A 140,725-nucleotide genomic window follows, 5' to 3' on the forward strand; every position below is an offset into this window, starting at 1 on the left:
ACTGATGCTGAAGCTGAAACTCCAATACTTTGGCCACCTGATGTGAAGAACTGACACATCTGAAAAGACCCTGATGCTGGGAAAGATTGAAGGCAGGAGGAGAAGGGGATGACAGGATGAGATGGTTCGATGGCATCACTGACTCAATGGACATGAGTCTGAGTAAGCTCTGGGAGTTGGTGATGGACAGGGAGGCCTGGCGGGCTGCAGTCCATGGGGTCACAAAGAGTCGGACACGACTGAGTGACTGAACTGAACACTGCTGGCTTCTTCCCTTCCTCCCTTTTTCCTTTGGTGCAGGAGGTGATGTCTGGAGCTGTGGCAGCCATATGGATACCATTAGGAAGGACCAAATCACAAATCACACAAATGCTGTCCCTGACATCAATGAATACCATTGCTGAGGCAGCACCACCAACTACCCATCTCTGGATTTCTTGTCCTATGAAAAAAATAAACCCTAAATGTTCAACATCACCATTCTTTGCAACCAAAGGTATTTCTCATTAAAACCCAGCATCAGTTAGAAGGGTCTAGGAGGCCTACTAAGTGGGCCTTCACATTCAATGAGAAAGTCACAGGCAGCATTTCAATCCAAATTTCATCAATTATTCAGTCAACAAACACGTATTGTCAACAAACACGTATTGATTACCTTACATGTACTAGACACCGCAAGCAAGCAGAGCTGCCCTTGGGAGCTGCTAATTAGCAGGTTACGTGGGTAAATTCATACCTGGTGTCAGAACCACAGATGAATAGTGACTAGCACATATTATTTCAAACTGTTATCACATAGGTAATACAGAGAAATTTGGTCAAATGTAATTGATCAAAAACCTGAAGAGGTTGTAAATGACATCAATTATTTTCTGCACCAGTGATCACTCCCCTACTTGAGTGATGAGTGAGTTGGCTAGGTGATCCCTGGTGGCCCTTAATCTATTTTCCTCATCTACTAGTTAAGAACTTAACCTGCCTGACAGCTAAATGCTCTTCCAGCTCAAGTCTTTCCCATCCTGGGATTGAGGCTATGCTATAAAGAAATAATCAACAATATTTTGGAAAACATTCCACTTTTCAAGCACTTGGGTAGAACCATAATTATACATAACAAATCGTAATTGGTAGACAAATATCCTGCTAATTGGAGAAATTAGCCCAGTACCATGATCTTTACAGAAGAAAAAGATTCTGCTTGGGAGAAGCGTCACAAACACTTATTTGGGGAATTCAGAACAACCATCTCAAAATATTTAGTAAGTGCCTGTAAGGCATCTGTTTAGAGCTGGAAACCCACGGTGGAAGAAAAGTACCAGCCCCAGCCCCTGCTCTCGGGGAACTGGAATTCCATTAAGCCACTGGCACATGTTTTGACAGTATTAACCTCCATCTGGGACACGCCAGCATGGCCTTGCCATAAACTATCCAGGTATGGTTCTGATGGTTCCATCTAGAAGTTCTTGAGGAATACTATCCCTGTAGGAAAGAAAATAAGCCCATCACCAAGAATCACACGTGTGACATATGGACCAGTGGTTACAATGTGAGCCACACGTTCCCTCTTCACAAAACCTTAAGCTGAAGCCAAACACATGTTAACATAGAAGCATATATCCTACATATATATCGTTAAAATGCAGGGCAAAGGCCTCTGCTTGGTGAGGAAATTCTCAAAGCGATTAGGGTCACAGACTGGGTAGGGAGTGGAGTCTGTCCTTCCTGGCTGTCTACATGGGCAAGTGGCCACCCTGAGCCTCAGTCTCTTCTTCTGTCCAAAGAGGGCTGAGTAAGATGATGATGCAGAGCATCCAGCTTCCAGCAGGTTTCCATAGGTGCTAGCTCCTTGACATCAGGCTCACCGAGCTCCAGTGACCCTCCTTGCCCACAGAGCCATCATTCTGACCCGGGCTTGATTTTCAGCCTTTCTGGAGGGCACAGGGCAGTAGGATTTGGGGTCAGGAAGCACTTTTTCTTGTGTGAGCTCTGCCAGCATCTGTTCTCCTTCCCTGAGGCCTGATCGCCTCCTTACCAGGTGAGGATAATGATCTATTGATTTCAAAGCATGTCATAGGGTTAAATGAGGCATGAAAGTGCTTTGTCCCCTGGCATTTCTGCCCTTCCTGCTCTTGGTGCCAAAACCCCTAGCTCGGTCGGGCTTGGCAGGAGGCACGGGAGCTGCCGGTCTCGAGGCCCTGCTCTGTCACTTGCTGTCTGTCCTCCGGCAAGTGATGTCCTGCGCCATGCCCCGTGCACTGAGCCAGCTCCCACAGTGCCAACCACCATGATGATGATATAGGGCTGTTTCTGTTCTCTGACATGGGACTGGATCAAGCCAAAGTTAGGGCAGTGAGCTCTGAGGCTCGGGAACCTATGGGGTGTCAACTGCTGGTTCAGAGCCCAGGTGAGATGGGCCAGTGTCCTTGCCCTGACCCCGAGTGCACTGCATTTCCAGTGCTTAGGATTTAGTGGAGCCCTGCGTACATCAGGACCTGGGGATGGAGACGCTCCTGGAAATGCTGGCAGCACTATTTCTCCAGCATCTGCTAAGTGCCGGCAGTATCTCATCTGACTCTCCTGCCATCTTTCCAAGTGGGTATCTTTATCTCCATTTCTAGGGGAGTGAGGCCCTGGGAGGAGGCGGAACTGCAAGCTGGAGGTGAGGGAGCCAGGGTTGGAGTCTGCTTGGTCTGACTCACAGAGCACCTGCCTTTAACCTCTCTGGTCACCTGGAGGGAAGACGGGCTTGGAAAGGCTCATGCAGGCAGAGCATGGTACCCAGGAAGGCAGCAGCAGCAGGGAGCAGAAAGCCCAAGGAGGCTGAACAAAGTGGTTTTATTTTTCTCAGGGGACAAGCTGAGTTCAGCTGGGTGATGTCAGGTACAAGGTGCCAAGATGGCATTCCCCAATGGCACAGCCCCCAACACTGGCCACGTTGTGCTCAAGCAGGCTCAGATGGGGAGAGGAAAGAGGGGCACCTGGCACACTTGTCCTTTGATTTGAGAAGCAGAAGTGTTTTAGAAACTTCTTGGCAGATTTACTTGGGTCTCACTGGCCAGAACAGGACCACAGTGACTCCTGGATGTGAGGGAAGACAGATACATAAAATGTGTTTTCCTGCCTCTGTAGCCCGAGATGATGAGAGAGAACAGGTCGGGGCGGCGGGCTTGTGAGCCCCCCTGAATAGGTATTTCATGTGCAGCACTGCACACTCACCAAGCGGCCGTCCCCACCCGGGTCTTGGAGGCTGGATCCGCGTTCTGGGGCCGCCATAACCAAGGGCTTCAAACAACAGAAATGGCTTCTCTCACAGTACGGGGTACGAGTCTGAAGTCCAGGTGTGGGCATGGCTGTGCTACCTCTTGGAGGCTCTGAGGAGTGTCCCTCCCACCTCTTTCAGAGTCAGGGGCGGGGTGCCCAGGTGTCCTTGGATTGTGGCCACATCACCCCAATCTTGGCCTCCATCTTCACCTGGCCCCTCCCCTTTATGCTTCTCTTTGTATACGGACACAAGTCCTACTGGATTAGGATCCACCCTAACAACCTTGCCTCAACCTGGTTACATCCACAAAGGCCCTGTTTCCAAACAAGGCCAGGCTCCCAGGTGATGGGGGTCAGGACTTCAACACATCTTCTGGGGGCAGAGGGTGGGGTGGGGAGGGCACAATTCAGCCCAGAACAGAGACCCTGTCGGCGGGAGGGGAGGTAGGGGCCACACCGAGGCCATCTTCCTCCAAGATCAGACCCCTGACATCGGCGGTCCTTCTTGTCTGAGCGGGGCCTTTCTCATCCCTCCGCCTGCCTCACACCCCCTGCTCAAGAAGCCCTCTGGCATTTCTCTGACTGCTCTTTCCCCTGCGGGAGGGTGTTCTCTGACACGTGAGTCCAAAACCTGTTTTCAAAGCCCTGACTGCCCTGCTTGGCACTGACCTCTCCTCTTACCCGCACAGGGCACTGAGGCCCAAGGATGCTTCGGGCTTTGGGTGGTCTTCCCGGGCAGAGGCTCAGCTCCTCCCTGTCCCGGGTGCCACTGCTGTGCAGCCAGGGTTGCAGATCCCCGCTATGGTCTCACTTCCGTGACGGGACGAGGACACCTGTCCTGGGTCACAACACTGAGACCAGGGAGGGGGCAGTGAATAAGCCTTCTGCCTGAGAGTCATCGTCCCAACCGCCAAGGTTTACTGAGCACCTGCTGGATGCCATGTGCCCCGCACCCACCACCTCCACTCTGCAAGGAGGAGGGTATCAAGACGCAGGTACCCAGAGTTACTTATTCTTGTTTTGTTTTTTTCACTTCCAGGGGATGCAGTTTTCTGGGACCTTACCCTAAAGGGGGGAATTGATTATGTGAAGATTCCTTGGTTCTAGGAAGCTATAAAACACCCAGATAGAATGTAATTCGACTCACCTGGTTGCCGGCTCTTCGGTGAACTGGTTGAGCACAGAGCGGCACAGGTCCACTCTCCCTTAGCCTCTGGAGCCGGTGGCCCCCACACCCAGCTCATTGTGGTGTCTTTATGTCATGGGCAGGGACCAGGAGCTCTGGTAGATGGCGTGGGTGAACACAGGATGGAAATGTTCTGGCAGAAGAGACAGAATCACCCGACCCCTCTCTCAGCAGCCTCCCCAACCTCATCCAGAGCAGAGGCCGGTTCCTGTCTCCTGCTGCATAGCAAGTCACCACACACTTAGCAGCTTACAATAACACCCACTGACCACCAACAGCTCCGTGGGCCAGAAATCTGAATCCAGGCTTGACTGGGTTCTCTGTGCAGGTTTTACAGGCAAAAAGCCAGGTGTCCCCCAGCGGGGCTCTCATCTGTGGGAGAATCTGCCTCCCGGAGGCTGTAGGTCTGATGTCCTGTGTCCTTTCTGGCCATGGGTTGGGCCACACTCAGCCCTAGAGGCCACCCACATTCTTTCCCAAGTGCCCCATCTGTCTTCAGAGCAGAAGCAGCGTGTCATGTCCCTCTGACCCTTCTAACGCCTCTGAAAACACCCTGCTTTTACAAGTTTCACCTGAATGGGTCAGGCCCATCCAGATAAGCTTCGTGTCTTAAGATCACCAGACCTGGGACTTTAATCTGCAGAATTGCCTCACAGCAGCACCTGGGCTAGTGTTTGGCTAACCAGGGGCTGAGGACCGAGAGAGGGCTAACCAGAGAGCCCTTCCCCAGACCTCCAGGCAGGGCAAGCACCACCCTTCTCCTTCTCTGGTACAAAAGGGGACGTCCTTTGGCACAGAGGGGTTTGTATGAATTCACCCCTTACAGTGAAGGAAGAAGCATAACAGAGGCCTGGCCTGCAGGGGGAAACCCAAATATTTATACAGAACAAGCCTGTCTTCTGTAAGGCTGCGGGGCAGCCCAGCTCTTCGTTCAGACTCGGGAGAGTTGGTCTCTCTCTAGTTTCTTTTTCCTTTTCTCAGGGCATTTTAAAGTGACCAGCTGTCAGTGCTTCTCAAAACTGATTTGGAGAGTGAGGTCTGATGAAGTGAAGTGAAGTGAAGTATAAGTCACTCAGTCGTGTCCGTATAGTCGATGGAATTCTCTAGGCCAGAATACTGGAGTGTGTAGCCTTTCCCTTCTCCCGGGGATCTTCCCAACCCAGGGATCAAACCCAGGTCTCCCACATTGTGGGTGGATTCTTTACCAGCTGAGCCACATGGGAAGCCCAAGAATACTGGAGTGGGTAGCCTATCCTTTCTCCAGTGGATCTTCCTGACCTGGGAATCGAACCGGGGTCTCCTGCATTGCAGGTGGATTCTTTACCAGCTGAGCTGAGCTTGACCTCAGACTTCTCGCTGGCAGAACTGTGAGAGAATAAATTTCTGTTGTTCTAAGCCACCAAGTTTGTGATTATTTGTTTCTGGCAGCCCTAAGAAGCTAATATACCCACTGTGAGGGGTGTTTTTTGACCGCCGCATATGGGATCTTAATTCCCTGATCAGGGATCAAACCCGTGGCCCCTGCAGTAGAAGCTCAGAGTCCTAACCACTGGACCACAAGGGAAGTCCCAATGTGTGGGTGTGTTTTTTAAATGTAATCTCTGGTTGGCCATGGACCTTACCACTCCGTTTTATTATACCATCTAGCTTTGCTCATTAACTTTCTGCCTGGCTCTTGAAAGCATTTTAATTTGCAACCCGAGGTTTAATGAATACATCTAATAAAACTGGGTTTCAAAAGCAAATACCTCATGTTTCACATAAGAGTAAACTCCCAACAGATCAAGGATCTAAAGACAACAAAATGAGACCATATACGTAGCAGATGAAAATATGGGTTAATTCCTATATAACCTGGGTGTAAGGAAAGCTCTTCTAACCACAATTCCAAATCCAGATGCAATAAAAGAAAAGATAAATACATTTAACTATATAAAAATAAAAGAAACCTTTTCAGGATAAAAATACTATAAACAAAGTCAAAGGCAATTGACAAGTTGATAGAGAGTATTTTCAACATAAATCACAGATAAAGGGCTAATATTCCTAAACAATTTTAATTAAAAATTGACAGAAACAGAGACCCAAAACCTCATAGAAGAAAAGGCAAAAAACATGAACAGGTAATTCATTTACAAAAAGATACAAAAATGGCCTCCACACCAGTTTTCCAAACCTGCCACAGACTCTCATCTCTCTGTTATAGCTGAGTAAATCTGTTTCTGCTCAAACTAGACATAGATTCTGTGTTTGCAATGTAGTTGGTGAGCACAGGCTATTTCCAGATCTCAACATACCTAGAAGCATAAAGACTTTCCAGCCTAAAGGACATCCAAACACCACCTACACCAGGCTCTGGAGATAGTTTTAAGACTTCTCAGATGCATTTTCATGCAAGCACCGTTTTATTGCAAGGAGAGGACTGCCTTCCGGGTGACTACTTTGAAAGGACAGTGAGTTACTGGGTTGGGTGAGCTCTGGTATGACTGTCGGAAAAGAAACCTTCTGTATTTTAGAGTTACATCTTGTCGCCCAAACAATACGCTCCCTGCCTCTGGAATGTGATTCTCATCCACACTCAAGTCTGGGTGTGTCTTATGTCTTGAGACTTGACTGGGGAGGCACTGGAAGCTCCGCAGTATGTGTCTTTGTCCCTGCCTGATCCTTCTTGGAAGACCACTTGGGATTTAGAAGAGGTGGGTCAGCCTTCAGCCTAGTGCAAAGTCCAGGGCAGGCAGAACTGCCTTTTGACAGTCAGCAGAGCGCAGATACAACCTGAATGTCCAACAACAGGAGATTAGTTGAACAAATCGCGATACGTCCAGACAAGATTCTGGGCTGTCCTTGACAATCACAATTTGGAAGAGATTCCATGGCAAGGATAGATATCTGGGGTATGCTGTTAGGTGGAAAAAAATGGATGGTAAAATGGGGAGCACGGTCCTATTTTTGAGGAATATACCATTTTTTAAAAAAGATTTGCATGTGTATATATGAATATAAAAGTGTCTAGAAAAATATATTTTAAAATGTCAATGTTGGTTATTACTGAGAAGCAACATTATTTGACTTTAAGGTTGTTTTTTACTGAGGTATAATCTCTTTACATGGAGAAGGCAATGGCACCCCACTCCAGTACTCTTGCCTGGAAAATCCCATGGACGGAGGAGCCTGGTAGGCTGCAGTCCATGGGGTCGCTAAGAGTCGGACATGACTGAGCGACTTTGCTTTCACTTTTCACTTTCCTGCACTGGAGAAGGAAATGGCAACCCACTCCAGTGTTCTTGCCTGGAGAATCCCAGGGACGGGGGACCCTAGTCTGGTGGCTGCCGTCTATGGGGTCACACAGAGTGGAACACGACTGAAGTGACTTAGCATAATCTCTTTACAAGGAACATGTATTATCTCACAATCAGACAAAATAACACAGTTTTAAATATGTAGTACAGGCTTCCCTGATAGCTCAGCTGGTAAAGAATCCACCTGCAATGCAGGAGACCTGGGTTCTATCCCTGGGTTGGGAAGATCCCCTGGAGAAGGGAAAGGCTACCCACTCCGGTATTCTGGCCTGGAGAATTCCATGGACTGTATAGTACATTGGGTCACAAAGAGTTGGACATGACTGAGCGACTTTCATTTTCATATACATAGTACATATACAATTATATATGTGTATAAATCCCCAAATTATTTGCTTTAAAATACGCCAGAAAGAAAATATATGTATTTCTCCCACTCTAGCGGGAAACAGATGAAATAAGAACAGTGAAATGTCATCTCTGTTGGAGGTAGGCTGTAGGGATGCAGAGAACGACTACACTATACCCTTGATTTTCCAGTACGTTTGAAAACTTCCATAGTAAAAAGGTAAACAAAAGAAACCCAAAGCACACAAAACCAAAGGCAGCAATGAACTGTTAGCTTTCAGAGGATATCATTACTGTGCCATAAGAAACATAGAAATATGAGTAACAAGCAAATATACAACAGAAATAAAGCTGCAGAACTTAATGATGTGAATTCACTATTCACTAACTGGGTGGTCTCTTTAAGCCTCAGTTTCCTTACTTGTATAACAGGGAGATCCAGGACTTTGTGGCAGTCCAGTGGTTAAAACTCTAAGTTCCCAACAAAGAGCACATGGGTTCAATCCCTGGTTGGGGAACTAAGATCCCTCATGCCACCCAGTGTGGCCAAAAAAGTAAATAAAATAGGGAGATTCTTATGGAATGGCAGGCCTGTAACATGAACTTGACTCTGATTAGGACTGTGGCTGTCAACCCAGGGAAGCACATTAGAAGCCTGAAAGTGAGAACTACTTGCCCAGGGGGAGTTGCCCAACTTCAGTGTGCCCTGGGGAGCATGTCTCATGCAGATCTGAAGGCCCCACCCCATGGAGTCTGACTCGGCACCTGGGGTCTGGCTGAGGAATCTGCATTTTAGGTGACAGCCCAGGACTCCCCCTGGGGAAACACTGCATCTAGACCAAGGTTAAAGACACCCTGGAAAGCAGGTCTGCCCTGGAGGAGAACACGTGGCCAAACAGAACCAGGCCGGGCGTGGCTGGGGACAACTGCCCGTTTATGACCTCAGGTGGACTTTGTTAGTCTCATGGCTAGAAAGAATTGGCATGCCACAGGCACCTTTGGAATCTCTGGTTTGCAGAGATAGTGAATAATGACTTGTACCTCTGTGCTTTACTCCCTGAGGGACAGAGTCCTAGCAATTGACTTAGGTCAGGATCTGGTTCCATCAGTTCCCCCGGGCTCACAGCTGACTGCTCTGCATCTGCAAAATGGGAACAAAGATAGCATTATCACGATTAGTCCCGATTAGTCCCACTGGCTTGAAGCTACACCCAGCAAGGATCCGACAGAGGGGTTAGGGACCCACTTCTTAGGGCCATTAGGGGTCCTTTGCTGGCTCAGTCACAGGAAGGCAGGGCCTAGGGAACATGAAAACATCTACAAGGAAACCACACACATCCTGGCCACATACCCCAGGGGAAAATAAGTGGTGGCTCCAGACACGAAGCCTGTGTGTGCATGCACCTCCAGCCCTAACTGCTTAAGGCACCCTCATCTTAATCGGAGTCTCAATCTTACTTCTGTTTTCTTTTTCCTAACCGCAACCTGGCCTCCAGGCTCTTCCTCTCTGGCTGATCCTAAATGAGAGGAGAAGCAAGGCCCTGGTAGAGGAGCCGAGGACGGGGAGAAGCGCTGAACTCGAAGTCCAGGTGGCTAGTCTCTCGTCTCAGCCTGGTCCCTGCCTACCGCAGTAATTCATCAGTGTTGCTAACTCAGACACAAGAGGTCATCCCAGGCACGTCACTGCAAAACCGTTTGGAGAATTTGGGGTGAATGCCAATCTTTCTCTTTCTCAAAAGTAGTATTAAAACAATTTCTGCTCCATCCCAGTTCTATGGAAAATGCAGACAGACATACTGTCCTACCCCTTAGGGCAGCGCCTGTCATCCCTGGGTCCCGGCGAGTTAGGCATGTGGCAGGAATAGCCTGAAAGAGCAAGTGAACTTGTTCCTGCTCTGCACTGTGTGGAAATCTCCTTGCTGAACACATGGTCCATCTCCCTGTTACCTGTAGCCCCCTTGCTTTCACAGGGAGGGGTGGCCTCTCAATATCCTTCCATGGGTCCCAAGCCTCTCCAATTTGTAGGAGCTGGAGAAACATTCAAACACAGGGGAAGCCAGGCATCACCTCCCGGAGACCAAGGGAAAGTGAGGAGCTGCTAGCAGCCCAGGGCTACAGGTTGTTTTTGGGCAGGATCCCTGGGAAGCAGGTAAAGCAGAGAAAACCTCAACCTCAGGACTGGACAGGGGGTCAGTGCCCACCCTACCCCTTCCCCAGAGGTCCTTGGGGGAAGGGCACAGTGTACGGAAGGGAGCACTCCCTCACGGACTGGTGCCCATCTGCTTCAGAGCAAGAAGTCCAGGCTGTCAGTTCCTTAGAGTAAGGGATGGGGGCTGGGGACTGGGTTCCATTCTCCTTAGAAGCCCCAAACCCTTAGTGGGGTCTGTCTTGCAGGGCAGAGATTTAACTTGAGCTAGACCGAAGGTCACAAGGAAACAATACTGTAGGAGTCTCCTGGGGCTGCGGTGACAACCAACCACAAACCTGGTGGCTTAACACAACAGAAACGCATTCTCTTATGTTCTGGAGGCCAGAAGTTCAAAGTCAAGGTATGGGCAGGGCTGTGCTCCTGCTGAAGGCTTCAGGGGAGAATCCTTCCTGCCTCTTCCAGCTCCTGGTGACCCTTGGCTCCAAAGCTCTGCCTCTGTCTTCACAGGGCCTTTTTCTTACCCAGTCTCTGTTGTTGTTGCTTTTTTCCCATCTCTTATAAAGACACTGTCCTTCAGGGCTGACTCTAGTCTCTGATCTCATCTTGATTCTTAACTGAATTATACCCACGAAGACCCTCTTTCAATAAAGCCACATTCTGAGCTTCTGTGTGAACAGGACTTTGGGGGGGACACATTTCATCTCAGTGCATATTCTGAGTAGCAAACAGTATGGGCTGAAGTGACAAGAAGGTGGCTGGGAGTTGGGAGCCCTCGATCTAGTTGCTTGTGGCTCGGTTGCCCCAGTTGCCAAGGGGCTCCACTAGCATCTCCGACCTCCATGCCAGCTGGGAGGTGGGGTTCCTGATTCCTTTTACAGACGAAGAAACTGAGCCTCAGAGGGATCAAATGAATGGCCAAGGTCACATGGCCAGCTAGAGCTGGGCCTGGAATCCAGGTTGACTGGCACCAGAGCTTAAGGGTTTCACAGACAAGTCTGGCTGGATTTGAGGAAGCCCTCAGCACCCATTAGGTCCCAAGATCTTTCCACTCCAAGGAACTTAATTTATCAACAGAAAGCAAAGGTGAACTGTTTTGGTTTTCATGTTCCTTCACTTTCTCATATTGTAGATTTGGGAATGTGGCTACTTCCCTGGAATCACTTGATAAAGTGCAGTTGGGGAGAACAAGGATTAACTCAATTACTCACAGGAATCAATCTGTACTGGGGAAGGAAGTGGGGACCCAGCTGGGCCCAGCCTTGCCCCTGCTGCCTGTGAGGATGTGATACACTTGGGAAGCTGTGCTGACCTTCACCTGGATGCGGGCTCCTTCCCACAGCAGCCAAGAACAGCAGGCGGTTCCAGGAAAAGTTGCCCAAAGAGTGGAGGGGGTGGAAGACTGGGAAGCAACTGTGTCCCCCACCCCCTCACCCCTCAACTATGGCTCTGCAATATCTGTGCAACTTTGAAGTCTGAAGGCTGGAGAACGTCGTTAGGAGGTTTGTATCTTGGACTATATCCTGAAGAAATGCATTCATTTACTCAATCAATCTCTATTGCCTAGTACCCGGCACCAGGCTGTTGGCTCCACAGGCGCGAAGGCAGGCTTGACTCGCAAGCCCCCCCCACCCCGCCCCGCCCCGCCCCGCCCCGGAGAGCTGCTGAACGAATGCAAAAGCGGGCCAGATGGACGGATCGACAGGAAGGGCCGGGAAGATTGACTTTCTTGCGCCCAGGGCCTAGGTTTCCTTATTGGAGATGGCAGACCGCTGCCCGCAGTTATGGCTGGGCCACCACCTTCTCCCCCGCCTGTCCCCAACCCGCAATCCGGGCCAATGGAAATGCTCCCTGACCCTGGCCGGTGTGCTCGCATCCTCTGGGCTCCCGAAGCTGAGGAAGTGACTCGTGAAAGGAGGCCGGCCTAACGGCTCCATTTGGGCGAGGTTTTCTCACAAAGCTTATTCCCGTCACATCCCAGGGCAGGCCAGCCGCCTCAGGGATGCGGGCGCCAGGCCTTTGTGAGCTCACGACTTTCTCATGGGCCCCCCCCGGAGGCGGCCTGTGGTCACCCTCACTTTCGGTGGAAGCACCCGGGGTTCAGAGAGGCCAAGCCACTCGCCCAAGGTCACAAAGCTTCGCAGAAGCAGAGCGGGAATGGCGATGCGGGGGGATCTCCGGAGGCCCTCTCCCAGCGGCTTTTCGAAGACACCCACTACCTCCCTATTGTGACGCTCAGGAATAAAACAGGAAGGCCGGACGCCCGGCTTTCACCTAAGACAATGCTCCACGCAAATCTGCGCGAACAAAAGCAACCATAAATCCGCCTCGGGTTTTCGGCCCACCCGGCCCCCGCCGGCCAATTGACTCCGTCGGCCGCCGCGGGGCGGGCCAGGGAGGTTCCAACGTGATCGACAGCCCCGGGGAGGCGTGGCCGCAGCAGAGGCGCATTGGATTGGGGATCCGGAACAATCGCAGGCCGAGAAGGCGCAGCGCGGACCAATCAGAGGGAGGGGCGGGCTCGGCCGCCCGGCTTTCGTGAAAGTCCGCCTCCCCGCCCACTTGCGCCTCGTCGCGGCGCCCGTCAGCTGCGAACGCGGCGCTCGGCCCGGATTCGTCCGCGGCGCTGGAAGCAGAGGCGCGAGGCCGCGGCGAGTGCCGGCACAGATCCCTCCGCCGCCCGCTCCCGAGCCCTCTCCAAGCGCCTCTCCCGAGCTGCAGCGGCCTCTGTCCCGGGTAACGGCCGTCGGCCCAGTGCGGCGGCGCGGCGGCATGGCCCGGGCGGCTCCGTCGGGGGGCGGCCCGCAGTGACAGACCCTGCGGCGCGGGGGGAAATGGGGGCGGCCGCCTCCCGGGCGACGACGACGACGACGACGAGGAGCAGCCGCCGCCGCCGCCGCGCACCGGCCGCCGCCGGGGACGGGCGCGGGCCAGGATCCCGCCCGTGAGCGGGGGGCCCGAGGCCGATCGCCGCCCCCGGCCGCCCCGGCCGCCCTGGGCCCCCGGCGCCCCGCGCGCGCCCGTCCGCCGGCCCCTGGCGGCGGTCTCGCCCGCGCCGAGCGCCCCGGCCCCAGCGCGGCCCGCGGCGCCCGGCCGCCCTCGCCCTCGCCCGGCCCCGGCCGCACCCCCGCCCGCGCCCGCGCCCGCCCGCGCCCCGGCCCCGGCCCCGGCCCGGGCGGCGGCCCCCGGCCCCGCGTGGCGGCGCGGCGCGGGCGGCAGCATGGTGGAGAAGCGCTGCCCGCTGCAGAGGGACGGAGTGTACCGCTGGTTCTCGGAGCTGCCGTCGCCGCAGCGCGTGGAGTTCCTGTGCGGCCTGCTGGACCTGTGCATCCCGCTCGAGCTGCGCTTCCTCGGCTCGTGCCTGGAGGACCTGGCCCGCAAGGACTACCATTCGCTGCGCGACTCGGAGATCAAGGCCAACAACCCGGCCGACCTGGGCAGCCTCACCAACCTGACGGACGAGGTGGTGCGCAGCAAGCTGCTGGTGTCGCTGGCGCTGCTGGGCTCGGAGCAGCGCGAGGCGGCGGGTGTGCTGTACCGCACGCTCACGCACATCGACTCCATCATCCACAACTACGGGTTGCAGCTCAACGAGGGCCGCACGGGCGATGAGTTCCTGCTGCTCTTCACCATGGCCTCCAACCACCCGGCCTTCAGCTTCCACCAGAAGCAGGTGCTGCGCCAGGAGCTCACGCAGATCCAGAGCAGTCTGAGCGGCGGCGGCGGCGGCGGCCCCGGGGGCAAGAGCGCGCTGCCCACCTGCCCAGCCTGCCACAAGGTGCGTACCCGCGCCCCAGGCCCCCACCCCAAACCCCCACCGGAACCTCAGACCTCACGCCTTGCTCCCCAAGGTGCCACATTACCGCAAACCCCTACCCGCGCCCGGAGCTTCCGCCCTAACGTGTCCTCACCGACTCCGCACCCCAACCTCCCACTCGCACCCCAAGCGTCCGCTCCACATTTCACTCGTGTCCCACGCCTCTCCACCCGGCACCTCCAACCCCACCCTCACTTCAACTTGCCATCCCCACCTCGCACTCCGAACCCGCACCCCACGACCCTGCCCGGCCCCTCACGCTCTTTGGGGGCCCGGGGGAGGGGGCTCCGGGATTGGGAAGAGCGCCCTGAGCTGAGTTAGCGGCCGGCCAGGCCTTCGGTCCACGTCTTCCGCTGGAAGCGCGATAAGGCCTTTGTCCCCTTAATCAGGCTCTTGGGCGACAGATAACCGTTACACAGTGTGTCCTCTTGGTTCCTCCAAATCTGGTGTTTATTATCAGAAAAGGAAGCCGCTAGTGAGGTGGGAGGTGGAGATTAGAAGGTGCTGGAAGGGTAGAAGACGTTTGCAGGGTGCCGTGCGGGGCCCGAGGCCTAGGTGCCGGTATCCCCGGAGCTGTGGGGCCCGAGTCGCCCCGAGGAGGTTAGGGTCGGCGCGGGCCGCAGGCCGCCGTGGGCACGTGTCCGTGTGTGCGTGTACGTGAGTACACCCGTGAGTGTGTGCATGTATGCGTGTGTATGGAGTGTATATGTGTATTTCTGAGTGTGTTCCTGTGTCTGTGTTTATATTGCGTGTAAGAATCAGGCTACCGTAACAGAAGGAAAAACAGGTTTGGAGCCTTGAACACCCGTGAAACAGTTACTTCTCGGTGACCCGCCTTCCTTTGTAGGAACGGATCCAAGACTGATGGGGAGCCGACTAGGACTAGTTAAAAGATCTGGTGTCTTCAAATTAAACAGGAAGGGCAGAGTGGTCATTCACTTAGAAATGTGAACTTTTGTCTAAATGTTTCAGAACTATGTAAACACAAAGTGTTTGGAGCTCAAACTTATTTTTAGCAGCCCCCTGGGACCCTGTGCTAGGATTGTGCTCCAAGCAAAAGGATTTATCTGTGACCATGTGTGGTGTGTGTTTTTATATTAAAACTGATTTTCTTTGGAAAGTGGAAGATTGCAGTCACACCAGTAGTCTAAGTGCTTTCCGATCACGGCTGAGTGTCCTAAACTAAAACTTTGATTCTCTGATTTGCTAATGGTGGTTTTTCAGCTGTCTTTCACTGGTGAATTGTGGCTTTTAATGACTTCCTTTGAGACGTGGTTGTGGTACCTACATTGGTTTTTAATCTGTCATATCGCTTTTGAGATAGGTACTACCTCTGAGACTGTAGTCTCTTTTAAGTGTGTGTTCAAATCCCACCCTAAAAACGTTCTTGCATTTACAACAAAGGGAAAGCAGGGTCCTGTGAAATGTGGTTGTCCCCAGGGAGCTCAGTAGGCTTTGGGGTGCTGCTGCTCATGGGGGTTCAGTCCCCAGTGGCCAGTTTCACCAGTCAGTCCTCTGCTTCTGTTCCTAAGCACTGCCGCTGTCCGTGGCTGTTACACCATTCATAGTCAGCTCTTGAAGGGGATTCTTTAGTGTGTAGAGATGCATCGCCTTATAAAAGCAGAAGATGGTGATGATTGTTAACGGGGCAGTGAGCTAACGCTGGAAAAAAATGGGCAGTGAGCTAAAGCTAGAAAAAAAATATCTTTGATAAGAGAGACTTTTTGTCAAACCAGAACTACCCCTTGGATGAGGTTGGGAGGCTGATTCCCCTCCCCAGTCCCCCCTTCCTCCCCCCTCTGCTGGTCTGGCATGGGCTCAGAATTGACTAGCTGTGTGACCTTGACCAGAAAGAATCCCCTTTTCCTGGTGTTTTGGAGTGGAAGGCCTTGTGGGCTTGTTTTGAGGGTTCCATGAGGTCCCCTTTGAGGTGCCCAGCAGATATGCTGTGAGCTTCCTTTGCTGCTTGGTCTTCTTTGGCTTTCTTTAGAGGAGCACTGAATTTTTTTTTTTTTTTAATGATTTTGGCTGCAACACAGGGCTTGCAAGATCTTATTTCCCCGGCCAGGGATTGAACCCAGGTCCCTGGCCGTGAGAATGCCCAGTCCTAACCACTGGACTGCCAGGGAATTCTCTAGGAGCACTGACTTAAGTAAGGCACGTTGTTAGGGAGTGAAATACTTATGTTTCAGAATGTTAGTGTTTTCTAAGTTGATTTTTGAATACGTAGTTACTTGGAGTTGGCATTTTTCTTGTTCATCTGTGGGAAATTGGAGAGATCTGCCTGACCTTTGATAATGAGGTTATAGTGAGTAACTTTGGGGCTCTTGCTTCCATGTTTCAGAAACGGTCATGCTGTCTAGTTTTTCCTGGACAAACTAAGGTCACTCACATTCATTTAACTTTCTGTTCCTTTGCTGATGTCCAGTATATGCCTGACATTGATGCAAAACTCACATGAAATCTACCATGTAAGCCTTTGCCTTCTTAGTGTCTCTTTTAAGTCTGACATTTAGGGCAGTCCTGAAAAAGCAGCCTGGTTAAATCTCTGTTTACATTTCTTTTTTAAGATGTTGTGTTTTGTTTTGAGCTCTCTTGAGTTTAGAGACTTTGTGTCTTTTAGAGATAATGATGATGGTTGTTTTTTATTCTTTATCCTGTTTAAAGAGAGACTTCTAGTAATTAAATTTTCTGATGTAGTGGTTGTTTCTAATTGCTTCTCCAAAGTCTCACTGTTATTCTAAAATTCTTCTTTCTCCAAGGACCTGTAGAAGTTTAAAAGTGGGAAGAATGTAAACTAGACATTTTAACTTTCAGAAAGGAAGGTGTTCATAGAAAACCTGGAGGGAGAGTAGGGTGGCTTCATGGTGCCCAGTAGCTGTTGGCACTATGGGTGTGTAGTTCAAACTGGTGATGGTAGCTAGTTTCCACTTGACACTGCCTCAGTCTTTCATTTTATTTAATTATAAAGTCATAGTTTTGCAAAGTGTTTACATCTATCCTTTTCTATCTTTTCTCTGTATAAATGATAAGGTGCTGTGGTATGTGCTTATTTTTTTAAATAATCGCTTTATTGAGATTTAATCTCTGTATTGTGAAATTCACCCCTCGAAGGTGTGTGATGCAATGTTTTTTCGTATATTCATAGAGTTGTGTAACCATCCCTGCTGTCTTGATTCCAGAACATTTTTATCACCTCTAAAAGAAGTCTGTGCCGATTTGTGTCACTTCCCCTCCCCCCTCCCCCAGCCCTGAGAACTGTACTGCGTTCTGTCCGTGGGTTTGCCTGTTGTGGGCACTGGATGTCAGCGGGGTTACCGTGTGTGGTCTCTGTGGCTGACTGCCTTCCCCCAGCGCACTGCTCTCCGAGGGTCGTTCGTGTTGGATGGGGCCTTTGTCAGCACTTCTCTCCTTTTAGGTAGAGTGCTTTCCGTTGTGTGGGTGGATATGGCCCGTTCTGTTTATCCATCCATCAGTTGGTGGACAGGTGGATTGTTTGCGGTGCTTGTTTCTAGACTCTTTTTGCTTTGTGGCTAGTAGAGTCTTGTCTTAATCCCTTACACCTAACACTCACTTGGTCATCTTTGGAGTGTCACCAACATCTGGCCGCTGACTCTCAAGACCGGAGTCCACCTGGCGGAAGGCTGTGTAGCGCGCAGCGCTGTGCCCTGCAGGTTTTCCTCTGGAAGACCCTGGGCTTCCAGAGGAGCTGCGCTGAAAGGTGGCAGAGGCCACTCTGCTCTTGGGACTGATGTCAGCTCCAGGGGCACGCTGTGAGCCCCTCCTGCCCTTGTGTCCGGAATCCTTGGGTCAGGAGCTTCACGGACCTACTGTGAGAGGGTGCAGAAACTGTTTTTGAAGTGCTTAGCGCAGGAGTGTGGTGGCTGATGGTGGTCTTCTGGCCGTGTGCCCTGGTCAAGCTCTGGAGCCCTCCACTGTGGGATGAGCACCAGGGAGGCTCGGGGTCCACACAGGCGCGGTGAACACATCTGCTAACAATCCCTCGCCCAAGGCGAGCAAGAGCTGACTTTGTCTCATTGATTTTCCAAAAGTTTTTGGAAATCATTGCAGTTCCGAAGGGAGATACCGGGTAGTTTGTCATGTGAGCTAGAAGTGGCTTTCTCTGGTCTCTCCTTTAATCCTAAACCCTGGCCTGTTGGAGCTGGGAGTCGTCTGAAACCACAAGAAGGGACTTTGCTTGGAGCCGCTGTGCTTCCTGCTCAGGTTAAAGGAAGCACTGTGCCTGGGAGGCCACTGCGGCTCCGCGGTCACGCTTGTTCCGGGCAGCCCACGTCCAAGGCCACCCGTCAAGGCCACTCCCAGCAAGTCTGACTTCCTTCAGTGCACTGCAGGAGAGGGTGTCCTGAGACAGATTGATTGGATTTTATTTATTTATTTTTGGCCAGCTTTTGTAGGTCCCAAAGACTGTCCTCTTTTTATAGTGAAGTACATGGTATAGGAATTGAGACCTCCTGGGGTGCAGTTTTAACTGCTTTCGTGCTGCTGGTGTGTTCATTACAGATGAAAGCCCCTCACCTCTCCTGTAGCTGTCTCCCCGCTGTACGATGGCTCAGACTATGTGACACTTGAATTACTGTCCTTTGCCCTCATGTTAAATTCAGGCCACTTACTTTGACATGAGCTAGTTTACACGTGCGTCGTTCAACTCAACAAACATTTGCGTTTCTATTCCACACGTGTTCTGGAGTGTAGTTGTGGAAGCTGGAAGTTTCCTATCCTGTTAGGACGTGATGAGCAATGGGGTGGCATCACTGATGCAAGTTAGAACGTTAGTGTAGATAAACATCAACATTAGCCTTATTTCTGCAGTTTTTGAAGTTCATTATTTTTATTTAGTCTTTATTTTACCCATTTTCTCCTCATTCCTGTACACTTTATTTCCCTTCTTTTGGGTTGAAGACATTTTGGATGAATGTATTTTCCCAACAAATTCATGTGTGCATTTTACAGCTTCAGAGGAAGTGAGGAGAAGGGACCTGAGCTGGTCCAGCTTCTGTTTGTTGGCAGAATTGGTGACTGTTAATAAATAAAATAAAAAGAAAATTTTTATTACATCTAGGAAAAGCAGTTTCTACTTAAGTGTGCTTTTTCCTTGCCTTCGATGGGTTAAATTTTAGAAGAGATCCCTTGAATAGCTTTTTTTTTTTTTTTTGAGAAACCCCCATTCAGAATACTACTTCTCTCTAGTTTAAGTAAGAACTGTTGCTGCAGGTTTATTATTATTGATAGCCTACAGATTATCGATGGGTTTCTGGTTTTTTACTTTTACCCTTGACGTAAATGGTTTAGAAATTAGTTTCCGCAGGAGAGCTTCATTCAGTCTCCATAGCTGTTTTGTATGCGCCTCACTCTGTGTAGTAGCCTCTCTGTTTTACAGCTGCCCCGTAAGACCCAAACGTTACAGAAACACTTCTGTCAAAGTCAAAAGCAGTTATCGAGAAGTGATAAAATATTGATTAGTTTTGAAGCAGCTTGTTTTGTTCTGGGTCAGAAGGCCTGGAGTCATTTCGAGTGAAGAGAAGACAGAGGCAGGACAGACCCTCTCTCTAGTAATCACCGCCCTGGCGGCTCTCGCTGGTGCAGATGTCACGTGTAGGAGGCAAGGCTGGCAGGGGGACCGCGGACGTGCCTGTGAGGGGTCAGGGCTTGGGCTAGGTGTTGTGCAGGTTTGTAGAAAAATCACCAGCCCTCAGAAAGTCTTCCCTGTCCCCGTCCTATCCTTAATTGCTCCTTTCAGGGGCAGAGCTTTCCTTTCTGTCCCAGGAAGCCCCTCTGCCTCTGTCCTGGTCACATCTTTCTGTTTCCTCTGGGACACTGTTGGGTCACGTGCTGCACTCTGCCACTTCCTGTCCTCCCCACCACCCCACGCCAACCTTTGACCTCCGCTGTTTTCCCACTTGGCGCATCAGCACTTTGCTGGAGGCAGCAGAACCCTTCCTTGCACTTGAACCCTCGGCCATCCACTGTGGTCTCGTTCCTCTGTGGCCAGGTCTTGCTTTCCAGGGGGCGCCCATTTTTAACAGTCTGGTGTGAAATCTTCCAAGGTTCTAATGCCTATCTAAATATATACTTATGTATTCTTTGAAAACATCATGTATACATAATTCAGTACAAGTGGATCTCTCATCTATGCCGTCTTCATGAGTGTGACTGAGCATGCACGCGCACACACGTGCACACACACCCCAGTGATACAGGACACAGCAGCCTCCTTGGACTCAGTACTACTGCTCTGGGCCTGACTGTCAGCTATTCCTCAGCCTCCTGTAACCTGGCTTCTGCCCCTAGCCTCTTCAAGGAAAACAGTTTTAATTAAAGAGTACCCAGTAATCTTTTAAATTAAAAATATTTTAATAATTAGAGGTAAAAATAAATGGAAAAGCTACAAAAGAATATTCAATGCACCATCCCCTTCTCCTTACTCCCCTGTCCCCCATGCACTTGGGGAAGGATACATAGAATATTTCAAGCTTCTGTTCCCTTACCTGAGTGTAGATACTTTTTATTCCACATTTTTAAAACAGGTTTATTTTTACCCAGGAACCCATGCAGTTCTGTTCCCCTCTTTGTTTCTTGTGGAACCTTCCAGAAAAACTCTATTTATCGATAGATGACCCGTGCCTTAGCGCGCGCACAGGTCTGTTCATCGCTTGTGCCTCTTGGCGTCTTTCTTGATGAGCATCGTGTTGCCTGCAGAGCTGCTGCCCTGGGTCTCTGATGATGGGCTGTGTTCCCCCCTCACTACTACAGATCACGCTGTCACTTCCCTGTCCTGTGCGTGCCACCTGCGTGCGGCAGACAGCACGTGTGGCCCTTTATGTGTGGTAAGCGTGTCTGCAGAAGAGAAGCCTGGACGTGGGGTTGGTTGTGGGTCACATGGTCTGTGCTCCTGTGATTACTGGGGTGTTGCCGAGTTTGTTTGTGGGATCCCCACAGAATGTGAGAAGGCGAGGAATACCGCTCAGTGTGGAGGTACACGTTCAGGTGATCCATTTTATTTATTTTTGTTGAGCTCTCTATATCCTTTGTCCCCTCTCTGTTGGGTTATTGATCTCGTCTTTATTCTTTTTTAGGAGCTCTATAAGTTTCAAGGAAATTGTCCTTTTGACTCTAGTGAAAGTTTCAGGAATTTATTTTCCAGGTTTGGGTTTTTTTCCCAAAAGACTCTGCCATGCAGTTTGGGTTTTTCTTTTTAACGTTGTCTTTGTCAGTCTCGCCTGGCTTCAGGGTGTTGTGTCGTAATTAGAAATGCAGTGTGCATTGTGCACAGTACTGTACGCGTGCGTAGATTGTGCTCATATGAACGTAATGCATTGTACACAGCCACCGTTCCCTGTGGTGTGCTTATACAGAACTTGTGTGGTTTCTCATTTTGCATTTAACCAATCCATCTGGAATTTATTTGGTCTAAGGTACAAAGCTAGTTTTATATTTTCCAGATGACAGCCTAGCTGTCCCAGTGCCATGTGTTGAATAGCGCACCCTCCTCTCAGATCTGAAATGCGGCGTATTTCCGGTACGTTTCAGTTTACTTCTGGACTGTCTGTTGGGTCTCACTGATGTCTCTATCCTGATGACCTGTGATTTGCCAGATTCACCCCTTATCGTTCTCATCTCGTTTGTTCTGTGGGCTCTCTGCACTGTAAAATTCTCTGGGGGATGGTGTTTTGTTTTGTTTTTTAAACAACTGTGGCTGCTGAGACGCTCAGTTAAAGGGTCTGGGTGGGGCTTGGTTGGAGCTGCCTGGGAGCCCCGCCCCACCTTATTCTCTGACAGCCCTCCCCCACCCCCACCCCAAACTTCCTCCACTTGTTTGAGTCTTAGTTTCTGTTTCTCCTTCTTGCCTGCCCTTTTGATGATGGTATTCCTCGGACTTCTCTCCGCCTCTCTCTCTGGTTACTTGATGGTCTGCCCTCTCTCTTATTCCCCCAACTCTGTAACCAGCTGCGACTGAGCTGTGGCCGGATGCTCCAGGGAACTCTGGGTGTCCAGAGGCGAGATCCTGTCTTCTGTCTCTGACCGCTGAGCACATCCTGACCCGCCGGCCAGGATCCCACACCGTTGGCAAGTCTGCCTGCTTTCTCATCTCCACAGAGTCATTGATTTCCACCGACACTGCGACACGGCAGCCGGGTTGTGCTCTTCGTGTCTTTCGGTCTGTCCCTCGCTCCCCCTGTCCCCACCTCTCCCTGACATACTTAGCATGATGGTTACATATGCGGGACACTTCTTTGTAAGTGGATTTGGGTAATTTATGAGGGAGTTAGGGCACAGATCACAGTAGTCTTCTGGGAATAAGCACAGCCCTAGCTACAGGCAGCTCCACTTCATCCCGAGTCAGGAAGCAGGCGAGTGATGGCCTCCTTTTAGAATTAACTGCTGTCCTTAAGTCCACAAGAGACAACTTTAGAGCTTCTGTCCCTTGTTTTGTGATTAAATTTAAAAACAGAAACTTTGGTGCCTTATCTCTTTTTAGAAATAACAGTGACATGTTCGGGTGCTGCCCTTAAGTGGGCTCTGGTCTAGGATCCCCGACCTGGGTCTAGTGTGTGATGGTGCCACGCTGACCGCAGCCCCCAGGCGTCACAGCAGTGGCCCCAGGAAGCTGTCCGTAGGGCTGGTGCTCTCTGGCCTGAGCTCCTAGCGTGGCGCGCGGCGTCCCAGCGCGGCACCTGCCCTTGGCCTGGCTGTGTGTTTTCAGCTCTGTCTGTAGTCCGTTCCTCGTGTTCACGCACCCCCTTTTCCCCCAACCCCCCTAGATGCTCTTCTCTCAGAGCGGGCCTCTGGCCCCACTTCCTGGCTCACAGAGTCTATAAAGCAGCCTTCTTTGGCTCCTTCTGCCCTAGCTCTTACCATACTGTGTTGTAATAGGTTTTTTCACATTTTCATTCCCAGACTTTGATTATTGGAGGCAGAGACTGTGTCGTCATCTTTCAGTCCCAGAGGCTAGTGGTCCCTGCCTCCTGGTAAGGGGGGCTGTGTCCTGAGCAGTGGAGGGACATGCCAGGGGTTTTCGAAAGGCCACTCGAGTGAAAACATTGTCTTCCTCAGTGCTTTTCTTTCCCGTGGGCCTATTAGTAACATCCAGCGGCTATTTCTCTTATGTACTATATAGATGCAGAGTCTAGTGAATTTTAACTTCTGTATCCTGCTGTTTTATTTTTCAAAAGCTGGTGTGCAAAAGCTTCTGTTGGGAGAAACTCTCTGAACTTGATGGTTTGGCTTTATATATACCTTAACAAAACCGACGGGGATGGCAATGGCACCCCACTCCAGTACTCTTGCCTGGAAAATCCCATGGACGGAGGAGCCTGGAAGGCTGCAGTCCATGGGGTCGCTGAGGGTTGGACACGACTGAGCGACTTCACTTTCACTTTTCACTTTCATGCATTGGAGAAGGAAATGGCAACCCACTCCAGTGTTCTTGCCTGGAGAATCCCAGGGACGGGGGAGCCTGGTGGGCTGCCGTCTATGGGGTCACACAGAGTCGGACACGACTGAAGCGACTTAGCAGCAGCAGTAACAAAACCGAGTTGACGGACAGGTACACTGAGAGCTGGGAACAGAGGGTGTATTCTCCCAGTGCTCTGATGGGCTTGGCACCTGTAGAACTATGCGCGTGGGTCAGGTTGTCTCAGAGAGGAGTCTGTAGGTCTGAAAGTAAGACTGTCTGCTTGTATTCCTTTAATATTTGCAAAGTTGTGACTCGTGGTAAGCCTAGGTATTTTAGTGTACTGTAGAATGGCAGGAAACCAACGGCTGTTAGCACCCTAGTTGTTAGTTTGTATTTGTTATACTTTAAACACTGATGTGGAATTCATTATGAGAAGGGAGCATTGTAGCATCATTTCTGATTATTTAGGACTTTTACATAAGAACCTCAATAGAATTACTAGAAAGAAATTGTATCCTCAGTTTTCTTACTGATTCACAGTGAATCTAATTAAAACATGTATTATGTAGGAACTACTTCTAGAAATATTATAGTCTAGACTAGAAAAAAAAATAACTGAAAAGGAAAGAGAATTAATTTGTGGGGAAGAAAAACAGCTCCTCCTCCCATCACATTTGGGTATTTTAATAAAAATTAAAAGCTTGGGGATAATGGTAACAACCTATTGCTGTAACAGAGTTAATTAAGTGAATGAGATACTTTGATGTGGGTTGTTGGGCCATGTGGGACAATGTGTGGTGAAAATAACCTACAGGGGACGCCCCATCTGCATCTTGGGCTGTGACCCCACTGGACACAGCGCTCCCCAGGCCCTGCTTCCCCGGGGAGGACTGCGCTTCTCCTATCACCAGCTTCCCCACCTCTGTTCTGGTGTGCTAACTTTGCAGGTGGGAATTTTCTGAAAAGGCTTGTTTGTGTGGGTCTTTTCCTTGACTAGTTATGAAGCACATGAGCCATGTGCTGTTAATACTTGTACTGGTGGGGCTGGGTTACCAATCACAGTGATTTTTTTCCTTTCAGAATAGGCGTCTGCTCACAGGGCTCCTACCCAGACACATCCCCGGGGCCTGCTTCACTGGTGCTTCTGAACCTTTGATGTGTCCTCACGTCCTCTTTTCCAGCTGGGGGTCCGGCTCACCCCCAGCGTCTGTGGGTGCCTGTTCTGCCCGTCGCTGATGCCCCCGTGTTCTGGGCTGATCCTGTGTTGTGGCTCACATCCCGGGGCGTCGCGCAGCACCCCCGGGAACGCGCGCTGCTCTGCGATGCTCATGTCAGGTGCTGGAGCGTTACGTCAAGGGTCAAAGCGGGCAGTAGAGCCCACCTCACTTATTATGACTAAACACTGAGCCAGGCTCTCAAAGAGTAGCCAATATTGATGCGTCCTTCTGGCCAGGATGTACAGGATACCAGTGTTAGGCATACTGTGCCCTTCTTGTCAGAAGTGCTGAGGGTGAAAATAGCCTGCGGCAGATACCTTGTCTGTGTCTTTGGCTGTGATGTTCTGGAAAGAAACTACTGGAATGGACCTTGCGTGCCGAGGGGAGCAGCTTCCACCAGGACATCAGTCACGTGACTTAGGTTTTTCCTGAAGGGGGAGGGCTATCTTCCTGAACATAGTATTTTACATTTCAGAGTCGCTTTTGGAGTTTATAGAGATGGGGGTTTGTTCCCACCTGGCTGTGCCTTTTGAACTTGTGCATTTACTAACATTTCTGTGTGACCCCTTGCATCACTGTGTTCCTCACCACTAACATTGTGCCTTTCTCTCCAAAGCACTGTTTTTAATACTCCCCAGCCCCACCTTAAATTTCCTGCCTCTTACCTGCTCAGTTCCAGGAGAATACGCCTGAGCTGTTAGGTTGTTTAAAGTAAAGCTCTCAGTGAGAGCTGGTAGTGCACTGTTCAGACGAAGCCTTGCCTGCTCTGCGCCTCGGCCATGTTGCCAGCCTGAACCGTGGTGGCTACCTGCGAGGTGACAGGCTCCAGGCGCTCCCCCAGTGCCCTCCCTTACCGGCGGACTCTGGTTTAATCGCAAGCTGTGGGGTGGCCTGGAGCCAAAGTTCTGAGCTTCCTGGGGCACTCGGTGGGGCTAGATGTGCCGTGGGGCTGTACCTCCCAGGACTGCTTGTGAAGAACTTGGCTCTAGAATTGCTTTGCTAGAACTCATCTAGTTACGTACTTGGTATCTCGTGCTGAGATTTTTGAGCGGTAATCATTTTTTTCTCCCATCTTTTCTCTCTTTTTAATGAGCAGAGCTCTAGGGTAGGGAATATTAAAAGGAATGTTTTTATGTGGAAAACGATTTTTGGTTAGCTCTGGCTTTCACTTGTCCTAAGTCAGCAAATAGCTTTCACTATTAAACTATCTATTTTCTTGTTCTGGTTTTTTAGAGACACGTAATCACTGCTTTAGTAAAATGCTTACAAATCACTTTTCGTTCAGATTTTATGTGTTTTTTCCCATTGACTTACAAGTATCAACATTCAGCACGTTGTTCTTCCCGCTATAGAGGCGGCACTTGGAGGACAAGTTGGAAATCAGGGACTCTGTCGGTAGATGCTGGAGTTGAGGGTCTGTTCCTGCTCCTGGAAGCCCCTCCCGCAGGTGTTTGCTTGGCTGGCTCCTCTCCCGCCAGGCTTCAGCTCCACCGGCCTGCCCCCAGTGGCGGGGTTTCCTGTCGGGGCTTCTCAGCACCTCTGACAGCTCCGTGACAGCACTGGCCTGCCAGGAGACAGGGCAGCCACTGGGATGAGCAGCTGCCGTTTTTTAGAAGTTGCTTCTGTTTGACCTTTTCATGTTGTTTGCATCTTGTAGAAAGGTGCTCTCGTTTACACTTGGTATCTTTAGCTTTTTTCCTAACCCTAATAGTGATTATTCCTTTTTAAAAAATTAGAAAACAAAAAATATATTTTACTCACTCAGATAAAAAATACTATTAAAATTATGGCATATTTTCTTCTTTTTCCAATGCCTATAATGTATGTGTCTATACAATTTCTATGTTACACATTCACATACCTAAATGTGAGTGTTCCCCATGCCTTTCATTTTCTGAAGTTGTTTTTTAAAGGCTGCATAATATTTAATCATATGAATGTACATTTACGTATTTAAATATTAACCTTGCTGGATATTTTTTTTCCTCCTTTTGGCCACACTGCACGGCTTGTGGGATCTCAGTTCCCTGACCAGAGATCAAACCCATGCCCTCAGTGGTGAAAGCCCGGAGTCCCACCCACTGCACCACCAGGGACTTGCCTGTTTTTCTTCTTTTGAAGCTTAGATGAACCTTCTTGCACACAAATCCTTGTGTCACTGGTTATCTTTTTAGGACAGCTTCCTCCCAGTGCAAGAGTGGGCCCAGGGGTCTAGAGACAGTGAAGTTTGTTACAGACACACGGCTGCAGTGATTTGCACTTGCTGGCTGGGGACGAGGTTGCTCCCCTGTGACATCACGAGCACTGACTCATGGGGCATTTGCCTGTGGTCCAGATAATCAGGTCACCGTCCATGCTGTTGCAGGGTGGCACTCGCTCGTCATAGAAGAGTTGCCTGTGGGTGGAGTGTCTATTTAGAGGAGAAGGCAGCCCCCAGGTTCCCAAGACGGGGATGTGGAATCTGGGGCCTGCCTGGACTGCATCCCTGGGTGAGGTCAGTGGTGCAGCTTTGTGTGCTCCTCTCGGGGTGCGGTCGAGCGGCCGCCCAGGGGAGCTTCTCTGCGGGACCCTGTGGGTGTGCGTCCCCTCCAGTGTCCCCGCCGTGCCGTGTGTCAGCACGTGAACCTGTGTGATTGCCTTCCCGACTGGCCTGCACGTGCCCTGGTTGTCGCCACAGCTGCCACTTCACTGAGTCCTGACTGTCTTTCCAGCGCGCTACTTCAAAAGCTTTCCATTTAAATCTCACAAAAACCCTGCGAGGTGAGTGCAGTGGAGGAAGCTGAACGTGTGCCGGAAAGAGGTCTTGGCCTTGGTGGCTCAGTCGGCAGGGCCACGGCTGCAGAGCCCGAGCTGTGTATGAGACATGGTTGAGGGGGCCCTGGCCCAGGGCACAGCCAGGACAGAAGCCTCCAGTGTATCCTGACCATCTTCCTGCCCCGGAGGCCCAGTGGATGGAGCTAAGGGCCGTGGGAGATGTCAGGAGCCAGACCCTGTGGGTCGTAGGAGGGGCGGCTGGGAAGGTGGAAAAGGAGCTGACTGGCCCAGAGGGCGTCAGTCGGCGGGCACTGGCAGGAAGTGGGGCTGTGAGCCTAATGGAAAACATCCGTCAGGGCTGCGCTGGGCTGGCGGCTGGACCACGTCTTCCCAGAGCCTCCCGGCAGCAGCAGAAGCGACCCCGGCACCAAGCAGGGCTCAGTTCTGAGTCCGTCAGGCTGCTGACGGCTCTGCTTGTGAGCGTGAGTCAGACAGCGCTCGGTTGAGCTGTGTGGGTCACATGGGGCAAATTAGCTTCACCAAAAATAACCCCAAAAAACAGCATTTCTGGGAAGCACAAGTGAAGACAGCTTTCAATGTAAACAAAGGACCAGAACAAAGATAGAGGGCTGGGTTGAAAGAAGTGAACTTTTGGAAAACTAGGAAGAAATGCTTTAAAAGTGCCAAAGAAAACAAATGTTTTTTTTTTCTTGTTTTAGTTTTCTTTCCTGTATTTATGTAGGATGCAGTGCATCCATCCTGCTGAGTAACTCCAGGGTTCCATGTGCAGTCAGGGCTGAGAACCAGAGTCATTTCTGCGCCCCTGCCCTCCGCCCCAGGCTTTACTGGCTGAGTTCTCTGCCTCAATGTTCACCAGAGTGGCTGAGGGCACTGTGGTCCATTTTTGCAGCCCGCTCCCCAAAGGCTGTGAGTCTGGAGGGTGGCGTCCGTTCTGGCCAGTTGGGCTGTTGCAGGCTGGGCAGGGGTGTGTGTGTGTGTGTCTGCTCCACACGGAGAGGTTCCTCACGGGCCAGCAGGGCCTGCACTTCCATTAGCTGTTGCTGAGACCCTCAGTCTCCCTTGCCTTAGGACCAGGACTTAGAATTACCCGCCAGGGCAGCTGAGAGAACGTGGGGGGTTCCTGGGGGTCAGGCCAGATGTGGGAAGTTGGCTGCCGTTGTGTTTAGGGTATTGGAAATGTCAGCCTCCCAAAATACTGTTTGTTATTTGAAATCTTGCTCTTTGAGTAACTTTGTTGTGGCTCAGTTGCTAAGTCATGTCTGACTCTTTGCAACCCCATGGACTGCATGCAGCATGCCAGACTCCACTGTCCCCTGGAATTTGCTCAAATTCATATCCATTGTGTTGTACTTGTCAGTGCTTTTACCTTATTTAATAAAGAAGTTCATTGCTGGAATATTCTGGTTATCGGATGATAAAAGAAAACTTTGCTCCACCTAAAGGAAATAATGCAAATTAAACAACAAATATAAGTAGTTGGAAAATACAGCATTTCGGTAAATGTTACCAAATGAATGGACTTTTTTGGTGGAGTGCTGGAGGGGGAGGGTTTTCTTCCTTGAGTTCCGTAAACTTGCAGATTAGCCAGACCTTCGGAGTTACTAAGCTTGTGTGGGGACTTGCGTGTGGGGAGGGGACACCTGCACAGCTGGGGCCTTCCTGGGCCAGAGACTGGCCTCTAGGAGCAGGCAGGGTCGTGCCTGCAGCGGCCTCCCTGAGCTCTGTCTGTGGGGGGCTGGGTGTCCCGTCTACCGAGGTGGCTGGTGCGTTCTGCCCACCTCCACCTGCCCCAGGCCCTCCGCCTCTGCCGGGTGCCCCGGCCAGGCCTGCACACAGCAGGGTCTGTGCCGCCGCCCACCCGCTAGCCAGGTAACAAGGTGAGCTGAGGACAGCGGCAGCCAGAGAGCTTCCTGTGTGCATCTCGCATCCGCTTCGGGTGAGGGTTGGGACCAAAAGTCATGCCGCTTTTCCCAAACCTTCTCTTTGGCTGTGTGTGTAGCACTGTGTTTCTCCATGTTTTAAAACTTGCTGCTTTTGGTAAACTTTAAAATCGTAACTTTTCTCTACTGTCCTTTTAAATTGTGAGTTGGAAGACATTAAAGCATTGGTCATTTTTATTCCTCTAAATCCTAAAAGTAATAAATACATTCGGCTATAAAAATTTTCAAATACTGGTCATCATTAGGGGAAAAAAGTAAAGGTGCTGCCCCTCCCCCAAGGACCCCCTCCCCTCCTCTCTCCTCCCCTCCTGAGGTCACTGTAGAGTCCAAGGTGGCCTTCGGGGGTCCTGGCTGTCTGTAAACCTAAGACGAGGGAGCGGAGATGGGGCAGCCCTCCTGGCTCCTGTTGGGAACTTGGTGTAGGCTGAACCCCAAGGCCAGCATAGAGTGGGGGGCTGTGGGCGGTGGTCCTTTTTTTCCTGGCTCTCTATCAGTAGCTGTTCAAGGCATTTTCAGTGTTTCACTGTTACAGTGAGTGCGCCGCCCCCCCCACATCATTCTCACCTGTGAGTACTTTGTATGACAAATACCCAGAGATGGGATTGTAACATATTTCTAGAATATGCTTTTTAAAAATGCGCCCTCAAATAGATCCAAGTCTATCCTGTTCTCTCCTGTTTTTATTAGAGCATTTTATTATCTTTTCAAGATTTACAGGACAATGTTAAGTCCTGCTTTGTAATTGATAGGAAACTGTGATTTGAAGAACTGAAAAATCACAGTATGCCTCAGATAGGATTTGTGACGGCTTAGTTAACAGTTTCTACCCAGCGAGTGAACTGCTGGCACAAGACACGAGTCCCCGTGTTTGCTCAAACTGGGATGGCTTTACATTTCAGTGGTGAGTGGTGAATTGCTCAAAGTTTTGTCTTCCGCCTGAAGTGCTCACACTAGCAATGACTGCTTTACAGAAAAATTGGAAGCTGCAGTAAGCGTTAAGTGACTTTCAAATAAAAATGAAAATCCTTACACATGAACTAAATTTAGGAAGAAAATAAGATGATGGCGACTTTGTTCCCACAGGTCACGCCCAGGACGGAGCCCCCCGTCAGCAGCGTGGGCAACAGCTTGGAGAACGCGCTGCACACATCCACACATTCCACTGAGGGGTCGCTGCCCAAGAGGCCTGGAGGGAAACTGTCCAGAGGTGAGCCGGGGCCGCTGGGAGGACGGGGTGTGGGGAGGAGCTGAGGGACGTGGCGTTTGGCTGGATGCGTCCAGGTGGTTTGAAAACGCCAGTCTTAGATGTATAATTCTGAATTCCACAAGTTCTACACGGATGTGTCTGGACTGGAAGTCTCAGGTCTTGATGTTCATCAAGGGGAAGTCAGTGGCCGTTGTCGTGCCGCGCCCCGCGCCGGCGCTCCTGCATTAGAGCAGCGCTTTGTGCAGTGATGTGCTGTTGTCTCTGCACTGACGTGGTCGCCGCCAGCCCCACGCGGGGCCCACGGGACTGAGGGCCTGAACTTGTCTTATTTCATCGCATTGCAGTTGCGCTGGCTCAGCGTGGACAAGGCAGCTCTCCCTCCCACAGGGGGAGGCTGGTCTCCCTGGTTCTCGGCTGTCTGGCTTCGTGCGGCCACAGTGGACAGTGTCAGGCCGGTGGCCCCCTGGCCAGTGGTGTGGGCCCTTGGGGGGCTCACAGGGACAGGATGGGGTGCAGCCCGCAGGGCCCCCAGCTGCTCTCGCCTCCCGGTTTGGAGCTGCGCGAGGATGCCGGTGGTGCCGAGTCCTCACACCTGTGGCTGCGGGCCTGGACGGCTGCCCTCCTCACGGCCGTGGGAGCAGCAGTCAGCTCGTTTCCTGGATTCTGCTGGAGGCTCAGTCGTCCTGAAGGCAGCAGGGCCTCTGTTCCTGGGTGGGTTGTTGTCACTCACTGAGCAGAGGGTCTTCCTTCATCATGTTGTTAAGGGGGAGGTGCCTCCTGGTGGGCGTTGCTTCCTCTGTCCCCAGTCCGTCCAAGTGGAGCCTGTATCTTGTACTCTCACAGTCCTAAGGGGGGAAGGCCACTTCTTCACCATTATGCTTTTCTCCTGTCGGCACAATTATCAAGACCCCTCGTTCCTGTGTTTTAATGTAAGTGCTGGTTGAACAGCAGTGTCTGTCTCTTGCCGGGATGCCTGGTGCAGGAAGGCAGGACTGTGGTAGGACCGGACCTGACTGCTCTCAGACATCATGACCCTTAGAAGATGCAGTAAGCCAGACCTTGCTGATTATCCACAGTGGTCTCCATTCAGTGCTCACAGGTAACCATAGTCCCTCTACCGTGAAGCTGACCCAGCAGGTAACTGGTCATTGGTTCATTGTTCGTGCTTTCCCCAGTGCCCTGTGATTGCTCTTCGTAAAGTCTGAAGCCACTATCAGCGTTACTAGTTTTCTTGTTGTCTTTTCTGTACCCCACTTCAGTTTTGAATTGTCTATGCTTTTTAAAAGTCTTCAGAGACACAGTTCAACTTATAAAGAGGTCAGACTTTTGTGTTTCTTCAGATTACAGCTCGGGACAGCAGTAAGGACGGTCTGAAACCCTGACTAGTCTTAGAAGGTGGTCCTAGCTTGTTACATACTTTAACCCACCCGACCTTCCTAGGACCCTGTGGGACTCAGGTATAATAGCCTGGTTCATTGTAACTGCAGTCCCCATTTCAGACAGGAGAACTGAGTTGTGGTTAAGCAGCGTTCCTAAGAGAAGGTGGGATTCCAACTCTGAGATCCCAACACTTGGTTAAACAGAAGAGACTAGAAAAAGAAAGCCATGCACTCATTAGGCGGAAGCCTTACCTTTTTCTCTGTACTGTTGACTGAAGGTTTCAGGTACAGATTTCCTTGGGAAGCCGCCTGCGAGTTCACAGGAGCCTGCCAGGTGATGCCACAGCTCCACGGAGCAAGCTGGTGCTCGTTCTGTTCAGGGATTAAATAAGAGTGCCCAAGGTCATGCAGCTGGCGTGTCACAGTTCACACAGCTGGAGACTGCGGAGCCCTGGTCTCCCCCTGCCCTGATGCATGGGTCCTGGGCCAGCCGCCTGCCTGGCCTCCTGTCCCCCAGCTCCACCACCACTTTAATTTCCTCCCAGCACAGGTGCTGCCACCTCTGGGCCTTGACTGTGTGTGGCTCTGCTCAGCGGGCCCTTCCCTTCCCTTTTAAAGTCTTGCCCTACCGTGCTGCTGTGGACTGAGTCACTCTTGCACCAGTCATGGCACTGCGGGGCCTCATGCATATGAAGGCTGAACAAACGCTTGCCTTAATACACGTAACAAATGTAAATAAGTGAATTCCTCAGGTCCCTAAGTTCAAGTGCTGTATTGCTAACCATCCAGATGGAATATGTGTTCATTTCCTAATTTTCTACTTCAGACGTCTCTTTTATCAGCTTTGTGTTTTCTGGATCATGTTCAACTTTTGTTTATATCTTTCTGGAGAACTAACAAATCAAATTAATGCAGGGGAGCTAGATGATAAAATCAAAGAAAAGTAAATTTATAGAGTTCTTAAATTCATATAACATGACCTAAAAAGATGTACAAAAGAGGATCAGTTTAATCAGCATAGTAGTGAATGCTCAAATTTTAACAACAGTTAAAAGAAGCAGTGTTTTAAAAAATTGTTCCCATTAACACAGACAACTAAATGCTAGATGAAAGTGAGAGAGTAAATTGATATTTAGGAACATTATTTAGCTGAGACTTTTAAGAGTACAGCTTTTAAATTCTTAGATTAAAATTAGATTTCAGTAATAAAATTGTAAAGCTGGAGGCATCTTAACTATTATTCTGGTTCAGTTTCTTTAATTATGAGGATGCTGAGTTCTGTTGTATGGAGCTTGAGAGAAGGTGGTGTGCTAGAAAATGATTATTTTTCATATTTTCTCTCACTCACCAATAAAACCCTTTTTACTATGCTTGCTTTTAGCTTTGGTTTAGTTTTAGGTGTGGCATAAAATTGGTTTCTTGTTATTGACTGTACCGAATTACGCTATTTAACAAAGATACATTGAAATCAAGTAAAACACGTAATTAGCAGGAAACTGACGACAACTCATTTTTTTCCAGAAGTCTTTAGGGTAGAAAGGGAGGTGTTTCAGAGGAGAGCCTCCTTCTTGGGACATATTAAAGCCATTATCTCTGGGTGTCCTGTTCTCTCATGCGACGTGGCCCTCAGCGCCGGGGGCGGGTCACGTGACCGCACTTGGCAGCAAAGGCAGCCCTTAGGCTGTGGGTCTTAACAGGCACTCCCGGGCTGGGGTAGGGAGGGTGTTCCTGGACCTGGCGGTGTGGCTGTTGGAGGGGGTCTGTGAGCCCACCGGACCCCAGTTGGGCCTTCCAGGGCATCTGCCTGCACTCTTACCACGGTACGTTTTACAGTCTTATCCACGCAGCTCGGCCTCCCTCCTTGCTTAGTGACAGTAGTGCTCTGGTTTTTTTAATTAGGCATGGATCCAATTATAAAAATGGGAGTTCAGTGCAATTACACATCTTCCTGAAGGCCATGTGCTCTGACTCGTAAGATTTGAGAGAACCGCTGGTGTACAGCTTGAATAAGAAAAGAAGAAAATTTGAGCCCCGGAAATGCTGAAAGGAAGCAGCACACTGTCACGTGCTGTTTCTGCACGTGGGAGCAGGCTGGCAGCCTCAAGCCGGGGTCCCGCTACATGCCCCGGCCGAACCCCTTCACCGTCTGGGCCCCGGGGAGGCGCGCTCGTCCTGGGCGCTCTTCCCGCCCAGCCCTGGGTCTCGGGGGTCTTCCCAGTCAGTACTAATCCTGTCTTGGGCTGTGTTCTCTTCCTCAGGTGATGGTTTGATATCCAGCCCCTCAAACTGACAAATTTTTTGCTTATACGTTTCAGAAAGGAGTGGGGCTTCGTGTGTGACATGACCCAGTCTGCAGGCTCACAAGGGTGGCAGGAGGGAAGGGGGGCCTTGTCTACCAGTGGGCTTTCAGTGGGCCGTCAGCAAACGTGTGTGCACACAGGTAAACACTCTAAAACCATGAAACCACACTGCAGAGATGTGACAGGAAAACTAGCCATAACTCCACCACCAGGCAGTTAACCCTATCATTTTTGATCATTTATTTTCAGTCTCTCTCTCTTTTACATTTTAAACTATAATAATGTTATACATGTAGTTTATAATATTTCAGGTAACAGGATAAACACTTGTTCGTGTTTGTATTGTTATAAACATGGTCTTTAATAGTTTCGGAGTTGAGAGTATCTTATACTTCTTTGAAGCCCAGCTGAACACCCAGCCCGGCCCTCGTGTTGGCCACCGTCAGCGCTCTCACCTGCTGCTCTCACCTGACCCCACCCCCTGTCCCCATTGGGCCGTCCTCCGCCCTCAGGGCCCTGTGTGGCCACAGGTGTCGCTTCCAGGGCAGGCGGCATCAAGAGAAGACAGCAGGTCTTGTCTGTGTGTTTGGTCCAGAGGCGTCCTGGCGGAACTGGGGCTGGTGATGCAGACAGAGCACAGCGTCTGGTGGGCTGGGGGCTCCAAAGAGGTCTTGCTAACATCTCAGACCTCTGGTCCGAAATGCCTCTTTGATTTGAAAACAGCTGAGTAACATTCATCTGCTTTTCACATTTTCCTGTCCAGATATGAGTCACTTCCCGCCTTCAGTCCAGTTAGGGTTTTTTCTTTCTGCTTTTTTTTTCATAAATCCTAATATTCAGCCCTGGGACTTGTAGGTACACGTTGGTGTTCTGTGGCCCAGGAAAACGCCAAATAGGTTTTTCTGTGTTCGTTGACTTTGTATATTCTATTGTCTAAAGAAGTGAAGGGTCTGGATTAAAGTGAGGTCACTGTGGGTAAGTTTTTAAAAATAGTGATTGGGAGAGTGTAAGAGCTGTTTATTTGCTGACAGTCTGCCTGGGGAAGTCAGACAGGAACAGTGGGCAGTTTCACTGAGCGAGGTCGGGCAGTGCACAACTGCTAAAGGTGGTGTTTTCTTTGTTTTGCCAGAAAGGAAACAAACGTTCTTGTTTTTTTTAAACAGTAATTCCTTCCTGTGAGATGCTATTTTAAGTTTAAAATACTCTAAACCAAATGGGTTTTAGTGTCTCCCACGATCCGTATCAACTCTGATACAACTTTATAAACTTATAGAGGCTTAAAAATTCAGGCAGCGGTTTGTGAAGGCAAGGACTCTGGTCAGTGCCGGCCGCCTTGTGCCCAGCCCCGGAGTACAGCCCAACACACAGTAGGCGCTTCATGAGACGAGTTGGTGAATGAACAAGTTCTTGGTTTAGGGCAGGGATCGGCATGTTGTTTTCTGCGAAGATCCAGATGGTTGGTGTTTCTGGATTGGGGAGGAGGTGTGTGGAGTCTGGCACCACTGCTGGGCTCTGCTGTCGGCGGGGGGAGAGCGCCTTTGGTGGTGCGTCAGCCCACAGTGTGGCTCTGTACCCTGGAGACGGTCACACCAATGGCCGAGGGCTGCCTGCGGCCCACCCGCCCCTGACTTCATAGCGCCACCCAGTAGAACTCCCTGTGACGACCAGGGTTCTGGGTCTGCTCAGCGTGGCAGCTACTGGCCATGTGTGGCTGCCGAGTGCTTAAAATGTGGTTAGTGCGACTGAGGAATGAGATTTTTAATTTTATTCAATTGTAATTAATACCAAAGTAAGTGGTCCCATGGGGTCAGTGGCTGCAATAGTGGGAAGTACAGGGTTAGAACCTTTCCGAAGCCTGGTGCCCAGAGTTGCTCGTTCTCTGGGCGCTTAGACATATTATGGGAGGAGAGAGTTCTGCGGCCAAAAAAAAAAAAAATTGGGGAAATGTGGTTAATAAAAGTAGATTTACTTGTCACAGGACTTCTCAGAGCCTTTAATATGATCACGTACATGGGCAGTCTACGAAAAGGAGTTTCTTAGATTTTCCCTCCAAACTTTTGACCACGAAGCTTTCTGGGGGTTGGCCCTGAACGTCTTATTTGCTGGAGAAAACTCTGGATGTGTGGCCGACCAGGAGATCGGGCGTCTGCAGAAAGTGTGACGTGACAGTTTTGTGAGTTACACTGAGTGTGTCAGGTTAGACAGGTGTTGAGGATCTGCACACATGTCCATAGTACACAGCCAAGCGACCTCCAGGAATACGGGTGAAAAGTCAGGAAGGTGTGTATGCTGTTCACGCAGGAAAGCCTCCCTCATTCGCTGGGGTCTTTCCGGAAGAGCTGATTGTCTGACTGCTGCACCTGCCAGAAGTTCATAAGCTTGAAGAAGCAAGCAGTTAAATGAGTATTTGAGACGCATTCGTGTTTGAATCAGAAACAGGGCATACGTACCCGAGTGTGATTTGGGAGTTTGGAAACTAGATCATGTTTATTAAGTGCTGTTTTATTTTCAAAAATATTTGTGCTCGAATATTTGCATCTTACAAACTTAATTTGCATCTTAAAACTTAAGTGCTTACAAGCTTAATTGTATAATTTTCTTTCTGAGGAGAGAAAAAAAAGAACCCGTGGGAGTGACAGGGGAGACATGAGGAGGGGATCACTTTGGGGCTGTCTAACGTGACTGTCTTCTGTCCTGTCCACCTGTGCAGCCGTGGCCCCTGCTCTGTAGGGGTGGCACTAGGGGTCTGCAGCGCCTGCTCCACAACTGCGGTCCTCGCGTCTGCAGCCTGGCCCCGTCCCAGAAAGAGACAGAAGATGCCGACGAAGGCTCTGGGCAGCTACGTCTCTAAACAACCAGAGTGGGAGGTGTTGATCTTTAGTCTTTTAGGGATGAGAACAGAGCATAACTAACCTTCAGTTACAGTTATTATCCGTGCCCTCTAGCAGGCAAATAAACGTATGTTCTTTTCAAGTACCGATCCCTTTTTTTAAGATTTGTTTTTATATTTTCCCTGTATTTTCTGTCTCACGATCAACTTTGCCCTCATTCTGAGCTCGGCCTCCAGCTTCCCTCATTCCTGACGAGCTCCCCGCGGAGGAGATGGTGCCGGGTGCTGGGAGCTTTCCTGTGAAAGCCGCTAACATATCAATCGATGCAAACTAATCATGTACACTTCAAACTTTTATTTCGTTTTTATAATTGTGTTTGTTGTTTTTTTGTTTTGTTTACTTTTACAGTGACTGTTGAAAAGATAGACCTGAAGGGATTATCACACAAAAAAAATGAAAGAAATGTTGAATGTTCCTTTGAGGTAAGATACTAAGTTTTTTTTCCCCTTTTCTCCTCTAAGGGATAGGAAGGGAATATTTACCACGAAACAATACTTTTATTTATCTAAATAAAAGACAGGTCTTTTTTCAAAGCTCTGTGCCAATGCTGTGGGAGATAGAAGTGTGGGCTGGGCCCTGCGGGTGACCGGTCCCCAAGATGCACTTGTTGGGGCTACTTGCTCTCCATTGAGGGGGAGGGTCTGGGCTTGGGTGCAGCTTGGAACTCACGGTCCAATTGTGTCCCTGTTAGTTGTGTGACCAAGGACAGTGCTGAACCTGTCTGTGTCCCAGCACCTCCATTCAGCCAGAGGCTGGAATCTGGGGGAGTCAGTGCCTGCAGAGATGAGCCGTGTCCCTCTGCACCTCCCGGACGACAGAAACTCCTTGGTGGGTTTGGGGGGAGTGCGCCCTGGACTGACACACTCGGCTCCTGGTAGTTGGTCACCTAATTTAGCTACAGTGGAGAATTGTGAAAATTGAGGCGTACTGTTTATCAGGCCCTTTGAACCCCACTCACAGCCAGTCTGCTCGAACTGCGTTTGGATTCAGCCCCCATCCTCAGCCTCTCTATAAAGCAGTGAGCTTGGGCAGGGTGGACCCTCGGCCTCTCTCCAAACGAGGGGCTTGTGACCAGGATGGGTGCAGCAGGCTGGCAGACAGGGACACCCTGAGTCTTCTGGAGGTCCAGTGAACAGTTGAGTTTAGAAGTTTCTACCCAGATGCATAAGCTGAATGAAGTGTTTTAGTGTTTAAAGAAAAGCTTTGGTTATCTGAAAGCTTACTTCTCCTGGTGAGGTAACTGATAAGCACACTCTTGTGTTTAGGACAGTGATAAGCCTTCACCAGCCAGCAGTTCAGCTAGGTTTTTTTGGGGGGGGTGGGGTTACTAACCTGATGTGCCCTCAGGGATTTACAGCCCCAACTGTATTTTTTGGATGGTAATTTGAGATACTAAGGAAAGATAAAATGAACATTTAAAAACACACAGCTCTCTTATGTATGAAGCACGCTGCTCGTTCATGCAGCTTCGGCCGTGTGGGTGCTCTGGGCAGTGAGTTGCCCTCTCCTGCTTGTGACTAAGTTAAGTGGCCGCCTGTGGGATGTGAACGTGTAACATGCGTGACCTTTGGTTTGGGCATCCCATCACGCTGGAAAGATGAGGCGCCTTATGGTTGCCTAGCTTCCAGGGTTTAACCACAGTCTCTGGCTGGCTGTGGTCAGAGCTGCAGTTCTGTAGAGAGGAAGGACCACGGACCCTGTGGGAACATCTCTGCACACACCTGTAAACTTAGAGATTCTCTGTCATCTCACACAACTGTCTGCAAAAGTAAGTCCCAGGAGCATTTTTCTGTTCTAGAAATCAACATGATGATGCTAAAATTTGCATGGAGAAAATTCCCTGGTAGTCCAGTGGTTAGGACGCGGCACTTTCACGGCCGTGGCCCGCGCTCGGTCCCTGGTGGAAGAGCCACAATACTGCATGCTGGTGGTGCGGCCTATGTAAATAAGTGAATGAGTAACAAATAGCATGTATATGGAAGAAACTACAGAGCAGTCAAAGCAGTTTTGAAATGAACAAATTGGAGGACTCACTACCTGATCTCAGCACTGCTGTTGAAGTGCAGGGGCCCTGACACCGAGATGCTGAGAGGGGCAGGGGCCACCCCTGGGGCCAGAGCTGCTCTCACGTGTACATGGTCAATTGATTGTTTGGAAGACTTTGGGAGAATATCATTGGTGTTTTTAAAGATGAAACATTTTTAAAATTTTATAAGTGACTTTTTTTACACTTCTGATGAGACAGGTGTCATATACCATAAAATTCATCCATTTTATAAAATTCATCCATTTTAAGTGTTCGGTGTTGAGACCTCCCTGGTCATCCAGTGGCTAAGACATCTGCGCTCCCAGTACAGGGGGCCAGGGTTCGATCCCTGGTCAGGGAAGTAGGTCCCCCATGGCACAACTAAGGCCCAGTGGAGCCAAATACATTGTTTAAAAAATAGAAAAAAAAATTTCAGTGTTTTTACGATTTATTCAGAATTTAGTAACCATTACCACAACTTAATTTTAGTATTTGTATCACCCCAAGAAGCCCCATGCCTGTTAGCAGTCATTGCCCTCTTCTCCTCCCCAAGTCCCAGGCAGTACTAATCCACTTTCTGTCTCTGGGTTTGGCTGTGCTGTGTATTTCTCATGAGTGCAATCATACAATATGTAATCTCTTGTGATCGGTTTCTTTCGCGCAAATAATGTTTCCGTGGCTCATCTGTGTTGTATCATGTGTGGGTACTTCCCTTCTGATGGCTGAGTGAATCTCCACCGTGTGGATGGACACGTTCTGTTTGCCCGCTCAGCAGCTGGCTGGTACACTTCCGGGTGGTTCCCACTTTTTGCCTCTTATGGGTAATGCTGCTGTGAACATTTGTGTACAGTTTTGCGTGTGGACAGATGCTTTCGTTTCTCTCGGATATATGCCTAGGACTGGAATTACCGGGCCTTTTGGCTTACAGATACTGTCTTCCGCTCTGTGGGAATTTATTTCATGTTCTTGATGCTGTCCTTTGACACACAGACGTTTTGACTTTCGAAGAAGTCCAATTTACCTACTTTTTCCTTCGTTACTTGTGCTTTTTGTATTTAAGAAATCTTTGTCTAAGCCAAGGTAATAAGGAGTCATTTTTGAGTTTTCTGATAAGAGTTTTATTGTTGTGGAATTACCTGGCAGTCCAGTGGTTAAGTCTCCACGTTCCAAAGCAGGGGGCGTGGGGTTGACCCCTGGTTGGGGAGCTAAGGCGCTGCATGCTGCTCAGTGTCGCCAACAAAACCAAACAAGGGAACCGTGGCCCTCCGAAGGACAGAGGCTGCTCGGGCGCCATCAGTCAGGCTTGAGGTCCCTCCCTGCCCCGAGTGCTCCATATGTTCTGGGTCAGGCAGCGCTCTGATGAGGCCAGAGCAGCTCAGGCTCCCACTGCCTGCGGCTCCGCTTGGGGTCGCCCTGGGCTGGGCTTGGGGTCGGCGGTGGTGACTGTTCCGTCTTGCAGGCCAGGCCTCCTCCGCTTTGGGCTAAGGCCCTGGATGCCACACCACCCTGGTCAGTGATTATTGACAAAGGTATAAAGGCAGTTCAGTGAAGAAAAAGGTTGGTCTTTTCAACAGACGGTTCTGGAGCAGACAACCATACGTAAAGAAAAAAGAATCTTGATCAAACCTCACCTCTTGTATAGAAGTTAACTCAAAACTAATTTTGGACCTAAGCATAAAGCATAAACTATAGAACTTCCAGAAGAAAGCACAGAAAAAAGGTTTGTGACTTAACAGGCAAGTATTTCTTAGGTAGGGTACCAAAACATGACCCATAGAAATGGATGAATTAGGCTTCATCAGAACTTAAAACTTGCTCTTTGAAAGGCTCTGTGGAGAAAATTGAAAGACAAGCCACAGAACTAGGAGAAACATATTTGTAAATTACGTGTGTGTTAGAGGATTTGTATTCAAACTATAAAAAGAACTCTCAAGAACTCAATGATAAGAAAATAACCCAATAAAAAATACACAGACATTTTACCAAGAAAGATGTGTGGAGGGCAGAGAGCACACGTGAACAGATGTGCAGTGTCATTAGCCGTTAGGAAGAGACCAGTTAAACCCACCACGAGCTAATGCTGCCTGCCCATCAGAACGGCTGAGGTCCGCAGGACTGACCACACCAACTGCAGGCAGGTATGTGGAAGGACTGTCCTGGGAGCATAAAATGGTGAAACTACTTGGGGAGACTGTTTGGCAGTTTTTTAAAAAGTTAAACATGCTCCTAAAATATGACTCATCAGCCCCACTTCTAGGTCAGTACCCAAAGGAAATGAAAGTATGTGTTCATACAAAGGTTTGTCCACGAATGTCTATAACAGCTTTGTTTGTAAGGCCCCAAATACCCATCACGGGAGACTGGGCATACACTGTACTGTGACCACACAGTGGGCTGTTGGGCGTGGAGGAGCGGGTTACTGATGCAGTATGGACAGAGAGAACTCCATAATTACACGTGTGAAGGAAGCCAGGGAAGAAAGTATGCTCCTTCCGGGTTTATTGAGATAAATTTAGAAAATGTGAAATAATCTGCAGTGACAGAAAGCAGGTCAGTAGCTTGCTGGGGAGGGGTGATGGCCATGTCCGTTACATTGACCAGAAGGATGGTTTCGTGGGTGCATGCGTGTGTCTAAACTGGTCAGAGTGTGCATTTTAAATATGTGCATTTCAGTGTCAGTTATACTTCAGTAAAACACTTTTAGAAGTTACCTGAGGATTAATTTTTGTCCACAAAACCCTAAATAATTAGGATAAATTGTCCTTTAAATAGGTTGTCTTTTGAACTTGGAAATGAATGTCTATTGTACTATGGCCAGAACAGTAAAAACCTTTATTAGGAGTGGCTGCCGTACCACGGGGTGGTGTGCCCTCTGTTGCTTACAGTGTAGGAAGACTCAGGAAGCAGTTTTTTCTGGAAGCTTTCACTTATTAAGGGAAAAGTCAGCGACACTTCCCGTGCCCCGCCCCCCCCGCCACCCGTTTTCTCAGCCTTGTTTATCTCTAGTTTTAATTTTTATGTGTCATTGTTTTCCAGGATGCAAATGAAAGGTTATTTTTTTATAGGAAGATGTAAGTAACAAATAGACTACAAGTAGGAGTTTGAGTTTCCTGTTCTTTTTTTTCCATGGAGTTGGTTTTGTTTTTGCTGAAGTTGTAATTGCTAGTTACTAGTTACTGTGGAAATCAAATCCAGGAAGCAGATGACAGAATCTTTTAAAATACAAAATGATTTTGTATCCATGTAGAAATGTCCACATTTACCAGCTTCCCCAAACTCACTGTCGAATAACTAAAACTTTTTTTAAAGTATATTTTTCTTTACTTATTATGCATGAAGGACAGGGTGGGAAAAAACCCCAGAAGATGACCCAAACACTTGAAATGCCTGGCAGACGGGAGAGTTGTATTGACTTAAGAGGAACTGTGGAGCAGGACCGATAAAAACCCCGTTCTTCTCACGCCCGTCTCTGTTGAGAACCCAGTTGCTGTTGTTTAGTCGCTCAGTTGTGTCTGACTCTTTGCGACCCCACGGACTCTAGCCCAGCAGGCTCCTCTGTCCATGGGGTTTCCCAGGCAAGATACTGGAGTGGGTTGACAGCACATTTATTTTAGTGCTGTGTTTTTCTTTAAAAGTTTGCTTTTCCATCTTGAAACAGCCTTCACTGCCCTGAGCGCTCCTCACTGTTAGCTGAGGGCCAGTCTTAACGACTGCTTCTTGCTTAGTTCTTGCTCCCATCAGCTCCACGTGTGCAGGGACTCCAGTGTGCGTGCTCGCGTCACCAGGGGACACACTGCACCGGTGCTTGTGCGGCAGCCTGGCTGCGTGGAGGCTGTGGCTCCCGGGCCGTGTGGTGGACGCTTAGTGCTGTTCCTTGCCGGTGCTCTGCTCTTCCGGGGGTTAATTGTCTCTATTTGTTGCTTGGGAACGCGTACTTGGAAAACAGCTTTGCCCCTAAAGTTTTCCCTGGTTGTGTTCAGATGGGTCCGACATTCCGTTGGTTCCCCCTCTGGAGCTGTGGCCCTTCTCCCACCTGGACTCAGGCTGGCACTGTCTCATTGAGGGCCCCCGTGTCTTCACCTTGGGGTCCCCTCTTCCCTTCCAGCTCTGGTTCCCTGCTCTTGGCTCGCAGATCACCTCTTGTTGCAGGTCAGTTCTGGTTCTTGTAGCTTCTTAGAGAAGGTCCTGGGGAGGCACAGTTCCCGACTTTCACGTTTGGCAGTGTCTTTATCCAGTTGTCCTGACACGTGGCCGGGAATACAACTCTAGACCAGCCGTCATGTTCCTTAGGAGCTTGGAAGCACTTCTTATTTCCTGTCTTGCACTGTTGCTGTTGAGAAGCATGGCTCTGTTCTACAGTTTCTAGAAGTTTTAGGACCTTTGCTTGGTTCCAGTCACTCGCACATTTCTCAGAGCCACACGTGGGTGTAGGTTTCCATCCACTGTGCTGGGACGCATCAGCCCTTTTTGCTTAAGCCCGTTAACTTGGGGACCTTTTCTTGAATCATTCTTTTGATTCCTCTGCCCCATTTTTCTGAGTTTTATTTTGGAACTCCTGCTGTCGGCATGTTGGACCTTAAGACTGGCCCTCTATTTTATTTCTTTTTGCCTCTATTTTCTTTCCCTTTGACTTTTTTGATTTACTGTGTGGAAGAGTCCTTCATCTTCTGTATCTTGAATTGACTTTTTCACCTCTGCTGTCCTGTTTGAAACTTGGAAGAACTCTTGTTCCCTGACAGTTCTTTCTTCGTAGCATCCTGTTCTTGGTGATGCTTTCCGCTTGTAGTTCACAGCAAATACCGTTGATAGTTTTAGCATTAAAAACAGTTCTAAAAGCACGTGGTCCGTGCTGCTTCCATGCTGCCTTGTCCTTTGTGACTATTCTGCCTGTCCTTGTGTTTGGCTCCAGAGCTCCTCAGAGGCCTGATGGCAGGTCTGGTGGTACTGGGCACATGAGGGCTTCCCACATGAGGGCTGTGACCTGAGTAGCAGGGCCTCTTCCTAAGCTGCTGCCCCTGGACCAGAGGGTGCTGAGAGCAAGACAGACAGTGAGTCAGAGGAGTCAGACTCTGAGTGTGAAGAAATACTTACCTGTTCTATGCACAGTATGCTTTTTTGTGTATGTTTAAGATACATTGAAGTCCATCTCTTTAGGTCTCAGTGGCTCTTTGAGTGAGTGCAGCTGATAGGAAGCGACTGTGGCAGCATTTGATTGGCAGTGTTTTTTCTTGCTGGTACAGGAACCGTGGGTTAGCTTATGACTGATGCTATCCTGGACTCACTGGATCACGTGTCTCTAGCTTGTGGCAAGATGCTAGGCTGCTCTCCTGGTCCACACTCCTCTGGGGGCTGGCTGGCCTCTCTTCTGGCTCAGGGCTGGGTCAGGTCAGTCTGCGATTCCTGCAGAGGTGTGTTGCTGAAGTCAGCTGGTTTCCAATCGTTGCTTTGTATCTGCCCTGGGTGGAAACATCAACTCCTTTTGGAAGTCAAAGAAGATTATATCAGGAGCAGGCTACCTAGAATAGTTGTCCCTCTTTAAATGTAAAATGGTCAGGGAAGCAGATTGTCTGTTTCAGTGTAAAACGGTATGTTTGTGCTGTGCTCACCATCTGGGTGTTGGGCTCGATGCTCTGAGCTGAGTTAGGGTGTGTTTGTGCGCGTGATGTGCAGCGTGTTTTGCTTTGAAAACCACAGTGCCAACAGTGCTTGGGTCACGTATCTAAAGCGAGAAAGCTCTCACCTTGAATCGTGGCTGCTACTGCTGTTTTACATGGGGAGCAGCTCACTACCCCGAGTCTTGTTTTTAGTGTTGTTAAAAGATTTAATTATTTCAAACAGAAAAAAATGGTGTAGGTATTTTCATTTTAGTGTAGGTAGATTTTGGATGGCGCACAGCACATTCATTAAAAAATGCTAGCACTTGCTGTGATGAGTTCTGGGAGGCGTCGATAATTCAGAGAGAAAGGAGAAAGGTTCCTTGCCTTGATCGATTTGTATTTTGTTGGGGCTTGAAAAACACACCTTAGTAATTGTTCTGTGCTATGACAGCTCCAGAGTAGAAAGGGACTCGTGTGAATTTCAACAGGGAGGAGAGATGCCAGCCCTGAGTTCAGGCCTGGGAGACCGTCAGCAAACATGCAAGAGGCTGGCGGGTGCTGGGCGCTTGAGAGTTGCTTGATTATCTCTAAGCTCTGGTTTCTCTACATCAGTGTGCATGTAATGCTTCCCTTTGGGTGACAGAAGACTCAGTCATTTTATTTCCTGACTTGAAATCCTCCAGTGCTTCTGGACTTTAGGGTGAACGTCATGGTTTCATGGTTTAACCTTTCTTGTTCTGGGCCCTGCTTCCCTCTGTCCCATCTGCTCCCCTCTGTCCTGCCTCGCTCCTTCTGAGCTCAGCGCACGCCTTTCTCAGTGCAGGAGAGCCTCTGACAGGTGTCTGTGCTGACATAGGTGGAAAATAGCACAGACAGTGCGACTTCACTTTCACTTTTCACTTCCATGCACTGGAGAAGGAAATGGCAACCCACTCCAGTGTTCTTGCCTGGAGAATCCCAGAGATGGGGGAGCCTGGTGGGCTGCCGTCTATGGGGTCGCACAGAGTTGGACACGACTGAAGCGACTTTGCAGTGCTAGGAAGCCAGCCCCCTGCCCCAGGGAACTCACAGTCTATTTGGGAAGGTGGACATTTGTGCCCACTGTACCAGGCTTTGTAGAACTTCTGGAAAGGCCTTTCTGATGTTCTCTGCTGCGTTCTTCCCCTGCCCCCTGCAGTGGAAGCTGGTCCCTGCTCTCCTGGTCCTAACTGCCCTGGCTCGTGTCAGACTCCTGTGGGCCACCAGCACGGCCACAGCCCTGAACGGGAGCTCTCACTGTTGGACGGGCTCACCTCTCATAGCGTCTTATAGACTGACCTACCTGAGCAGGGGGTTCCCACATCAGGGGCTGTGCACACAAGCAGTCGGGGGCATCAGGGACTTGATGACGCTTTAAGGGGCAACCTTAGGCTCCACACATGAGTGACTTAGTGATGTTTGAATAATTGTGCAAAACAGGAAGTTAAGCTTTAATGGACTAGAGTTACATGAACATCTTTTCTATAACACACCAAGGGGTATATAAACGCACGAGGCTTTTATATATATAAAGTCTCGTCCCACTACCGCCATGTACTGGCTGTGAATCCCTGGAAGAATGTGCTGTGAATTGAGTATGTGGTGTCTGTTTTTAAGGTTGGTTTGTTTGTTTTTAAGGTCTTGTGGTCTGATTCTTCAATCACATCAGTAACCAAATCTTCCTCTGAAGTGACTGAATTTATTTCAAAGGTAAGGTGATTTAAGGGCTCTTATAAAAGTTATAGGGTCCCATTCATCACGGTCAGAAGGCAGCCTGATGCCCATGGATGCTGCCTTGAGCCAGGGCAGTGAGTGCAGGGTGGGCATTCCCACTTTGGTGCGGCATGTGGTCCACACTCCTTCCCGTTGTTGAGAACTGGGCGGGGCAGAAGGGTGTGAGTCCTCGGGTGCCAGGGCTCTTTGGCTGATGGCAGTTTGTTGCTCTCCCGCCACAGCTGAGGGAGGGGCGGCACAGGCGGCAGTGGGCGCAGGCTCCACCTGCTTCCACCTTTGTGTGTGTGTACATGTCGAATCTTCCTGTTTGTGTTTATTTTTTCAAATATTAAAAAAATTTGAAAGGCGGCTGCTTGTTTTTAAATTGATTCAACAAATACCATCTCAACAGCAAGCTGCACTAATAAATACCTCTTTACCGCCATACACATACCGCCATACCTGCATGCTTAGAGTCGCCCAGCCTGGCCTTTGCCAGGCGGTGAACCACTGTCTTAGCCACAGTTGAGCATCTGAAGTGGCCACCTTTGCCGAGTGGAGCCAGCACGGCTGCAGTGTCTCCAGAGTGCAGCTGGCAGTTTGATTATCAGTTCAGTTCAGTCCAGTCACTCAGTCGCTCGCTGACTCTTTGCGACCTCATGGACTGCAGCATGCTAGGCTTCCCTGTCCATCACCAACTCCTGGAGTCCACCCAAACCCAGGTCCATTGAGTCGGTGATGCCATCTGACCATCTCATCTTCTGTCATCCCCTTCTCCTCCTGCCCTCAAGCTTTCCCAGCATCAGGGTCTTTTCCAGTGAGTCAGCTCTTTGCATCAGGTGGCCAAAGTATTGGAGTTTCAGCTTCAACATCAGTCCTTCCAGTGAACACCCAGGACTGATCTCCTTCAGAATGGACTGGTTGGATCTCCTTGCAGTCCAAGGGACTCTCAAGAGTCTTCTCCAACACCACAGTTCAAAAGCATCAGTTGTTCAGCGCTCAGCTTTCTTTATAGTCCAACTCTCACATCCATACATGACCACTGGAAAAACCGTAGCCTTGACTAGATGGACCTTTGTTGACAAAGTAATGTCTCTGCTTTTTAATATGCTGTCTAGTTTGATTATAAGATGAGGGAAAACATCCCATGGGAGAAAATCTAGTTGAACACCTTGGACAGAAGTTGCTCGATCATGCCTCTTTTTTCAGCCTGTCCTGCCCTGAAGAGTGCCACAGACCTTCTTTTTAGGGATGTGGGTCCTGCCCCGGGCTCTCCTGCTCCTCTGTACCATGTAGACCACTGAGTTTCCTCTCCTCCAGGCCTCCCTACTTGTTTTGTGGAAAAGTGCTTCTCTGGACTCCGCTTATGCTGGCAGACCTTGCCGCTCTTGTCTGGGTATTTGCAGCAGCTGACACTCCCCTGGCTTTGGGTCCTTTGCCCTTTCTGGGCTTCTGCCTCACTGTCTTGTTCATCACCTCCTTCAGTATTTCTTCTGCTCCACTCTCTCTTCTCCTGGGCCTTGAGTTATGTGTACTTGACCCTGTCTTCAAGTTGAGGGATGTTTCTCCTCAGCTCTGTTCAGGTTGCTCATGAGCTGAACTCTTCATCTCTGGTACCATGATTTTAGGGGTTTTTGTTCATTTTCAAGTCATCTGATAGCTCTGACATCTGGGTTATTTCTGAGTCTGGTTCTAATGATTATCTTGACAATAGACTCCCACCTCTTTTTTATCTTATAATTTTTGATTGAATGTTAGACATCATGTCTAGAAACTAGCCTGGAAATGGAATCCATCAAACCATTAATGTGGCTTCGGGTTAGTCTTGTCAGGAGCAGAGCTGCGTTTGGGTTCCTCCAGAGAGACCTGCTGGTCCCTGGAGTCTCAAGAGGAGTATGGCGTGGTCTTGCCTCACCTGTGGAACAGAGCAGGTCTGCCTGCCCCATTGATTCCACTCCCAGGGAGGGCGCTGGGGATAGATTTGTAGTGGGGATGGGGGCTCCCCGTCCTGGTGCAGCCCGAGCTCCAGGCACAGGGTTGGGCCCTTTCTCAGCATCACTGCCCTTCCTTAGCATCGCTGCCCTTCCCTCCCCAGCAGCTGACCTGGTCCACTCTGTGCTCATGCAGGCCCTTCCACTCAGGAGGGGTTCCTGCCCTTCCTTGGGGTTGGAGGGGTTTTGTTTTTACCTTCCCTGAGAAAAGACCAGTGTCAGGAGGACTTCCTCTTCTTCCTCCTCTCCCAGAGGCAGGAAGGTGTTCTTCCTCATCTCCAGAAACTTGGGGGTTGTGCTTAAGCTCTGAGAGCAGGCGCCATCTCATCCTGGCCTGTGACCTGTGGGCTTTCTGCTTTGGATGAAGAGCAGGCTCCAGGGGGAGGTATGGGGTTTCCTGCCTGGCCCCCTGGACAGCCGTTGCACCCTGTGCCACCTGCAGAGGCTCCCTGCGGCCTGCCGCCCACGGAAGAGAGCTCGGAAGTGAGGGCACAGTCTCCCTGCCCCGTGCCCGGGCTCCTGGCCGGCTGCTGTCTGACCCTCATTCAGCCTGTGGGGCGTGTTCATCCCTGCCCATCTCCTCTGCCCGCTTGTATGGCAGCCGCCTCTTCCTCGTGTTCTGCTGCAGCTGGACAGCTCATGTGCCGTCTCCTCAGAGGTCCCTCTTGGAGTTGGGTCGATGTGGTGGCTTTGCCGCCCAGCTCCCTGTGCTGTGGTGGGCTGTGGCTTCCTGCATCCCAGTGGATGCAGAAGCCCAGACTCACACCAGCAGACGCCACCTCCTCACACCTGCCCAGGTGTTTCTCACACTGAGGAGTCCTGGTTCTGTTAAGTAGATTGTGCCAGACTTCCTGTGCCTTTTCGTCTCTTTCAGTTGTCTCAGCTGTATCCTGAAGAAAATTTGGAGAAATTCATTCCTTGCTTAGCTGGCCCAGATTCCTTTTATGTAGAGCGAAACCATATGGATCTGGAAGCGGACCTGAGGTAATGCTCCCCCTGACCCCCATAAGGCCACGGAGAGCAGCCCCCTGCAGCAGCACCGTGTGACTGGTGGACCGACGGCCCTCGGTGGTGTAGGTGGGGCTGGGCCGCCTGGTCACGGAGGGGCTGCTCAGGTGACACGTGGTCTGGATGGTTCCGGTCTCCTCTTCAGTTACAGAGAATTTGAAGGATCTTAACCTAGGCATGCTTTTGAGGATATACAAGTGAAGGAATTCTGAAGTATATGCCAACATGTACTGTAATTTTGACAGTCTTATGAAATAAAATCTGGTTATCCTTTCTCTTCTGTAGTAGAAAGGATGAAACGAAGACCTAATAAAATGTCTCCTGGGTCCAGAGACTCTGGACCCTGAGGGTGTCCTGCATGCTGTCCTGTACACGTTTACAGAGGGAGCCCTGCTGCCAGGGCCCGGGACTGGGCCCGCCATTGGAGTGCCCCCGGCAGCTGAGACCACAGGCCCCGTGTTGTGGGCCCAGAGAGACTCTGTTCATACAGTGTAGTACAGTGTGAATGTGGGAAGGGGCTCCAGGAAACCCACGAATCCTGCCAAGAACTAAACTGAATAAAGCAGGAAGATGAGAGGTTAAGGTGCTTCTGTTTAGTTTTTCTCTGATACAAATGTCTCTTAATTGAAAATTAAAATTTCTCTCCCAGTTACTTTTTGGTAATAATACATTTTAATGCTGAAAAAACCACTCTGTTTGTTTTTTAGGTATTTGGCTTCGTTACCTTCTCATGTGTTAAAAAATGACCATGTTAAGAAATTTTTCAGCACTTCTTCTCCCACCCAACAGCTTCAAAGTCCAAGTGAGTTTGTAAAATGTAATTCAGTAAAAGTAGAAATATTTTTATGGTCTGTGAATGAATTATTCTCATTTTAACTTGTAGGTCCTGGCAACCCTTCCCTTTCTAAAGTCGGTACCATGATGGGCGTGTCTGGAAGGTGAGACTTCTCCCGTGCGACCCGCGCATTTCCAGGCAGCCTTGCTGCAGAGCTTGCTTCTCGCTGTGTGCCAGCAGTTGCTTCTGGAGCTAAGGCATTCTTGATCTTAGTCTTGACTAGTAATATTGGATAAGAATTGGATAGAGATAATCTACTTTTTGATTTCTCAAAAAATAGAAAAAAAGGGGTTCTCTGAGCCACTGGAATTAGAATTCCCAAAGACCCTTATTGCAAATGCCAGTTTCTGGGCCCTGTACATTCTAGGAAACCAGAATTTCTGAAAATCTTCATTTTTACAAGGTCTCAGGGAGTGATTAAGCCCATGAAGGGTCAGAGTTGCTGCTGTCTGGGTTCTCTGCCAGCTGGGGCCCTAAAATGGGCTGACCTCACATGTTTGGGGGGGTGGTGCGCGCACACATGCACGCACACACACACGTGCGCGCGCGCACACACACACACACACACACACACACACACACACAGTCCTATGGACGCCAGTCAGGCAAGGAGATCTTTGGTGTCCCGCCTTTCTTGTTCATCCCTCACCTGGAGTGTGTGAGCACATGATGAATCTGTGGGTCTGCAGTTTAGTGTGGAAGGGGCAGGCACAGAGAGAGATGCTTTTGCTCCTTCCAGCATTCTGGAATTTACTTTTTAAAAAAAAATGTTTGGAGTCAATTTTAGTATATGTTAGTATTATCCTGTGATAGAAGCAACAGAAAAAAACTAGGCAGCTCAACCAGAAGTCTGGTGGTGACACACACGTGTGTGTACATGTGCTCAGGCGCTGTGTCTGAACAGGTGCATGCACACGTCCATGTCCACAGATGGTCAACTGGGGCGGGGGTGTGGTGGCAGAGGCCGCAACTTGAACGCTAGTGGTGAAGTGGGCTGCAGATGCAGTCTGGATAGAGGAGCTGGTCTTGAGTGGAGGCCGTGGAGTTTTGAAAACCACCTGTCTGCTGTCCTCGCAGGCCTGTGTGCGGAGTGGCCGGCATCCCGTCCTCTCAGGGCAGCGCCCAGCACCACGTGCAGCACTCCGCCAGTGCGGCCGCCTTGCCCCACTGCTCGCACTCGGGGGGTGCAGGTTCGGCGCTGGCCTACCGGACCCCGATGGACAGCTCGCCCGCCATCCTGATGCCGTCCAGCCTGCAGGCCCCGCAGACCCAGGAGCAAAATGGGATTTTAGACTGGCTTCGGAAACTGCGTTTGCACAAGTATTACCCTGTCTTTAAACAGCTCACGATGGAGAAGGTACGTTGGTTACTGGCAGGCAGATAGAATGTGCTTGTTGTCTCGGGTAATCTTTCTTTCTTCGGACCTCGTTCCCAGAGGAACCGAGCTGGGTTTCAGCAGTGCGTGTGTTGTGGAGGTCATGCCACCTGGTCCTTAACACTGCCAGATGCGTGCTCCCCGGGTCCCATGAGTTCGCTGAAGGGGGCCATGGATTTGAATTTGAAGCTGCCTGATTCATTTTGATATTTGGCAAAACTAATACAATTATGTAAAGTTTAAAAATAAAATAAAAAAAAAAAAAAATTAAAAAAAAAAAAGGAACATAAATTGCTTGTGAACAAACAGCTTTTTAAAGGTAGTTTGGGGTCTTCCCAAGTAGATACTTGCTGTATGTGATGTGAAGAGTGTTGTGCCTCCAGCCACCCTGTGGGGGGTAGAAGTAGTAGATTCTGGAGCTTGCATCCCCCTTGCTTAGACAGCCCTCAGTGCAGGCCTTTTTAAAGGACCCCGCATACTTTGACCCGGGTAAATGCTGGCTGATGACCTGGCTTCATTAAGGGCATAATAGCTAAAGGAATAGATGAATTTTATATCTTTCAAGCAGTCCTACATAGAAACTATTTTTACAATAGAATTTTGACAAGAAGCATTTTTTTTTTTCCATTGTTAAATTCTGAAATTTCTTTCAAGTTTCAATGTCTCTGGTAAATTACACCTGTATGGGATGTTTGAACTCTGAGTGCCCTCTGCTGGATAAAGTGCTGTGGTGGCTTTGGTCTCTGTAAACATTTCCTTTGTCCAAAAACCTGCAATTGAAGAACTAGAAGTCAAGCTTTTACTGCTAATAAAAAACACATTTTAAGTATATTTTCAGTACTCTCAGTTTAGGATTCATAAGTCTTAAAAACAACAGATTTTACTATCAGTTTAAAAAGTTATAGTGTGATGTATGTAGTTGAAAAGGCTATAATCACAGATCATATTATGGGCCGTCACGAGAACCACGTAGGATCTTTTTCTTAGTACAAGGGCAGTGGGTTAGGTTTCCACTCAGTTTGGATGGCATGTGCTTTTCTGGATCACTTGCTGCCCAACAGAGTTGCTGGTGTCCCGTGATTCCAGAAATAAGAGCCGCTAAAGAGGACGATGCTCCTCTCTGTGGGAGTCGGGTCCCTGGAGCGGGACACTTCCATGAACCGCATCCCAGTAGCAGCTGAGACCGCAGGACACTGTCCCAGTCACCTGCCCGCACAGCACGCACCTTCCAGGGCCCCACGTTCACCCAGCTGTGGTCCAGACGCCTGTGCCGAAGGCTCAGGAGACACAGCCCGTGACTCTCAGGTGCAAAGTGGGTGTCTTGTATTTTGGACTCTGGACACCAAGTCACTTAGCAAGTAAATATTGTAGCGTTTCCCTGTCTTTTATTATCTGGTTAAGTTTTATGGGTTTACGTATCTGAGAGGTTGAATATGTTTATTAAGTTAAACTCCCAAGTTCTTTGTTTTCAGAATCCTAATTAATTCTCAGTAACTTTGTAATTTGTTTCTTCTGTGGAAGTTTCTGAGCCTTACGGAAGAAGATCTAAATAAATTTGAATCCCTCACCATGGGAGCAAAGAAAAAACTCAAGACTCAACTGGAGCTGGAGAAGTGAGTGTGAGATTGTTTATGAAATGTGTTCGTTTTAGTTTCTAACATGAGGGACAGATGCTAGGACTTGTTACTGCTGGTGGCTTAATTAATACTCTTAAACCTTAATTAATACTCTTAAAACTCTACAAATGTGGCTTTGGTTTGCTAGAAACGACCCTTTAGAGTGAATCTGACAAGTCAGTTATCTTCTACCCTGGGGATTAGTTTGACGGAAATCACCCTTCTGTGGAGCATGTGTACTTAAGTAGCATCTGTGAAGCATTGAGAGTTTGTTCAGCAGAACTGAACACTCGGTTGTTGGTGTGCTTTCCTGTCACACAGGGAGAAGTCAGAGAAACGGTGCCTGAACCCCTCGGCCCCTCCCCCGGTCAGCAGCAGCGGAGTGGCCCGCGTGCCCCCCACCAGCCACGTGGGGCCCGTGCAGACAGTGCGAGGCAGCCATGCTGCAGGTGGGTGGGGCCGGGTGCGCCTGGACCCGGGACCCTTCTGGCAAGGGTCAGACCTCAGGTCACACCACTTTTCCATTTCCATCTCCTAGTACTTAAAGAGTTACTTTTCCTCGTTTTAGCTCTTATAGTTTCTGCAGTAGACAAATAGAAGGGACCTTAGGTTTGCAGCTGGAGACAGGTGACTCTCCTGAAGTTGTTTGGGCAAAAGGTTTAGACCCAGGAACTGCTCTGGTGAGAGGGAAAGAACAGGAAATGTGAAAATAGATGCCAGTCTCTCCCCTTCACGTGGGTGCAGAGAGGTGGCCCTAGGCTGCTGCCCTGCATGTCCACCCTGAAGTCCTTGATGCCGGACCACCAGCCTTCTCCCCTTCCCCCTGCCTTCCTCTCCTCAGGGGGTGGTGGAGGACCACGGTAACAGCCCTTCTGCTGTTTTCCTTATGCACTAGAAACATCAAGAGTGACAGGAACCAGGAAGAAAAAACTGTCAGTGCATCTTTTTGGTACTTGTTTGACCGAAAAGGTCTTGTGTCACTGGGCCTCAGAACACAGAGGTCTCTGTGTTGGTGGAGGGCTGCTTTTGTAGCACCTGGTGGTGGGGGGGTCCTTCTCCTGGTCTGTGGTGAGTGCTTGGGGAGCTGAGCACGGCTGTGTGTGCATCTGCCGAGCGTGGGAGCCTCAACCCTGTGTGCATAGGGCCAGGGTAGGACCTGCCTCCTTGGGGCTGATGCGAAGACAAGCGCGACAGGCATGCCTGTGGGCGGGAGAGGAGGGCACAGCCAGCGTCGTGTCCTGTAGCTCGAGGACCTCAGTGCCACCTTTGGACTGTCACCTGTCCCTTCTCCGCAGCGCTGCGGGTGGAGGTGGAGCAGGCCCCTCACCAGACGGCCCGGGAAGGCAGCTCGTCCGAGTGCTCCAGCTCCTCACCCAGCCCGATGGGCGTGCAGGCCCGGGAAGAGAGCTCAGACAGCGCGGAAGAGAACGACAGACGTAAGGATGCCCTTCCTTCCTGCGTGGCTCGCGAGGCGCTGCCCCCGCCCGGCCCAGGCAGGCTGTGCTAACGCTGTTTCCACCTCTAGGTGTGGAGATCCACTTGGAGGGCCCTGACAAGGAGAAGCCCGTGATGCTGCTGAACCACTTCACTTCAAGTTCCGCCCGGCCCACGGCGCAGGTCCTCCCTGTGCAGAACGAGGCAGGCTCCACCCCGTCGGGCCACCACTCGCTGCCCCCACAGATGATGACGGCGGCCTCACACATTGCACCCATCCGGATGCTGAACTCTGTGCATAAGGCGGAAAGGGGGAGCACGGACATGAAGCTCCTCTCGTCCTCTGTGCACTCACTGCTGTCCCTCGAGGAGCGCAGTAAAGTCTCTGGACCAAGAAGCAGCATCAAGGTGGACAAGAGCTTTGGCAATACCATGATGGATGTGCTCCCCTCGTCCACCCCCCATCAGCCCATGCAGGTCCTCTCCGGACTCGCCGAGAGCAGCTCCGTGTCTCCCACTGTCTCCTTTGGTCCCCGCACCAAAGTCGTCCACGCGTCCGCGCTGGACAGGGTGATGAAGCCGGCGCAGCAGCCGGCCCTGGTGGTGGAAGCCAGCACCGCTGCCGCGGGGACGTCCAGCACCGTCTTCCACGTGGCTCGGCCGCCCATCAAACTCCTGGTGTCTTCATCTGTCCCTGCGGATTCCGCCATCTCTGGGCAAACCTCCTGTTCTAACAATGTGCAAATAAGTGTGCCCCCTGCAATAATAAACCCCGGACTGCTCTGTACACAGCCAACACCAAAGCTGCCTTCTCTGCGATGAGCAGTGTGCCCGTGGGCCCCCTGCAGGGCAGCTTCTGTGCGAACAGCAACACTGCCGCCTCCAGTAGCCACCCTTCCCCATCCTTCGCAAACATGGCCACCGTGCCCAGCTGCCCGGCCCCCAGCTCCAGCCCCGCGCTCTCCTCGGTCCCCGAAAGCAGCTTCTACAGCAGCAGTGGTGGCGGCGGCGGTGGTGGCAGCTCCCCCGGGAACCTCCCCGCTTCAGCCCAGAACCACCACCACCACCACCACCATCAGCAGCAGCCGGTGCCCCAGCAGCCGGCGCCCGCCCCGCCGCCCGGCTGTGTTGTGTGCACGTCATGCGGCTGCAGTGGGAGCTGCGGCTCGAGCGGCCTGACTGTCAGCTACGCCAGCTACTTCCAGCACCCGTTCTCGGGGCCCTCAGTCTTCCCCTTCCCGTTCCTGCCCTTCAGCCCCGTGTGCGGCAGCGGCTACATGGGTGCCCAGCAGTATGGCGGCGGCGCCTTCCCAGTCGTGCACTCGCCCTACGGTGGTGGCGTGGGCCCCGAGCCCGTGCTGGGTGGCCAGTCCGCCTTCACTGTCCCGCCTGTGCAGAACTTCATGGGGGCGGCGGGCGTCTACCAGGCCCAGGGCTTGGTGGGCAGTAGCAATGGTTCCAGTCACAAAAAGAGCGGGAACCTCTCGTGTTACAACTGTGGGGCCACCGGTCACCGCGCTCAGGACTGCAAGCAGCCGTCCATGGACTTCAATCGGCAAGGTAAAGGCTCTCGAGGTGGAGAGATCCAGACAGGAGTGTCCTTTTTATGAAAATAATAATCAACTTCCTTTTTTCTAAAGCAAGCAAGAAGTGATTTTCAAGTGCTCTCTGAAAAGGCACCAAACTCTTGATGGGCTGTGCAGCCCCCAGAGGGCAGCTTTGGTTCAGAGACTGTCTTTATGATTTCCGCCTGCTCCTCACTCCAGTGTGGCTCTCTGGCCGTGGCCCGACGGCTCCGCGGTCTGTTCTTTTGTGCCACGTGACTGGGGAGCAAGCGTGGGTGATTCAGAGCCACGCCCAGTGTTAACTGAGAACCGAGGGCGTGGCGTGTGAGTGCAGGCGCTGCCGATGGGACTCTGTCCCCGCTTGTGTCCCCGGTCCAGCGTGGCGTGGCCGTGGCCGCCGTGTAGCTCCGTGGTGTCCTCGCTCCCTGTGCTGTATCTTCTTCCTCCCCCCTTTCCTACTTCCACTCGCTATTTTTTTGTCTCCTTTAGTCAGGTGTGTGTCTGCTGTCGTTACCACACCAGGTTTGTTCTTGCTGTTTTTCTGGGCATGGGGATAGCTGGACAGTCAGCCACTTGCTTTCTGGAGAATTTTGAGGGGAGCTGCACAGACAGCCTGGAGTCGGGTCTGGTGGCAGGTGGGGTGCCTGTGGGCTGTGGCCACCCCCGTTGACAGAGATGGTGCTGCGTCTCCTGAGGCAGCGAACCCAGAGCCCTCTGTGGGGTCGGGCCTCCCTGGCCCTGCCCCAGGGAAGGGGCTGATTCTTGCTGTCTGAGCTCCCAAAGTTTGAGGGAAAGGACTGGGAACTCTGCAGTCTCTGCACCGTTTGTCTGATTTGATAAACTTTACAAAAGAGTTTTGGGGGTGCAGCAGGGGAATTGGGAGTGGTTAGAAGAGGTGGTTTAGATTTCCAGCACCCAAATCTTGACCAGTGACTCCGGAAATAACTTTGGACAGATCATGGCAGTAATTCTATGGTGATTCAAATTTGATCTCTTTTTTTTTTTTTCCCCCCTTCTCTAGGTACTTTTAGGTTGAAATATGCCCCTCCAGCAGAAAGTCTGGACTCCACAGATTGATATTTTTCTCTGGCAACAGAACACTATTAAGCCATGGAGACCTAAGGAAAATTAAATACAAAACTGAGAAGTCTAGTTGCTGTTGAGCTTAATATTTTTAATCCAAAGGTGCTTTACTTTACTAGACTGGATAGAAAACCTAGCGTAGGAATGCATCAAACTCAGTTTTATTGCCAAAATCCTAGACGGGAGCTTGATGTCAGGACTGGCCTAGTGGGTATCTCCACTGTGGGTGAAAACTGGCCACCTCCACCCTTGGTCGCAATGCAGAGACCTGCCGTCTCCTGAAGAGCATTGCCGTAATTGGTCCTTCTAGGCTCACACGTAATTCCAGGGCAGCTACGTGAGGTTGGATCGAGAACTGAAGGTCGGAGTTCTCCAAGTGGAGTTCTACCAGTCGGACTCTTGACACCCCTGGTGAGGGAAAATGTCGCCTTTGTTTTGTTCTGTTTGTTCTGTTTCGTTCTTAACAGTGGTTAGGCACTAATCTCTGGGCTTTTTAAGGATTGCACTACAGAAGAATGTAAACTGATGTCAATCTCTGCAGTTCTGGGAGACAGACTCCCTGAGACCAGTCAGTGCAAGACACTCAGAGACTCCGTCTTTAGAGTCGGCACCAGCAGGCTACATGACTTAGTACACAAGAGGTGTTAGTGTTCCTTCCCTCCTTAAAAGCACTTGTAGCAGTTTTCAGGTTTTTATTTTTTCCTGCAAATACATTTAAACTACATTATTAAACAGAAATAGTTACTTGCAACAACTTAATTTCTAAAAGGGTCCAAGTCCCAGAGAATCCCTAGCTGTCAAAGCTTTGAGGACATCTTCCTTCCCAGCCCTTCAGAGCTTTGAGTCCTGTCGTCTTCCCCATGAAGGAACCCTGGCAGACGCGATAGCAGCACGGCCTCGTGATCGGCACTGACGGGAGGCTGCGTATCCTTAGCCAAGTTTGCAAGTTATTTTATCTCCCATGGACTTCCCAAGGACCCCAAGGCTCACTGCTAACGGATTCACACTTGAGACAGACCTTTCAACAATAATACAGTCCTACAATCTCTGAGCAAACGACTGAAATTTTCTCCTGTCAACTTCTTTTGTATTAGGCTCTGTATCAATAGTTAATTCCATTTAAAAATTACCGGAAAACTACAATAGAAAGTGGTTAAGACTCTGAAAGAGACTACACCGACAGGACAGAGCTACAAGACCTGCAGAAGTCTAGTTTTATCAAGGTGGGAAATACAGTCCACCACGCAGCTCTCAATTTTACCCCATGCAATGAGAGCTTTTGTTGTGAAAGTTAGGGACTTAAAGCTTCATGGCTAAAGGGAATTTTGTGCTTCAATAATACTGTTTTAAATGCTACAGCCTTCAATGTTAAAATACTGATTGGTAAGGCCTTGCCCAGGGATTTTCCAGTTGAATATTTAAAAGAGAAAATAATAATAGACCATTCTTAAAATGGACAATCAGCCTCATGCAAAATTGGTGTAAATCAAGAGTACCCTAGAATTTGAGGCATTGTGTTGTAAGGCTTCAAATTTTTCAGATCAGTTTCCTGGCTTCTTGGAAACTAAGGCAGAAAGTTGTTACTTTTTTTAATGAAAGGCTTTTAGTAGAGTTTTTTAGAGTTTTATTTTAGTAGTTTTGTTTCTATGCAATGCAGAATTGACAGACCTCTGTATTCTCTCTCCTTGGCACAGTGTTACCTACAGTTTTGAAGTAATGATGATGCTTACAACAGCTTTTTGGGGGAATGTTACATTGATCTCTTAAATTATAAACACTACAAAATGTCAAAATTGTGAGAACTGACACAACTTTGCCTTAAAGAGTACTAGACTGGAACTTGTCATATTATGTTTAAGGAAGACTTGGAGTGTTCATTGATGTTTACGATTTTAATATTTCTGAAGGCCGTTACAGTGGCCTGGATATGTGCTGAAAGCCAAACTTTTAAAATTTTTTGGTTTTTTTTTAAACAAAGAACTATTTTAAATAAATCCTATTTCAACACAGTGAAATTGTTGAAAACTGTCTCATAACAAAAGAGAAAAATCATATTTAGGGTTTTTTTTTTTGTTTTAGTCGTCAGTATTGGGGAATGAAAGTGTCTGTTGTTACCCTTATAACTGTTTTGATAAATATTAGAGGTTAGCGTCAAATACAACAAAAAATCAGAACAAACTTCAACTTAAAGTATGACATTCAAATTGAGAGAAATAGGTTCAGACATTGTGTGGCTGTGTTCCAGTCATGAGAAGTCTCAGAGAAACTTCTAGTTGTCTTTGAAAATGCGTGTGGCCACTCAGAGTTGCTAACGGTAAAACATGAACACGGGACACACAGGCACAAAGCATTCAGCTGCCGCCCCGTGAGACCTCTTCTCGAGTGAGCGGGTCCCATACTTGGGAATATTTGCTAGCAGTATCGTCTCTGATGAAATTTCTCTCCAGAAGCAACCACAGTCAGTGAGCCTAAAGAGCATTTGGCATTGCCTCAGAGGATGTCCTCATCAGCTAGAAACAGATCAGGCTGGCCCTTTGAATCAGTCACTGAAGTTGTGGGCTCAGTTTCTAAATGCTGTGGCCCCAGCCACTGTGCTCTGTGTGGTCTGTCTTATCTTAAAGTTTCTATCCCCAAGAATGGGGAAAGTGGAATGTACAGATTGAAGTAGATACGTTGGGATAAAACACTAATTTTTTTTGTTTTGTTTTTTAAAGCAGAACACTCAATTTTCTACCTTATTTTCTAATTTTTATTTTATGATATTGAAAATTGGAAAGTGTATAAATGTTAAAAACTTCTAATTGCTAAAGAGCACTGAGAAAATGGGAGCTAGCACTTAGAATAATAAAGACAAAACTATTTTCTTGAAAGCAGGTATGTGATTGGATGTTTTTAAAAAAAAAGACCAGCATCATTTATAATCTCCAAAAGATTACACGAGTTCAGCTTGTTAATATAGTAGTCAGTAGGTTCAGTATTTTAATTTACCAATTTAGAATTCTAGGTCCTTTATCGCAAGAAGTCCCACAGTTAGTTTATACTGCACGCTGTGTGGAGGTGCAGAGCGGGTAGTAACTTTGCCTACCGTTACACGGCTGTCACGCGTTCCCGTCTGAGCACAGGCTGACCGAGGCTTGCATCTGTCCACTCACTCGTGTTGCTAGTGAGCACTTTCCTGAGCGGGACTTGGGTCGCACCCTCCTCGCTCCCTGTCACTGTCACTCTTCCTGCTTCTGTGGTGGCTTACTAGATGCCTTGCTAGTTTTACACGCTGATAACTGATGGCGTTACATGTCCAAGAGTCTTAAAGGTTGTAAGGGAAACCGTGACCCTGCTCAGCTCGACCACCCGTCCAGTGGATGGGCCCGTGGACCCTGAGTGAGGTGGCCGTCCTTTCCAAAGTGCAGATGACTCCCAAAGAATGAGGCAGGTGACATTTACATCCATGGGTTCTGAAGAGGCTCAATTAAAAGTCCTGAGGTTCTGAATCAAAGTGAGTATCTTTAATCAACACTTGCAAACTACGTACTGTGCTGGTTGAGGCCAAAGGTCAATGTTACTACACTGTTACTGGAGGGAGGGGCGCGCCGGCCAGTCCATCCCGGTGCTGTGAGGAGCCCCTCATGCGTAAAGTTCTTAGATGCACAAAGACAGGCTTTGGTACTGAAACTGAAGACCTCGTGTACTCAAGAATCTTCACAGCTTCTATTGGACATATTTCTTTTTAGGAATGAAGGAAAATTCTCCCATTTTTGAGCCATTCTTTTATGTCAATTCTACAAAATTGCATGTAACTTTATAAATATTTTTAAAAGATATAGTTTTGTAAATATTTAATATTCTGCTAATTTGATTTTGAATTGTAAATGTCAAGTATTCTGTTTTTGGGGTTTTTATGTTTTATTATACTTTGTTAAAAAGGAAAAATTGTACATTTTTAGAATGTTTTTATGAGTAAATTTAATGTACTGAAAATAAAAATTAAAAAAAAAAAGGTTCTTTTTATTAGGTCTTTGTCTCATATAATACAAGGCACATATCCTTTCCAATGGTGGCTTTTGATTTCCAAGCTAGGGAGTCTGTTCCTTCTGCCGCCTTCTCAGTGTTACAAAAGGAATACCTGGTCTTAAATCCACTTTCTGTCTAGTTTCCTGGGTTTTTAAAAAATGTTCTATGTATGAATAGAAATGTGAATTGATTTGGGATTGGTTTTAAGGTCTTCCAGCTCCCAGTTCCATAATCAGGGTCAGCATTACTAGACCAAGTGTCCTTCGGACATTTCCAAACTCGTAGTGAGTGTGCCCTGGTGTCTGTGGCCATGTCCTCCCTGGACTCGGGATGGTGGCAGGCTAACAAGCATGTGTTTGCCCTGGTCTGCGGTGCTACCCTGAGCAGTGCAGGCCACAGAGAGAGAATTCAGGGACTTTCTCCCTAGCAGGAATCTCCAGTTTGGCTTGGTCTTCTCAGACTTCTGGATACCCGGAGAAAAACACATGCACACGCACGGTTCCAGGACTGGTCAGGGCTCCTGTCAGGTAAGTAGCATCAGGAGACACAGCTGGCCACTCCTGGGACCTGTTAGGTTGCAGCCCCCCAGATAGGGAAGGCCTCCCTTTCTGGTCACGCGCGGGGACTCCTAGGATGGGGATCACGTGCACACCTGCTGTTTACTGTGTACAGCCCCCGACCCAGCCACGTCAGGCACCACGGACCACCTTGTAATGCCTTCCAGACCACACCCCACACACAGTCAATACTTCTTGTGTTGTACTTTAGTTCATTTAGAGCAGGTTTTCAAGTGCTTATTCCCACAAAACACCTACCTCCGACACCCCCCACACACACTTTGTGAGACATCTGTAATTTTAAGATAATTGAGTTTTTTGAAGGCAGGACACTTTGACCAACGTGAGCAAGGTGGAGCAAGGTCTCTTGCTCATAAGGCAGGGACCTTTAGAGGTGGGTGTCCCTCCACCCACAGTGAGACCAGCCTCAACACTCCTCACTTGGGAGGGTATTATCCCCGTGGCTTTGGATAGTACAGACTGCAAGTCTCAAATACTAAGCCATTAACTTGAACTTTGATGATAGTTTTTAGTTGTGCCTTTATTCACCTTAGTTCATTAAAAATGTTTTAAAGATCCTATAAATAGAGTGACCACCCATTAATGTGGGATATAAGTTAAGTCAGCCCTCTCAGCACGGTATTTTTGTCTTTAAAAAGCAGAGTTTCTTATAGGAATCTTATTGATCACACAGTAGTTACAAGAATGTCAGATATAATGATGTATACACTCTAAACAAGACAGGCTAATTAAGAATGTACATAATGTAAAAATATACATATTAAAAGTTACATGTGGACAGATGCATGCAGCAGGAAGAGCAGATTGGGGCTGAGTGCCCGTATGCAGTAATATTGCTTTTTCTTCCTCAATTACAGTAAATAACTGCCACTAACAGATACAGGTTTTCCACACACATCTAGATACACAAGAGTGAACGGTGGCCTGCTGCGTGTACAGTCTCAAGTGGGTCTGATCCTTCTGTGGCAGCTCTCACAAAAAATGGTACATAGTGAACCCCATGCAGGTAGTAGGAAGCACTCGTTATTTACTCTAGTTGGACTTCAAAAATGTTTAACGTCTGACATCAGTATCTGTGAAGAACGTTTCCTTTTGCTATTTTCAAAACTGACATGCACATGGAGCGGGAGTACTTTGATGACTGCCTGACCTAACAGTGATAACTGAAATACTCTTAAAAATGTTTTAATAACATATTTTAGTCACACACAACATAAAACATGGATCATCTACAGCTACAAGCCAAAAGGCAGAAGAAGTATCTGAATCTCAATGCTTTTAGTTTCAGTATCCTGCAGCTTTCTACCTTTGTCCCAAAGAATGAAACCCATGTAACTGCTTGTTTATTTACCAAAGCAGGCACCATTCTGAGCTCTTAAGAGAATATTCAAAACAAAAAATGTCTTTCTCTAGGCCTTCTGAGAAACTTGACCAAAATTATAAATTATTCAAGGTTCCTATTGAGCAGTGGTGTTTTTCTGTGTTACTGTCTAGAGAACAAACCAAATGAGAACTCTGGAACGAGAGTGCTAACTTGAAACACACTTACTAGCAAGTGGGGACCCTGGACAGCAGCACGGTTTCCTTATTTCCTGTACACCCCCATTCACCCTGCTTTTTGCCAACTATTATGGCAAATGCATTGGGGGTAGGTGGCTATACCTGACAACATATACTTAAAGATCCTCTCAAGGAGATTCCTCCAGTTGACTGCAAACCCTTCTATAAAAAGTTGGCAGCTTCTGTGAACCTAGAGAAGACAATGTCTCTCTGAATGCTCAAAACTGCAAGTTTCTTTTGGGGGAAAAAAACATTAACTTGAAGGTCTATTTTATTGGCAACTTATAATGCAAAGTATTTTATTTTTAAACATTAAATTTAAAAACAAGATAGCCTAGGTGAAATAATAAAGTTTCCCAAAGCTGAATGTGCTCATCTGGAGCTCAGTTTTTCTGTTTGAAGTACAAAAAAACAACTTCCTAAAACTCCTAGGCAGGAAACTACTGTTTTGATGATCGGTGATTAGATGAACTGATCAACCTCAGTTGGTAATATCCCTTTTTTATTCCTTGGTAAGGGTTTAAAAAATTCTGTAACACGCATTTTTCTTTTAGTCTTACACAGATAATTTCATTCCAAAAGTCTCCTGAGAGGCGTATACCATATACAGGAATCCATCTTCATCCTTCTCGCTTTCATACACTTCACAAATCGGAGTGGACACACTCACCATGCTATGTCCATTCACTAACAGGAAGAAGGCTTGATTAGCATTGAGCTGTAAGCGCCTTCTGTTGAAAGAAAACATGTGAAGAAATATTGATACATCAGTACACAGGGAGAATGTACAAAACATCACCCACATTGGATCAGTATAAAAGTATAAAGTGAAGTGAAAGTGAAGTTGCCCAGTCGTGTCTGACTCTTTGCGACCCCATGGACTGTAGCCAACCAGGCTCCTCCATCCATGGAATTTTCTAGGCAAGAGTACTGGTTACCATTTCCTTCTCCAGGGGATCTTCCTAACCCAGGGATCGAACCCAGGTCTCCCACATTGTGGGCAGATGCTTTACTGTCTGAGCCACCAGGGAATCCCATAGAAGTATAAAGATTTTGCTAATGTTGCTTCTGGCAAAATGCAATATGACTTAACTGATGATTTGAATTTCTTCTCACAAAGCACAAAATGTTTTCTATGACTATATGCATGATAAGTATTAACGATAACCCTTGAGAGATCATTCTTACTACACTCCTTAGGCCAGTTTTAAACTAGTATGCTGGACTTTCCTGGTGGCTCAGTGGATAAAAATCTGTTAATGCAGGGGACACAGGTTCAATCCCTGGTCCGGGAAGATTCCACATGCTTTGTGATAGCAACTAATTAAGCCCATGCACCAAACTGCTGAGCCCGCATGGTATCTACATAGATGTCAGGATGAAGAATCAGAAAACACTTGAGATGCAGCAGGTAAGAAATCTGAAGACTCAGAAATGGAACGCCTTATAGTGTTAACTAAGTTGCACATATTTTTATCAGAACTAGATGGCAGATTTATCTGTAAGCCTGTTAAAGAATGAGAAGTTACCCAAAGAAATAAGTTTAAAAGATGATTAAATACCTTATTATCTTGATGAGCTCACTCATGTTGACATGATCAGGCACCAGAAACTTTGTTTTATCCAGGACAGGAAGCTGTTTCTCACCTTTGTATCGTTCTATTATTACCTAGAAAAGAAGCCACAAAAGTGGTTTTTAAAATAGCCATTAACAATGAAAAGTAGTTAAAATACTTCCTTTGTTGTAACTGGCACATGCCAAAACAGGGTTTACAACAGCACACTTGTTCCTTATGAAATACAGTGCACGAGACAACACGGCTGCCTTCAGAGAAGGGCAGGGGTGCCACCAGGGGGGAAAGTGCTGTGCCTTCTGTTATTTGCAACTATGAAAATACACTACAGAAGAAGAGACCCCAAGCCCTAAAAGAACAGAGATGCTGAGTACCAGCTTTAATGATCTCAATCTACACCAATTCCACTACCTGTGACATGACGAGAGTTTTAATAAAACTTTAAGATCTTAAGTATGGTAATAGACTCAAATGCTAAGTAAATATCTGACAAGTAGAGATCACGATTAGCTGGTCTGGAGACAATTTTTTATTTTTGTTTTTTTTTTTGCAGACTTCTCAGAGATTCTGTCACTTTGATAAAATATCTTTGCTTTTTTAACAAATGAGTTTTAAAAGAATCTTGAACCACGCAGTGATCAAAAATAGTTCCGCATTACGACTTAAATCCATTAGCTTCTTGCCATACTTCCTTCCTGTAAAGGAAAAAAGTTGTTTTTTAGTGGTAAGCCACATTATATAAGCTATGACTGCAGACTAGTGACTGCCCATGAGCCTTAGTATTACCTATTTACTGAGCACCATGGATAGCCTTCCCCATGTAGAGCGATTCTTTAGCCTGCTGTTATAACAACAAGAAGTTGTAAGGCTGCTGCTAAGTCGCTTCAGTCATATCCAACTCTCTGCGACCCCTGAGACGGCAGCCCACCAGGCTCCCCCATCCTTGGGATTCTCCAGGCAAGAACACTGGAGTGGGTTGCCATTTCCTTCTCCAAGTTGTAAGGCAGGAATGGGGAATCTTTAGGAGAGTTTAAATGCTTATATATATACTGTTCCACTGTATGGGGCCTACATGAGGTTCTGTAAGGCAAGCCAAGCTGTCGTCACCTTCCCTGGCAAGATCAATAGCTTTCTGTATCTACGAGGTATGTTCAAAACATGGTATCTGCAAGTAAGAATATGACTTCTGCAAAAACCCTGAAACTACTAGCAAAAAGATGACTGAAAATGTATGCAAACATTCATATTTCAAAAGGAGGTTATGGAACAATACTAGTGGACTGTTGGGCTGGTTATTTTGATTCCAATGACTGCCAAGTACCTGCTAGCAAATAGACACAGCAGGTACTCAAAAGTGAAGAAAAACCTTAAAATTAGGGAAATTACCCAGAAACCTCATGCCCAGGTCATATGTAGGCCTAAGCGTGAAGACAGACTGAAATTTCCAACCAGTCTAAGAAACACAGCAAACATACGTTTAAGTACAGGATCCTCCAGTCCTGCCCTGCTGAGCAGACCCTTCCTATCATCTCTTCTGTCTACTTCACAACCCTAATCCCAGATCTTCCCATCTTCTCTTCCCTCACTTTGGTACGAAATGATCAATCAGAAAGCCAACTATGGAAGCTTCTGCAGAAGTTAGCAGTGGATACAGTCTGTAAGAGGTGACAATCATGTCCCCAGAATTATGCACATTTTCCCAGCCACGTGGGATCGGATTCTCTTCCCATTTTACAGATGAAGATACAGCAGCTCCTCTCAGAATTTTAGTAATTAGCCCAAGATCACTTAGTAACCCTGAACCTAGGGCCACAATTCAGCCTCTGTCTGAAGCCACAAGCTCCTTGACCATTTCTCCCTAGACCTAGTGTCACAACAGGAACTATTTAAGGTCCACCACCAAAGGACCCAGGGCACAGCACATGTGGGCCCTTACACTAGGAGCAGCATCTTTTCCCCCATCTCCTGCAAAGAAACCGAACATAAGAAGTCTTCTTTCTCTGGGGCCAAGTCAGGCAGCCTCGACTGTACAGTCACAGTTAAGTCTTGCTGCTGCTGCTGCTGGTAAGTCGCTTTAGTCCTGTCCGACTCTGTGCGACCCCAGAGACGGCAGCCCAACAGGCTTCCCCGTCCCTGGGATTCTCCAGGCAAGAACACTGGAGTAGGTTGCCATTTCCTTCTCCAATGCATGAAAGTGAAAAGTGAAAGTGAAGTCGCTCAGTCATGTCCGACTCTTATCGACCCCATGGACTGCAGCCCACCAGGCTCCTCCATCCATGGGGTTTCCAGGCAAGAGTACTGGAGTGGGGTGCCATTGCCTTCTCCAGTTAAGTCTTGAGAGATACTGATTCTCCCACAGTTGTAGTCTCTGCTTCCTTCAGAAGAGGGTGGACACCACCCTTCTTTGATAAAGTATCAACAGATCTAGCCCCCTTATCCCTTCTCTACCAAGTAAAATTTACATGGCTTGTGAAGTGTGTAACATAAAGGCAGCAGACTCAGACTTGGGAGGAAACAGTGATCAGATTACACTGCAGATGAAGACGCCTCCATTCCAGGTCACTAAACAAACACACTGGTTGCATGGTTGTAGATTCCTGCAGAAGCCATCAGGCAGTCACATGGAGAAGCACTACTGAAGCAGTGCTCCCTTCTGTGTACATTAACAATAACTGAAACAGAGATGACCTACCGGGATTTTGGTAGGATGCTGCTCTCGGATAAGTCGGACATCTTCTACTCTTTGTTCTGTAAAGAAAGGAAGAAACACCGGCATTATTAAGGGCCAAAAATCCAACTTATTTTCTGCACTGGTAGACTTCCATATCTGACCCCACCTATCCTTAGCTGTGGCAGAGCAAAGCAGTAAAAACATCTTCCCTAGAACTGAGAGAAACCAAATACTAACACCTCATATCTCGCAAAGGTTAGTATGCAAGGTTAACATACAGACACTGGTTGCATTTCTCTACATTAACAATGAAATATCAGAAAAGTAATGTAATATATATATATATATATATGTATGTATATCTTTTAAAGCTGCATCAAAAACAAAATGAGACTTGGGAATAAACCTGACCAAAGAGGTGAATCACTTATACATTGAGAGCTATAAAACATTAATAAAATTAATGTTGATTCAAAGAAATGGAAATATATCCCATGCTCTTGGAGTGGAAGAATATTGTTAAAGTAGCCACACTACACAAAGCAATCTACAGATTTAATGTAATCCCTATCAAGTTACCCTTGCACAGAACTAGACCAAATAATCCTAAAAGCTATATAGAACCACAGAAGACCCAGAATTGCCAAAGCAATCCTGAAGAAAAAGAACAAAGCAAGAGGAATAACTTTCCAGACTTCAAACAATACTACAAAGCTATGGTAATCAAAACTGTGTTAGTCGCACAAAAACAGACATATGCATCAGTGGAACAGAACAGAGCACCCAGAAATAAATCCACACACCTACAGTCAATTAATCTTTGACAAAGAAGGCAAGAACATACAATGGAAAAATGTCTCTTCAGCAAGTGGTACTGGAAAATCTGGACAGCTACATGTAAATCAGTGTTATAACACACTCTTACTATTCACAAAAATAAACTCTAAATGGTTTAAAGACCTAAATGTAAGAGGACACCATAAAAATCCTAGAAGACAGTACAGGTAAAACATTCCCTGACATAAATCTTCACAGTGTTTTCTTAGTCTCCCAAGGCAATAGAAATAAAAGCAAAATAAACAAACAGGACCTAATCAAACTTACAAGCTTTTGCACAGCAAAGGAAACATTTAAAGGAACAAAAAGATGACCTACAGAGGGGGAGAAAAATATCTGCAAATGATGCAGCTGACAAGGGCTTAATTTCCAAAATATACAAACAGTTCATACAACTCAACAACAAAACAAACAATCCAATTAAAAAATAACCAGAAGACCTAAATAGACATTTCTACAAAGACATCCAACAGGCACACAAAAAGATGCTCAACATAACTAATAATTATCATGTATCAAAACTACAGTGAGTTGTTTATCATCTACACTGATCAGAATGGCCATCATTAAAAAACCTACAAATAAATACTGGAGAGGGTGTGGAGAAAAGGGAACCCCACTACTGTTGGTGGGAATGTAAGCTGGTGTAGCCACTATGGAAAACAGTAAGGAGTGCCTCAAAAAACAAAAAGCAGAACTACCATATGACCCTGCAATCCCACTCCTGAGCATATATATATCTAAAGAAAATATATCTAAAGAAAACTAACTTGAAAAGATACATGCACCCCAATGTCCACAGCAGCACTATTCATGACAGACCAGACAAAAAAGCAACCGAAGTGTCTATCAACAGAGGAATGGATAAAGATGTGGTATATACATACAATGGAGTATTATTCAGCCAAAAAGAATGAAATAATGCCATCTACAGCCACATGGATAGACCTAGAGATTATCATACTAAGCAAAGTAAGAGAAAGACAAATATATGATATCACTAATATGTGAAACCTAAAATATGACACAAATGAATTTATCTATGAAACAGAAATAGACTCAAATACATAGAGAATGGATTTGTGGTTGCCAAAGGGCAGGGAGGAGGGGGAGTGTTAGATTGGGAGTTTGGTATCAGCAGATGCAAACTATTATATAAAGAATGCATAAACAAGGTCCTATTTTATAGTAAGGGAACTATATTTAATATCCTATAATAAATCATAGTGAAAAATTAAAGATTCGATGAGATCATTGGTACACCCCTTGCAAATATCTGCACATAGTAAATGGTTAATAAATGCTCCATTATTCAATATGAAATAATGTCATTTGCAACAACATGGATGGACCTAGAGATTATCATATTGAGTAAGTCAGAGAAAAACAAGTATCATATGACATCACTTACAGTAGAATCTAAAAAGTGATACAAATGAATTTATTAATACAAACGGTTTGGAGTGCTTCTGGGTGGAAGGAGAATGCAATTACCAAACTCCAAGGAGACAGAAACTCCTGTGTTCAGCACTCTTCCTCACCCCATGCATCTCTTCCTCACCCCATGCATCTCTTCCTCACCCCATGCATCTCTTCCTTCAGCTGTTCCCTGGCAGGCTTTCATAGCCTTCATATTAGGTTGGTGCAAAAGTAATTGCGGTTTTGCACTGTTGAACTTCACCATTTGATACTGGAATACATTCTGAAATAAATGTGGTTATGCTATACATCATTTTAATGTGAATTTCTCACTTTATTTTTTTTTGCTGATAGCATTACTTGCTGTTTATTTTTTATCTATTTTAGACTATAGAAATGATGTACAAAAAGCAAATCTGAGCAATTTTTTAATGAGTTCAAAACGGGTCATAAAACATCAGAGACAACTTGCAGCATCAACAACACATTTGGCCCAACTTCTTTGATGGTTCAAAGAAGTTTTGCAAAGGAGATGAAAGCCCTGAAGATGAGGATTGTAGTGGCCAGGCATCAGAGGTTGACAATGACCAATTGAGAGGATCACTGATGTTGCAAGAGAAGTTGCCAAAGAACTCAATGTCGACCATCCTATGGTCCTTCAGCATTTGAAGCAAACTGTAAAAGTGAAACGCTCAGTAAGTGGGTGCCTTGTGTTGTTTAGTTGCTAAGTCGTGTCTGACTCTTTCTGACCCCATGGACTTTAGCACACCAGGCTTTCCTGTCCTTCCCTTCTGCAGGAGTTTGCTCAAACTCATGTCTGTTGAGTCAGTGATGCCATCCAACCATCTCATCCTGTCATCCCCTTCTCCTGCTGCCCTCAACAGTTCCCAGCTTTGGGGTCTTATTTCCAATGAGTCACCTCTTCGAATCATGGCCAAAGTACTGAAGATTCAGCATCAGTCCTTCCAGTGAATATATTCAGGGTTGATTTCCTTTAGGATGGACTGGTTTGATCTCTTTGCTGTCCAAGGGACTCTCAAGAGTCTTCTCCAGCACCACAGTTCAAAAGCATCAATCCTTCCGTGCTCAGCCTTTTTTATGGTCCAACTCTCGCATCCACACATGACTACTGGAAAACCATAGGTTTGACTATATGGACCTTTGTGGCAAAGTGATATCTGCTTTTTAATATGCTGTCTAGGTTGATCACAGCTTTTTCTTCCAAGGAGCAAGTGTCTTTTAATTTCATGGCTGCAGTGAGCATCCACAGTGATTTTGGAGCCCAGGAAAATAAAATCTGTCACTGTTTCCACTTTTTCCCCATTTATCTGCCATGAAATGATGGAACTGGATGCTATGATCTTAGTTTTTTGAATGCTGAGTTAGCAGACTGAAAATAAAAAAGAAAATCATCATTCTAAAGTGTTGTCTTCTCTTATTCTATACAAAAACAAAGAAGCATTTCTCTATTGCATTGTGATGTGTGACAAAAAGTGGATTTTATATGACAACCAGTGACTGACTACCAGCTCAGTGGCTGGACCGAGAAGAAGCTCCAAGTTTAAGTGTTAGTTGCTCAGTCGTGCCCAACTCTTTGAAACCCCATGGACTGGATCTGAGGCTATCGCCAGGTAGTGTCACAACTGAGTTAAACAGGACAATGAGCTGAATTGCTTGTTGTGTGGAAAAACACTTATGTCTGGTGTCAGAAGTGAGTCATACACACACACAAAAAAGTGAGCCACAGTGTTCAGGACAGTACTGTCAAGTAGAAGAAACACAAAGGCAGAGTTTTTCTTTACATCATCCTTTGAACTCCTCTCTATTTCTGGGGTGTCACTGATACTGCATCACTTCTCTCAGCTCTGTCCTTATATCTGTTCTATCCCAGAAAAGATGCTGAACCACCTATACTCCACTACCAGCCCTCTTCATAACAAAAATCTTTATCTTGTCAGAGCAGATTTCACAAGCAAAGGGAAATCATAATTTACTTAAATCACTGCAGCCAATAAATAATAAGTTTAACATACCCTGAGATGTTTCACATTTAAAAGCTTATCCAAATAAATTTAAGGTAAAAGGAATCACATGGCATCACCAACTCGGTGGACATGAGTTTGAACAAGCTTCGAGAGTTGGTGATGGACAGGGAAGCCTGGTGTGCTGCAGTTCATGGGTTTGCAAAGAGTCGGACACGACTGAACTGAACTAAAAAGGAATCACTCAAGCTTAAGGATGAAAGATTTTTTATATAAGGAGAACAGGTTTATTATGGTTAAGTGGGGAAGGGAAAAGCAAAATGGACTCTAAATGTTGGGCTTCAAACCATAGTGTCAAAGCTTTATCTTGATTCATCCCCCAAAGTGAAAGTGAAGTCGCTCAGTCGTGTCCGACTCTTAGCGACCCCATGGACTGCAGCCCACCAGGCTCCTCCATCCATGGGGTTTCCAGGCAAGAGTACTGGAGTGGGGTGACATTGCCTTCTCCAGTTAAGTCTCGAGAGATACTGATTCTCCCACAGTTGTAGTCTCTGCTTCCTTCAGAAGAGGGTGGACACCACCCTTCTTTGATAAAGTATCAACAGATCTAGCCCCCTTATCCCTTCTCTACGTCCGACTTATCCTAGAGCAGCATCCTATCAAAATCCCGGTAGGTCATCTGTTTCAGTTATTGTTAATTTATCCCCAAAATACGGCCCAAAAAGGAAGGCAAAAATGATCATTTTCACTGAGGAAGACAAGTGACTTCCTTAAGATGACAAGAGTAGTACCAAAGTCCTAGAGGAATATCATTAGCGTCCTGGCCAGCTGCAATGAAAATCCAGCGGTAAGCCTTGAGAAATTAAATATAAATATAGTATATGTTGAAACCTCTTTGAGTAGAAGGCTGCTTTCACAGGCCAGCAGTATATTTAACAAAAGCATTACCAACACCACTGATCAATGGCATAAAAGAACACTTCTTTCACCCAGTTACTTTCTTAGCACTGTTACGATCTGTTTATCATTTGCCTTTCTCAACAGACTGCCCCGGCTTCAGTCACTTCTGTATTCCCCCAGGGCTCAGGTTTGTACAAAGATGAAATGGAAGCATAATAAATATTTCCCCCAATATGCCTAGAAATAAACAATGTAAAATCCCACCCATCCAGGAGTGACATAGCTTAAGCTCAGGGAGTGTTATCTAGGTGTTGGCATAAACTCACTCTTCAGTCTACCTGTTAGAGTAATTGGAGTTATTTATTCTAGACTACTACATCAACTTCTGAGAGAACGCAGACCCATTTTGTTATTGATGGTGAAGCTTAAGATCTAGGTTTAACATTGAATCTCAGCAGATTATGTCTAGGAGACAGATCTGTTATTAAACTAGGGCAACCCAAAAGAAAATGGAGTGAAATTATGACATTTGAGAAAACTGAATCCAAAAATATTTGCTCAAGTATAGCTTTAAAGTTCACAAAATTATTCAAAATATTTGTAAGGACACATCACTGCCTCTTGACTCAGTGCTAGTCCACTTCATGTACTGGCTACCTCCTGGAGGATGGGAAGAATTCCTACCAGAAGGGCTGAAGGACAAGTCCAGACTTTGCCACTAGGTGGACCATGATCTCCACCTCTCAGGGCCCCACCCAGTTTCCTTGGCTACAAAAGGAAGTCCTTGTTTTGGGTGAGCTCTAAGATTCCTCTCAACCCTGGTACAATATATGTATCAGAGCTATACTCAATTTTTAATTAACCCAAACTCACTCACTTGGGAAGAGTACTTATTGCTCAAGCTAACTGGGGCTGGTCTTAGGTTCTACAAAAAGGGTAGAACCTTTCTACAGAAAGAACTGATTGACTCATTTACTGTGCTACAAAATAATTTCAGTGCTGATTATCATGATCAACAGCAAGGAAAGGCAGTAGCCATTAAATGATACATTCTTCTGCAAAATGACTATTAAGCCCTTTAAAAAAAAAAGAGGAGAGGGTAATACTAATTCTTCTAACAAGGAGAAAATATACCTTTTTTATTGATGTTAGATGGACGTGAGTCTGAGTGAACTCCGAAGTTGGTGATGGACAGGGAGGCCTGGAGTGCTGAGATTCATGGGGTCGCAAAAAGTCGGACACGACTGAGCGACTGAACTGAACTGAACCTACTGTAGTCATCATTGCACAAGATATGTAAACCAAGTCATCACGCTGGATACCTTAAATTTACACAGTAATGAATGTCATTTCTCAATAAAAGCACACACACAAAAAAAAAACGAATCAAGAGTCAGGAGACAAGGGAGAAAAAAAAAAAGGAGTGGTAGTAAATAAAGGTGAACAAAGAGGAAAGCCCACAAATATAGTATAGGCAACATACACAAATGGAGAAAAACTAAGGCATTCCTGCTGGTTTACCCTCAGGGCCACAGGCACCAGGTGAATTCCTTCTAATTCATTATTTTATTGTCATTTATTTTCACTTTTATTCTCATTATTCCTCACTTTTCCTACTCTACCTACTCTTCTTCAAGGATTTTTCTAGATAACCTAAAAGTACTCTAAGCAAAAAGAAAGTTAACTATTGTATCTAGTCATGAGAAAACGGGCATCTTTCCCATACAAACGTCCTCAGTTAACTTTTAATGCCAGTAAGGAAAGAAGCCAGGTACAATGGCAAATCTGCTCCCAGGGCTGCACAAAAACTAATATTCAAGAATATCTTAGTTCACAAAGGTCACTACAGACAAAATTTCTTTAAAAAAAAAAAAAAGGAAAGACACCTCTAAGTCTTGCTAACCAGACAACTGCTTCAAGAGGCTGAAAGGATATGCTCTTCAGATCACTATGAATTTCATTTTTTGGAGTTTCTCAAGCACAGGAAATAATTATCGATAATGAGATCTACAAAACCATATCCAGGTTCAAATGAACGCTTGCCTCTTTTCCAGACTCCGGGAAACTAGATCAAAGTAAGACAGCAGAGATACTGCTCAAGATCCTGAAAAAGATTAAGACAGGAAGGAACGCTGGTCCCGCCCTACTCCACCTGGCCTGAGATAAACAAACAAGCCCTACACAGGGGATATACAAGGAGGCCACGCTGTTATTGCAGCACTGTCTTGCTTTAAAAGGAGCACCAATCACTTCCTTCCCATCGGTGTTGTGCAGGAGTAAGTATTGTGATGGTGTTACTTTCGGTTTCCACCAACCAGCGTGCTAAGTAGGGACTCCAGCCCGAACTGGGAGAGAACGGATTTGCCGCTGGTGTCAAAGAATGCTGTAGCTAGCCAGTGAGAAGAGCCACCCACCCTCGCGCTTGTGCCACAAATAGGACCAAGACGTCGCAGCCATGCGGGGCTGCAGGGGAAGGGGCGGGCGTGAGGACCCCTCTCCGTGGAGGTACTGACGTCTGAAGGGACCATGTGTGACCTAGACGTGCACCCGCGGTGCCACCACCTCTGAGAACCCGGCCCGGCGCCGGGCCAGACTCACCCACAAGGACTGCACCCCTGCGCCACTAGCGCTCGTCTTGTCGGAGGGCCCGAACACCCCGGGGCTGGAGCGCTGACGGCCCCGAGCTCACAGCCCGCCGGCCGCCCGGGCCGAAAGGTGATTCAGCAGCTCCCAGCCAGCGCGCCCTCGGCCCCTTAGACCCCCAGGCCCGGCGGCCCTCGGCCCGTCAGGCTCCCTGCCTCGACTCCCTCGGCCGCCCGGGCCCGGTCTTCCCGCAGCTCCCGCCTCAGCTCGCCTCGGCCCCTCCGCCCAGTAGCCCTCCGCTCGCCCGCCCTCTCCGGAGCCCCTCGGCTCGGCCGGGCCCCGCTGCCTCGGCCCCGAAGCCCCCGCCGGCCCTCAGACAGCGTCCGGCCCGCGGCACCCACCGAAGGTTCGGCGCTGTTTGAAGGTTTTCTCGGACGGCATGGCGCTGCAGGCTGGGTGGGGGCGGCGAGTTGGAGGCTGCGGGCGGCGGCAGAGGCGGCGACAGCTCCGACGGTGGCGACAGCGACTTCTCTTGTGTCTCCTTAGCCCGCAGCCGCGTCAGGTGACCTGCGCGGCGTCCCGGGAGGCGGGGCCAGGGGCGGGCCGCAGCGGCCGCCATGGCGGGCGTGGCGGAAGCGGGCCGCGCGCAGCGGCCGGGGCGGGGTCGAAGCGCGTGAGTGGCGAGGAGCGAGCCGCACGCATGCGCAACGGGTCAGGCCCGGGCTCGCGGGAGCGAGTTGGCGCGCGGCGACCGGCCACTGGCCGGGGGCGCGCGAGCCCGGAACCTGGCCGTCCCCCGCGGGCACGTGCCCGGCAGACGCGCGCGGTTCTCCTTCCCTGGCAGAGATGCAGGGGCGCGGCCTCGCTCCTGTTCCTGGTGCCAGTTACGGTGGCCAGCGATGTTTCCACAGGAAAATAAAGGCCTGTTGTGCCCCTGCCTTCTCAGAGCTCACAGCTGGAAGCTGCTGGTTCTTTTCCGTCGGCGGCTTTCTGTGTCTTTGTTTCCGTTGGCTTTCCACGTCAAGGACATCTCAGTTTTCTCTTCTAAGGAAACTGTCAACTGGTAACTTCCATCACACATTGTCCCAACTGGGAAAAGAGCCAAAACTGCGTTATTTCAGGTTATGGTCAGTCGAGTCTGGCTTTGGAGAAAGTCCGTGCCCTGGGCTTGACATTCGGCCTTAGGTGACTTCTGGGGTGGAGGGGGCCCTGGGCATCATCTGCAATGGCAGGGCGCCGGCCTGTCCGCACTTGGCAGAGTTCACTACCTTTCACTGATCTCCGCTCTTCTCTCAAATAGGGAGCCTTACCCAAATTCAGTCCTCACAGTCTTTCAGTGACTAACTAGCAGAACTGCCTTGAATACCTAACCATTTTTCTCAGTCCCAGACTCATTTGTACTATATTTTAGAACTCCAGGTGTTTGCTGAGGAGCAGATGGAAGTGACCTGGTAGAATATAAATCTCTATGAAGCGTTTAGTGAGCAAGTCAGTTATTGCCCAGTTCAAACATCTAATAAACAGCTTTGTGAATGAACAGCACTTGATTCTTTGACTGTTTTTGCTTTTTTAATATCTTGGACTTTGAAAGTGTTCTCCCCTTTTTTGAGTTGGAAAAAGCCTTTCTTATAATGTCTGATAAAGTATTTGGATTGTGCTAATGAACATTTATTATACAAACATACAGAACCTACTAAAACATAGCTCTCAAAAGGGTTCCAGTGCAGCTGGAATTTCCTTTACAGAGAAGCAAAGTCTGTCGTATAATCACCCCCCACTCAGAACAATGCTGTTAGTTGTGGCTCTGCGCTGTATCACTGTTCACAAAAGAACACTGTATTGGGCATATGTCACTTTCCCAGGTTCCCCCCCGCCCTTTCTGTCACAGTTCTTTACCTTGAAAAATCTCTGATAAGGTACAGTTAATAAAGAGGACTTAGGGACTTTCTTGGTGGTCCAGTGGCTGAGACTCCATGCTCCCAATACTGGAGGCCTGGCTTCTCTTCCTGGCTGAGGAACAAGATCTCACATGCTGCAACTAAGGGTTCAAATGCTGCAAGATCATAACTCAAAGATCCTGCCCGCTACAGCTAAGACCCGGCATAGCCAAATACAATTAGCAAATAAATTTTTTAAAAACAAGACTATATAGAATCCAATTAAAAAATAAAGAGGACTTAAACATTCTATCTGGTTTCCAAAGGAAGGTTTTAAGCTCCATGGGTATTCTTAGTATTTTTGTATTTATTCTGCAAAGATTGGGATGGGGGGAATCCAATAAGAGTACCCACCTTCTCCCAAACACAAAATGATCAGTTTCGAAGTCTCCATGAGAGTGTGGACGGTGAATTGCTTTCTTTTCTGGGTTTTTACGATATTGAGTATTGACTGGTGAGTGCTTTTTTGGCTTAATTGCTGCCTTGTAAGAAATGGACTTTTTGTTCCCTTGCTGGACAACTGCTCCCAATGCAAGAAGAGTGAAAAAAAAATCGATATCAGGCATATGGAACTGGGGGGAGGGTAAAAAGGGTTTCATATTTTCTAGTCCCTTAGGCATCCATAAAGCTTTACCAGATTACCTCAAGCCTTGGGTTCACTACCCCAGGGATTACCACAAGGGCTATAATAGTGATGGGGCAGGATTACTCTATGATTTTTCAAGTATTGAAGTCCATATTAACAGTGATTGGTATGGTCTTATCTTAAATTCCTACTTGAATTTAAAACCTCACAACCCCATAGGTATCTCAGAAAATCATTTAAAGCAGTTGGTGTGTAAAGTTATCTCATGAGCCTGAAAGAGAAGCATATTGAAATAAATTATATTTAAAGTTGACTAATTTGTTATATGCAAACAAATATCAACCAATAAATACTGTAACTTCACGTGAATTTTGAAAACAAAGGTACTTAAATGTGAAAAATTTCATGTGCCCTCAGATTGCAGTTCAATAGACATTCAATGTAAATGATATTCAATGTAAATGATATTCTGAGTGGTCAGTTAATATCACTCATATAGAATCCAATTAAAAAATAAAGAGGAGTTAAACATTCTATCTGGTTTCCAAAGGAAGGTTTTAAGCTAGTTAATATAAGCATAGCAAGATTTATTTTTAAACAAATAGCAAATATGACTCATCTTTTAAATAATCTACATAATGTACAGAAGAACAAATCTGTCTTGTGAATTTATTCAGTGCTTTCTCCAGAAACCTCATGGTACTTTTTAAACTATCACATAATCATTTTAGAAAGCCAAGCAGGGTCAGTTTTAAATAGCTCTCACCCTATTCCTTTTTTCCTAACATGAAATGACCATAATCGTGGGGGATATAAGGTAACTGCTAGAATATGATGTCCCAGCATTAGTGAAGTAATGCTGTAAATCATGCTACCACGCTATTTCTGCGAATCTGTAAATAAGGCATGAAACGTTAACCTGCACTACAGAACACGTTAGGGTTATTTTGCCACACTCAGTATGGAGGGCAAGTCACACTGAGCTTTAAGTTCAGCTCTTCAGGCCTGCCCGGCCTGTCCCGCCTCTTCTCTTTCTGATTGGGAGAGATATCCAACCCTCCTTGTTGTCTGGGCTACTATTGGCTGTTGGTCCAATCAGTCTTGTGTCATCCCTGCTCTTTAGCACAAGTAAACAAACAACTATTGCTCAAGAGCAGTGTCCTGGCTATTCTCAGAAAGGATTCAGCCAGGAGGGTGTTGCAAGTGACGCCCCATAGCTTGCAGTCTTTCAGAATGTCTTCACCGGGTCCAGGAGAGAGTGTCCAGAGCGAAAGAGGCATGGCGCGCGGGAGAACTTCCTCTCTCCCATGACGCCCTGGCTCTCCTGTACAACTTCAAAAATCAACACCCCGGTGACTGCAGGAAAACGATCTCAAATCACTCCTACAACCTAATACTATCTCTTAAGTGAGCATGTAACATGTTCATGGAACCGGCTGGCCTTTCACAGGCCTTTTTCTTTGTTATAGTCATTTGTTCCTTTAATTGTAAACAAATTCTGAAGGACTGCTCTTTTTCCAGCTTTTGCCCATATATGCTGCTGTTGAGACTCATAAGAGTCTCACACCAAATCTCTTGTTTAGCCTTTGAATACTTTCTATTCTCTCCACTCACCTTGATTATTTCTTCTGAGCAGATGCCATTTTCAAATCTGGATTCTGAGAACCAGCATGGGGAAGTTGACAAGGCTTTCTTAAGTCCAAGAACTACTATTTTCCATGACTTTTGAGGCAATCAGTTGAAAAGTGCCTTGCCCTGTACACTACTAATTTCCTTAGATAAGAGTTCTCAATAACAAAGAGTTCCCTCTTGTAATTCCAAGAGGGAATGTATTGGGAGCATGTAGTCATTTGGTAAAACAAATGATTTTGTGGTACAACTGCTGTGGAAATGGTATGGAAGTTTCTCAAAAGATTAAAAACAGAACTACCATCAGTTCAGTTGCTCAGTCGTGTCTGACTCTTTGTCACTCCATGGACTGCAGCATGCCAGGCTTCCCTGCTCATTACCAATTCCTAGAGCCTGCTCAAATTCATATCCATCAACTTGGTAATGCCATCCAACCATCTCATCCTCTGTCATCCCCTTCTCTTCCTGCCTTACATCTTTCCCAGCGTCAGGGTCTTTTCCAATGAGTCAGTTCTTCACATCAGGTGGCCAAAGTATTGGAACTTCAGCTTTAGCATCAGTCCTTCCAATGAATATTCAGAACTACCATATGACCCAGAAATTCCACTCCTGGATATATATCTGAAAAGACCCCACTAATTAAAAAAGATATCAATACACATACCCCAATGCTCATATCAGCATTATTTACCATTGCTGAGATATAAAAGCAACTGAAGTGTCCACAACATTCATCAACAGATGAATGGGTAAAAATGTGATGTACATATGCACATACAATCAGGCATAAAGATGAACAAAATTTTTGCCATTTCCAGCAACACGGATGGACTTGGAGGACATTATGCTTAGTGAAATAAGCCAGAGAGAGAAAGAAAAATACTGTATGATATCACTAATATGTGGAATCCAAAAAAATACAACAAACTCTAGTGAGTATAACAAAAAAGAAGCCGACTTTACAAACATGGGGAACAAACACTAGTGGTTACCAGTGGAGAAAGTGAGGGAGGCGCACAAGAAGGGTGGGGAGTGGGAGGCACAAGCTTATATGTGGAATCTAAAAAATACAACAAGTGAGGCAGCTACTCACCTGAGTCTGCCTGCTCTCCCACTGTGAGCATACTTTCACTTAATAAATCCTCACTTTGCTTTCTTGGAAAAAAAAATAAATTAAAACTACAACAAACTAGTGAATATAACAAAAAGATGACTCACAGATACAGAGAACTGGTGGTTACCATGGGAGGTGGCAACACAGGAGTGGGAGAGGCACAAACTTTTGGGTGTGAGATAGGCTCAAAGGTGTACTGTATTACACAGGGAATGTAGCCAATATTTTGTAATAACTGCAAGAAAAAGTAACCTTTAAAACTGTATACAATTTAAAAAATTTTCCATTTAAAAAGATCTCTTCTATCTAATCTTCCCTCATTTTAGCATGAATGTATCCTCTTTGGCGTTTTTTTGTAAAGGATCCAGTTCTACATAACGGGCTGTAAAAGCTTCAAGGACACAAAGCTTTCAGGGTTCAATGTGTAATTGTTTTCTGCAATAGCCTAAGTCTTCCCCTCTGGTTCTTCTCCCCCATTATGGATTACCACAGTTCTCATGGTCATCCATTTCTTTCTGTTCTAATGGTCAGCACAAATTCAAACCTTTAACATCTTTGTGGGTTATTGTACACAGTCTTTTATTGTTCCTGCTGTCAAAAATGTAGATTTAGGTATATCTTTTAACTGAATTATACATAATTCAAATTATGAACATGGTTAACCATTCTTAAAAAGATGGAAATTTAACCAAACTATTTTGTACATTTTAATATACCCTAAAACTTTTCTAGAAGAATATTTTATTAGTAGGACCTAGTAATGAGTAGACAGATTAAAAAAAAAAACAAATTGAAATATACAGCAGCAAAGTGCATGCTTTATAATCTATGGATCCACGTAGAACATAGCATGTAGGTTAGTCAGGCATTCTGTAAATACTTATCACATGAGTTGACGCATTTCTGTTTGCTGAGACTTCCTAGCTTGGATGGGGATGGCAATGATCCACAAGGCTTCTTTAAATCTGTTTGGTTCACATTCCTCCCTTTGTAGCCATCTAGCCAGTTTGTTGTTCTTCACTCAGCCAACGTGTAGTCAGTACACATTTGCCTATTACGTGATGTGTGCTAGCATGTCTGTCATGCAACAGAGGATACAGCTGGTGAGGCTGCTACCAGAGGAAGCACGTGTTTGTAATAAAACAAATGATGGTGCAGTAATAAAGGGACATTCCGGGAAGGGGTACCATTTGAGGATGAGGTGGAAGGGGTGACTGTTTACTGGCACAGACTGGGAAGAGGGTTTTCCTGGCAGAGGAGACAGCTTGAACAACAGGCAGGGATGTGACAAGGCATGGTGCGTTCCCACTAAGGAACTGGGTGGCTCCCATTGAGAGATGTTTGGAGACAGGAGATGCTGCCAGACCTGGAGGTTAGGCCTGGATTGTGAAGTACTCTGTGTGATGTGATACGGAGTCAATGGGGTCATTAAATACTAATATTAAATAGGTGAGTGAAGCATGACTCTTCTTTTGTTTCTGTGTTACCACTTGCAGGAGGCGAGTTCTGATAACAGGCTAGAGGACAGTTTGAAAAAACACCCAGATACAGGGAAGGCAGTCACAAGCTGTTTTTCAATTGCCCGGAACTGAGATAGTCAAGGTTTGAAGTCCAGCATTGTTACTTTTGTCAAAAGATGCACTTCCCTATTTATGGGATTCTGTGGACTGGGGTAGGCAGCCTCTTTTCTGCTTGGAGACCTCCTTAGGGAAGTAGTGAAGAGCCAGGACCTTGTGGAGACTGGGCCCAGGGAACTGGTGGAGTCATTATTTTTCAATCTGAGTAGAAAGAGCAACACTGACCAGAAACACTGGAGTGGTCTGTGGATTCTTAGCTTCCATATGGGCTCTGGGCAGTTGCTCCAGCACTTCAGGGTGTTGATGTGAGTCTGGACCAGAAAGGAGTTGGGCTCATCCAGGCAGAGGTCTGCTTCCATAATCTCGTAATCACATCCTTCTCTCTGGAAATGACAGTTTCTTGTTATTAGTGCTGCTTAAGGGGAAGCCGCTGTCACAGGAAGGCTTTGTGTCACCCCTGCCCCAGGCCCCAGCTGGCTTCCCGTCTAGAACCCACAGTACCCTCCAGCACAGTAAACAAGGTAATCAGGGCACAGAAAGGTCATATAGATCTGATAGACAGAGTGCCTGAAGAACTACAGACAGAGGTTCATGACATTGTACAGGAGGCAGTGATCAAGAAAAAGAAATGCAAAAAGGCAAAATGGTTGTCTGAGGAGGCCTTACAAATAGCTGTGAAGAGAAGTGAAAAGCAAAGGAGAAAAGGAAAGATATACCCATTTCATTTGAAAAGACCCTGATGGTGGGAAAGATTGAAGGCGGGAGGAGAAGGGGGTGACAGGATGAGATGGTTGGATGGCGTCACTGACTGGATGGTCATGAATTTGAGTAAACTCCAGGAGTTGGTGATGGACAGGGAGGCCTGGTGTGCTGTAGTCCATGGGGTAGCAGAATCAGACTGAGCGACTGAACTGAACTGAACTGAAGATCATATAGACTACCCACCTAGTGTGATTTCCCCTTTTTATTGCAATCAGGGTAGAAATAAGTGAATGTCAGTTTTTAAATAACAAAGGCACAATTTAGGGTCCGACTTGGCTTAACTAGTTCCAGGTGCTATAAGTTTGTGTTGTTCCCCTAATCACACCGTATATGACCCTTCTGGGTCATGGGGAGGTGTGGTGGGGGTGTCCTTGTGCGCATCCTGAATTATTCTCTGAGGGGGGATCCTTGAGATGTACACTGGGGGTCCTTTGAAACTTTTGGTGGGGTTCTTGGGATCCTGCGGGGAGTTCTTCCAGGCCTTCCTGGGAGGTCCTCAGAAGAGTGTTCTCTGGGCTACCCTGGGAGGTTCTTCATGCAAGGGTGCTCAGGGGGGTTTTAGAGGTCCTGAGGGTTCTAAGAGGGCTCCTTTGGGCCTTCCTAAAGGGTCTGGGGCTGGTATCCTCTGAGCCTTCATGAGGGTCAGAAGGAGGACTCTCTTCCAGGCCTTTTTGGAGGATTCTCCAGAGGGTCCTCAGAGCCTTTCTGGAGAGTTCTTGGAATCCCCAGGGGTCTTTTTGGTGCCTTCCTGGGACGATCCTGTGCGGGTGTCCTCGGGGCTTCCCTGGATGGTTCTTTTGGGATCCTCAGGGGGATCCTTGGGGGGCTCCTTGAGGCCTTCCCGAGGGTCCTCGAGAGAGGGTGTCCTCCGGTTTCCCTGGGGGTCCTCTGGGCCTTCCCAGGGGGTTCCTTGGGGATCCTTGGGGGGAGCTCTGGATGGGGCCTTAGGGCCTTCCCGAGGCATTCTCCGGGGGCGGGGCGGGGGGGGGTGTCCCTCGTAGGGTCTTCAGGGTGACCTCTGGGAGAGCTCCAGTCCGGTACTCAGGAGGTGGTGAGTTCGGCCCTCACAACCGGCAGCACGCCATCTACTGCCTACCTGTCGTGTGCGCTCAGTCGGGAAGGGGCGGCCGTCGTGCGTTTGTCGGTGACATTCCTTTCCCGTGCTCCGTACTGGCGCGCGACTGGAGGCCCGCAGTCCTCAGGTGAGCGGAGGCCAGGGCCGCCTAGGACCGGTGGGGCTGCGAGGAGAGGGACCTAATGAACCCTGAAGGGCGGTCGAGGCAGGGGCTTTTCGGCTACGCCAGCCCAAGACTTTTCGGGTCCCCTCTGGTGGGCTGGACCAAGCCCCAGACGGGGACTTCGGCAATGTACTAGAGGCGTGGCTTAGCTGTCGGGAGGGGCGGGGCCTCGAATCCCGGGGGGGTTGGGGGGGGGTGCCTTGGTTTCCCCGCCCCCCGGGGGGCGGGGCTTGGCTCTCTGAAGGGGCGTGGCGAGGCAGGGCTCTCCCAGGGGTGGTGCTCGGCTCCCCCGGGGGGCGGGACTCCGCGCTCCTGGGGACGGGGATAAAGCTCCCTGGAGGGGCGGGAATAAGGCTCCCTGGAGGGGCGTGGCGTGGAGTGGCGGGGCCGGGCTCTCCGGCCGGGCGGGCGGGGCTCGGCTCTCGGGCGGCGCGTGCGCACGGGCGGCGGCGGCGCGGCGGCCGTCAGTCGCCGGCATGGCGGTGTGCGCTCGCCTCTGCGGCGTGGGCCCGTCGCGGGGATGCCGGCGCCGCCAGCAGCGCCGGGGCCCGGCCGAGACCGCGGCGGCAGACAGCGAACCGGACACGGACCCCGAGGAGGAGCGCATCGAGGCGGGCTCGGCGGCGCTGTCCGGGGCCGGGGGCGACCGGAGCGCGGGCCCCTCGTCGCCCCCGCGATGCTCGCTGCTGGAGCTGCCGCCCGAGCTCCTGGTGGAGATCTTCGCGTCGCTGCCTGGCACCGACTTGCCCAGCCTGGCCCAGGTCTGCACCAAGTTCCGACGCATCCTGCACACTGACACCATCTGGAGGCGGCGCTGCCGGGAGGGTGAGTGCGCCGGGGCGGGGCCTGGGCCCCAGGGGGCTTGACTGGGAGGGGGTGGGGTGGGGTCCCCACGGGCTCTGGAAGGGCAGCTGCCATCGAGCAGGGATCCAGGGGGGAAGGTTCCAGCCGCCGGGTGCTGCTGTGACCCCAGGGGCCCTTGCCACAGATCCGGGGCGCGGGTTCCGGGCGCAGCGGAGTTCATGGGGTGCTCAGAGAGGGTTGAGGGGGTCTCCCAGCTACGGGGGCCAGGACGCCGAGGGCAGTGACGCGAGCTGGGGCTGGGTTTAGGCCGGGGAACTAGCTGACGTCTGTGACACCCTTCTCGGTCCCCAGCCCTTGGGGGCGGAGCTGACGAGATCGATGAGGGTGAACTTGAATAGTTAGGGGAGTCCGAGGGTTTGGACGGTCTCGAGGGCGAGGACCTGGTCTATGAAGCGGTGGGTTGTGAGGCGGGCATTGCTGGAGGGCGCTTATGCCCCGCTCAGGGATGCTGATGTCCGAAGTGAGGGTGGTGAATAGTTTTGTAACAAATCCCCTGAAAACAGCTTTACTTAACCCAGAACGTTGACAGATCTCTGCTGTTCACTAAACTCTAGAGTTTCGGTAAAAAGGATAGGTAAGAAGAAAAATCAAACAATGAAGGACAACAAAGGGAAGAAAGTAAAAAAATCATCAGAGATCCTTGCTATCAAAGATAAGCCACTCTTAAAATTTTGGAAAACATCTCTCCATATGCACATGTGGAGTCATGTACACATTTTTCCGTAAATGGGACCGTATCATTTATGATTTCATAGAGGGTTCAGTATAAAAAAGCTTCATAGTGTTCCACTGCCTGTGTATGCCACAGTCTAGTCCTTTACTGTTAGACTTTTAAGCTTGCAGTTTTTCCTTGTGCCATCGAGACTGCCTTTGTGCATTTTATAGGAATTGGTGGGACTTACATATACCTTTTAGAACTTCTGAGACTATCTTCTTGGGGTATAACTTTCCAAAGTGGGGTTGTGGGCAGCAGGGAGGCTGTCCATCTTGATAACACCTTACATACTCATTGCCCAGCTGTTGGTATTTACACCCCCAGGAAGACTTCATGAGAAGGCCTGTTTCCCCAAATCCTCTCCAGAGGGAGGTCAGTCAGTTCATCATCTTTCTACCATAAAGCTCAGTGGTCAACCCTCAGGATTGGTCATCAGTGGCTAGACTCTGTTTATCTGCTCTGAGATCCTGGACATGCTGCTTTCCTGGCCCAACTGTTATTGGGAAGTGCTGAGGGTAAAATGAGATGATACAGATGAAGCCCTCACACCCTAACTGGTGATGATGCTTCACGGCCATTTTAATTTCACCTCTTTCGGAGGCAAAGAGAGTTCCGCCTTTTCATTTGCTTTGTTTTGCATTTTGTATCCTTGTGAGTCCCAGATTTGTCACAGATGTTGCTTTGAGCGTTGTGAGTTTCTCCATCAGTCATCAAACCTGTATGGTGGTCTCCAGGGGATTGTCTCTGGGGAAACTGTAAGATGTGTAGGAACAGGCTAACAAGACTTCTGTGTGACCAGAAAGCTCAGAGGTGTGCCACAGAGTAAAATTAATCAGAGGTACAGCTCAGGACAGGTTCTTACAACTTCTAGTGGAAATATGAAAAGTCCTCCTGAAGATGTAGAAAGGCATGAGGGCAGATGGAGGACGACAAGCCCTTCCTTTCCTGCTCTTGTGCCTCTCAGTGCAGCTCTCTGGGGACAGCAGACACCGTGACAGCTGGGTCAAGGCCTCCTCTTCACCAAGGTGGCCTGGGCAGCTGGGAGAATTTTCCCTCTGAGAAATTAAAAAAATGAAAGACAAACATGGTAAAGCAGATGCCTTCTTAGTCATCCCCAGTAAATAACAGTTAAGTCTTCTATCATATTTGCTTTTGATTTTTCTCCTTTTTTTTTTTTTTTTAAAGAAAGCCTTCTAGCCAGCTCTCAAATCCCTCCAGATCAGCCTTGTCTTTCCCACCCCCAAGAAGCAGCCACGCTTGTGGGTGGCTTTTACTTGTATATACATACACCTGTAACATCCCCAACATTGTCTTATCGTGCTTTAGTTTTTTGGAAATATATCATCCGTGAGTATTATGCATCTGTCAACTTGTGTTTTTAAATTCTGTCTGTGTTAATACATTTAAATCTGGTTCCAGCTTCCTGAGCACTGTGTGGTGGTTCATAATTTGGAGAGGCCGTGTGTGGTCCTTTGCTCGTTTTTATTTTTCTCACTGCACACAGTGTGATAGTGAACGAGCTCATATGTTTCCTTGGATGCAGTTAAATTTGATAATTTCTCTGAGGAATATATCCAGAACTGGTGTCGCTGGGGTAGTGGGTTATGAGTTTTGTAGTTTTGCTAGAAACTGGCCAGTTATCTTGCGGGGGGGCGGTGATTTTTCACTCCAGATATTAACAGGTGTGTTTTCCTCTTTGCACATCTGTCACGAGGCGTGCACAGGCAAGACACTGAAGGTAACAGGAGTGCTCTGTGCTCATCACAGAGCTGCCTTTGTGGTCTGGGTTCGTTATGTCGTTTAATCCAGTGTCCCCTAAAGTTTTTCTGGTTTGAACCATTTGTTTCTAAAAATCTGTGCCAATCTGGGTGAGAAACAGCATCTCATTTAATTTGCAGATGGCTGATAACTGATGAAGATGCGCATTTAAAAAAATATAATTATTGGGACGCTTTGGTTTCTCTTATTTCTGTGTCCTTAATCTTTGCCCCTTTCTCCATTGTTATTTTTTTATTATTGATTTGCAAGTTTTATTTAATCTGGATCAATTTCTGTTTAATATACGCAGAACATTTTCTCATAGTCAATAGTGCTTTACTTTCAAACTTCACTTATAGTCACTTTTGCAAAAGTTACAGCATTGATCAATGTTATGTACTGGTAGCTTTCGGTTTAAGTAATGATTGTCATCCTGAGGTTATGGAGGTTGTCAACAGCCGGGTCTTCAGTTTCACTTGTTTGTTCTGGTAACTTTAACTTCCAGTTCATCTGGGTCCAACGTTGGATGGTTGGCAGTCCCATGTAGCATTAACAGGCATCCCATAGGGTTAGTGTAATTACGACTGGAGTATGTATAAGGATAGTCGTGCGTGAGACAAGTCTCATTTCTCTGAGTCCCTAAACGTCTTCCATCCTGAACTAGACATTTGGTTGTGGTGGGAGATAAGGTCAAAGTCATGTGCACAGAGGCAAAAACCAAAACGATCCCAGCCTTGGTGAGCAGGAGGTGGGTGGTCGCAGCCTACTGCAGTCCTGGCTCTGAAGCCCCAGGTCCAACCCTGACACTTGTTAGTGTTCTGGGAGGACGAGTGAGGTGTTAGTGAGTGTGCGTGTTTACCGCTCAGTGTATGTACCTTTGCTTTCTGTGTTTTGATAATCAGTTTTCCCAGAGGAGAAGACAAGCAATCTGGGGAAGAGGGTGCTGCACACCTGTGTTTTGTTTTAAAAAATTTTTTTAATTAAAATTTGTTTTCTTGCGGGCAAGACATGCGAGTCAGGGGCTCTTTTTAAAATGAGAGGATGACTTGGGGGCAGGTGGAGAGTGGTGGGGGAGGGGCCCTAGAAACTTAGAGTGAGGTGGCTGTTACAGTGCTAGTGCGAATCTCACAATTTTTCAGTGTCCTAGCAGTGGTAAATCAATAATAATAGATCAGTAGTTTTTATAGAATTTGGTTTTCTGAGCCCCCTGCCTAATGGAGCTGTTGGATTAAATGGTTTCTTTCGGCAGGTGAAAGAAAGTTGCTACTCAGAAGCCAAATATGTGCTTCTGTTTTGGGGGCAAGTACACCAAATAAGTGATATCTCCCCTCTTATGGGAAAGCAGAGCAGCTCTGGCCTGCAAGGCAGCACGGGGTCGGGAGTGAGCTGTGTTCCGCCTCTCCCCGTTTCCAACCCCTGCACCCCCCCACCCCCCAGCCGTGTTTTGATGCATCACTCCTTTGGCTCCAGGCCTCCTGCAGTTACTTGCTTGTGGGGCTATAAATAAGCCGTCATTTCTCAGAGCATAGGGCAGAAGCCAAGTCCGTTCTTTGCCTTTGACCCTGACTAGGCTTTTCTTGGTTAATACTTCACCGTTTAGTTGGTGAATTCTGAAACACTGGCCATTTTTAACACGGTTCATCTCTGCGGCACTTTGTGAGGTCTACCTGAGGCTAATGCGTCTAGAAAATTCAGACTGTGATTCCAACTCAGAACATTCAAATGATAGCAAAAGATATATTTAGAAACAAAGGAAATGCTCACACGTAAAGACATAGAGACATAAAGTCAGGTTTCAACTATATAGTATATAATTTGCCCATTTCTTCTGTTGATGGTAAGTGCCTCAGTGACCCCTGGAATAATATTTGTATAATATTTTGATCAGTTGTAAGTCTAAGGTGGGCTGAAATTCCATCATAATTAGAAATATCCTTTTCCCATAATGTTTGAGCTGTATGACAGAAATAGGAAAATCAAAAGTAATATTCAGTTTTGTATTTGCATACAGAAGAAAACACTGTTTCTGTTCTGTTTAGTATGCTGACATGAAATGTGAAAAATGTGGCTTTTGATAAACATGGCTGAGCGCTGAAGGATCATCCAGGGAGGAGGTGAAGTGGGCAGGTTGTTGGCTTTGGGAATGTTTTATGGTTCTCGTTAAGCAATGCCTGTTGAGCCTGCTTGTTTTGGGGGTGTGGGGTGGGTGTTGGTGTATAAACAGACTGTCCAGGTAGTAGGAGCAGCATCCCTGTCCCAGTCAGGAGGAAGAGGAAGCCAGGTTGCCTCCTGGACACACAGCAGGGTCTCAGAACTGGAGGGAAGCCCTTATCCTGTCCTGCTTTGCTCAGTGACAGGACTACAGGCTCTTTATTTTTGGGAGTTGCATCATGTATGCTGCTCCACAGAGAAACCTAATCCTTCCAGTTAGCAGAGTAGGAGGGCTACAGGAGACGCTTCCTCTTAGCGGACATCGCTAGCCTCAGAGCAGCAAGCTAGAAAGCGTGTCTGGCCCCCAGGAAGTGCTGAGCCAAGATTCCCCCTTGGCCATATTTAACTGGACAAACACAGGTGCCTTGCCAGGAAGAACTGCTGGGCTGTAGTCACTGTTTGCTGTGTTTACAAAGTGGTTATGTAATTCAGTTGAGGATCTTGGTTTGTCTTTCTGGTTGGAAGGAGTGTGTCTTTGGGACTTTGGAGGAACCACTGTCCTCTGAGAAGCCCAGGACTGGTCCAGGAGGTGGCTTGGGTTCTCACTCATGAGTCAGCATCCTTTGCCAGTGATGCCCTCATTGTCTGCCCTGCGGTGATGGGCAGGGGAGGAACCTGGAGTAGCCCCAGCAGGCCTGCTTGCTGAATATTAGTGGGGTGTCGGGGAGTGTCTGAAATCTGAGAGGAGGTCTGGGGAGACGTGATGGCAGAGTCAGACTCTTGCTTACCCCCTGGTCTCAGGAGTGGGTGGTGAGACCCAGCAGGGGTGCCTGTAGCAGGAATAAGTGTCTAAGAATGACAGATGGGCCTCAGTGGGAGTGGGGCTCCCTTGGCCAGTGGGTGCCCATCATGGAGCTGGACAGGGTCAGCATCTTCTGGCTGGAGGGGCGAGGCTCCTGTTGGCACTGAGGCTGTTCATCTTTGCAGAGGTGGAGCTGGTTGGGAAGAAGTCTCATTGACTGTGTAGGTGGTATCAGCTGTCCTGGGGAACTGTTTGCTTAGCAGCCTGAATATTCTAAGTGTTTAATAGGAAATGCCCATGGGCTGTGTCTAGGTTTGGTTTTTACATTTGTCCATCCTGAGATGCGCTGGCTGCAAAGTGCTTTTCCAGATCTGCTACATTATTATTATTATTTTTTTTTTTTAAAGGCATTTCATGCAGTTACAGTAACAGCTAAGAAAAGTAGCAAGCTGTGGGACACATAGGAGTTTGGAACCTGTGCTCTGCTGTTGGAGGGGTGTCCTCAGAGCAGGAGACCTGAAAGCCAGTTGCCTGAAACGCCCCCACCCCAAGCCTGATGGACCCCCCTTCTCTACCAGCTCCCATCCCTGCCTCTGCCTCCTTTTACAGCCTCAGAAATTCCAACCATACTTTATTAAGGGTTATAATTATCCCCTAATCTAGCGCAAACAAAAATGAACTATATTTCCAATCAATATTACCTTTTGGTTTTGTTTGGGGAACTGAGTTTACAGCAGGTGGGAGACGACCCAGCCGCATTCCCCCAGCCCCCTTCCTCCCACTGCTGCCTTCTGGGGGCCACGGCTGGACCCCAGCCTTTCTTCTGCCTTTGCCTTGCCTGGCAGTGCAGTGGCCTCTGCACCAGACCCCCTACCTGTGCCTCCAGGTGTGTCTCTGCCGGCTCCACCCACAGGTCGCCCCATCTGGGCGCTTTGCTGCCTGAGCCTGTCAGTGCTCCTGCGTTGCCCTGGACCCCCACCCCCATCTCTGGAACAGCAGGATGACCTGCTGTTCCCACTCTCATCCCGTGTGCCCCTCGCTTGCGTCAGAGTTGGTCCTGGCTCTGTGGCCATCCAGCGTGGCAGAGCCCTCCTGAGTGGCCTTTATTGGAGCATGGGGCTGAGTGCCCTGTAACTGCAGACTCCAGGACTGGTGCAGCCCATAGACGGATGTCACTAACTTTGTCACCTTCGATTCTGACACAGAGTGCCTGCACGTCCTAGCCACGGCAGGCACAGGCACCAGCTCCGTTCACCTCCGTTTTTTCTTCCAGGGTCTTGGGAAGTAGCATGTGACCCTTGGGTCCTCCTATAGAGGCGAGAGAGTGGAAAAGAGAGGAGAAAACTCTTACCCGTCCCCACCCGTGGAGACAGAAAAGACCTCCTGCATATTAAGAAACACGTCTGTGGTTGGGAGCTTGGGTAAAACCTGGGCAGCAAGGGACCTCACTGGACGGGAAGTGAATGAGGAGGGCCGGGAGCCCCTGGCAGTCGGGTCACAGGAGGATGCAGCTTCAGTGTTGACTCAGCCCAGATTCCTGGCCTGTTTTTCCCTCTTGGTGAAACATGCATTAAATAGCTTTTCGGAAATTTCCTGACTGGAATATTTGGAAGTGGCAATTTAAATTTTTTTTTAATTGTGGTAACATATACACAAAGTGAAATGTACCACTTTGACCTTTTTGAAGTGGGCAGTTCAGCGGCATTACCTGCATTCACGTGGCTGTGCAGCTATCACCAGAACTATGGCCAGAACTTTTCCATCTTCCCCAGCGGCTGCTCAGTCCCCATGACACAGTAACACCCCGTTTCCCCTCCGCCAGCGCCTGGCACCCTCCATTTCTACCTTCTGTCTCTATGAATCGGGCCGCTCTGGGGACTTCGTATCAGTGGGACCATACAATGCTGCCCTTTTGCGATGGGCTCATCTCACTCAGCACAGCGTCCTTAAGGTTCAGCCAGGCTGTGTCAGGTGTCTGCCTCTCTTCCTTTTTAAGGCTGAGTAATATCCCACTGTGAGGATGGACCTTTTTTGCTTATCCGTCATCTGTCAATGGACACTGGGGTTGCCCCCACTTCTTGGTTATTGTGAACCATGCTGCTGTAAGCAAAGGTGAACACACATCTCTGAGTCTACTTTCATCTCTTTTGAGAATGTACTAGAAATAGGGTAATAGCTGGATTCTATGTTTAATTTAAATTTCCTCAAGTCTAGCTTAGCCAGCCATTTTTCTCCCCCTTCCCAAACTATTTTTTTTTTTAGACTGTGTTGCTGGTTTTAGAGTAGACACTTTCAAAAAAGACTTTCACAAGCTGCCTGATGTACTAGTTTAGCAAGGAAACTTTTTGAATTGCTGGCAATTAGAAAGCAGCTGTGGGCAGCATGGTTTGGTGTGCTAACTGTAACCATCTTGGGCAGGAGGATGAGTTTTTCTGGGAGGGAGGCTCGGTGATGGTGTAGGTTCACTGGCCTTACTGCTACTTTATGGCATTTCCCCAGTGACTTATGGAAAGGTTTATAGAACAGTCAGAGGAGGTGGAATCGTTCCTAGCCACAACTTTAAAAAAAAACAGCCTTTCCCATCACGTGGAAAATACCGAACATTTCTTGCAGGAACATTTGGGTCAGAATGACATTGTTCTGCTTTGGTGAATGTATTATCTTTGGGGAACGTTGAGGAAAACCCACTGAGTGTTGCCATATTTATTAGCACTGTGTCATACCTTTGCTTTCCTTCCGATTGTCGGTGGCCTTTTCTGTGGTTGGTTTGTCTGCTCATGCAGGTTCATCTCCTGGGTGATATTAACAGGGCCTTTTCTCGACGCGTTGTGCAGAGAGATTCACCGTGTTTCAGTCATCCAAAGTTCGAGCCGTCGCTGGGAGGCAGTGTGTTGTTTGTCTCAGGTTGGACGATTGCTGGACTCAGGAAAACCACAGATCAGGTTGCCCGCCTTCAGCGACTCGGCCCCGGGAGGTGCATGCGGGGTGGCACCGATGCCTCTGCGAGATACAGGCTTCCAGAGCACATGTGGGTGCATCTCTGGTCTGTGCCCTGAATCTGACCAGCAGTGTCCGTGTGTATCACAAAAGTGCAGCGGGAATTTGCCGTATGGCTAAGAAACTCAAACAGGGGCTCTGTATCAACCTAGAGGAGTGAGATTGGGAGGGAGATGGGAGGGAAGTTCAAAAGGGAGAGGGTATATGTATACCTATGACTGATTCAGGTTGGGGTTTGACAGAAAACAACAAAATTCTGTAAAGCAGTTATCCTTCAATAAAAAAATAAATTAGAAGAATAAATGAGAGAATAAATTTAAAAAAAAGTGCACAGTTTGGAGGAGAAGGCTCCCACCCCCTGTCCCCTAGTGGGCTCCCAAACCATCATGTCCATCGTGTCTGTGAGGCAGTAAGAGGCAGGTCTTGTTGACCATGTGCCCTAGTTGCTGCTGGAACCGAGGGGGAGGAGCTGTCCTTTCAGAACCACACAGCAGGTCTTGTGTGGTGACAGTTTTTGAGTACGCCGTCATTGGTGCAAGGGAAGGACACTGTTTATGGGGATCACGCAAGGTGGTGACAGCCCCGTGGTGGTCAAGCGGCCGCCTGACCGTGGTGGGAGCTCATGAAGGCCGTCTGGTGTGGGGCCGAGCTCTTCTCAAGAGTGTGGGCAGACCCACTCCAGCTCGACCTCCAGCCAGGGTGGAAGTGGCCTATCCAGCTGGTCCCCCACGTGGTCTGAGAGGGTTTGGGGCCTCTTGGTTGCTGGTGGCTCATGTGACATGCAGGTGTCACCCCTGCCCCAGGTCACACACAGCATGTTTCACTATCGAGTTCCTTTCAAGTTCTTGCGACTTGCATGATTCTCCGGAGTGGAGTCCACATTCTTCTTGGCAGGAGGGTAGCATGTGTGCTTTTGTGTGATCACGAGGCAGGCCATGGGCTGTTCGTCAGCAGGGGAGGCAGGGAGACAGGCCTGGTCTCAGGGAGGTTGCCAGGTGGTGACCGCCTTGCCCCAAGCGGTTGCTTCACTGTCTGCATCTTGAGCTTGGCTTGGACACTGTCACAGTCCTCGCAGCCACAGAAGCATTGGGTTGACGTCAGGCGTTCCACTGGAAAGACCAGGCCTTGGCAGGGGGAACGGTGTGACGAGGTGGACAGCCCTTTGCTGGCCTTCTGCAAGGACTGCTGAGTCACCAGCCTCTCTGAGCCTGGGGCCCCTGCCTGAGGTGGGGCAGAGCGCTGTCGTGGAGGTGGTATAGGGTTTTGCTTCAAGGCTACCCTGTGCAGCCCCAGCTGTGTCTTCACTTCAGAGTCAGTAGCCGCACCGGGGTCTGGGGCCTTTGTGGAACCCTGATACCAGTGATGGTCTTATTTCCATGGGAACGCACAGCATTCACTGTGTTCATGAGCTGGTTGTCTGGTTGTGGGTTTGAGCGATTAGGTTTCCAGAGCTTATCAGAATAGACAATGCAGATTGCTGTTTCATTCAGAGTGGTGTCATCTAAAAATAGAACAGTGGCTTCACTGGTGAGTGAGGTGTTGACTGAGTGTGGAGAAGGCCCGTAAAACCTCCGCAGTGGGAGAAGGGTCAGGCTCGGAGCACATGGCCAAGGCTGAGGCATGCCCACCCCAGCCCCTCCCCTAGTCTTTCTATTGCTGCTGCTTTCTGATTTCTTGACTGTAATTCCCAGCAAACGTTTCTTGTTACAGAGTACGGCGTTTGTGAAAACTTGCGGAAGCTGGAGATCACGGGCGTGTCTTGTCGAGATGTCTATGCCAAGCGTAAGTTACTCTGTTGTCATCTTCCGCTGACTGGTTCCAGAGGCGGACCCTCACTGAGCAGCAACCACGTAAAGTAAAAGTCCACGGCCCTCAGCCCACGGGCCAGTTCTCAGATGCCCCCTTAAAGTCAGAGGTGACGCCATGGAGCCAGCACAGGTGTGACGGCACTGAGCAGGCAGGGGGCTCTCTTCTCCCCATTTCTGGCCAAAGCATGACTCTGACTTTGCAGCACAAGTGCATCAGGTGTCGTTTATCTGGGAGACGTGGCTGCCCTGAAAACAGCTCCGGGGGCTCAGAGGCGCCCCTGTCTGGGTCCTGGCCTGCAGCCTGGCTGGGGATGTGGCAGCAGGGGTGACCGTGATGTGTGACAGCAGCCGGGCCCCTCCTCCTCCCCGAGCCCTGCCCTTCCTGGGCTCGCTTCCTGCAGCAGTGGTGAGCCTCCAGTCCCTGCCCCTCCCCCCATTTCTTGTCCCCACCCCTGTGCCTTCCAGAGTTGCCAGCAATGCTCCCTGATGCCCAGAGCCCCTGCCCCAAGCATCTCTCCTCTGGCCCTCCCTCAGGTGTGAGGCTGTTGGCACTGATGCCACCCAGGGTCCCGCAGGGGGCATCCTGCCTCTCCCCACCTGGGCTGGGGTGTGATGCGCTGTTAACCCTCGGGGCTGGGTTGTAAAAGACGGTGTAAGAAAGACCTTTGGCCTAAGGGAGACCTGCTGAATTCTCTGGAAAGGACGTTAATTGTTCATCTTAAAAGCATCTTGGTAGATTTTGGGTTTCACCTTCTTTTGCACTTTGTACCAGTTCTGCAGAACACTCAGACCAGGTGGTGCTTCTCCCTGAGCAGCTTCCTAGGAAGCCAGGGCTGGGGTCCTCTGTGGGAACACCTGTGATTCAGAATGGGGGGCTTCCCGGTGGGCCAGCCCCTCCTCACGTCGCACACACCCCCTGCACAAGCAGAGAGTGGGGAGGCAGGCCGTGGGCCACAGTTGGCCCCTGAATCCAGGCTGACTTCCTCATCCCCTCAGACTTCTCTCCATCTCAATCCCGTGGCCACTTGGGGGGTGTTAGATTGGGCAGGTGTTCCTGGGTTAGTTTGCTCACGAGTTGGGAAATCTCCTGTCAGTCTCTGGGTTTCCGTGGATCTTCCTCTGAGGAGCCCAGCCACTTGGACATGGGCAGTTCTTGGTGTTGGTGCTTGACTGTACCTTCAAGGTGGCCACGTCCCCGCTACCCACCGCCCCCGCTCCCACCAGAGCCCTACGTGTCCTGGCCCTACTTCTACCTCCCATTACCACAGTTCCTCACTTGCCAGGGGCCTGGGCTGCATCCTTGCCCACCATAGCCACCATCCCTGCCCTACCCCCACCCGGACCTGTCCTTGGTCCTGGACTTCCACCTTCCCCCCACCCCTGTCCTTGGGCCTGGTCCCCACCCCTCCCTGCACCCTCTCCCTGTGCTTGGTCCTGGTCCCCACCGCTTCCTGCACCCTGTACCTGTCCTTGGTCCTGGCCCTCCCCTCCCCCACCCCACCCCTGTCCTTAGTCCTGGTCCTCCCCTCCCCCCACCCCACCCCTGTCCTTGGTCCTGGTCCCGGTCCCCACCCCTCCCTGCACCCTGGCCCTGTCCTTGGTCCTGGTCCCCACCCCTGCCTGCACCCTGTCCCTGTCCTGGGTCCTGGACCCAGTGCTGGTCTGCACAGGCTTTTCCGCTCCACCTTCCCTGTCCACGTTCGCACTTTGGTTTTCTTTCTGACCTCTGCTCCATGTCCCACTCCCCAAGAAGACGTGTCTCCAGGGGAAGTGGATCTGGGGGCCCTAGTGGTCACTCCTGGGAAAGTATAGTTCCTTCCGGTCCTCTGGTCTCAGGGGCGAGAACAATGCTCCTTTGATCCTGCAAAGCCCAGAGTTCCAGGGGTGGAGAGCTGGTTGTGTACCCTCTCCTCCTGCCCTCTGTCCTGGGGGTGTCCCCAGGGCCCCACTCCACCCTCGGCTCCAGCGTTGCTCCCCCAGAGTTGGAGTCTTAAGTCCGGGGAGTTCAGGAGGCCACCCTCGCTGTGGGCATCAGTATCTGTCTGAACCACACTGGCTGCAGTAGCCTTTGTCAGCACAGAAACGAGAGGCTTCCTGGCTTTGGGGAATGGTCAGCTGTTTCCTTGAGGGTCTAATATGACAAGTTCTTATCATCGGGCCACTTGAGTTTGTTAGGCCATTTGATGATATCATGTGAAAGTGACTTGAGTTCCCTGTAAGAGCTGTAAGTCCTGAAATAGTCCTGGAGGGAGGCTTATACCTGCCTGGTGGTGGGGCTGAAGTGCCTGGGGGAGAGCATGCGTGAGAAATTAAGGCCCCCACAGAGCTCATCTCAGCTGTGGGCAAAGGGGCTGGGGGCAGCTGTCCTGTGGAGGAGATGTCTGGGCACAGTGAGTGGGCAGGTGAGCAGTAGAGAGGGGCAGTCCAGCAAGAGGGGACAGGGCCATGGCGAGGTCACAGGCAAAGCAGGACATCTGGAGAGGTCATAACTGCTGGCTCTCAACCCCTTGAAAGTGGTTGCCAAGTGCAGAGGATGATTCGCAGTCTGTTAACCGGTATCCCAGAGTGTCTGATCTGCCTTGGCCAGCGTGAGCTTCAGCTTCTATCCTCACATCCCCGGAACCGTGTTTCTCTGAGTTTGCTCTGAGGGCCTCGTCCTTAGCTTCCGGAAGAGGTGGTGAAAGAAAGTCACCCCTCTCCTCCTTAGATAGTGGACCCAGCTACCTTGATTCAGGAGCAAGGGGTCTGACTGAGTTCTGGGGCTGGCAAGTACTGTCCTTCAGCACAAACAGCATGGTCAAATGCAACAGGTGAAGGACATGCCAGGTATGCACCGGGCAAGCCGGGGATCCTAGCTGGGGTACAGGGCTCCCTACACGGTCACCCCAATATCTGTGAGTGTGACCTCTGCCTTCCCTGCTCAGCAAGCCTGGTGATCATGGTGGGTGATGGAGAGAGAGCCTGGGGTTGGGGGAGTCCCGAGTGGGCCTGCCGTGGGGAGTTCCCAGCATGGATTGCTGACTGGCAGCAACGCCTGTCACCACAATTCCTTCTGGCCGGGCCTGCCACCATGGCGAGTGCCCCTGCAGGTTCCAGGGGTCAAGGATGTAAGGGAAGCGTGTGACGTGGGTGAGCAAGTGGCAAGTCCTGTCGAGAAGGCGGAAGCCCCCTCAGTCCCTTGCCTGCTGTGTCTGTTCAGGTATAAACCCACGTGTGAAGTCGGGACGTTTCATGAGAATTCTGCCCGATTACGAGCACATGAAGTACAGAGATGTGTACACCTGCCGTACGTACCCCCACCCTCAACCCCACCCTGGCTTCCGCTTCTGTGGCGAGCACCGCCGAGATGCTGCCGGCAGGGCCTGTCACCCAGGCTCTGGTCCCAGCAGCGGGCTGACCTCCTTGGCTTTTGCTGGTTTTCACCTCCTGAGTGGTGGCCCCGGGGCAGTTATACAAATGGGCAGGGTTTCTGCAGCCGCTTTGGGTTTGGGGTTGTAGCAAGCACGAGCATGTGTTGCTGTGCATTTTAACATTTATCGCTTCTTGAGACATAGGAGCCTTAAAACCTACCTCTTCTGAGATGAAATGTGAGTGTTCACATCTAGGCTTTGTAGTCATCATGTGTTAACAGTAGACGTCAATGTAAAAAGTTTACACACACAACAAAAGTACGTAGAAACAGTGGGTGTTTCCTCCTTTGATGGGCATCACTTGAGCTCTAGACATTTTCCTAGGCCGTGTTCCACAGGGGACGAATGCTGTCTCTCTTTGTATTGGGTTGAGCCAGGATGCGCTGGAAGCTGTTTTCACGTTTTCGAGAAGCACAGGCAGCCCTCTCCTGCTCTTTTCCCCACCCCTTTGGGTGTCCAGGGGCCAGCATCGTCTGCATTGAGCAGACCCGCTTCTGAGTCTTAGAAGAGCATAGTTTCCAACAAAATCTGCTTAGAACAGAGAGAACAGAGTCATTGGTGGAATTTTTCCTAACCCCCACCAGACTCCATGTAGCTGCCGTGTGCTGGGCAGTCCTGTTTTACTCAGGGGTCATCCCGAAGTCTGGGCAGGGCTGCCTGGGTGTGGGCAGTGTGCTCTGGGGCACTTTCTGGGCACTGTGCACTTATAAAGCCACCTCGTGTGTCACCCAGGCCCAGGGGACTGGTGTGGGAGCAGTCACCACACACCCGGGCTGGGCTGGCTGGCTGAAGATGTGAGTCCTGTTCCTTTTCTGGCCCTCTTGGGAGTGGGCTCTCTGGAACACTCTGTCCTGGGCTGTGCTATCCCCCCCCCCATGCCCAGCAGTCAGTGAGCCAGGCGCCATCTCCAGCCCCATGGGACAGATGGTGACATTTCGGGTATCAATGAGAACAGCGGATCGATGGCACTGGCTGTGCTGAGGGGAACCAGGTGTCGTGGGCTTTTAGGCACAGACAGACCAGCAGCTTAGAGGTTATCATGTCACAGGGCTGTCACAGGCTTCTTCCAGGACTTACACCGTCAGGCTGATGTGGAATTCCAACACGCCTCTGGGGGTGACCGGGACCAGGAAGTGCCTCAGGTTGTTTTGAGAGGTGTCCTTCTCTGTGCCCAGAGGGTGGAGAGAAGCTTCCTGCAGTGATGAGGATGAGTCCTGAGTCCCGATGGTTGACCACGCTTCTGGGAGACCGCATCTCGAACTGATGTGGACCAGAGCCGCATGCGTGCTGTCCCCATTGCTTGTAGCTGACGCTGCCTTGAGGACCTGCTTTAGTGGGGGATTGCTGGCGCCTCGAGCTGTGAGTGTAGTTATAAAAGCACAGCGGGACACCTGGACGATCTAGAACACAGTGACAATAACCAGTTGTCAGCCTTGGTTGCCTTTCTCTGAGAACTGGTCTGTTATTTTAGATGGTCTACAAGAATATCAGGGAAGAATTAGCATGCGTGAAAAAAAGAAAAATCAATTTCAACTGAGCTTGAGCTTCTGTATGCCCAGGTTGTTGTTCCAGGTTCCAGTGTCCTAAGGTGTCCCAACTGAGGGCTTCTTGGTATTCGTGCTCTGATGCTCTCCCGAGCTCCAGAGACGTCTGCTGTGATGACTGGCTTGTGAGGAGCGAGGCTCTGGGCTCTTCCTTGTCCACTTGTGCTCTGTCTGGAGCCATGGGACCTCAGGTCCCCAGGTCCCCTGAAGTCTTCTGGGCCTCATTCCCTTGGACCTGAGAGACACAGTCTCTCTGAAGCCTTGTGGCCCAGATCCGCTGCTCCTAGGGGTGGTGTGTGTGTGTAGCTAACTGACAGTCTTGACAATCCGTGTCTGTAGGATGTTGGGATTGTACCGGGGCTGTGTGTGTTGCCTTTATGATGAATCTAGCACATGTCTGTGTGTGTGAATCGATGGTGCACTTTGAACTTAAAAATAACCTCGTGTACCTTAGGGCTCTGGGCTTTGAGGCTCAGACCCAGCATTCTGGCAGTGCTCCAGGTTGCTCGAGTAGATGTGAGGTGTTTAGTGGAACATCACCCCCATGGGTGAGGAGATGGCCAGGCCATTTTTAATCCTCAGGTGTAGATGGCACAGGGTGGAGTCCTTGGAGGGGAAGTCCTCTCCAAAGCCCAGTCTGCCAAGCGGAGCAGAGAACGCATTACAGGATGGCTACGGAGAAAGGCAGGAGACCATGGGTAAGGATAAAGCAGAAGGGCCCTCCTGGAAAGGCCTGTGGGCACCAGTGGGGTGTGTGTCTGAGAGAGGAGAGCGTGTGTCTGTGGGATGTTTCTCCTGACTTTGTTCCGTATATCGATTTTGTATCCTGCCGCATTATGTAATTCATTTATTCAGTCTGAGTTTTTGGTGGTGTCTTTAGGATACGGTAACATGTCATCTGCAAAATGGTGGCAGTTTTATTTCTTCCTTTTCAGCGTGAACACCTTCTATTTCTTTTTCTTGCCCGATTGCTCTGGCTTGGACTTCCAATCCTACACTGAATGACAATGGGGAGAGTGGGGATCCTTGTTTTTCAAAAGCTTTTTGCTGTTCATGTTTGATGTGCTGCTGGCTGTGGGTTTGTCACACGTGGCCTCTGTTGTGTTGAGGTACGCTCTCTCCATATCCTTTTATCATAAACGGATGTTGCATTTTGTCAAAGACCTTTTCTGCGTGTGTGGAGAGGCTCCCGTGGTTGTTAGCCTTCATTTTGTGAATGTGGTGTGTCGCATTGATTGATCTGTGGGTTTTGTGTCATCCTTGCCTCCCTGGATAAAATCCCCTTCATCGTGGTGTGCGGTCCTTTTTGGTTTCCTGACGCTTTGTTGAGGATATTTGCATCTGTGTTCAGCAGGAATATTGGCCTTTAATTTTTTTTTCTCGTGGTGTTCTTGTCTGGTTTTAGTATCAGGGTCATGCTGGCCTCACAGAGTGAGTTTGGAAGTGTTTTCTCCTCTGATTTTATTCCAGCTACCTAAAGTTTCTAGTGGGTGGCAGGAGATACCGTCAGTTGCATGTAGGGTTTTCCTTTGGGCCTGAAACCTCAGTTCTGCACGACAGATGTAGTGATTCAGAAATGATGTTACGGCCTTGTGGGTGGCGGGCCGGCTGCCCCGAGTGTGGTGGGCTGTGGCAGCTGCTGGCAGGACAGCAGGGAAGAGACTGCTCAGTCTCAGCTCATGCCGAGGAGAGTTGGGTCTGTTAGGCTGGGTGTTGTCAAGTGTGTTGGAGTTTCCCACTTGGCTTGTTAAGTGGCCCTTCCCGTTGGCAGATGAGAATTGGCTGGCCCTGACTAGGACAGAGTGTTTTTCTGTTAGCTCCTGGGCTGAGAGCTTCCTTAGTCATCTTGGACCATTGTTCCTGTTTTGGTGCTGGTGGTGGGGTGACCTGAGAGCCTGGGCTAGTTTTCTGAACACAACCACGCTGACCTTGGGGATCAGTGGTCGGCAGGGTCTCTGAGCTGGTGCTCCTTCTGGAAGGCCCAAGTCCTGCTTCATGGGGCTGAGAGCAGGAGCATTTTCACTGTTCTCACTGAGTTAGTGTGGTTCTCTGGTTTCTGGTTGCTTCGCCTGTGAACTGGAACGCCCGGCTTCCCCGGATTCCTGGGACTTGGGCGCTTTGAGCACGCCTGCTTCTGGTGGGACAGCCCCTGAAGGGTCTGACCCCGTCCACTGGCTGCCTCAGGTCCCAAGCCCGCTGTGTGCACGTGGGCCGGTGTCAGGTGTGCCCCGTTCAGTGTGTGTGTGTCAGGCACTCAGTCATGTCCGACTCTTGGACCCCATGGACTGTAGCTCGCCAGGTTCCCCTGTCCATGGAGGTCTCCAGGCAAGAATACTGGAGTGGGTTGCCATTTTCTTCTCCAGCCCCATTCAGTAAGTGGGACTGAATCCCACTTTACTCTCCTGACTTGAGTGGTCAATGCGTGTTTGGAGATGGAGGAAGGAGGGCTTGTTGAGCTGGGGATCCTCCTCCAGGAGGGGAGCCCTGGGGTGTGTTGAGCGCCTGGGCCAGGAGGTGCTGGGGACTCTGTCCTAAACCCGGGGGCCCCTCCTCTGCCTGAGGCAGGGTGCGGCGCAGGTCAGAGGTGAGCCCGAGGGCTGGTGCTTGAGCTTGTCTGTGCTTGTTGCGTCCTGTGGCCGTGGTGCCTTAGAGCTGGCCTCCCAACAGGCCTGGGCACAGGCGGCCACCGTGCACATGGGGCTGCCCTCCCCGTCCTCACCCTGATGTTTTGTGTGACTCAAGTGGACGCTTCAGTCCGAGGGCCGCTGGGGCTTGTCAGGTCGCTTCTCCTGGACTAACCCTGAGACTTTCTTAAGAATATGTTGTAAAGCACAGGCATCGTGTTATCTTAGGGAATCGAGTGCCTCTGGGCCAGCATGCTCCCAGCCCACCTGACGCTGGTGGTCTCTGACTTTCCCTCCAACTGTCCTGGGGGCCCAGGCTGGGTGGGCCAGGAGCCACGGGCATACCTGTGTGTGCTCACCTGTGTGGAGCTTGCAATCCAGAGGCAGCTGCTGCTCTCAGCACGTACAGGAGGCTGGACTCTTTTTTTCAGAGAGATGCTGCTTTTAAAGCAGAAGAAGGAACTCCCCTTTGGAAATTGCCAGGTTGGTGGCAGATTCTTTGGACAGAGTTTCCAGGGGCTTTGGGATCAGATTGATTGATCTTGGAAAGATGGGAGACTGGAGACAAGAGAAGGCCATGCTGTATGGGCCCATTTGATTTTTTCTCCACAGTTACATGGCAACATTTTAAAAACATAACAGAAAAGTAGAGAGAATTGTGCAGTGAGCACCCACTTACCCGACTCCATAGCTCTCTGCCCCACTTCACCCCCACACACCTGTCCATGCATCCATCGTATAATGTGCTGTGTTTCTAGGTAAGTGGCAGACATTAGTTTGTTTTACCCCTAAACACGTGCGTGTGTGCTGCACCATCTGGAGCTTAGTATTTGCTTGTGACTCTGACCCCGCTTATTATTGCTTGTTTAACACACGCAAAACCTATCAGGGCACGGCCATGAGACAACCACTGACTTTAACATATGTCTTGTAAGCTGACTCAGAAGACGCATGTTCTGAGGGTGCGACCTTAGGGAGGCTGGTGGAACATTCCCACCAGTCTTCTGCATGCCCTGTGGGCTCGGGATGGTGCTAGACCCGCTTTCCCTTCCCTGCACCCCAGACCAAGTGGTGGCCGCAGAGCTGCTGTCTGGGCTCAGGTCCCTTTGGACCCAGCTGCGTGGCCTTCCTCCCTGAAGTTGTGATGATGCAGCTCCTGCACTTGGAGACCATCCATGGCTCCCACTGGGTGTTAGCCAAGGTTTTTAGACACAGAACCAGTTCCTTCATATAGAAAGAGAGCAGTATAAGAAGTTGGGTTGCACAGCTATGGAGACCCTGACCAGTCCCAGGATCTCCAGTCAGCAGCCTGGAGACCCAGAGGAGCCAATTGTGTAGTTCCAGTTCGAAGTTTGGCAGGCTCCAGACCCAGGAAGATCCCATGTTTCAGTTCAAATCCGAAGTCTGGAAAAGACCGTTGTCCAAGCGCAACATAGTCAGCCAAGAGAAAACTCCCTTGTTTGTGGGAGGGTTAGCCTTTTTGTCCACTTCAGGAAGAGCCCATGATTAGAGTTTGAAGTTAGAAAAGACTGATCTCCCAGCATTCAGCCAGGTAGGAGGAGCTCCTTCATACTCATGGGAGCACCAGCCTTCTTCTGCTCAGTCCTTCAACTGATTGGACATGGCCCACCACACGAGGGAGGGCAATCTGCTTTCTCTGTCAGATGGCAGATTGAAATGTCACCCTCGTCTAGGAACACACACACACCAGAATAATGTTTGACCAAGAATGTCTGCCCACCCCTGGCTCCCATGGGCAAATCCAATTGACAGATGAATTCTAGCACCACACTGGCTGTGGTGAGACCCCAGACCCTGCAGCTGGCAGGCAGGGCCCTGCATGAGCTGGTTCACTTCTTTGTGCAGTTTGTTCCTCTTTTCACTTTTTCACTTTTCACTATTCACTCCACAAATACCCGTGCAAAGGAAGTGGAAGTGAAGGACTTTTCCCAGGATACCTGCTGCACTGGCCATGGCCATGCAGTGGGATCTCAGGTTGGCCTCAAGTGCCCTTTTCTCTCGTTGCCCCCAGTAAATATACATGCATTGCTTTTGAAATAAGGCAGGAATGTGTTTTGTTTTTAAAGAAGGATGACCTAATTTAAATCTTACTCTACAGCCCCATGACATTTTGGACTCCGCCCTGGTAAAGAGTCCCATGCTTACTCCATCGTGGAGACCGATGGGAGGCTCATCACCTCACCAGGGTGCCCACTGCATGTCTTTTGAGGCAGCAGTTCCTCATCACTGGAGCTGATACGCAGAGGCTGGGTTTCAAAATGACCCCGTTATCATGCTTTCTAAAGACATTTTTACTCTTAGAATGATTTAGGAACTTGTAAGTTTTACTTGAAGCCCCATTTGTTTGCACGGCTCTCTTGTGAGCCTCCATGAGTGACCTCTTCACAAGCCTCACCCCCCGCCAATGCCCTTCCCTCCAATTACTGACTCTGCATGGTGGCCGGCTGACTCTACAGCGAAGCCCTGTCCTCTCTCTCCCTGTAGTGCTTCACCGATACAGACACATCCTGGGCTTGTGGCAGCCGGATATTGGGCCGTACGGAGGACTGCTGAACGTGGTGGTAAGTCTGAAGAGCCTCGGGCCTGGATTCTTGTGCAAGGGACTTTGTTCACCTGCCTGAGCGGTTCCCGCCTGACAGATAGTCGCAAAGACTCAACAGGCCAGGCGTTATTTTCTAAATGAGCAAAGATTCATTCTAAGTAGTTCTTGGCCCCCGCCACATCCGGGGACTTTGTGATGCAGAATGCTTTACCTGGTCCCTGCCTCTTGGACACCAAGGGCCATTGATGGTCACAGGCACCGGACACTCCCGTCTTGGGTCGTGCACAGGCCCTTTGCCCTACATCAGGGTCTGAAAGGACAGGAGGCAGTGTGGGGCCCTCAGAGGCTGGCTCTGGATGGAAGGCCCATGCTGGCTCTGCTCCAGGGTATGTGTGGCACGTGCGTGGGGTCGTGGCAGGCACCTGTCCCTCCTCTGCAAGCCTGCCCTCTGCCTCCTCAAGCAGCATTTTAACTTCCCTTTTTCAGCCTTTATGGCTGGTCCCAGCAGGAGCGGCTGTTTGATATAAGCTCCTTGGTGGTAGCCAGGAGAGAAGTCTTTTGGTTTTAATCTGTATATGCTTCCTGATGACTTGCCTATCTTATATAAAAAACTAGCTGATCAATTTTTGGGTCCGTTTGAAAAACTTCAGACCTGACTTTCCTTGGCGTTAAGTGGAGTCGGCATCGAGGAGGACACGGCCCTTGCTGGTGTTCTTGCTGACACGGCTACAGCCTCCAGGACAGAAGCCGGGCGGGGCCTTGTGCTCGCCGAGCTCCAGGCGGGCCCGGCCGTCGTGTCACTGTTGCCCGCAGTGCAGGGAAAACCAAGCCAGGGCTCCTTCCGGCAGCCTGCGGTCCACCTCTGCTTCCCTCTTGCTGCACATACACGCGGCGGGCCAGAAGCCCGAGTCCAGGGCTCTGGCTGCAGCTGGGTCACGGCTGGCGGGTCTGCCTTGCTGCGGCTGTCAGGGTCCCAGGAGCCAGGTTCTCGTGGACCGCCAGGTGACTCTGGTGACTGGGTTTTGCTCACCAGGTGGGGTTTGGTTAGGGATAAATATTGCTTCATATTCCTTATAATGTAGTGGAAACATCTGTTGAGAAACTCACTTCACATTTGTTTAATATTAATACCGCCAGGGAAGCCTTGCTGTTAGAATGTTCTCTCAGGGATAAGCCAGACAGCTCCCAGCGTGGGCTTATTCTCTCCTTAGTTTCAGTGCGGGAGAGGGTCACTGTTTTTCTTACTGGCAGTGAGTAATAGAGTTGTGTGGGGTTTTTTTTTTAAAGGGCTTCTGAAAGCAGGGGATAATTAGGGGAAAGTGGGGCCCCTGACAGAGCACCGCCAACTAGCCCTCCTCTCAGACGATGAGTGATTGTGTTCCGTCCTTCTCTGTCGCTGGAACCAGAAGCTGGGGACTCAACCCCCCCGGGGAGGCAGGACTGGCTGGGGGGCCACCGTGTGGGCGGCAGAGGTGCCCCCGCCCTCCACGAGAACGCAGGCTTGCTGAGTGTGGTGCCCGAGGACTGTCCCCTCCTTTATCCCCGTCACCACGTTTATCGTGTGGCACTCTAAACACACACAGGGCGGCAGGGTGACGCCCAGATGCCCGCCTCCTGGCAGCTGCCTGGTGCCAAATTCACAGCCTCTTTGCCTTTTCTTTTCAGTATTTTAATGCAAACCCCAGGCTCCTGACAGTCCGTGTTTGTGCTTCAGCGTGGGTCTCTAACTCCAGCACCCACACACTTGAGGTTCTGACCACAGCTCACCATAGCAGCACTGGTCTCTGGGTCCCCTAAGGCCCCGTCCACACTCGGGGCGCCCCGTCCATCTCAGAACCACCCTCAGCTGCTGGCTCATCCGCCTCAGGATCTAAGCCAGGCCCTCCTGCCGCGCGTTGGTCTTGGCTCCCGAGTCTCCCCTGGCAAGAGCAGCGCCCGTTCCTTCTCGGGTCGGCTGCCCTGTTGGGGGTCGCTCTCTGAATCACTCCTGCTTCTTTCCTGTGTCTTTGGGCTTCTTCCCTTGCCCCACCCCCCGTGCCCACTTCAGAGCTGGACGCGCTCTCTCAGTGGCTTGCTTGGATCCAGGTCTCACCGCTGTATTTTCTACTGAAAAATTAGCTAATTTTTTCAGCTTGGTTTAGTATAGTTACCAAAACTGTGAGGTCTGTAAAGTGTACCTTGTGGCGATTTGAGGCACAAGTAACATTGTGGAAGGAGTCCCCCTTCTAGTTAGTCAAGGTACCCATCACCTCACAGTTTGATCCCTTTGCGAGGGGTGGGGAAAACTGTGATTTCTGTTTCTCAGCATATTTCAATGATGTAACAGTGTTACCAGCTATAGCTACCACGTTTCATGTTGGATAAACTACTTAAATTAGTTATTTAATTAATAGTTAATTAATGGCTGGAGAGACCATGCTCGTCCTGCCGCTCTGGATCCCCACAGGACTGGGATGTGGATGTGGCTGGTCCTCACTGTTGGGGGGGTTTCAGTGCAGTCTCAGTCGTGTCCGACTCTTTGTGACCCCATGAATCACAGCACTCCAGGCCTCCCTGTCCATCACCATCTCCCGGAGTTCACTCAAACTCACGTCCATCGAGTGGGTGATGCCATCCAGCCATCTCATCCTCTGTCGTCCCCTTCTCCTCCTGCCCCCAATCCCTCCCAGCATCAGAGTCTTTTCCAATGAGTCAACTCTTCGCATGAGGTGGCCAAAGTACTGGAGTTTCAGCTTTAGCATCATTCCTTCCAAAGAACACCCAGGGCTGATCTCCTTCAGAATGGACTGGTTGGATCTCCTTGCAGTCCAAGGGACTCTCAAGAGTCTTCTCCAAAACCACAGTTCAAAAGCGTCAATTCTTTGGCGCTCAGCTTTCTTCACAGTCCAACCTCACATGCATACATGACCACTGGAAAAACTATAGCCTTGACTAGATGGACCTTTGTTGGCAAAGTAATGTCTCTGGTTTTCAATATGCTATCTAGGTTGGTCATAGCTTTTCTTCCAAGGAGTAAGCGTCTTTTAATTTCATGGCTGCAGTCACCATCTGCAGTGATTTTGGAGCCCCCAAAAATAAAGTCTGACACGGTTTCCACTGTTTCCCCATCTGTTTCCCATGAAGTGATGGGACCAGATGCCATGATCTTAGTTTTCTGAATGTTGAGCTTTAAGCCAACTTTTTCACTCTCCTCTTTCACTTTCATCAAGAGGCTTTTGAGTTCCTCTTCACTTTCTGCCATAAGGGTGGTGTCATCTGCCTATCTGAGGTTATTGATATTTCTCCTGGCAATCTTGATTCCCGCTTGTGCTTCTTCTAGCCCAGTGTTTCTCATGATGTACTCTGCATATAAGTTAAATAAGCAGGGTGACAGTATACAGCCTTGATATACTCCTTTTCCTATTTGAAACCAGTCTGTTGTTCCATGTCCAGTTCTAACTTTTGCTTCCTGACCTACATATAGGTTTCAAGAGGCAGGTCAGGTGGTCTGGTATTCCCATCTCTTTCAGAATTTTCCACAGTTTCTTGTGATCCACACAGTCAAAGGCTTTGGCATAGTCAATAAAGCAGAAATAGATGTTTTTATAGAACTCTCTTGCTTTTTCGATGATCCAGCGGATGTTGGCAATTTGATCTCTGGTTCCTCTGCCTAAAACCAGCTTGAACATATGAAAGTTCACAGTTCACGTATTGCTGAAGCCTGGCTTGGAGAATTTTGAGCATTACTTTACTAGCGTGTGAGATGAGTGCAATTGTGCGGTAGTTTGAGCATTCTTTGGCATTGCCTTTCTTTGGGATTGGAATGAAAACTGACCTTTTCCAGTCCTGTGGCCACTGCTGAGTTTTCCAAATTTGCTGGCATATTGAGTGCAGCACTTTCACAGCATCATCTTTCAGGATTTGAAAGAACTCAACTGGAATTCCATCACCTCCACAAGCTTTGTTCATAGTGATGCTTTCTAAGGCCCACTTGACTTCACATTCCAGGATGTCTGGCTCTAGGTGAGTGATCATAGCATCGTGATTATCTTGGTCATGAAGATCTTTTTTTGTACAGTTCTTCTGTGTATTCTTGCCACCTCTTCTTAACATCTTCTGTTTCTATTAAGTGCATACCATTTCTGTCCTTTATCGAGCCCATCTTTGCATGAAATGTCCCCTTGGTATCTCTAATTTTCTTGAAGAGATCTCTAGTCTTTCCCATTCTGTTGTTTTCCTCTATTTCTTTGCATTGATCGCTGAGGAAGGCTTTCTTATCTCTCCTTGCTGTTCTTTGGAACTCTGCATTCAGATGCTTATATCTCTCCTTTTCTCCTTTGCTTTTCACTTCTCTTCTTTTCACAGCTATTTGTAAGGCCTCTCCAGACAGCCATTTTGCTCTTTCGCATTTCTTTTCCATGGGGATGGTCTTGATCCCTGTCTCCTGTACAGTGTCACGAACCTCAGTCCATAGTTCATCAGGCACTCTATCAGATCTAGTCCCTTAAATCTATTTCTCACTTCCACTGTATAGTCATAAGGGGGGTTAGGGTGGGGATACTGTGCCTCACCCACCCCCACCCTCACCCTCGTGTGGACCTGCGTGCAGGTGGATGGCTTGTTCATCATTGGCTGGATGTACCTGCCGCCCCACGACCCTCACGTGGACGACCCCATGCGGTTCAAGCCCCTGTTCCGAATCCACCTGATGGAGAGGAAGTCGGCCACGGTGGAGTGCATGTACGGCCACAGAGGGCCCCACAACGGCCATGTCCAGGTGAGGCCAGGGCTCCTCGATGCTCCCCGGGGCCCAGTGCCAGCTGCCTGCCAGGGTCTTCCCAGCAGTGCCCCCAACCCGGGCTGGTCAGCAGGAGTGGGGATTCAGGCTTGGCCCAGTCCTTCTGGGTGCTGTTGACGATGCTACCCTGCTTCAGAGATTCACTGGCTGGAGCCATCCCTGCTTCTGCCTCCACTTAGAACCATGTGTCCTTCTAAGCGAGGTTCTTTTCTCCTCCTTTGGAAGGGTGTCTGCTTGGAATAAGACATTTTACTCTCGGGTGTGGGCCTGGCAGATAGCCACCCGCGAGCGAGTTAGCGAGCGGGCATCCTCGCTGCCTCAGTAGGAGAGTGCGGCTCTAGGACACCCCCTGGGAGCAGCGATGCCACCTGCGCTCAGGGGATCCCCAGTGCCCTTCTAGGACCACCTGCCATCTGGCGGCCTCTGGGGCCCCCAGATGATGGGGGGCATGGGAGCGGGAGGGCCTGGTGCACCCCTGCTCTGATGGGGCCGCCGGGGCTCACTGGTGACCCTCTCTCCGTCTTACGGACACTCAAGATCGTGAAGAAGGACGAGTTCTCCACCAAGTGCAACCAGACGGACCACCACAGGATGTCTGGCGGGCGGCAGGAGGTGAGGCCAACCCTGCTGTCCCGGGGAGTGACAGGAGGGTGGACATGTGAAGGGAGGCCGCCTCCTGGCCTCATCCTCACGGTGTGGATGTGTGTGCCGGGCTGAGGATAAACACGCTGAGTAGAGGTGGCTCTCTGACTGCTTCTCCATTGCCTCTTTGACAAGAGGCCCGAGGGCTGCGGGGTCTCATTGCAGGTGTGAGTTGCAGGGAGACCAGAGGCTTTATCAGGGCGAACCCCTTAGAGCCAGAGGCTGGGCTGCCTGAGGTGCTGGGGGGTCCGCCCCAGAGTCCTGGGGTGGGGAGCTCACCACCTGGCCCATGGTCACTCGGCCCGTCTCAGCTGCCCGGGGTGTCTCTGCTGGCTCCTTGTGCTCCATCTCTCCACCTCTCTTTGTCTCTCCCTCCAAGTAGAGAGTTAGAGGATAGGGTTCTTTTGTGGATTCACTTGTCAGCTGAGACATCCCCACTCTTAGCTGTCTTGCTGACCTAGAGAGTGGCTTCAGGCTCCAGGGGGAGAGGAATCCTGATGGCTCTGAAGATAAGATGAAAGCCTGAGCCACCCTGTGCTCTGATGGTTGATAATCACGTAAAATTCTGGACCACAGTGGTGCTTCCCAAGGGAGTAGAGGACTCCTGGTGGCCTCAGAGGGCTGGAGGGTAAACTTATCACTGTGCTTATCACTGTCTCCAGGCCGAGACCTGCCCTCGGCTCTGAGCCCCTGGCTCCTGCTGGCTCTCACCCCTCCCTCTGCTCAGGGAGGAAGCCCCACCCCAGCCCTTCTCTGCCCTCATCAATGCCCAAAGCCCGCTGTGCATAAACTGCATCCTGAGGCTTGCCAACACCCCGCCCCCACCTCCACCTCCCCACGCTCTGGGTTACATACCAGCTTTGTGCCACTTCCAAGGCCACGTCCAGACTGTCTTGGCCTTCTTGGGACTGGGGTGTTGCGCTTGCTCCTTACCTGTCCCTCTTGAAGCTGCAGCCTCATCTCTGGGGCCCCAAAGGGCAGTGCAGGGCTTTGTCCGCCCAGACCCCAGCTGTGTGCCTGTTGTCTAACTCCCACTGCGGACGGTGCCTGCTTTCTTCCTGGGTGGGATGGCGAGGCTGAGCCACCATACCCACCCCCATCTGTCCAGACCCCGCGGCCTGAGGCTTCTGGAAATCGGGGGTTGGGGGGAGCTGTGAGGAGGAGCAGGGATGGCAAAGGGAGGAGAGGGTGGCGGGTCCCACCCGCGGCGTGCAAAAAGCCTGTGGCGCTGGACGCTCTCAGTTACACACACTCAGTTGCTTTTATTTTGCTTTCCTTTGTCTTATATACTTTCTCACTACCTTCCCAAAATGATGCTTCCTGAACTGTCACCATCAGATGCAGAATGCTCAGAATCCAGAGGGAGAAGAGTGCTGAGACGGCCCCACCAGGGTGGCCTCCGCAAGTCCACTCTCCATCATCCCTTGTTTTCCTCGGCCTTTTGTGGTGTCACTGTGGTCGATAATTTAGATAGTTTTTCTGTTTTTTTCTTTTTTGTTTTTTAGCTTAACTGGTATTCCAGAAACATTTCCCAGTCTCATCAGTATTATTTACAAGCTTTTTTTTTTGGCTGTGCTGTGTCAATTGCAGGATCTTCGTTCCCTGACCAGGGATTGAACCCATGCCCCTTGCTTTGGAAGCACAGAGTCTTAACCACCAGATGGCCAGGGATGTCTCTGCAGACTTTAGTTTTTATGCAACATTCCATCCATCATCTTGCTTTGGTGTAACAACCGTAGGTGTGTGACTGTCCTGCAGTCGGACATGGGGTTTGTGCTCAGCTGTTCCCCTGTCATCCTTTGACCACATGCTTGAGTGACCTGCCCTCCGGGAGCCTCAGCCCTTGTCTATAAAACGGGGCCCTGAGATTGCCTGTAGTCGTGGGTGATTTGGAGCATTGAGTGGTCAATGGCTTAGAGGCAGGCCTGATTGGAGCCGCCCAAGAGAGATGCTGGGCATTATTTTTGTGACTGCTGCCTGGACTCTGCAAAAGTGGAATTGTATAACAGGGCCTGAAGGTACTCCAGATTGTACTTCAGATTGTTTTTCCACACTGTCAGTTTGCTGGTTCCTGTTTATAGCCCACCATGGCACGTGGGGCCCTCTGCCCTGCTGCACTCCTGCCAGCCCTGATTGCTGTGGCAGAGATGAGACCGGTGATGAGACCGGTGAGCATGTGGCCTTGGGTTATTAGCTTTAATTCTGTCACCTGCTAGCTGTGTGGCTCTGGAAAGTTCTGTGGACCAGGGAAGGTGTTAGCACCCAGCTCCTAGGCCGCTGTGCAGAACGAGGCGATGGTGGTGGGGTGTTGACCGTGGTGAACCAGCCCTGGATCTGTAATGGACTTCTTGTCTGGTATGTTTTCTGCCCCTGTGTTTTTCCTTGTGGATACATATCTGATGAGATAATTTCATAGTGAGCGTATCTGTTCTGAGTAATTGGGTCTGGTTGGTATTCCTAATGACTGACCTCATGTGAAGGAAATAAGATTATGACGGTTCACAAGCCAGTTTCTTGGCTCTCAGCTCAAGTCTGATTATGTGCTGTGACAGCACTGAAATCCTTGCTCGCTACATTCCCTCACCTCCATCTTCATCTGTTATTTCTCTATTTGATTTTTTTTAAGGGCCTTTCCTCCATGAGTTCAGCCACGTAAGTGGGAGGTTTTGGTTTTGATGAAGTCTAACCTGTGAGGTTTTTTCTTTTGTGGTTATTGTTTCACCTGCAGACTGCAAAGAGAGTGTTTCTCTCTGTGATTGTTTTTAGGAGTTTGGTAGCTTCACGTTACGTTTCGGTCTGTGACCTGTCTTGAATGGTTACTGTATGTGACGGGGATTGCTTCTTTGTTCCCTGTGGTTGTCGGTTTGTGCCCCATTTGTGGAAAAGAAAGACTTTTTCCCTGTTGGGTGGCTTGGATGCTGTGGTTTTAAGTCCATTCCTGAGACACACGTGGGTGTTTCTAGGCTCTCTCTGTCTTTTTTTTTTTTGGCAGTACCACATGTCTTGCAGTGTCTCAGTTCCCTGACCAGAGACTGAAGCTGGTCCATGGCAGTGAAAACCCAGAGTCCTAACCACGAGGCCACCAGTGAACTCCCTCCAGGTCTCTCCCTAGCTCTGACCTCACGCTCAGCCGCCGTCTTGGTTACTGTCGCTTTGCAGTGAGTCAGTCACGTTAGCGTGCATCCTCTAGCCTTGTTCTTTTGCACGGTTGCTCTGGATATTCCAAAGGGGTTTCAGAATCAGCTCAGCAGTTTCTCCAGAGAATCTGATGGGATTACGGCTGGCCTGGTGTTGAGTCTGTAGGTCAATTTGAGACAGTTGCTGACCTAATACTGAGTCTTTTGGTCCACAGGTGTCTCTGACCTGTGGGCCTCTTCACCCCCTTTCAGCAGCATTTTGGTCTTTTCAGAGTAGAAGTATCACCCATGCTTTATGTATTTATTCCTAAGTCTGTGTGTTTTTTGAGGCTGTTGTAAATAGGATTTTAAAACTTTCATTTTCCAATTTTGTTCTGTTAGTATATAAAAAATTCAGTTAATTATTATTTATTGACCTTGTATGTCTAACAGTTGTTTATTTCAGTCACTAGTAATTTCTATTCTTCGCCAGGGTTTGGGCAGTAACATATTAAAGCAGTTGACAGATAGTAGCCTTTTTTTTTTTTTAAGTAAATTGTTTTTGCTTTTGTTTGTAGAGCTAATTCTAGATAGTCACTGGAAACACTGTACTGAGTTAGGAGCCTGTAGCTGTGGATTAGCTATGTTGAATGTACAGAACAAAACAATGAAGTGCTAAATATCCTTCGCATAGCTTGATGCCATAATGAATTATGGGGCTTCGTGGATGCACTGTTTAAAAAGCTTTCTTTTTACAAATATACTTACTGAACATAACTAGGAAGACAGGTTTTAAAAAGGAAAGTCCGCCTACACCCTCCACCCTGCCCATCCCTGTCCTGTACTCACTGGGGGCTGCAGAAAGCAGACGTGGCCAGCACAGGCGTCCGATGTGCCTGCTCCCCCAGAAGGCCGACAACCAGGCTCAGTGTACATGCTGCCGTCTTGCGCGGAAGCAAGGCTCGCACAGCTGCCTCCCAGGCGCTCTTGATGGTGCTGTGGCCCCAGCCTCCACGAAGGACGCCCATGGTCCCTACGTGTCCTTCCAATTGAAGTTGGGAAAGTGGGGACCAGAGCCCCAGGCTCCTCAACAGGAAGGGAGGCTGGGAGCTGGGAGAACGAATGCACACAGTCCCGTTCCTCCTGCCCGGCTTCCGTCTTCATGCTGTCCACGCACCATCACAGCAGGCAGCCTCTCCGCCCCCTTGTGTCAGGGTGGTTTTGTGACCTGTGTTCTCTTGGAAGGAATTCCGCACGTGGCTAAGGGAGGAGTGGGGCCGGACGCTGGAGGACATTTTCCACGAGCACATGCAGGAGCTCATCCTGATGAAGTTCATCTACACCAGTCAGTACGAGTGAGTGCAGCCCCTGGCTGGGGGCAGGCAGTCTCTCCCTCCCAGGTGCTGTGTGCACAATCCCTCTCTTCTGGGTGCTATGAGCACAGTCCTTCTGGGTGCTATGAACACAGTGTCTCTCCTGGGTGCTCTGAACACAGTCCCTCTGGGTGCTGTGAACACAGTGCCTCTTCTGGGTCCTGTGAGCACAGTCCCTCTGGGTGCTGTGAATGCAGTGCCTCTCTTCTGGGTGCTGTGAATGCAGTGCCTCTCTTCTGGGTGCTATGAACACAGTCCCCCTGGGTGCTGTGAACACAGTGCCTCTTCTGGGTTCTGTGAACACAGTCCCTCTGGGTGCTGTGAATGCAGTGCCTCTTCTGGGTGCTGTGAACACAGACCCTCTGGGTGCTGTGAATGCAGTGCCTCTCTTCTGGGTGCTGTGAATGGAGTGCCTCTCTTCTGGGTGCTATGAAACCAGTCCCTCTGGGTGCTGTGAATGCAGTACCTCTTCTGGGTGCTGTGAACACAGTCCCTCTGGGTGCTGTGAATGCAGTGCCTCTCTTCTGGGTGCTGTGAATGCAGTCCTTCTCTTCTGGGTACTGTGAACATGGTTCCTATGGTACTTTGAGTACAGTCCTGCTCTTTCTGGTTACTATGGCCTAGAGGCCTTGTCTCCTGACCCTCCGTTTTCTGCCTGTCTGACCCCTATCACCCACCAGTTGTGTTCTCACAGGCCTGGCCTGTGTGTTAGAGCCTCATGTTCCCTTTCTCATGCCCACCTGGGCAGCCTCTTCGCCCCGTTCTCTGTCATGCTCTCTGCCCTCCGACCCTTTCCTGCTGCCTCTGTTTGGCCCCTTGGCGGCCTCAGGAGTCCCACCCTGAGTACTGGAGAAGGTGTGAGGTGTGTGGGCACCCATGCATTGGGGTGAGTGGAGCTCAGGAAGGAGGGGTGCCCCTGCTCCCACTGGCCTTGGGGGGAACCTAACGCGGCCCACCCTGTGCAGCACAGCGTGAGCCCTGTGTTCTACCCCCGCGCCCGTGGGCTGTGCCAGTCGTGCTCTCACGCTGCCCTTTCCCCCCCCTACTCCCCCACCCCCTGTCCTGCAGCAACTGCCTGACCTACCGCCGCATCTACCTCCCACCCAGCCGCCCGGATGACCTCATCAGGCCAGGCCTCTTCAAGGGCACCTATGGCAGCCACGGCCTGGAGATCGTCATGCTCAGCTTCCATGGGAAGCATGCCAGGGGCACGAAGATCACGGTGGGTCCTGGGGGCCGCCCTGCCGGGCCCAGCACCATGTGGACGCAATCACATAATCCTGGCGTAGGGCGGCTCGGGCTGCGCCCCAGCTACTCAGAACAGGCCCCAGACTGTGGCAGCACTTCCCCAGGGGTCTTGCTGGGAACTTGACATCTCGGGCCCCACCCGGACCTGCTGATTCAGGGCCCACCTTTCACATGATCCCCTGGGAATTCTGAACATTTCCAAGGCAGCCTTCCTTGCACAGCCCTTGGCTCTGGCCACACCCCAGGATTCCTGGGGAGGCAGAGAAAACCCTGATGCTGGCCCCACTCCAGAGGCTCTGACTTAATGGGGGTAGGCCGGGTGTGGGCTCCAGGAGCTCCCTGGGTGACCCTCTGCTTTAGCACTTGGGCCCCCACAGCCTGTCTGGGCCTCAGCAGCTCGGGAGCATGCCTGGAGGGCTGCTGAGCTGAGTGGGGGCCCTGGACAAAGGGCCCCTTGTCTCCTGTTCCAGGCACACAGTCTGGGCTGGCATTTCCGGCCGGCCCTGCCTGACCAGGGAGGGTTCACAGACCTCTCGAGGCTCCATCGCTTAAGCTGTCAACATAGGGTGGCTCCCACCCCAGGTCTTTGGTGTAGGGGTGCCCATGGGCTCTCCCAGGGTCACCCGTGGTATTGTCATTCCCTGTCTTCAAAGGCCTTTCACAGGAGGCTGCCTGCTCTGGGCACTGTTTTTTTTTTTTTAAGGACGTATCAGATATTCCGACTGGTAAGGGGTCACTGCCAAACCAGTGGAAGGGCTCAGCAAGTGCCCTCGGCCGGAGGCAGGACTGGTGCTGGAAGCTCAGCGCGGTCTCTGAGCCTGCTGACGGCTGCACACTGGCTCCACAGGGTGACCCCAACATCCCTGCCGGGCAGCAGACAGTAGAGATTGACCTCAGGCACCGCATCCAGCTGCCTGATGCCGAGAGCCTGCACGACTTCAACGAGCTCTCCCGCGTTGTCCTGGAGGTGCATGAGCAGGTGCGCAAGGAGCAGGAGCAGGAGGGCGGGCCTGAGGACGCCGAGGGCCTCGGCCAGCAGAGCCCCCAGCCCCGCGAGGAGCCGCCCGCTGAGCTGGCCCAGGCACCTGGAGACGGAGGGGCCGCGGCCGTGGCTGAGCCACCTGCCCAGTCGGGGCAGCCGTTCGTGTTGCCAGTGGGCGTGAGCTCGAGGAATGAGGACTATCCCCGGACCTGCAGGATGTGGTAAGGATCGGGGTGTGGGCTTCCGGGGTCCCTTGCCAGACCAGCACAGAGGCAGCCTGGGGTGGGGCCAACTCCACACGGAGTGGGGAGCATTGCACCGTGGGAAGCTCTGCCCACGTGTTCCAGGTCCTGGGTGGCCAGTGCTACTCCCTGGGCCCCACGCCGAGCTCCCCAAAAGGGGTTTAGGCATTGGTGCGGACTTGACAGACAAAATCTATTACATCCTCTTCATGTTAATACCGTTGTGATAAAAGAGGCTGAATATGGGTTTTCCAGAGGGAGGTGTACACAATAGCGTTCCAGTGTAACTTCACCTGCTGTGAATTTTTGAAAGTCATAAAGGAGACAGATCTCTCGTCCCTGGGAAACTTGACAACTTGCAGCATCTCGAGGCCAGCCCAGAGCCTTCGGGCAGAGCTGGCCTGGAAGCTCTGGTCCAGCCCCCGCTATGTCACCAGAGGGTCTCCACCCCAAGCTGGATGTTAGGGGCCCAGCTCGGGGGGGTGCGTGCGTTCCCTAGCCCAGCTGCAGAGCCTGTGCAGCACACATTTCTATGAGTCCAAGCTTGGTGCCCAGGAGCCATCCGAGCCGCGGGCCCTCAGGCGCAGGGCTGCAGTCCCCTCCTGCCCAGCAAAGCCTCAGTGTGGTAGGCAGAGGTGGGGTCCTAGGCATTATTCCACACACCGGGAGGGTCAGGCCAGTCCCAACTCCTTGTCATCTGTCAGAAACACTGAGTTCTTTGCAAGAAAGACATAAACGCATTAGAGCCCGAGTCTCCAAACATGGCTGTAACGGGTATTTGCAAGTTTTGCTTTTACGTGCAGATAAGTCATTGACTACATTTGAGTTGTTCACATGTGCACGTGACTATCCCGGAAACTTAGGTTTCTGTTGCCTGGGTCTGTGCCATGAAGATGTGCACTTTGGGGCAGCAATACGAGGGGGAGCTGCCTGAGACCCTCATCCTTTCGTTGGGGTAGAGAGCCGCGGTCCGCGGGGTGAGCCCAGCCATCTGGGGCGAAGCAGCAGGCCTGCTCACGCCCTCTAAGTGAACGCCAGCCTCCCGGAAGGTGCGGAGCCCACCAGCCGGACCCCGCGTATTGCCCACTGTTGGAGGATGGTGGACGTAACCCACGTGGGATCTCTGGGGGAGGGTGTTCCAGAATGTCCCGGACCACAAGGTGATGGGCCGGGGCCACCGCGTGTCTTCAACGGCCCTGCTCACCCTCTCTCCCCACACTCTTTATTTTTGTTCAGTTTCTACGGCACCGGCCTCATCGCCGGCCACGGCTTCACCAGCCCTGAGCGCACCCCCGGGGTCTTTGTCCTATTTGATGAGGACCGCTTCGGGTTCATCTGGCTGGAGCTGAAGTCCTTCAGCCTGTACAGCAGGGTCCAGGCTGCCTTCCGGAACGCAGACGCCCCGTCCCCACAGGCCTTCGAGGAGATGCTCAAGAACATCCAGTCCCTCACCTCCTGACAGTCCACCTCCCCACGGCGGGCGGCTCAGGGCTGGGAGGGCAGCAGCATGCGCTCGGGGGGACTCGGCCAACACCCGACACCCCCCTGCTCGCAGGAGCCTCTGCGCGGCCGCCCAGATGCTTTCCACGGAGCGCACGGCACACCTGCATATCCGCCAGTAGCAACAGGAGGGCTGAGCATGTCTTGAAAAAAACAACAGAACCAGAACAAACAGACCTGGAGGATGGGCCGCGGGGTGTGTAGGGACTGAACTGGAGAGACTGGCCGTTTTCTAGGGAGAACACAGTCCTCCTCCAGGGAGGGTCACTCCGCATGCACGGGGGTCTGCTGCCTCCAGCTCATGGAAGGAGTCCTGGGGGAGGCATGTTGGCTCCACCATCCCCTCTGCGGGGAGCAAGCCGGAGGGCCACAGTGGCTTCCACGCAGCCTGGGCGGGTGGGGGTGCTGTGTGCGGAATAGGAGCTCCGGGGAGACGGGGTGGGGCTCAAGACCCACTTCTCCACCTATCTGCTTGGATTTGGGACAAGTGCACGTCACTCCGATCTCAGTTTCCAAGATCAGTGAATGGGGCCGGTGATCCGGGTCATGAGGAGATGCCCACTGCAGGCCATCCGGCAGCTCGGTGGCCCTGGTCCAGCACCACCTGGCCCTGCTCCCCGCAGCACAGGGTGCCTGCCCAGCCTCTCTCAGGTTTAGAACCGAGACCTGTGCTGCAGCTGTTCTGACAGGCAGTCACTGAGCGCCCTCCCTGCTCCCCCACCCCACACTCACTGATGTGAGACCGTGAGTTGCAGCTGCCGGTCTCAGAACCAGGACAGGGCCCCTTGGAGATGACCCACGTCTGCTCCCCTGCGTGGTTTACGAGATGCCACTCTTGAAAGGGGCGGAACATTGGGAGGGGTCGTGCCGGGTGTTTGATGCCCCTCTGCAGGGGAGAGGGCAGCTTTCTGGAAGTGTCAGGGGACCAGGCCCCTCCAGCGTGGAGAACCCGGGCGCTGACCCTTCTGCTGGCGCTGTCCCCATTGTTTTGTTGACCCCTGCATTTGGGAACCCCCACGAGGCCTGATCTTGCCATCCCCTGAAGAACGGAGCCCCGTGTGCCTGGGCACAGACCTGCTGGAGTTATGCTCAGCCCTCCCTCCAGTCCTCAGAGCATCACCGCACCTGCCTGCCAGGGCCAGTGGCTCCCCGGGGTGGACAGACTCTGTTGCGACCCAGCTTCTTGTCCTCATTGGGTGGACTGCGCTGAGCCCTCACTCTGGGCGCCCCAGGGAGTGGGCAGCTCTGTGGTGCCTTCACGTAGAGCCCAACCTGAGGTGCCCCATGAAACGTGTCCTGTGTTTCCTGGTAGAATTCTTCCTGACTGGCCCTTTTCTCAAATAACTTCAGTCTCCGCTTCAGTCCATTTGGCTACTTGGGCCTTCCTTCCTTTGCTGCCCAGAAGCAACAAGCTCTGGGCATGGCCCTGAAATGCAAACTAACCCTCCCAGGACCAGGACTCTGTGGGGTCCACCCTGGGCCATCACCGGGCACCGTCAGCCGAGTCTCATCAGTGACACCACCTCACACCTCCCAGATCCTTCCAGCAGGACCCACAGTCGGGTAGGGACGTGGTTTCAGTTCCTGTATCTCTCGCAGGACTGAGCCTCAAAGCCTGTTGCCCTCCCCATCTCACAGCGCGGCTGTTCTTCTCTTGTGCCAAGCGTGGCTGTCCCCGATGGTGCAGCCACAAAGCCTTGAGGACAGTGAAAACGGAGGACAGCTGGGCGCTAGGCTGTTCCTCTCTAGGTTTCACCACTGTTTAAATAAAATCAAGAAAATGCGTGTTTTACCCAGAGCTAAGGGACTGTCTCCGTCTGAGGCCCCCAGCATTGTAAAGATGAGCATTTCTGATTAAAAACCAATCCCAAACTAAATGCTATCCTGCCTCTAGTGTCTGCCCTACGCATGGTTGCCACTAACAGTGACTAAAATAACCTTGGGCTGCTGGCCGCATTCATGTTGGCCTCCGTCTCGGGTGTCAGGTGGGGCCTGTGGGTGGCAGCGGCCTGGGTGTCGCCGGGCAGGGCAGTAGGAGTGAAGGGCGTGGGCTTGTCATCTGCCCAGAGGGCTCCTAGTCTCCCAACTGTACTTAGTTTCCAGTTCTGGAAGCCCAAGTTTCCAGTTCTGTAGGTGAGGTACGCAGACAGTGGCGGTTCTGTGCACAGACCCAGTACTGGCCGCTCCCCCTCATGGTGGATGGTCAACTGGCCCCGGAGGGGAACTTCCAACCAGTTAACTCACTGTAGGAAAGGATTCAAAAAGGCAGAGGGTGTTGTCTGAGGCTTTTGATAAAGCTGGTTCCAATGGGGATCTCTAATGACCCAGGTTAGGGGCTGGCCGTGCTCGTGTGGGGCTTGATCTGGGGGTGGCAGGTGGACCTCAGGCGTCTTTGGATGTTCCCCACGGTGGGCATCATCTTCACTGCCACTTTTGCTGCCGTGAGGTTGGGTATGGGGTGGAGGGATACCTCTCTGCATACCTGGAGGGCTCCACGCTCTGAGAGTTGATTATAAACGTGATTGGAGATTTCAGACACAGGTCATGGGGATTCTTCATGTTGGGGCTGGAGGTGTTTGGTGTGAGGCTGTGTCAAACACCCTTATTTTTTTGGCTTCGTGATGTAGGCCTGGCACTATACCCGGATCTGTTCCTCACCCTCCCCCCGTGCCTCCTGGGGCTCAGAGCTACAGCATCTAATACTGGGTGAGAACAGGTTTAGGGGCATTGTGGTGGGAGGGTTTCAATCTCCTTCCTCTGTCGGTTCAGACTGGAACCTCCCTTCCTAGCCTTGCCCTGGCCCCTCTGGGACAGTCCAGCTCACTGTGGCTGGTGCTCCAGGCCGCTGCTGCCCGGCTCCTCCCCTTGTCCCCTCTGGCCCTGACACCAGGCCTGGTGTCCCTGCTCCGTGCAGGGTACCTATGTCCCTGGCCGATGAGGAGGGTGGGAAAGCGTACGGCCGTCTTAACTAGCTACATTCCCACTGCCTGCAGAACAAGCTCAGGGGTGAAGCTCTCCTGCCTTTCTCACTGACAACTTGGAGTCGTTCCCAGACAGCCAGATCCCTTCCTCAGCCAGCCGCCCTCTTGTCTGACACTTGAGGACTGCCTTCACTTTTCAGGTTGCCTGGGCTTTCTCCCACTGCCGCTGAGAGATCTGTTTAGTGCTTGTGAGCCGAGCCGGAGTGGGTCAGAAACCTGCTCAGCCCCGTGTCATTTGGGGAGTTCCCCGAGTTCCTTGCGACTGTGGTATCTCAAGTGTGGACCGGGAGCACCTGTGACTCGGTAGCTGTGTTCTCCTGGATACTTTCATGCTTTAACTTTAAGAATCCTTATGTGAGTGTTCTCAGGTAACCCTCACCTACCTTGAGGGTAAGATGCCTCAATTCACGGAGTCCATCCCAGTGTTAACAGGATACCTTCTCTGTCTTTACTTTTGGGAGAAGATCTGCAGTGTACTTTGTACGTTCTCAGAACTATTTAGACAGAGAAGAAAGCCACATGCCGTCAGTTTGCCTGATACTGTGAATGGGAACCACATGGAGTGCTGTGTCATTTATAGCTCAGCGGCCGGCAGGCCAGCCTTCCGGGGCCCAGGGTCACCAGCAGTGACACCTGATGCTCCAGCAGAAAAGTAGCCGCCTTCTGGGTCCTTTCTGCGCCTGCAGGGAGACCTGCCAGAACACGCGAAGGGATGAGAACCCTTTGCTTTTTTTTTTTCTTTTTAGCCTAATTCTAATTTTGGTTGTGGTTTGAGATCATGAAGCCTGCTTGGAGAAGAAAAACATTCATCCTGTTTGATCTTGAAACCCCACCCCCCAAGTGATGAAGACAACAGTTGAGATGGAGGCTGTGATCACTCTCAGGCATCTGCTCGGGCTTGCCGGGTGGGGCAGGGTCAGGACCCCAGGAAGGTCTGACTTGTGACCTGGACTCAACAACCTTGGCGTGTTGTTTCTCCATAAAGCAGCTTTTGAAATCTTGTGTGCTTTGTAATTTGTTTCTTTCGGGTTATGATTCAGATGGAGCCTGGAGCCCTAAGTGACATGGGCTTTGGATGTGGGCAGGGGCCAATCACAGGAGAGTGGTTGCTGGTCGACAGAGAGGACTGGGTCACCAGTGGGGGGGTGGGGCCTCCCCAGGGGCCTGTGCTTCTCACACCCGGTCTGGATAGTTGTGATTTTCCCAGTTATGGAATAGAGTGGCGAGTGACCCTTGGGAACCCAGACAACGGTAGGCCCCTGGGTCCCTCCGTTTGGTCTGGGACCTGTACCCTCTCCCCAAGGGTAGGGTTGCAGTGGGTTCTCTTAGTCTGAAGTCTAAGTTGCCATTTCTGAGAACCGAAACGTGGGATAGATAAGGGCAGGGATGTGCTCAGCGGCTGAGTAGACAGCCAAGGAGCTCATTTATGTATTATTTTCACCTGTTTACAAGAGTAATATTCTTGTGAAAAATTCAAATAGTGTATAGAAAGTAAAACTACATCATGTTCCCATCCAGCTGGGCCTGGATTCCTGAGAAGGGTTGAGGCTGAGTTCCGCTATCCACTGGGGTCCCATCCCCGAAGGCACCGTGCTCACCCTTCCCCACTGCAGGGGGCTGCTTTGCCAGGCCTGGGGGCTTTTGCTCCCTGTAACCAGGTCCCTTTGTAGCCCCTCCTCTAGTGGGCCCTTCGGGTCACTGCATGCTGCATGACCCCAGCCAGTAAGGTGAAATCAACGAAGACACACCTCTAGGGTAAAGTTTTCAGACCTTTCCCCCAACTTTGACTTGAAAATCCATTTAAGTGATGGAAGGCTGCCTCTCAGCCTCCTTCCTGGGAGAGGAAACTTGGGGGAAGGAGGGCTGGTAGCTTGACACTATGGTGGGAATGGTTGGGCTGTCCTTTTTTATTTCTTGGCTAGGTTCTTTGAGATGTAATTTATGTAAATTTGTAGTGTAAGTACATGTCTTTAAGTTTACCAACACACAGAGCTGTGAACAGGCACCATAGTCAGGATATAGAATGTTCCATCCTCCTCAAAATCCCTGGTGCTGCCCCTTCTTAAACCACTCCTCTGTTCTCCATCCCTATTGTTTGGCCTTTGCTAGAATGTCCAATAAATGGAAATACTTAGTATGTAGCTCTTTTAACCTGGCTTCTTTCATTCATTATCATTTCCCTCCAAAGAGCCATTGTACACGTTTTCCCCCTAACACCCCCCATGAAGTTTTAATGCCACAGACATAGTTTATATGTATAACACATTTGTGCTTTCAAACTTTGGTGCTGGAGAAGACTCTTGCGAATCCCTTGGACAGCAAGAATATCAAACCAGTCAATCCTAAAGGAAATCAACTCTGAATATTTATTGGAAGGACTGAGCTGAAGCTGAAGCTCCAATACTTTGGCCACCTGATGAGAAGAGCCAACTCATTGGAAAAGACCCTGACGCTGGGAAAGATTGAGGGCAGGAGGAGAAAAGGGCAGCAGAGGATGAGATGGTTGGATGGCATCACCGACTCAATGGACGTGAGTTTGAGCAAACTCCGGGAGATAGTGAAGGACAGGGAGGCCTGGTGTGCTGCAGTCCATGGGGTCGCAGAGTCGGACACGACGGTGACTGAACAACAACAACAAAGCATTTGTGTGGGTCTGTGTGGGTATGGGAGCCCAGGCGGATGGCCGCATCACCATGGAATGTCTCTCCTGTTCACAGAGTTCCACAATTCTATTGGAAGGCAAGCTCCCACGGGCTGCCATGGGTGTGGGGGAAACAGTGCGGAGGCCTCTCCTAGAGGATGCTTCGGTGATCTCAGGGCGAGTGCTAGAATGGGGTACCTGGCACCTTGGGGGTGGGGGTGAGACAGTGACACAGGCAGTTGGAAATGAGAAGACTCTCCTGGCCTGGCTACCTGCCCTGGCCGTGCCATTTCATAGTGCCCCAATGACAGTGAGAGAAGGATGACAGTGGTCCTGTGTCCCCCCCAGCAGACTGCAGGAGCTCACAGTGAAGGAGGAGGAGAGGCCAAGACACTGGTGTCACAGCTGCTGAAGAGAGAAGTCTAGGTGTCACGGTTGGTGAGGTGACAATGAAGCCTGTGGGCCCACAGGAAAAGGGTAAGGTTGGGGGCAGCAGAGTTGACGGCATGCCGGTCACCAGTGTACACCTGTCACATCATACAGGGCCCTCATCTGGGTAAAAAAGTGAGTCCTGTGTTCAGGGCTGTGACGGTGGTGGCGCCTAATGTAATCTTGACCTGACCACTGTGCAGCTTGGGTTCAACCTGAGAGAGACCCAAAAGTCATGGGACACGAGAACTTAAAAATTACAGTTCTTGCTTAGACTTTATTTGAAAATCATGATTTCACTTAACCTACAGGATTTAGGTTTGTGAAAACTGTTACAGGTCAGTTAGGCAAGATGATCCTGAAATAACAAGCCAACCTCAAAACCAAACCACAACTTTTTTTCTTTAGCAGCAATACATGCTTTTTTAGGAATGTTCTCAAAGATACAGATGTCTGTTCTCACACAGATACGTGTGAAGGAGTGAGAAGTGGCTGTCCTCCAGCTGCTGGCTGGGCTGGCACTGTGTGTGTTTTTGCTGGTATCTTCTGGTGGACATAAGCTCTATTATCTTGGGTGATTACCTGGGGTGGGGAATTGCTTAGTCACAGGATATTCACATGTTTGAGTGAGTGAAGTTGCTCAGTCATGTCTGACTCTTTGCAACCCCAGGGACTGTAGCCTACCAGGCTCCTCTGTCCATGGGATTTTCCAGGCAATAGTACTGGAGTGGATTGCCATTTCCTTCTCCAGGGGATCTTCCCAACCCAGGGCTCGAACCTGGGTCTCCTGCATTGTAGACAGACGCTTTACTGTCTGAGCCACCAGGGAAGTCATTCACATGTTTAGACATTGTAAATACTGCCAGTTTGCCTACATGGTTTTATCTGTTGTGTAAGGTGTGAGGGTTCCAGCTGCCACACGCTCTACAAACTTGGTACTGTCAGTCCTTTTAATTTTAGACATTTTTGGTGGAAATGGTGATGAGTTGCACTTGATGTGAAATGGCATGACAGTGTCAAGAGTGGTGAGGGCCAGTGCTTCTGCGGGGCTTGTGGGGCATAAACCTGTCTTCTGTGTTACAATATTCCAGTGGGCTCAGGAGAATAGAAATGACAAGGAATCCCAAGGGCCCTCCAAGGTTTGCAGAGATGAGACAGCCATAAATAAAATACTAGGCTAATGGTGAGATTCCTCGATAAATTTTGTCATTAGCTATTAAGAGACCAGTGCTGACATTATTTATACAGATACACAGGTAGGGGGTGGTGTCCAAAATAATTAGCAACTAAAAGACAGAATAAAATAAATAATTAGCAACTAATATAGTGGGGGTGCTGCCCAATCAGCATGGGTGCTAGCTAGGAGAGCCTGCAGGGTGGGAACTGGCTGGAAGCTCAGCCCTGTTCATAGGTCATGAACTTACCAGTTCAATAAAAGAGCCATGAAACCTGAGTAGCGCCTGGGAAATCCTGTTTGTCTATGGCTAGGAGAAGGCAGTGGCAACCCACTCCAGTACTCTTGCTTGGAAAATCCCATGGACGGAGGAGCCTGGTAGGCTGCAGTCCATGGGGTCGCTAAGAGTCGGACACGACTGAGCGACTTTACTTTCACTTTTCACTTTCATGCATTGGAGAAGGAAATGGCAACCCACTCCAGTGTTCTTGCCTGGAGAGTCCCGGGGACGGGGGAGCCCGGTGGGTTGCCGTCTATGGGGTCGCACAGAGTCGGACACGACTGAAGTGACTTAGCAGCAGTAGCAGTCAGCACAAGGAAATGTGGCCCACCAGGGCTACCGTTGCTTATGATGGTTTGATCAAATATTAGTATTAGTTGAGAATGTTAAAGTCAGCAAAAAAGGGGAGTTCCTTAGTTGTCTAGAGGTTAGGATTCAGGGCTTTCACTGCTGGGGCTGGGATTCAATCCCTGGTCAGGGAACTGAAATCTCACAAGCCGAGGTGTGGCCAAAAAGAAAAAAAAAAGTTAGCAAACACTGAAAAGTTTGTTTTCAAGAGATACTACAATCAGTTGTTCTGAATTCCACGGCCTTCGAACCCTCGGTTGCTTCAGAAACACACATCCTCAAAAGTCACAATTTGAGTCCGATTCAGTCAGTGACAAAGGCGCCCAGTTCAATCTCAGCGTCAGAAAAACAATGAAAGACATCAAATACAAATACGTCCCAGGTCCTGCGTGGGACACACTCCTACCGAGATGCTCCCGCGGTTCTCGAATGGGCCCTGGGCCCGAGTCGCGCACCTCTTTTCTCTCCTTCCAGGGGACAGATACCCCGTCTACTGTGCCCTGCAGCCCCGCAGGCCCGTCTGCACGAAACAGTGAGTGGATTTTCCCGGGATCGGGCGGGGAAAGGTGTGTCTTCCGAGGCCGACGTCCACCTAGGCCAGGTCCAGACCACAACCGAGGAGTCTTCACCTGCGCCTAGCCCGACCTCCGCCCCGGCCCGGCCAGCCCCCGGCCCCGCCCCCGGCCCCGCCCCCGGCCCCGCTCCGGGCCCCGGCCCCGGCCCCGGCCCCGCCTGCTCCGCCCGCCTGCTCCGCTGACCCCGAGCCTGTGCCTTCAGAGCCCAATCAGATGCCAGGTAAGTAAACATGTATAGAATGCAGCATCTGATTGGCTATTAGAGAGCCAATCGACAGCTAATAGAGTGCTGTCGCCGGAAGAGCCTGGCCTCAGAGGAGCGGGAGGGCGGAAGAGGTGGGGCTTTCGAGGTCGAGGGCGGTCCCGAGGACTGACGGGGCGGTGTGAGGGGCGGGCCCGAAGAGGAGTGACACGGTGAGCCAGCCCCGACTTCCGTCACGGCTGTCATCTTGAGCTTCGTCACCGCCCTCACCATAACTTAGCAGAATCGTGGCGGGCGTTTCTGGGAGCTCTCGGGTGTCCGTTCGGTCTGTCAGCGCACACTCACCCCGAACGCGTCATGACAGGCAGGTGCCTCCCTCAGTCTTGCACGCTGGGCCGCCGCGCCACACAAGGGGCCCGGCACCCGAGTCACCTGAGGGGGCCCCGGACCCCGAGTCACCTGGGGGCGCCCCACACCCCAAGTCTCCTGAGGGGGCGCCAGACCCCGAGTTACCTGAGGAGAACTCAGACCCTGAGTCACCTGAGGTGGCCCCGGGACCTGTGTCACCTGGGGAACACCGACCCTGAGTCACCTGAGGCGATCTGGACCTCGAGTCCACTGGGAGGCCACAGACCCCAGTTCTACTGGGGTGGCCCCAGACCCTGAGTCACATAGGGGGGCTCTGGACTGAGAGTCATCTGGGGGAACCTGGACCCTGAGTCACCTGGGGAGCCCCAATAGCCTCAGGTCACCCTGTCCCATGCTGCTGCTCCTGTTGCTGCTAAGTCACTTCAGTCGTGTCCGACTCTGTGTGACCCCATAGACGGCAGCCCACCAGGCTCCCCCGTCCCTGGGATTCTCCAGGCAAGAATACTGGAGTGGGTTGCCATTTCCTTCTCCAATGCATGAAAGTGAAAAGTGAAAGTGAAGTTGTTCCGTCGTGTCCGACTCTCCAGCGACCCCATGGACTGTAGCGTACAGGCTCCTCCATCCATGGATTTTCCAGGCAAGAGTACTGGAGTGGGTTGCCATTGCCTTCTCCGACCCCATCCCATACTACTACTACTAAGTTGCTTCAGTTGTGTCCGACTCTGTGCAACCCCATAGACGGCAGCCCACCAGGCTCCCCCATCCCTGGGATTCTCCAGGCAAGGACACTGGAGTGGGTTGCCATTTCCTTCTCCAATGAATGAAAGTGAAAAGTGAAAGTGAAGTCGCTCAGTCGTGTCCGACCCTTAGGGACCCCATGGACTGCAGCCTTCCAGGCTCCTCCGTCCATGGGATTTTCCAGGCAAGAGTACTGGAGTGGGGTGCCATTGCCTTCTCTGACCCCGTCCCATAGTAGCTTGTAAAAGGTAGGCAGGAAAGACACTACACTACATCATATAAGCAGGAAAGGCAATTCACTGACTAATTGAGGCTGTCAGGTGTAAGTCGTCAGGAACCGATGTACACAGATGCTTAAGGACTGTGGTCAGGGACTGTTGTCTCCATCTTTCAGCTTTGTTTTCTTCCCCTCTGGGGGCAAAATGACCACCAAGACCTCTGGAAAAGCTCTTGCAACTTCAACAGAAAAGGAAATTTCCTTTCCTAGTAATTTTAACACAAAGCCCCAGAATGAGGGAAGCCTGACATACTGCACCATGGGGTTGCAGAGTCAGACACAACTGAATAATAACAACGAGAATGAGTTTCACTGGGTTGACTTGGGTTATGACATTCTGAGCCAGTCTCTGGGACTAACTGGCTTCATCTTCTGGGCTGGAGGTTTGGCCTCCACAAAGGAAATAACAATGCTCTTATGACTGTTAGGGGGCTTGGGTGCTGTGCAGGGCAACATCCCATATTCTGTGTTGTCAAGGATCAGGTGTGGGAGTTGAGCTCTGTGACCTGAAGCTATTACTGTAAATAGATAGTAAAATAGTGATTATTATGATGATATCACTCTTAACCATTGCCATGTTACATATGCTATTAGGAAAGCTGGAAGTTTTGCTTTGTTTTGAATTTATGCTCACTGGACACTCTCCATATGGTGGCCAACATACTAGCAATTTGTTGTGCGGAGAATGGGGAAGAGTAGTAGAATCTGTGTAGCTCCAAATGCTTTTTCAGCCCAAGAGAGAAAGCACCCAGTTTTTTTTTTTTTTTTACTGCAAAGAATTTCATTAGATGTACGGTTTTGACAGTATTTTCCTTCAGAATTCTAAGTAAGCTCAGGGTGTATGATAAAGCATGTGTTGTGGTTGGCAGCTACACGTCTTGGAAAGTTCTCACCAGGTTGGAATGTTCCTGTCTTTCCTAAAGGTCCTAGCATAGGTTTAGCTGGAGTGTGCCTGGTGGTAGTGGTTTAGTCACTAAGTCATATCTGACTCTTGTGACCCCATGGACTGTAGCCTACTAGGCTCCTCTGTCCATGGGATTCTCCAGGCAAGAATACTGGAGTGGGTTGCTGTTTGCTTCTCCAGGGGATCTTCCCGACCCAGGCTGATTCCAGCTAAACCCTTTGGGGATGCAGGATTCCACAATAGCTTGACATATGGGAACCCCTAGACCTTAGCCATGTGAGTGTGTATCTACCTGCTTCTGTTGTCACCCTCTGCCCCCTCTTTGGCTCAGAATGATGACCCCTTCCACTCTTGGGGGGCCAGTTGACTAGGATCTCAGAATGGGCAGTTGACTAGGACTTCCCTGGTGGCTCAGACAGTAAAGTGTCTGCCTACAATGTGGGAGACCTGAGTTCGATCTCTGGGTCGGGAAGGTCCTCTGGAGAAGGAAATGGCAGCTCACTCCAGTACTCTTGCCTGGAAAATCCCATGGACAGAGGAGCCTGGTAGGCTACAGTCCATAGGGTCGCAAAGAGACATGACTGGGCGACTAAACTTTCACTTTCACTTTCCACTCTTGGGGTTTAATGATACGAGCCAGGCTGGCTCAGGCTCTCATACTAGCATTCCTGCCTCCAATGTACACAAAGTCCAGAACTTTCTAAGCCATCTTCTTTTCTAGGAAAAGAAGCACATTTCCAGCTTTTGGGAAAGAAGTGTGTCTCATAGATCATTCGGTAAGGAAAGCAAACCTCAACTACTTTGCCCCAACCCTGACATGCCCTTTGGTGGGGAGTAGAGCAGAAAATATGGGTCCAGAAGCAGCATCTCACAAGAGGGTGTGTCAGCCAGTGGGGTCCATGGTTTAAGTGGCCATGCAAGCTCCCAAATCTCTATATAGGGTCACCCACTGCCTTCCCCGCCCCTCAGTGCCTCATGATACATTGAGACAGGGATTTAGGAGGTCTGGGAGAACCAGTGCTGCCCCTTAATGTATCTGTTCTGGGCAGCTCTGTCTGCTCCTGGAGAGGATGACTTTCCCTCTCCCCCAGCCTGTGGGTGTGGTGGGATCATATGGGATGGATGTGGAAGGTTTTGCAAACAAAGTTCTATATGCAGACTGACGTGGACAACCACAGAAAGAGCGGTCATCCATCCTACAGTTGGTTGTATTTCTCCATTTTTAGAAAGAGAGATCCAAGACTTGCTCATAATAATGTGGCTGTAAGTGATTGCACATCCCGGGTCTGCGGGCTCTGTGGTCCCCCTCCAAGTGACTTGGGAGGATCTCAGGACAGTCTGCAGTAGCTGAGGCCCCTGTGCCTGCACTTGCCCTGGATGCCATGTCTTAACCTGGCTCCCTCTGAGTGTGGATTTACCATTCAGAGAGTGCCTTGGCTTGCATCACTAATGCAGCATCACGTTAAATTCTGTTTTGTCTGCCTCTTGCTCAGATGTGCCCTGTCCCCAGCACTGTTCATCTAGAGCCCATCTGCTGTGAGTGCCAGGCCAAATTTGGGGGCTACCTGCCAGTGCCCAGGGCTAAGGCAGCACTGCCTTACTGGGTCCCTCGCTCCTTGAGACCCCAAAATCAGGTAGGTGACTTGAATCAGGGGTTCAGATTTATGGAGATATGATTGACATGTGATAAAATGGCACACATATAAAATTTGATAAATCTTGACATATGCACACACCCATGAAACCACCACCACAATTGTGATAATGTACAGTCATCTCTAGATATTCACTGGGGATTGGTTCTAGGATGCATGTAGATACCAGAATCCAGGGTGCTCAAGACCCTTGTATAAAATGGTATAATGCAGTACATGTACACAACCCCAAAAGGTTTCCTTGTACCCTTTTCAAAATTTTATTTATTTCTGTTTTGCTGTGCTGGGTCTTCATTGGTGTGCTCAAGCTTTTCCCTAGTTGGGGTGGGTGGGGGCTACTCTGTAGTCGCAGTGCCTGGATTCTCACTGCGGTGGCTTCTCTTGTGGAGTATGGACTCCAGTAGTTGCATCACAAAGGCTCAGTAGTTGCAGCTTGTGGCCTCTGGAGTGTGGGCTCAGCGGTTGTGGTGCACGGGCTTAGTTGCTTCCTGTCTTGTAGAATCTTCCTGAACCAGGGATTGAACCCATGAACCATGCATTGGCAGGCGGATTCTTAACTACTGAACCACTAGGGAAGTCCTCCTTGTTCCCTTCTGTAATTCCACTCAACCCTCTCTCCCCACAGTCCCCAGGCAACCATGGGTCTGTTTCTGTCACTATAGATTCGTTTGCATTTCCTTGAATTTTATATAAATGGAATCGTATAGTATGTACTTTTTTTAGTCTGGTTTCTTTTGTGGTGGTGGTGGTTTAGTCACGGAGTCGTGTGTCTGGCTCTTTGCGGCCCCATGGACTATATATAGCCCACCAGGCTCCTCTGTCCATGGGATTTCCCAGGCAAGAATACTGGAGTGGGTTGCCATCTCCTTCTCCAGGGGCTTCTTTTACTCAGCATGATTATTTTTGAGATTCACCTATATGGTTGTGTTCACTGATAGTTCATTCCTTTTTACTGCTGAGCAGTGTGTTGTTATATGGATAGACCATTCATCCAGTGAAGGACGTGTGGATCATTTCCAGTTTTTTTCTATTTTGTCCAACAAATAAAGCTGCTGTGAACATTTGTGTATAAGTATTTGTGTGAACATGCCTTCATTTTTCTTGGGCAAGCACCTAGGAAAGGCATTGCTATATTGTATGGGAGGCATATGTTTAATTTTCTAAGAAACTGTCAACTGTTTTGCAAAAATGGTTGTTCCATTTTACAATCTTCCCAACAATGTATAAAGTTCAAGTTGCTTCATGTCTTCATGAACGCTTGGTTTGGTGAGTGTTTTAAATTTTGGCCATCTTAATAAGTGTTTATCTCATTGTATGTTTTTTTAATTAAAACATTTTTAAAATTGTGGTTTCAAAGATTGCGGGATCTCAGTTCCCTGGTCAGGGACTGAACCTGCACTCCAGGCAGTGAAGGTGCAGAGTCCCAACCCCTGGACCGCTAGGGAATCCCTCTCATTGAGGCTTTAACTTGTGTATTTCCACAGTGCCTAATGATGTTGAGCATCTCTTCGTATATTTTTACCATATGCATATCTTACTTGATTTGTGTCTGTTCAAGTATTTTGCCCATTAAAAACGTTGAGTTGCTTTTTTTTAATTACTGAGTATTGAGAGTTCTTTATATATCTGTATACAAGTTCTTTATTAGATATTTAGTTTGCAAGTGTTTTCTCCACGTTTTTGACTTGTCTTCTAATTCTCTTATTACTGTCTTTCAAAGAGCAGAAGTTTTAGATTTTGATGAAGTCCGATTATCAATTTAATAATTTAGTCCTTTCTGCATCTTGCTTAGGCATGCCTGTCCCCAGCACAGTGGTGTATCATGGTTGCCTTTCATCAGGCTGAGGACTTCACTTCTATTTCTAGTTTGTTGAGAGCTTTTATCAGAAATGAATCATTTAAGTTTTCAGGAAGACTTTGTGTAGAGTTGGTGTTATTTTTCACTTCTAGTGTTTTTAGATGTTGGCCGTGGGTCTCTTATATGACAATGTACATGGCAGAAAGTGAGTCTTCCAGAGTCTTCCAAAAGCTTACCTCCTACCTTCTCCTCCTTTTCAGGGATAAAACATTCCCAGAAGCCCAAGCTTTTTTGTTCCCTTACCCCCCAGACCCTTTGTTGGCAAGAGGGACTGGCTGATCCCTGGCCTGACCGCTTTGCATCATAAGCAAAGTTGGTTTCTTTTAACAAAAGGAGGAATGATTGCTGTGTGGCTACCCTCGTAGTTCTCTTGTCATGTCTTTTGGACTCTCAGCAGGCATGGTTGCTCTCTTGATTCTCCATCTAGCTGCCCCTCTGGCCTTGAATGTTCTCCCAACTCTGCTCCCCGAGTCCCAGTGTTTCTTCTTTCCCAGTGGACAGTGCTGTGCAGGGAGCTGCTGTGGGAAGGATGAGGTCTTGTTGCTTCTGGTGCAGCACCTGCCATGGAGAACGGGCTTAGCAGCCATGGGTGGATTGAGTAGAAGTGGCCAGAGTATCCTTATCCTGGCGGGCAAAAGGGTCCTATGTGAGAGGGGTCCTGTGCCATGGTGACAAGGAGCCAGGGCGCAGGGAGGTGCCCGGGTCTCCAGGCCTCGTCTTATCTGCTTTGGAGGAGGTCCAGGACTCCCTTCCTCCTTCCTGCAGCAGTGTCTGCTTGGCAGCACACCTTACACCCAGGGTCCAGTGCAGTCCTCCCGCGGCCTCAGAGGTTGCAGGGGTTACTCGAAGTAGTTTTGATTATGTTTTATAATGTGAGCTGTGAGCACATGGTTGGAAATTCCCACAGTGCGGCAGGGGTGTGGTACACAGAACTCTGTCCTACCCCTCTTCCAGAGGTGTCCTCATTTGGCCTTCTGGAGGTTTTCTGTGCTTGTGTTGTTTGGCTAGCAATGTACAAGTCACCCTACGACCCAACTTGATACAGCAGTCACTGTGATAACTCATGTGGCTGAGGGACACTCTGCTGGCAGCTTGGCCTCAGATATCCTGATCTTGGGGTCAGCGGGCTGTCCCAGGCACTGTCTTGTGGCCATGGCAGAGATGTGAGAGCAGCTGGACACCTATGAGGTCTTCAGCCTGACAGATCTGGCTACTGTCACTTCCTACTTATACTGTTGGCCAGTCCAGTACGTGATCTGACCAGAGTCAAGGGGCAGAGTCTACTGTTCTGGAAGGAACTGCAGAATTGCAGGGCAAAGAGTGAGGCTAGGGGTGGTGATGAGGCATTGGGGTAAGGATCTGACCCATCACAACTCATATACAAACAACACTGCACACATATTCTTTAATTTTTTTGATGTAAATGGTAGCATGCTGTATTCACAGTGCGGCATTTCTCACTTAATATTGCATCTCTGTGCTCATTGTATGTCAGGACAGACAGATCTGCATTATTCTTTCCAAAGGCCATCCATTCCCTTTGTCCCTGTGTCCGTTATTTATTGTCCCTTATTACCAGATTCAGGCTGATTGGTCACTACAGTCAGTGCTGCACTGAGTGTTCTTGAGCAAATGCACATGTGTCTTCACGGGATGCGGTCCCAGAAGTGCAACTGCTGGACCAAAGACTATCCATGTTAGACTTTGACCAGTGTGGCCAGGGTGCTGGCAGAGTCCTCTCTCTCATTGAGATCGCTGAGGCTCAGAGGGGCTAAATGTGGCACCAAGGGTGCTCCTGGAGGCCGGTAGTTTCAGGACGGAGCCAGGTCTCCTGACTCCCCCCATGTGTCCCACCACAGCACCACGCCCTGTGGATGTGCAGTTGGTGGGTAATGAGGGTGCTGGCCACCCCTGGGAATATCATGATGGGGGGACCTGCTCCCTCAGCCGGGCAGTCGGGGTGTACTGTGGGAGGGGCATAGCAGAGGCACTCTCCAGGGCCCTGTCCCTGAGGCTGAGGTTTTCTGGGGTGTGGCTCCACCCCTCTTTGGACCTTCTCTTCCCTTCCTCTGTTAGATCCAAAAGATGGTCCGGTCTTATATTCCCAAATCCACCAAGGCATGCCCCTGCCCATGCCACCGCTTTGGGGGCCACCTCCCGATGCCTAGGGATCAGGCCGTGATGCCCTACTGGGTGCCTCAGGTCCTGAGGTCTCACAAGAAGGTAAGAGGGAGGCTCGTATGGCAGCAAGGCCTGAAAGTGAGGGGTGGGCCGAGGGGGACCCAGAGATGAGGGGAAGGGTGCCGGGTTCCTTCCCCACAGTGGTCTGCATTAGTGTCTGGGGTCTCCTCCAAGCTGTGGCCTAGGGCAGCAGAGAGCAGGAGGCAAGTGGTACTCAGGGCAGGCCCAGGTTAGGTGTCCTGGTGGTATTGGGAAGGGTGGGATACACTGCGCTCTGAGGGTCTGCTGCTACCTTTCCCATCATTTCTTCTGCCCCTCCTCCTCCCCCTCTCCTCCTTTCTCTTCCCTCTTCTCCAACTTGCTCACCTCCCTCCCTCCTTCTTCCCACCCCACCCTGCTGCTCCTTGCCTCCCCTCTACCTCACTTTCCTCGGCCTGTCTGAGCAGCCTGACCTTGTAGCCCTAGCCTGGCAGGCATGGAGCAAGGGTTCTGGGGAGGGGCCGTAGCTCAAGAGTCTGTGCTCACTCTTCGGCTCTGTCTGGCCGCCTCCACACCTCTGGGTTCCAGGTCAATGTTTGTGGTGGGGTATGGTTGGCCAGGCCTAGCCCCGCTCAGTTCCAGGGCCACTCCTCTTCCTTGCTTTCTGAGTGTCCTGGAATTAGAGGCTTCTTCTGCCTTCACCCACATTCCATCTGCTGGTTTTCTGTCACCAAGTAGCAAACTGTCACCAGAATTAAAACCTGGAGGCCTTTTAAAAAAACATAACTTGCATTCTGAGCTGGTCATGGACCCGTTTCTGGGGGTCTCCAGGCTAAATCACTGGGCCCCCGTCTTGGTGGATCACTGGGCTGATGCACTTGCCCACGTTCTTATCTTTTATCCTAGGTGGTGAAAAGGCAGCAGAGTTTTAAAGGCGTCCCAGGTAACTCAGTGCACTTGTGTCTCATCACCCCCTCCCCAAGGAAGGCGGGGTTCTCATGAACATCATGATGGGAGTGGGGTAGACTTCTGTCATGATGGGTATAACACAGAGAAGGCCACAGTCTGGCACACATACAACTTCTCCGACACCTACCCTTACCAGGCATCACTAATCACCCCTCATCTTTTCCTAGTGAACCCAGAGAAGCCTCAGACTCTATCAGTTATCAATATTGACTCTCAGGATGAAACCAATTTGCATCCTGGGGTTAGGTGGTATCTGAAGTGTTTTTTAAGCTCTAATCTTCTATGATTCATGATATGACTTGTGTATGTATGTGTTATATATAAATATACATTTATGACAGTGTATAGGCTTGTATGTTGACATATTCTATCTTCATGTATTCCTGACACATTGTATGTTCATGATACCACACTTATGCATATATTCATCATACAGTGTATACATATATTCATATGTTCATGACAGGCCTAGAACATACTCACATGTTCACAGTGCAGTTCATAATCATGACAAGGTGTGTTCACGTATCCTCATATGTGGCCTGATGTACGCGTGTCCTCACACGCTCAGTCTCGGTGTGCCAGGAGATGGTGTCTCTACTTGCACCTTTACTTTCTTCATCTCTGAAATGAGCAGAGGTGCTTTTCCTCACAGATGGTTGACATGTCTGCTTTCTCTGCATTGCATGTGAGCAAGGGAGTGGACGTGTTTTGTGCAGTCTGATCACACCCTCCTCTTTTTGTGCTGGGGCCAGATTGCATGGTGAGTGCACTTGATGGACTCTCTGGAGGAGGACCTGAGAGAACTGAGAGGTTGGGTGTCTGACAAGGGATTTTCCTGATGAGCAGGTGATTTGAGCGGCCCACCCAGAGCCTGGGTGTGTGCAGGTCGGGGTAGAGTGGTTGGGAAATGAGCGGCCACTACCTCTCATGCTCACCTCTTCATGTAGAAGATACTTAACTTTTCCCTGATTTTAAAAGCACAGTTAGGAGGAGCATGAATTGTCACAGCCTTTGGCAGAAGGTTTGGAGGTATCGATCAAATTTTATAATGTGAAAAATCTTTAATCCAACAAGCCCATGTCTGGGTAATATCTGTGGGCACTCCACGCATGTCTGTCTGTAGCAGTAATTTCTTTGGTGAAAAATTGGAAGCAACTTAAGTGTCTCTTCGTGGGAGGATGGACATAAATAGAGGTGCATTTGAAATGTGGCACCAGCTACCTAAAGTCCACAGCTGTTAGGGATGATGAAACGGACCCCCCAACACATTGCAAGGTAGAATAACAAGTCAGTGTAGCCCAGGCAATAGGACTCCACTAGTGTCAATTTCAGAGAAGGCAATGGCACCCCACTCCAGTGCTCTTGCCTGGAGAATCCCATGGACAGAGGAGCCTGGTGGGCTACAGTCCATGGGGTCGCTAAGAGTCGGACACGACTGAGCGACTTCACTTTCACTTTTCACTTTCATGCATTGGAGAAGGTAATGGCACCCCACTCCAGTGTTCTTGCCTGGAGAATCTCAGGGACGGGGGAGCCTGGTGGGCTGCCGTCTATGGGGTCGCACAGAGTTGGACACGACTGAAGCGACTTAGCAGCAGCAGCAGTGTCAATTTAAAAATGAAAGCTCTGTTTATGTGTAGGTTAAGGTTGGTTTCGTGTGTCTGAGCTGACAGTCACAGGTAATCCCTGTGGGTGGGAAAGGGGCAGGTCAGCCCAGCAAAGAGAGGCTTCTGGGGTGTGTGTGTGTGTGTGTGCGCATGGTGAACAAAACAGATAGCAACACGTTGCCTCAAGTTTTAGGTGGAAGAGCCAGAAATCACTTTATTAAAAAAAGTGGCCATAGAATGAGAACCACCTGAGAAACTGCTCTTCTTACTGTATAGTATAAACTCACCAATTTAATGGTTTATTTTTATTGGTTGTTTTTGGCTTTGACTACTCTGCGTCTTTAAGAAAGTGTAAAAGCTTAGTCGTTTTATTAGTGAATCATGCATCCATTGATAACACTGTTAAAAACCAGTATTAATTTTTACTCCAGCCATGGTTTTATAGTTCAGGTGATTTATGTTAGTAATATTTCAAGCCTCAAACCCATTCAAGGACAGGAATGAGAATGTGTTCACAGGATGGGAGTGAGAGTGTGTTCACAGAATGGGAGTGAGAGTGTGTTCACAGGATGGGAGTGAGAGTGTGTCACAGGATGGGAGTGAGAGTGTGTCACAGGATGGGAGTGAGTGCCAGTCTCACTGCCACTAGGAGGTTAGGGAGCCTTCTCTCCTCTGAGCTTCATACAGAGTGACCTAAAAATAAGAGATGGTTCGTTGGCTTCAAATCCAGCTGAGTTCCATTTTAGAAAAATCTGTGTTTCTGATCTTGTAAATAGAGGGCTCATGTGCTTTTCTTCTTTATGCTCTTGTGATAGTTTTTTATAAAGAAAAGATAGTTTATATTTTTAAGAATGTATTTTATATTAGTATGATTAGAGTCAGGGTACTACATTTTTAGTAGTAGCATATTAATAGCATAGTAAAAATAAATAAGAGATATAACATCAAGAGGGTCACATGTGACCAAAGCAGGTCTTGAAAAAGCTAAAGAGCATGGAGGAGATAGAGATGTCTGAATTCCATTTGTGTTTGTGGTGGTTGTTTACTGCTTATTATGGGAAATATCAGATACTCTGCAAAAGCCCATGTTCCCTTCCCTCGGCTACAGCCACGATCAACTGATCAACTCTTGGATGATTTGGTTTCTTCTGTGCTTCACCCACTCCATACCCCCTCCTCCCCCCAAAAAAAAGGAAAAAGAAAAAGATTACTGTGGAGCAGATCACCACTAACTACCATACCCTTTCATTCATAAATCTTTCAGTAGGCAGCTCTAAAAGATAAAGACTCAGAAAACACAGCCACAAAGGCCCACAGTCGCCCTAGAAACAAACACATAGCCATGCTGTCTTCATCTCTGTGGGCGCTGTGTGAGTGCTCACACCCCAGGGCTGCGACCTGCCTTGCTGTGACACCTGGTTCCTTTGCCCTGGTTTCCTGAGGGCTCTCTCATGGGTGCAGGCTCGAGAGTACCCTGGCCCCACACCCCTCGGGGCCTGACTCACTTTCTCTGCCTAGAAGCCCCTCTGGATGTGCGCTCCGGGTACAACCGCTGGCGGATCTGTGGTGAAGGGCGCCATCTCCTCAAGTGGCAGCAGCTCCAGGCTCTTCACCAGGCTGGGCCGGTGGCCTCGGGGCAGCCAGAAAGCCCCCCAGCCTCCCTCCTGCCCCTCAACCTCAGCCTCCTGACACTCCTTCATGCCCTGCTGAGGGTCATGGAGGCCATCCGGTGAGCAGGTGTGGGTGGGGCAGTGGTGGCCTTGGGCTTATCTTACGTCCTGGGGTTTAGTTGAGTTGAAGGTGTAGGAGAACTTGGTTGTCGCGCAGCAGAGGGTGAGAGGTGGGCACCGCTCTGATTACTGTTACGTTGTTAGCATCGTCTGGATTGTTGCTCATACCTGACACACACATCTTCTTCCAGAAAATGCAAGGGAAGAACAAACCAGATGCATCAAGGTTAGGGCCAGTGGTAGGGTGGTGGAGCATCTACCCACCTTTATTTTCTCACCTGCCCTGTTCTCAAGTTTCTAAATTCCCCTTCC

The 140,725-nt window shown here is 49.7% G+C and overlaps 4 protein-coding genes across 7 annotated transcripts in view; 3 read left to right on the top strand and 1 right to left on the bottom strand.

The window, feature by feature from the left end:
- Window positions 1-13,337: 13,337 nt before the first annotated feature.
- ZCCHC14 (zinc finger CCHC-type containing 14) lies at window positions 13,338-61,283 on the top strand. The gene is given in 14 exon segments (XM_070388585.1): window positions 13,338-14,018; window positions 30,488-30,611; window positions 37,530-37,603; window positions 46,461-46,532; window positions 49,401-49,510; window positions 50,242-50,336; window positions 50,418-50,472; window positions 51,447-51,726; window positions 53,266-53,357; window positions 53,682-53,809; window positions 54,656-54,796; window positions 54,886-55,566; window positions 55,569-56,354; window positions 57,381-61,283. Coding segments are annotated over 14 exon segments (3,252 nt in total). The 5' UTR covers window positions 13,338-13,460; the 3' UTR covers window positions 57,437-61,283.
- A 1,246-nt stretch (window positions 61,284-62,529) lies between these two features.
- MAP1LC3B (microtubule associated protein 1 light chain 3 beta) lies at window positions 62,530-84,588 on the bottom strand. Of its 3 annotated transcripts, none has more exons than XM_070388589.1 (5): window positions 75,956-76,103; window positions 71,009-71,479; window positions 67,855-67,910; window positions 65,151-65,257; window positions 62,530-64,319 (listed from the first exon to the last, which is right to left on the bottom strand). In XM_070388589.1, exons 2-5 carry the CDS (start codon window positions 71,019-71,021, stop codon window positions 64,145-64,147), a joined length of 351 nt encoding a protein of 116 aa, XP_070244690.1. In that variant the 5' UTR covers window positions 71,022-71,479; window positions 75,956-76,103; the 3' UTR covers window positions 62,530-64,144. The 3 variants fall into 3 exon arrangements, with proteins under 3 accessions (XP_070244690.1, XP_070244688.1, XP_070244689.1); XM_070388588.1 differs by lacking the exons at window positions 62,530-64,319; window positions 65,151-65,257; window positions 71,009-71,479 and adding exons at window positions 65,674-65,857; window positions 77,846-82,780; window positions 84,256-84,588 and having other exon boundaries at window positions 75,956-76,643; XM_070388587.1 differs by lacking the exon at window positions 71,009-71,479 and having other exon boundaries at window positions 75,956-76,379.
- Window positions 84,589-84,806: 218 nt separating this feature from the next.
- On the top strand, window positions 84,807-121,390 carry FBXO31 (F-box protein 31). 2 transcript variants are annotated; one of them, XM_070388586.1, is made up of 10 exons: window positions 84,808-85,222; window positions 95,395-95,466; window positions 98,692-98,778; window positions 105,576-105,652; window positions 110,222-110,389; window positions 110,948-111,022; window positions 115,414-115,523; window positions 116,610-116,763; window positions 117,637-117,992; window positions 119,250-121,390. In XM_070388586.1, exons 1-10 carry the CDS (start codon window positions 84,874-84,876, stop codon window positions 119,470-119,472), a joined length of 1,671 nt encoding a protein of 556 aa, XP_070244687.1. In that variant the 5' UTR covers window positions 84,808-84,873; the 3' UTR covers window positions 119,473-121,390. The 2 variants fall into 2 exon arrangements, with proteins under 2 accessions (XP_014332675.2, XP_070244687.1); XM_014477189.2 differs by lacking the exon at window positions 98,692-98,778 and having other exon boundaries at window positions 84,807-85,222.
- A 9,766-nt stretch (window positions 121,391-131,156) lies between these two features.
- The window catches only part of C18H16orf95 (chromosome 18 C16orf95 homolog), an 11,463-nt gene continuing 1,894 nt past the window's right edge, over window positions 131,157-140,725 (top strand). The window contains exons 1-5 of the mRNA XM_070386880.1: window positions 131,157-131,207; window positions 131,925-132,065; window positions 136,021-136,167; window positions 137,011-137,047; window positions 140,205-140,412. Of these exons, the coding sequence (XP_070242981.1) occupies window positions 131,925-132,065; window positions 136,021-136,167; window positions 137,011-137,047; window positions 140,205-140,412 (533 nt within the window). The 5' untranslated portion in view covers window positions 131,157-131,207. The remainder of the gene's footprint in view (window positions 131,208-131,924; window positions 132,066-136,020; window positions 136,168-137,010; window positions 137,048-140,204; window positions 140,413-140,725) is intronic.

Source organism: Bos mutus, chromosome 18 (genome assembly GCF_027580195.1).
Source record: "Bos mutus isolate GX-2022 chromosome 18, NWIPB_WYAK_1.1, whole genome shotgun sequence".
In the NCBI taxonomy this organism is placed as follows: Eukaryota; Metazoa; Chordata; class Mammalia; order Artiodactyla; family Bovidae; genus Bos; species Bos mutus.

Bases quoted from the DNA above. Each gene is read 5' to 3' on its own strand.
- MAP1LC3B (XM_070388587.1), bottom strand. From the start codon at position 75,995: ATGCCGTCCGAGAAAACCTTCAAACAGCGCCGAACCTTCG. The intron at 67,911-75,955 runs GTGGGTGCCGCG...CTTTCTTTACAG, and splicing joins CAAACAGCGCCGAACCTTCG to AACAAAGAGTAGAAGATGTC. The intron at 65,258-67,854 runs GTAGGTCATCTC...CTTCTTTTCTAG, and splicing joins AGCATCCTACCAAAATCCCG to GTAATAATAGAACGATACAA.
- FBXO31 (XM_070388586.1), top strand. From the start codon at position 84,874: ATGGCGGTGTGCGCTCGCCTCTGCGGCGTGGGCCCGTCGCGGGGATGC. The intron at 85,223-95,394 runs GTGAGTGCGCCG...TTCTTGTTACAG, and splicing joins GAGGCGGCGCTGCCGGGAGG to AGTACGGCGTTTGTGAAAAC. The intron at 98,779-105,575 runs GTACGTACCCCC...CTCTCCCTGTAG, and splicing joins CAGAGATGTGTACACCTGCC to TGCTTCACCGATACAGACAC.